This window comes from Chamaea fasciata, unplaced genomic scaffold (assembly GCF_029207755.1).
Source record: "Chamaea fasciata isolate MVZ Bird 193981 ecotype frontalis unplaced genomic scaffold, bChaFas1.0.hap1 SCAF_21, whole genome shotgun sequence".
NCBI classification, from domain to species: domain Eukaryota; kingdom Metazoa; phylum Chordata; class Aves; order Passeriformes; family Sylviidae; genus Chamaea; species Chamaea fasciata.
The window spans coordinates 8727648-8867511 of record NW_027094106.1 but is presented as its reverse complement, the minus strand read 5'-3'; the positions used below and the strand labels follow the sequence as shown (position 1 = coordinate 8867511).

At 51.0% G+C, this 139864-nt stretch overlaps 3 protein-coding genes and 1 long non-coding RNA gene across 10 annotated transcripts in view; 3 read left to right on the top strand and 1 right to left on the bottom strand.

Moving 5' to 3' along the window:
* BCAS3 (BCAS3 microtubule associated cell migration factor) overlaps window positions 1–31029 on the top strand; it is a 295288-nt gene extending 264259 nt beyond the window's left edge. For 2 of the 3 annotated variants that reach the window (XM_066202146.1, XM_066202145.1), the window contains 3 exons: window positions 11940–12107; window positions 17444–17509; window positions 30881–31029. In XM_066202146.1, coding sequence (XP_066058243.1) covers window positions 11940–12107; window positions 17444–17509; window positions 30881–31029 — 383 coding nt within the window. The remainder of the gene's footprint in view (window positions 1–11939; window positions 12108–17443; window positions 17510–30880) is intronic. The other variant, XM_066202147.1, reaches the window with a different exon arrangement.
* Window positions 31030–44484: 13455 nt separating this feature from the next.
* TBX2 (T-box transcription factor 2) lies at window positions 44485–54784 on the top strand. Its single transcript, XM_066201740.1, has 7 exons — window positions 44485–45552; window positions 46297–46564; window positions 49118–49264; window positions 50402–50478; window positions 50561–50730; window positions 51946–52559; window positions 53381–54784. Exons 1-7 carry the CDS (start codon window positions 45188–45190, stop codon window positions 53828–53830), a joined length of 2091 nt encoding a protein of 696 aa, XP_066057837.1. The 5' UTR covers window positions 44485–45187; the 3' UTR covers window positions 53831–54784.
* Window positions 54785–78225: 23441 nt separating this feature from the next.
* On the top strand, window positions 78226–114551 carry TBX4 (T-box transcription factor 4). Of its 5 annotated transcripts, none has more exons than XM_066202095.1 (9): window positions 78226–78537; window positions 82956–83114; window positions 83904–83998; window positions 95473–95592; window positions 97243–97390; window positions 107515–107667; window positions 110057–110145; window positions 110482–110723; window positions 111954–114551. In XM_066202095.1, the coding sequence occupies exons 2-9, from the start codon at window positions 82959–82961 to the stop codon at window positions 112574–112576; spliced, it is 1626 nt and encodes a 541-aa protein (XP_066058192.1). In that variant the 5' UTR covers window positions 78226–78537; window positions 82956–82958; the 3' UTR covers window positions 112577–114551. The 5 variants fall into 5 exon arrangements, with proteins under 5 accessions (XP_066058192.1, XP_066058190.1, XP_066058194.1 ...); XM_066202093.1 differs by lacking the exon at window positions 78226–78537 and adding an exon at window positions 81440–81620; XM_066202097.1 differs by lacking the exon at window positions 78226–78537 and adding an exon at window positions 81952–82037.
* Window positions 114552–119347: 4796 nt separating this feature from the next.
* On the bottom strand, window positions 119348–122847 carry LOC136300045 (uncharacterized). Its single transcript, XR_010723614.1, has 3 exons — window positions 122663–122847; window positions 122003–122420; window positions 119348–119969 (listed from the first exon to the last, which is right to left on the bottom strand). It is a non-coding gene; the product is annotated as an uncharacterized lncRNA (long non-coding RNA).
* Window positions 122848–139864: the final 17017 nt, after the last annotated feature.

The following is a 139864-nucleotide window of genomic DNA, read 5'->3' as shown; positions in this document are numbered from 1 at the left end:
GAGGCGGTTCTGCGGGCTGCAGAGAGCAATTCCCTCTGCAAAACGTCAGTGGTTTCGCTCGTAATTTTAGTCTGGAAAAGGTATGGGATCAGCTTCTACCTGAATTATATCAGTCTCCCTAATAATCAGCTTTCTTTTCCACGTTAAGTTCCCCAGAAACTTGTGATTAGCCCCACTTCTGAGAGTTCACCGCAGCTTAATTCTACTGTAAAACTGTCAGCAGTGATTTTCTTGTTTAAAGACAGATTTTGGTCCTTGTACAGAACTACTTCTTGCTAAATTCCTTTTCAACCAAACACTCTTGTCATTTCTCAGCCATTAAAGACAATAAACTCCATCTTTGGGTTTTTTACATGCTGAACTTAGTTTATAATGATGGATACTTGTTTATAACACACTGAAGATTTTTGTTAGCTTTCTGGCATAAAAATCGGAATCTTCGCTTTTGATTCGTGGTTATTAGTAGCAGGTTTATCCTTTCAAATATGTACAAACCATGATTTAAGTGGAATATTTATTGTCCACAAGAATGGTAGACTGCAGCTCTCAGGATCCATCTTGCCTTTGCAAGCAGCATCTTTATAATCATCAAAATAGCCTTGTGGGTTGAAGCTGATTTTGCAGCAGGGTTTAGGTGACCCAGAAAGTCACAGTGCTGGTTTTTGATGCTTTTGTCCATGAGGAGAGGCCTGGGGCTCCTCTCCCCTGTGTTTTGGGGCAGCTCCAGGTGTGGGTGATCCCACATTTCGTGGCATCCTTAAGTTAATTGCTCTAAAGTGTATTTTGAAGGTGCTGTAAAGCTGAATCAGGACCTCCTGGGGAACTGAGAAACACCCGCTTGGACCATCCTAGGACAGGGCCACAGTGCTGTGCAAACTTGAATTTTTTTTTCCAAGACCCAGGGAAATCTGTTGGGCCAGGCAGGGGTTTGGGGTGGCATGGTTTGGACTTCCACCAAAATGTCTCCTTCTTCCCTCTGTCTGTACCAGGTGATTCCTGGTGGAACGGTCCATCCCAAATGACGTGAGAGGTTTTATTGCATCACAAACCAGAGCAAAGCACATCTTTGCCATCAGTGCTCCAAAATGGGCTTTATGGAAGGAAGAACAAAAAAAAAAAATTGACTATAATAATCCAGTTCTTGTCCTTCCAACTTATGGCACACTGTGATTCAACATCGTGAATTATCAGGCTTTCCTCTTGACTGTGATTTATTTTGCATTATTTCGGGTTGATGCACCCACTTCTGTCTTTCCCCTGGTTTTGTGGGAAGGAAAGTAAGAAAGAGTGAGGAAAATTCGCCTTTTAATTCGTCCCCATTAGGGCGATGCCCTACAGGCACACCCTTCTAGTCACCTTTAGTGATTTCTGCAGCAGGAGGTCAGCACCACTGCCAAGTGCAAAAATGCTGTTGTCACTCAGGGCAGTCAAAGACCTTGCGTGACTCTTTCTTTTGAGGAGTTCTTGCTTGTTCCTGAGAGCTTTGCTGTCAGCCACCCACGGCTGCCTGATTCCTCCTTGCACTTGGAGCTGCTGCAGCCAACCTGAGGCTTGGGGAAGGGTGAATCCCCTGCCCTTTGAGTTGAGTCTGTGCTGGGGATGAGAGGGAGATGAGTTAAATGACCGAAAGCCTTAGGCTGGGACGTGCCAGCCGCGATCATTTTTTCACTCCATCATCTCACCTTGCGACGTCGCTCTGCCTTATCCAGCCACCAGATGCCTGATGGATAGCACAAGTGACAAGGGCAAAACCTCCTCCACGGATGCGGAGGGAAACTTCATTCAGGGGCTGCTGGCTCCTGCCCAGCTGTGTCCTGCCTGGCTGCAGTGAAATCCCCGCCTTGGATGGGGTTTGGGAGGAGACCAGACCTTGGTGCTGTGAGTTCCCGAGTGCTCTGGCCACGCTCCAGCAGCACACTTAAGCACACACTTAACTTGCAGCATATATACTCCCATTGAAGGCACTGGGGCTGTTTGCATGCTTAAAAGTAAGTATATGCTTAAGCTGGCTCAGAACCAGAGGTTTCAGTGCTTTGTAGGTCCAGTCCTTGCTGGAGCTCGGATAATTTGCTCGTGCAACTTGGCACACGCTTTTAATGAATTCAGAATCGGGCCAAAGAAATTTATCTTCCCTGACTTGGAAGGATTACAGGGAAACAAAGTTTAAGGTTTTGTTGAGTTTTATTACTTTCTAAACATAAAATTTCACGTCTCTCTGTAGTCCTTAAAGAAACACATTTTTCTGGTGTTCTTGTGGGGGGGATCTAGAGACTTGGAGCGAGCAATTTCCAAATTGCTCAGAGGTGGTGGAAGAGTACCTGGGATGTGCTGCCTGGCCAGGGCAGGAGTGGCTCTGGAGGTCCCATCCACGTTTTCACACCTTGTAGGAAGATGTGGCATTGCACTGGGCTGTCCTCAGGTAGAAGATTTCATTGTGGTCACCTTGGTGACGTACTTAAACCTCGATGTTCCAGCTCTTCCCTGGTGTAAACAATAAAATTCTCTCTCTCAGCCCTGAGAACTCATTTTGCCTCAGTGCTTAAGCTGGGTTTTGTAACCTGTTCTCCATTCCCTGATCTTGGTCACTCAGTTGAGAAGTTGCTGAGTTTCCAAACCAATTCCTGAAGTTAATGGTGCTGTGTCCTGGTGGCAGCTGCTCGGCTGCCCCCAGCACAAACATTTCCATCGCTTTCTGCTTTAACACCCGGCTCCATCTCGTGCTATTTGTGAAATGAATCAAAATACTTGGGGGGAAAGTGTGATTCCAGCAGGCTCTGCTCATCCTGTTGGATATAACCCTAATGAATGGAATGGTAACTCAGTGTGATTTGCTACAGAAGGGGCAGAAGGTTCATTATTAGGAAGAAGCTCTTTCCTGTGAGGATGGGGAGGCCCTGGCTCAGAGTTCCCAGAGAGGCTGGGGCCGCCCTATCCCTGGAAGTGCTCAAGGCCAGGTTGGACAGGGCTTGGAGCCATCTGGGATAGTGGAAGGTGTCCCTGACAATGACAGGATGGAACAGGATGGTCTTGAAAGTCCCTTCCAACCCAAACCATTCTGGAATTCTATGCCTTGTGCTGCAGGAGCTGGGCACAAACCAGCAGGAAGAGTCACCCTGTGACCAATTCCCAGACACCCAGCGAGTGTTTGCAAGTGAGATTTCTTTATCCCATGTCCAGGCAGTGATTAGACAGTAGCTTGGAACCAGCGTGCACATTATCTCACAGTGAAGTAAGACAAATAAATTACTGCTTGGAAGCCCCGAGTGGGATCAGTGATCCACCTTAGGAAAATATTTTGCTTTCTGTTTATAAGTCAGCTGGGTTGTGAAATGTTTCATCTGGGAAAGGTGATATGAGACCAGAGAAATATTTGCTCTTTTAATGCAAAAAAAAAAAAAAAAAAAAAATTCCAGTTTCTCTCTTAACGGGTTGTTAGTGATATAAACCAAATTTCTTGTTTCCGGAGCCCCGGTGCTCAGCTGCTTCCCCACAGATGCTCTGCTCTGAGCTCCCTCCTGGCTGACAAGAAACTGCCCCTTATCTCCCCTCGCTTGTGAACATCTCTCAGGCTGCAAATGACTTGTCAAGAAGAAAAGACCCAAAGCCCAGCAGAATTCTGTGTCTCTCTGGCAGGCTGGGCGTGCTGTGTGGAGGATGCTGAGGATACTGGGGCCGCGTTTGGGCGCGGAGCCACATCCATCCCTGCTGTGCAGCTCCATCCAGCTGGGGTTGGGATGGGGGAGCCTTCACCCCTCCTTTGCAGCAGGTTTCAAAAATCCAGTATCCCCAACGTGCAGCTGCAGATAAACTGCACCCACGATGAATTTGGCCTTTCCGCGCTCTCCGTCGCTATTACACAAGGAGGAGTCTCCTGTTACAATTTGAATGATCTATGGTACATAGCACAGTCCCAATGTTTTTTCAACACTAAGATTTTATTTTTTTTTTAATTCAAGTGAAACAATCAGAATGAAATTCCTTGGCTCACACAGTCACCACTAAGGCTCAAGCAAGATGACAAATCCACGCTCGTGTCTTGAAGTGTAACATAAGATCTGGGTTATCCCGAAAACCCCGATGAGTTGTCAGATCTTTCCTTACTTATGGGCGAATACGAGCCTTTTCTAATCCATTATGTGTCCCTTGTACATGGGTACATAGCTATGCATTTGCACATGCCACGAGATTGATAATAAGCAAGATAAATCTGTTTTCTTAAGGGAAGTAATATATTATTCCAACCCCTGCAGTGGAATTGGCGTATTTCTACCTCGTTAAGACAGGGTACGGCTGCAAACCTCTTCCCAAGAGTTCAGAAGTGACTTGGCATATAGAGAAAGAAGGATCGTTATGTGGTGTCACAGAAATACCAGATGTATCCTTCCTGCATCTCACACAGCGTTTTCCCCACCGAGGCCGACACAAAAAGGCTTCAGCATCCGAAAATCGCCGCTTTTATTCCTGGGAGAAGTCAAACAAAATAAAGGCTCCTCTAAAAAAGCCTCCACTGAGATTTAATGGAATTCGCTGTGTGTTTAAATTTCCTAGGCATTGTTGAAAATTTCAATAATCATCTTATTGTAAGCTTAGCTAAGTCGTAGATCTTCAGAGAGTGGGAAATTTTACTAGGAGGAGGGAAAAAAAAAAAAAGTTACTGGATTTTCTAATTTTAACCAGGGCTGAGAATTATAAGTATGTGAATACCACAAGAAAACATTTCCAACCTTGCTAAAACTAAAAAGTGCTGAAGATCTTTAGTGAATCCTTTTTTAATGAAATTTCCAGACCTGGAGGTTGAAAGAACATCAGGTGAAGTTTTGTTGTTTTTTTTTTTTTCTGTGCAGATTCATACCTGGTAACGCAGGCTTGTGCAGAGCCCTGGGTTCTTCAGGACACTCTGCTTTATGCCAGGATTAAATATAAAGAAATGTTAATCTCTAAGGGGGCTTGGGGCTGCTTGTAGCATTCCTGATTTTTTCCAGGCGTTCTGATTCTGTAAAGCGTTAAAATATGCACGAATCTTGCTGTTCAAGGGGGAGGGGGAGAAGTTTTTTCTTGGAAAATAATTTTATTACAAAGGGCTACTTTGTTTTCAAAATCATAATAGCATCCAGTTTTACTGTAGATTCCATCTCTTTTTGCTTTTAGGCAGCTAAATAAAGAGCATCCACTATTGGAAAAATGCTCTCAGCTGGTTTTTCAGCGCGCTGTGCTCCTCAGGCTGTGGGTGAGCTGCACCTTCTCTGTGGGCGCAACCTCTGGCAGCACCCACCTGTGCCCACCTGTGCCCCAGCCCCTTGTGTTGTTCTTTAGGGCAAGATGACAAAGTCCTGTGCTCCTGGTACTCCAAAATGCTGCCAGATTCTGGTAGCACGGCATGAATTTCCCTGCTGACACCAAGCGCGCCTTTTGTCGCGTTTTCTCTTTCGAAGCGCTGCTTTGGATGGCTCTCACACCCTGCTTCCAGTTTTTAAACCATGTCCTTGCACTAACCTCCGTGCCTTGGGGAAGCCAGGAGCTCAGCAAGGGCTGGAGGAGCTCCTGGCAGTGCTGTGGGGGCTTTGGGGAGCTCCTTTCACCTTTCGGGGTCGTGGGGCCGCGGCGGCGCCGGGGCCCCTCGTTTGGTGGCCAGGTGTGCTGGCAGCAGGAATCTGCAGTTGGATGGCATCTGACAGGCACTGGGAGCATTCAAGGCAAAAGGCAGAGTTTAATAAATACACTTAATCATTTATGTTTTGACCTTAGCCCAGACTCGTAGTCAGACACGGAAAGCGGAGAGTTGGAAACGCACTTTGTCAAGGCTCCTCTGGAAAAGCAGGGCAGCCCCGCTCTGAGGAAAGGCAGATCCTTCAGAAAGGAGAGTAAAAGGTCAGGACTAATCCAAAAGGACAAGCAGTGTATGTCTGTGTGTATATTGGGTTTCACATATGAAATCCAGTCATGATAAATCTGATGGCTTTAGAAACATCTACTTTGATTAATGAAAACATAGTTCCCATAGACCGTGGGTTTCATACTTCAAAGTTCCCCTGGATTTAGGACCTTAGGTTTTGCTTATTCATATAACATGCAGGAAACTATTTTTAAATGAATAAGGGAGTATAAAAAAAAAAAAATTTTAAAAGGCAAAAGTTTCAACATCGGTGGTACAGATAGGCTGGATAATAAGGAGCAAAATTAACAAACAGCAGACATTTTATTATGCATTTTACAATAATGTTTACATTCTTTTCTCTCTATTTGTTTTTCCTTGAAAAGATTTATGTATTTATAAAAATATCTCGCTGCTCCAGCTCTGAAAATTGCAGCCTTCCCTGCATTTGAAAGCCTTCAAGGACGGCTGTGATGGCTGGCTGCGCTCCTGGCCATCCCAAATCTCCCGAGCCCCTGGTTAACCCCTTGCGCGGGAGCGGAGGATTCGGAGTTTGGTGGGATGTGGGCAGGAGGAGGAGGAGGGTGGGGTGGTCCCTTAGGATCTGAACCACCATCCTGGACATCACCAACACTGTCCTGAGTTTGTGGCCACCTGGGCAACCTCCTTCCCAAGCATCCATCCCTGGAGCCTGGGGGCTCCCGAGGCCGCCCGGCTCCTCCCAGCAGCCGTGGGTCTGCCCCAAACTCATCCAGAAACCCTGACGGGGGAATAAACAGAGCTTTTGTTTACAAGTCTGTGGTGCTGAGGAGGGACGAGCAACTTCTCAGCCTCACTTAGCCAAGAGTTCAAAGGCATTTGGAAGTGTTGGTTGTTGCCTGTGGGACCGGGTACCCCGGCTGAAGGCTCCATTAATTAAATGCACTCACAGGATACAGAGCTGGTGAGTAATGTCCTGTTTATAGCAGAACTGTGAGCGGTTCTGGAAAAAAAGAAACTCTGTGGGAGGGAGGATGACAGGGAGCAGAGTCACTCCGAAGGCTGTGGCTCCTGCCGTGGTTTCCAGAGGCAATAATGAACGCTCACACCTCGGTGTACCAGCGTGCTGTCCCTTGTGAGCTGGTGTGCCGTGGGAGAGCGGGGTGGCAGCGTGCGAGCCCTGCACAGGAGGGGATCAGCAGCACGTGCCACGGGCACAGACCCTCCAGATCCAGGGGGATGTTGCTCCTCCACCCTCAAATCAAGGGTTTGCCCGGATTCCCCTTCAGGCGCTCAGAGCGGCCGCTTTGCGGCGTTCCCGTTGGAATCACAGAGCTGTGGCACGGAAGGGAATTGGCAGAGCCTGTAGGAAAGTTCAACCTTTCATGTTTAAACGGGGTTTGTTACAGCTTGACTCACCGCTTTGGGAGAGGAGTTTCCGCGCGCTGGTTCCTCGTGGGGTTCTCGCTCCCGGCCGAGGCGTTGCTGGAGCTCCCAGCGTGTCCAGAGCCCCTTCAGAGCCCACTCCTGCTGCTGAAAAAGCCAGGAGAGGTGATGGGCAACCCTTCTGTCCCTCTTGGTTGCTCCTCAGGGTCCAACATCCCGTTGAGCAGGACGCGTCTTTTATCAATTAAAACTCTTCAGGTCTCTTCCCCTCCTCTCCGCTCCTTTATTTCCGCTCACACGTATGTTGCAATGTGCAAGGTGAGGCTCAAAACTGTCAAGCTCTTTAATAGAACCGTTACTGTATTTTTGGAGAACGTTCTCTTTTTTTTTTTTTTTTTTTTAATTTACTGTTCCTTAGAAGACAGGAAATGGAGCTACTTGATTTCGTATTTTAAACAACGCCGTCCAGAGGTTTAATAAAAAAAATTTCCCCTGGCTTTTGAATTAAAGGGCTATGGTGAAAGATTTAGCTTAGCTATTTTGACTTAGAAAAATAACACACTAGAAGCATTAAAACATTTTGTAAAAATACTTTTTACTACCAGATTTGGGGTGTTTTTTTTCAGAGAAGAAATGAAGTTTCTCTGGTTTTCTCACTCTTGGTTGGCAGGGCTGTGAAATGAAAGGACATTTCCAAGGTTTAGGGTGGGTTTTCTTTTCCTTTCTTCTGTAGGATTTATTTTGCTTTTATATTAAAAGCCTTGAAACAATTGCAATGCTAAAGACAAATCCCGTGTGTCTTAAGCAAGGTAATTTGGTGTGAGTAATGACAGAAGCCTTTGCCATTAATAAAATGCAAGAAATGTTAAGCAGAAGGATGGGAACCTGATTCTGCGCCATCAGCAGTGGCAAGAGAAAAGGGTGGTGCTCCTTGAGAGGCAAACGTCTGTGGAAACAGAGAAGTGGGAGATGGATTTCAGGCAAAAATCAAAGATTTATCAGGAAAATTCTGTGTATGAAGCAGAATTAGCTCAGAGCGTTTGGGCTGGAATTGCAAAACAAAGCATTTATGACCTATGTGGTCAAGACAAGGGTCCTGCTTGTTCCGTTTGGGTGGATTTAGGGTTCTGGGATGATGCTTGGACATCCTGAAGGGGAGGCTGATGATCTCCATTCCCACCCAGTTCCATCTTCAGTAAACAAAGGAGGAGTGAGCGTTCTGCAGGCTTGAAAGCACCGTGCGATCGGATGAAATACTGACACAATTTTAAGTCGAGGAGATTTCTTTTTTTCGGTGATTTAATGAGATTTCACCAGGATTTCACTAGTAATTGCTGGACTCACATAAGGCCTCCTTTGCTCACCCTTGAGTTGTTCCGAAATGAATTGCTCCTTTTAGGTGGAACCTGTTCCCCAGCCAGAGCTGTATCCGGGCTGGGGGGTCACGGGGAAGTCTGGGCTTCACACGTCAGGGGCTGATATTGGTGGCTGTCAGGAGGGTTTCAGCAGGCTGTCAGCCTCTCCCCTCAACCCTCAGTAATCCCTGGAATCAGCAGGAGCTTTCTCAGCCCCGTTGGTGCTGTGGTTACGTCCTGGCTTTGGCCTTTCTGAGGGCAGGACTCTCCTCCGAGGTTTATTTGTAAACTCCTCGCTGGCCGGCGATGGGGAATTTGATACCTTATCAAGTGAGATACCGGGATTGAAAAGGGGAGAGGGAGGCAGCCAGAAGGAGAGATTACAATATAATAAATAGCAGAGATAGGGTGAGCTGCTATCAGTGGAAGTTTAATGCCATTAGCCCGTGTGCCGTTGGGAATGATGTACGTAGGGAATGATGCAGGCAGGGCAAAGCACCCAAAGGCTCCTGGCAGCAACCAGCCCATTGCCGTGTCACACACTCCAGAGTCACTTTCCCAGGTGTAAAAATACCCAGAACTTAATTCTGCCTTGAAAAAAGTATTTAATTATTTTACCCTGATACGTGTGCTGTCTGCTGATGCACTGGCAAGAGGAACAGGAAGGTCCATGACCATAAATCTCGTTTTTTCCTGAAACAGTTTTGTTTTACATCAGAGAGGGACAGAGCCAGGGATTTACAGGAGGAAAGAACCTGTGTGCTCAAGCAACGTCCCCTTTTCTACCCCCACGTCCTGAATAACCTCAGTCACACTCTGCGTGTTCGGCTTTACCTGGAACCCGTTTCATCAATGTCTGCATTGAAATAAGGGGGAAACCGTGGCTTCCACTGCAGCACAGAGCAGACGATGGTGCAAGGACCTCCTCTGCCTGTTCCAGGCAGAGCGATCACCCACGGGCTGCAGTGGTGGCTGCTGAATCCCATCTGGATGTCTGGATATCAGTGGTCTCGCCAGATGTGCACTGCTACCACGGAGAAGGAGTGAAAAGGGAGGAAAGATAAAACTACAGCTTCCCCAGCCCTGCATTTATTTATTTATTTATTTTTAACAAGCAAACTTTCAGTGCAGTTAATCCCTCTAACCTGCATTTGCATTAACACTTGCAGCCTCACACGTTGCTGCTAAGAAGTTTTGGCAGCTCCTGGCCCTGATTGCAGAGGTAACGCTGCACTTGTCTCCTTTGCTCTCACTCAAGGATCTCAGGAGCCAGAGCCCAGCGCTCCATGAAGTTTCTCCCTCTACACACAAGGCAGGCATCTTGGCAGAGCTTCAAAAGCCATTTGCCTTATTATTCATATGTCTGCTTATAGGAGCAGAAATGCTCCCGTTTCTCACTTTTGGAATAAGGGCTGACACCAGGAAAGAGGAGATTTCTCATCTCTGGCACAGCCCTGCAAACCTGTGGGAGCTCATCGTGTCCCCGCTGCTTCCCTGAGGTTTGGGAAGCAGGTTTAAAATCCCTGATCACTCTCAGGGTACGTGAACAGCTCTGTCAGAAACGACTGAAATCCGTGGGGTCTTGGAGAGGGGGTCTCAGGGCTGCATGAAGCTGTAGAAGGATGACTTGGGGGGAAAAAAAAGCTTTTAAAAAAACCCCAAATTTTGCTTTTCTGCCTGCCTTTAGGAGAGCCATCATCATGAAAATGCTGTAGCGATTTAAACATCATCGAAATCCCTTTGCCTCCTCCCTGCCTTTTCTCAAACAAGCTTCAAGAACCCTCGCTTTAAAACAAATGAGTAGACTGGAGCAACCTTATAAATCCAGAGAGCCAGTAAAAGTTGAAATATTTGGTCATTCCTCGTCTGGATTGAAACTGGGATTCATCCAGAGTTCAAGTGCGTGTATCACACGAGAGGCACTGGTCCCGTTTTCTAGAGGTCCATTTCAGTGTTGATGGTTTTCTAGTGCCAGGAATCCACCGCGCAGCCAGGCCGGCAGATAAATCAACGCCGATGAAATTCAGGAGCCAGGAGTCACCACTGCAGCCCATATAAATCCCTGAATGCCAGCCCTGGCGCTTTCTGCCCGTGCCATTAGAGTTCAGAATTATCTGCCCCTCTTTGCTGATGTATGGATTAACTGGCTGGCCGAGTGTTTACCAACCCTTATCAGCCAGTACTTGGGGCGTTATCAGAGGAAGGGCCGCCTGCCGCGGGGCTTGGTCTCTCACCCTTTCTATTACCACCTGTCAGTGGCCGGGAGTGTGCTGTGAAGCTGTACAGTCACAGACTACAAGTGTAGATAGTTTCTGACGGCTGATCAAAGGGGAAAACCAAAGGCCTGATAACAAGGACGTGTTTCATGTACTTTTAACTCTGAGAAACGTCGGCATTTGCATTTCCCCCCCCCCCCCACCCCACCCCACAGCCCCCCGTCGGCAGGCTGGCAGAAACCAGGCACAATAAACGCTGCATATTCAGTTACCTAATAGTGGAGTAAATGGTATGTGCTTGAAGCAACAAAGCATAACTGTAATCTTGTTCCAAGTGGGAATGATTTAAGTAAGCCTTCGCAGAAGGCTTGCCGTATAATAAAGGGGAATAATTTTAATTTGTACTTTGAAGTGATCCTGAATTCAGAATCTAATCTTTGCATTCGGCAGAACATCATTCCCTGCTGCGAATGAGGTAATAACTGCAAGTCGAGGAATTATTTGAAGGATCTTCTGTAGGTACGTGCGCTCCCTCACAAGAGCCAGAGTCTTCTGTAGGGGCTGCTGGTGAAAGAGCCTCTGGTAGAGCACGTTTGACCTAAAACTTCCCAGTGCAGGAGCAGAGAAAACCCGCGGATATCCCAGACTGAGGGAAGGGATCTGTTTGTTCCTTTGTCAGATGCAAGGCAGTTCTGGCTCTTCTCTGTTTGAGAGCAAGAAAAGGATTGTAGCTAAAATTTCTGCCCGTTAGCAAAGACAAAATGACTGTTTCCATTGTGATGAGGAGGGGGAAGAATCATCTCAGCAGCAGCCCAGTGAAAGACTAATCAACTTCAAAAAGAATTCCTAGTTGTCTAACGTAAAGACACATGCATGCCATTCACATTTGTATTGTTGTGCTGCTTTCCTGACTCTCACCAGGGTGAGACCAGAACTGGGTTTGTGTTTTAATTTCATTTTGATTACAGCTGCTTGGTCAAAGCTGATTCATCCTTAAGGTTCTACTGTGCAGTGCTGGTAACACCAAGGTCTTAATCGGGGTGCCGAAATCAGCTTTCCCGGCGCCCAAAACGCAGCACACACACGGAAGGATCTTGGTGTCCCACACGTGTCCCGTTTGTCTTGTTGAAGGTGCCTTCGACCGGAGCGTGACGTTGCTGGAGGTGTGTGGGAGCTGGCCCGAGAACTTTGGTCTGCGCCACATGTCCTCCATGGAGCACAGCGAGGAGGGGCTGCGCGAGCGCCTGGCCGACGCCATGTGCGAATCCCCCAGCAGGGACATGGTGGGATCAGGAACAGGTACAAAGAAGAGGTGTGATCAGAGATCACGTACATCTCACCCAATGGTGATTTTTATTTAATTTTGTTTTGGTTTGGTTTTTTTCCCTTAAGTTTCGCTTTTCCTTTTCTCTGCACGCTTCTCTCTCTCTCTCTCTCTCTCTCTCTCTCTCCCTGATTAATTTGCGGGGATCTCAGCGGGAAGTCATTCATAAAAAGGAGTTAGTGGTAGATCACATAAACACAGTGAGATACTGGCGCATGAAGCTCCCTTATCACAGAGCTGAGCTCCTGCCTCCCCTCCTGTACAGCCTGCAGTCCTTGCCCACCCTGCTCCAAACAATGCCGTAATCACACGTATCCTCATTCTGTGTCCTGAATAGAGCCACTGTGAAGCGCTGGTTCTGTAATCCAAATTAATCCATCTTCATCAGTGTCCATTATATTGATAAATTGTATCATCTGTTTAAGTAAATGGAATGGCACATCAGAGATTACCCTGTCAGGAGGGGCCCCGTGGAAGGAGATGCTCAGAAATTAAAGCGCAGTCACTGCGGGTTTATTGTCTCCATTAATTCCGACTTGTTCCAAAAAACACCTCCGGTGAAAACACCTCAGAGTGATGGTGGCCCCTAACGTCAGCCGCCAACTCACTTGTCACTCCCCTGGCAGCTTGCCTGGGAAGGCAAAAGAGGAGAAACCAGCAGGAAGGTGTGGGAATGCCAACCTCTGGATCTTCCAGGAAGAGCAGGAGCTGTCTCTTCCCTTTGCTCTTGCCCTCACGTATCACTTGTGCTGCTCTGAGCTCCCTCTGCTCCTGGAGAAATCTCTCCCATCAGGGCTCATCCTGACTTTGTTCACTATGGAGCAAGTGCCAAACTGCAGCAATTTCCTACAGCCTGGAGGAGGAGGAGGATGCAGAGGAGCAGGATTTTAGCCCTTGTCTGTAGGTGCCGGCAGCAGTAACCAGCCTGAGCAGTGCAGAAACACCTTCCTAACCCAGCTGGTCACCTTCCCAACTGCCCTTCCTCTGATTTCCATCTGGAGAGAGACGAAATCAAAGGATGAGTTAGATTTGGAATTAACAGAAAGGCTTGGTTGAGCCCCAAGGGTGGGTCTGCTGCAGCTCTGGTGCAAATCCTCAGCAGCCTTTTGCCTTGGCCAAGACACTTCAAGAGTCCATGACTCCGGAGCTCCAGCAGTGCAGTGAGGATAGAGATGCTTCACATTGCTGGCGTGGACTTTAATCAGCTCATGTCTGTAAAGGGCTGGGAAGGTGGAAAAAGCAGGCTGTGAGAACAGAGAAAGGCACATATTTCATCACTTACTGACCCAGGCTGTGATCAGTGTGAACTTTGGGAGGGTGTCCACTGCTGATAATGGGTCAGCACCCCTCCGGCTGTGCGTGGAAGGGGAAAGGTGAGGGGAATACCTCCTCTGAAAGCTGAAGCCTTCCAGATGTGCCAGGTTAGGGCGACTGACTGCCCTGGAGACTTGACAGTGTACTGTATTGTAAACCAAGAGCTTTCTCAGAGACAGGGTTCTGTATTTTCCTTCCATTTTCACCAAACCCAGCTGATGGCAGCCGGTGCCAACTTCTTTGGCATAAGATGAGGCTCACAGTACTGCAGGTGTAAAAGACAGAGAGGAGCTGTTTATAGAGATGCCATCACCGAGTTAATATTCATCCAAAGAGATTTCTCCCAGCCCTTGCTCCAGACCCATAAATCTCCCTAATGAGTGTAAGATAGATGCCATCTCAGAGCAGCGATTTTACGCAGCAATAATGAGTAACATGAGCACTGACCCAGCTCACCCCATCCCACCACCCTCCTCTCCCCGTCATTAACACTCCGGGTTGCCCTGCCTGTCCTGGGATTCTCTCCACCACTAACGCTCTTTATTCTCAGGAGTTGGGCATGTGGTGACTCAGAGCAGCAGAGAAAAGCTGGTGATAAGAGGGTGAACTCCCGTGCCCTTTCCACTTCCATCCCCTAACAGCTCTTGAGCTGTTCCTCTTTAGCAGACAGACAGACAGACAAAGTCCTCTCCTGCTCAGATGTACCTGGAGAGCTGCACTCGCAGAGGGAGCGGACTGGAGCCGGCTGCCAGCACCATTCCTCAGCCTGGGGAGCACAGGGAAGGGCTCACATCTGTCTGCTGCATAATAAATGGGCAGAGATAAGTGTGGAGCTGCATTACCCTCACTTCAAAAAAGAGGTGTCTTTGTTGGCTCGTAACAAGTAGGAGAGTTTTCACTTCCCCCAAACCACTTTCATCGTAACCAGGCTTGGCTGAGCTGAATTATCTTTGAAAGAACTCAGTTTTCCTCCTTGGGTTCTCTGCTGCCCACTCACCACGGTGAAATGACAGCAAAGAGTTCAGCAGAAAAGGACACTGGAGGTTTGTTTGTTGGTGGTTGATTTCTGTCTCGCTGCTTCTTTCAAAGCCAGTGTTTACATTTCTGCATTGGACTCAAAATTGTGGAATTTATTATCCTTTTAATAATCCTAAACCAATTTATTTTAATTTATTCATGCCTTTATGGTACGCATACTTTCACCCGTTTGTGCTCCGTGGATTCTCTTCAGCCCTTACATAGACTTTGCAGAGATTTAACAAAACTTGCAAAGTCTCACTCAAACTTCAGCACAAATTCATGAACATTTCTAGCAGGGAATGTGAAGATTTGTGCATGTGCAGCGCTGGGGTCCAGTGTGTGGACAAAAACTGGGCACTAGGGTGGACAGTGAGACTTTGTCAAGTGCTCGACTGCTCCTGACATGCACTTAACGGCAAGAGATAAATAGATTCTTTTAATGCCTTAACTGTTAGGGCATAGCTGACACGTAGGTTTATATAGAAATCAGGGCTGATAGGCTGCAGTGCTGTGGAAAAGTGTGTGCTCGTGGTGCACAGACCACTCTGGGCAGCTGATATTCCCAGAATCTTCGTTTGGTACCTGCCCCGTTGCATTGCAAAGCAGGGATGGCAACGCCGAGCCCTGCTCTGGCTGCTGGCAGAGGCAGAAATCCCCAAAGATTGCTCACAGCACCAAACTGGAGGGTGCTGCAAACATCAGGAATAATCCGGCATTTGCAGGGAAGGGGGGATTAGATGGGGCTTTTCCACCTCCCACCCCGTGCCAAGGGCTGTCGGCCAGTGGGTGGGAGAAGAACCAGGTCTGGAAAACGATCCCCCCAAAACTCTCCTTTCCTTGTGACCTCAATGATAACTCCAGTTGTCCAGCTAGCTGGCTGGACTGGGAAGCCAGCTTTTCCCCTTGTTATCCAATTATTCAGACAACCCATGTCTTTCTGAAGTGGAGTCTGCTATACATAAGCTGTCAGCCCAGATACGCATTTAATTCCAAGGAAGGCGTAAATTGGCAAAGATGCAAAAAGATGTTTTTGCTGTTTCAGTTTCTGTCAAACTCTCACTGAGGAGAAAAAATTATGCAAGTCTAGACACAAATGTTAGTGGTCAGTGCCCTCTTTTGCTTGCGAAGCTTTGTTTTCAAGCAGCCACAATATTTACATTTGCACTGCAGTTCTTAAGTGTGTGCTGGAGCTTCATATTGCATCCCCCCAACAAAAAAAAAACACCCTAGGACTATGATTTATGAAACTCTGCTTCCAGAACACAAATATCTCTTGACAGGATTCCGCTCAAACTGGACAGGAAGAAATTGCCAGCTCAGGCTGGAAATCTTTCCCTCCAAAAATACTGTAATTAGTTAATCCTCTGATTCACCCACACCACAGCAAGTATATTTTTTAGGCTTTCCAGTGTATTTTGATCACTTCTAGGCTTAATATTTGAAATCAGCCTACAGCAGGGGAGCAACAGGATGTTTTTTGAAATGCATCTTTTTTCCAAAACTCCTGCAAAGCTCCAAGTCTGTCAGCTCCCAGCCACGGGAAGCGCAGTGAGGTGCACCTCTGGCCCTCGGAGGAAACCATCTGGATTCCTTCCAGATTTCATGAACAAACTCTTAATGTGCTGAAGGAAGCTCGTATGTTGAGGCAAACTCTTTAACCTGATTAATGGGATGTAAGTAAGTGGAGCTAATTAGATGTGCTGTTAGGGAATGGCCCGTAGGAAGCCCGGGATCGGGGCTCCAGGCGCTTTGGGTCCTGGTCCCCTGCCAAACCATGAGCCTAACCTGGGTGTGGGCACCTTTGAGCTTTGCAGGGGGATGGTTTTGAAATGTGAAGTGTGGAATTGGGGGCTGGAGAAAGGAAGTCACACGTTTCCTGGGGTGCCTGGCCGAGGTGGGGAGCAAAGGGAGGAGAGCAAGCCGGTGGCTCCCGTGCAAAGACCATCCTTCCTGGGTTTTGTCCAGAGGAGTAAAATATCTGTGCCCACAAGCTTTGTTCAAAGATCAGCAGCCACCTGGACATAGATGTACCTGTCCATTTCGTTTCAGGAACAGGATTAGCCCTGTTTAGAGTTAGAGCTTTCAGTGGTACCTTCCCCTCCCTCCCTTCTTTCCTTTCTTCCTTCCTTCCTTCCTCTTTAATTTTTCTAAGACAATTTTCCCCTTCTCTCTCCTCAGCTGTTTTTTATCCTAACTCAAGACATGGGCTGTAGATACACAGAGCAAATTACTTTCCCCCTGAAGAGCATTTCTGCCAGGAGATTCCTGCATAGGTTCAGTGCAAAACCAGCCTGGGCAGCGAACCCACAGATGGATCAAGTAACATCGATGCTAAAAGCAGCCTTTGAACTTACACAATATTCATCCCAGGGTCAGAGATTAAATTACCCCCTCCAATAAGTCTGGGAGCTGAGTGCAGTTCTTCCTACAAAAGGTTTATTTGGATGGGCCTGGTTGAAAAGAAAGGAAAATTCAGGTTCTTTAGGAGCCACCATTTCAGAAGGGCTGGATAAGAGGAGGCCTGGCACACATTTTGGGGTATGAAGCACTTCAGTGTGGGTTTTTGCCCTCTCCTGTCCAAGGGTGTCCCTGAGCAGCCCCATCCCACAGCCCTGGGCAGGCCCGACAAGGGCATTTTTAACTTCCCACTGATTTCCCATGTCTCCAAATCCAATCTTGCCACCAGCCCTGGGAGGTTTTACTGGAATTTCTGTCAGGTCACACATTATTTAAGGGGGAGGGGGTGTGAATGCTGATACCATGAATATTTCTGATGCCAATTCAGGTTTGTCGCTGTTTGCAGAAAAATTCTAAAGGGAGCACTGATGCCACAAGACAGCTCTGACTTTCTGTCATTTGATAACAAACTCGATCAACTGCACTTATTATCAACTGTGGTGTGGGGAGATTCCTTTTCTTTTTCTTCTTATTAAATCAAAGCGCTTTTTTTTTAAGAAATATTTTATTTTCGATACAGACACAGCCGGTGAAGTAGCAGTAAAAAACATCACCACAAAGAGGCACATGGCTTTGAAATGTTTTGGTATGTAACATAACTGTGTTGTTACCAGGTCTTAACTTTTGCACAAACAAGTATTTTCCCTTGTTCTAAAAGCAAAACCTCTCTCAGCTTTCCGAGGGCCACGCACCTAACGTGGCCATAGGGGGACAAACCAAAAAAAAAAAAGAAAAACCAAAAGTGTCTCAAGTCATTTCACAAATAACATTGTTCTGTTGCTCTCCTTAAATGAACAAGAGTTTCTTTGATTTTCTTTTTTTTTTTTTTTTTAAGTCAAATTTAGGATTCTGCTGTTCAGAGCAGAGAGGTCACAAGGCCCTAATGTATTTAGCATTGACTGCCCTCTCTTGTAGTGCGTCTATTAGTCAGTAATTTGATTTGTACCTATTCATTTGCAGTCCCTGCAGGAGCTCTGAGCTGGCCCCAAGTATAATTGGTGCTGTCTCTATTTTTACATCATTAGATTAGCCCCGACTCCTGGCCACTTGTTGTCTGCGCTTGTCTGTCCATTTATACAACCTAATGTAACACAAAATTCATTACTGATCACATTACTTTCAACTCTGAAGCCAGCTTTGTGATAAACATTTTGTTAACCCTTCCCTGCCGGCGCACAGACCTGGGGGAGAAATGCACTTTCCCCTCTGCAGGAAAAATCAATATCATAATAAAACAAAGTGCAGTCACATTCCTGGATTTGTCATCCCTCCCGGAGAAAGAAATGGGGAGGAACATATGGGAGATGACTAAATGGTGTCTGCATCCAGGCATCTCACTCTGCTCGATATGAAATGAGCTCAGCAGTGTCCTTTCTACTGGAATATAAAGAAGTGACACGAGATAGGGCCAGCACTCAATTTAAAACTTAATTTCTTACTCATTGTTCTGCAAGTGTTTTAGCTCTTCTGGTCAGGCTGTAATCGGGTTATGACATTATTGAAACTGGACATTTTTCTTCCAGTGCTTTGTCTCAAAAGCAGTGAACAGAGACACAGTTCCCTTTTTCCCTGGAGATTTGCTGCTGTGTTGGGGTTGGTTTTTTTTTTTGTTTGCTTGGGGTTGTGGTTTTTCCTCCTAATGATTAAGCAAATTAACTGCAGCACTCCAGAATTTCACAGGAAAACTCAAAGCTCTGTCCTGTCTAGCTTGGCTTTGCTCACATTTGATTCTCTGCTGAGTCCCTCCTAAAGCATGAAGCTGTTTGCATCCCTGAGGCTTGTGGGGTTGATTCCAGGGGGAACAAGAGGAGAGCCATGGTAGGTATTCCAGCCAGGGCTGAGCATCCTCCAGCTCTGCTTGCAGCATCCTGCCCAGGAGCTGATTCCTGCGACCCAAAGATATTTCGGTGCACGCCAAAGCTGTTGGGCTTTTAACAAGTTTTCTAAATTCATTTTCTGTTTGCGCAGCTTGGCTTGGAAATCTGTTATTTTGGGTTTTCTAAATATTTAGAAATATTTCTCAGTGTTTATTAAATCTTCCCTTTAAAAGTCCAGGGCCTGAAGCTTGCCCCACACCGAGCAGTCCCACACTGGGAAGGGGGCAGGAGACAACAGGATTTTTCCATCTGTAATTCCTATAATTACCTTGTCATTCCTTTTAGGAGTCTTTCTATGGTGTTTTTGTGTAGGATATGACTTACGGCAAGCATATCTCTCCCGGTAAGCGTAAGAGCCCTGGTCTTCCCAGCATTTAAACCTGGACTGGTATTTTTACAGCTGTTTGGTGAGCCAAAACCTCTTGCAGCTGCTGAGGTGGTGGCAGAATAAAGACAAGACAGTTCCTGTCCCCCCTCCCCAGCCCAGCAGCCCCAGAGAGCCGTTGAGCATTTGCTGATTTTTTTGGGATGTGCAGCACAGGCCCTACAAAGCTCTCATAAACAATGCATTGGCCTCTCCAGGGGAGATGGGAGAGCAGGCTGTGGAATGGAAACCCATTCGTGCAATAAATTGTTCAGCAGTCAAACTGTTAAATGAACACTTCTTAGAGAGGTAGGATGAGTCACCAAACAGCAAAATGCACATTACCACAGCAAACCCTGTGCAGTAAATGGAAAGCCAAGAGCCAAGGCGATGCAAAGGTTGCAGTGTGAGCCAACCCTCTGGCCCTGCAGCTTCCAGTCCTCTCAGCCCCTCTTCCAGCACAGGATCTGCTCCTGGGGCTTTGGCACAGCGGGCACAGCTCCTCTGGGCAGCTCCAAAGTGCCACCTCTGCCAGCTCCAGGAGCTTCTCCTTTCGGATGCTGTATCATTCCCTGTCGTTGCGTTGTGGCCTGCAGCTGTGCCCTCCCCTCCCGTCACCCCTGCACCTTTCTCTAACAGAGTATCACACAAAGAGTCCCCTGATTTTCCCAGAAATCCTGCCTTGCTCTCCTGAGAGCATCAGGACTTGCTGGACAGTGATGGTGTTGGATGTTAGATGTTCACAGGGAAAATGAGGAACAAACCCCAAAGGGATTTGGGCTGGGGGAGGATCTCAGTGATCACCCTGGAGCATCCCCATGGGATCAGCTCCAGTGGCTGCCCCCAGGGGAAGGAGGGTTGCGTCCAGGTCCCCGGCAATGCTGGGAACACTTAGTCCTCCCTCAAGTATATATCCTCATTTGCGGTATGAAAAGATTAGCTTTCCTTCCATTCCTAGCCTGCTGTCTCCCCACCATGGATAATATATAAAACAGTAGACTTTTATTCATTAACATTTATGGGAAAATGTTAATATTAAACTGTAAGTGAAAAGCCCCATCTTATTGAATTCTTCTGCTGTGTTATTGGGAGCCTAATTTCATTTTGCATTTAAATAAAAACCAGATGACGTTCGGGACGGTCAGGCAAGCATTCTGTAAGTGAGAATTTATCTTGCGATCTGGGTAAACAATGTCTCATCATTTAACAGTTATTATAAATAATGGGGTTTTAAGCACTTTGCTGGGAGTTCATATTGGCTCCACACGGGTTGCACTAAGGGAGAGAGAATTTCAGTGACATCTTCCAGGCATCCGGTGAGGAGGAATCATATCCTGAGCTCGCTTCTCGAGCTGCAGTTTTCATCCTCCTCTGGTTGTTATTGCTCAATATTGTGTGCACCATCCACTGACCAAAAACAAAACAAAAAAAAAATGCTAAGAGGAAGGAAAATGACAAATTGGTTGGAAGCATTTTGAAAGTGAAGAAACCCTGTGTGAGGCTTCCCCGTAAAAGGGGAATGTGTTCAGCCCACTGCAGATGTTCATGCAGGTAGCTGAGCCTCCAACAGGGAGATTTTTCGGTAAAAATGCGAGCGAAAAAAGTCTGCGGAAGAGCACAACACGAGGAGCAGGTAGTTGTGTGAGCTTCACTGCCAGGTGCCTGAAGACAAGGCAGAGTCATGATTTAAATTGCCTTTTCTGGGGGATGTGACCAGAGGAATGCCTTGGTTTGCCATTAGGTCTTTCAGATTTCACAGAGTGTTACCTTCCACCAGCTCCTCCGCCAGCTGCAGCTCATCCACACGTTTGTAAGAGTGCAGCTACAAAGATGGAGTGTAATAGAATCAAGGCGTGGAACAATTTTTTCAAAATATGACTTTGAAAAAGCAAAAACGTTGAATTTACTATTTCCAGCTGCCTTCTGGTTTCAGGAGCACAAATGGGAATTGCTGTGTTCAAGAGCTCCGCTAACAAAGGGACGAATTAAGCTTCAAATGTCATTTTTATCAAGGCTCTTTCACATTTATGTCTAACATCAGAATTTGGAGCTATATAAATGAGAGAGTGTATTAAGAGCCTCAAGCAGCCCTGCAAGAAGGAGAGAGCCCACGAGACTGGGCTGTTGTTTTTCCAGGCTGGGTTAATACTCAGTGAGGGTAGAGCTGTGATTTTAAGGGAATGACTGCGAGCTCTGAGTGCTTTGTAAAATCAGGGCTGTGTTTACCAAGCTGGTCTGCTTGAAGCAGCCGTGTCAACATAATCTTTACCAAAAAAAAAACAAAACAAAAAAAAAAAGGAGTGAATAGACTAAATAAATTGCCTTCAGAACTGGGATGCTTTGGATGGGTTTGGAGCTCCTCAGTGGCACTGAGCTACTGCCAGAGAGGTGGGAAGAGGAGGCTGGTCCTGATCTCCACCTGAGCTCTCCCAGCTCGAGAGCCTTGAACTGTTTAGATGAGCAGACAGGGCTGAGGCTGTGGTGACATCATTTCGTGAGCTTCAACAAAACCCTCCTGATTTGGACCAGCTGAGCATCTGCTCCCCCTCCACCAAACTTCTTAACTTTTCCTTTGAATCCAACCCAAATTCCAGTCTGGTCTAGCTTCCTCCTCAGCATCAATCTGCACCAGGGGAACAGCCCAGAGCCTCTCAGTGGCCCAGAAGGCCACTTTGTGTCAGAAGTACTAGAAGTTGTGCCGGAACGACTTTGCTTTGTAATCTTATACTTACAAAATGAGCTGGGCAGTGTGTGTGTGTGTGTGTGTGTGTCAGGAGCACAGAGAGCACACGTGTGAGATGCACAGAGGCACACTGAGCACTGCAGTCCCCCCCCAGGGCTCTCCTCCTACCTGAGAGGCTTTAAGGAGGCCAAGTGCTGAGGTGGCATCCCAGAGAGGATAGAATTAGGTCTTGGATGGGAAAGGAACTGGAATTTGGAGGGTCAGGTGTGAAATTCTCATGCAGAGTGTCAGCAGTCACTGCCCAGACCCTGAGGTCACCACCAGGTTTGTGGGTTGGGCCTTCAGGCAGCTCTTCCTTAGCCAGCTTTTTTTGCTGGGACTGTTTTTGGCTGAGCCCAAGGAGGAGGAGGAGGAGGAGGAGGAGGAGGAGGAGGGACCCCCAGCACTCCCTGAGGGCTCCTGGCCATCCCTGTCTTGGCTGCAGCCACCTCTGGGACACGACCTGTGTCCTGAGACTCCAGCTGTGCAGGGCAGGGAGATGCTCAGATCCACACCTGCTCTGGATAGAAGATGTTCCCGGAACAGGAGCGTTGCCTCCAGCATTTCTGGGCAATATCCCCAGAGTTCAGTGGGTGCAGGACGTGGTAGGTGTCATAAACATGCATTTTACTTCGAATTGGTAATTTCCTTCGTGGAGGAGAGGCTGACAGAGGGGTCAGTGTTGAGCAATCCAAGGCACTCCCATAACCCTGGGAATGAGAGACCAAACCCAGGAATTTTAATACAGTGTTTTCTCTGCGAATGCTTTTGGTCTGATATACACAGATGTGCTGCTTGCGTAACCAAAGATGCAAGATAGTTCTGCCTAAATGCATTAAAAAACATGTCTGCACACACTGGCTGGCACAGGAAATCCTGTGTTCCACATAGGATGTCTTACAGGAATTTGGGGTAGCAGCATAGTGGAACTTTCGGGATGGGGTAAGAGAGGATTCCTTTAAAGCCGAGCAACCATCGCTGCGTGTTCATTCAAAAAGCTCCTCCGTAAATCTTGCACAAGGAGTCGTAGGCTTGCAGGATGTGATGGGCTACAGAAATGATTTTCTATTTGGCTGTCATAGCTTTTGAGATTTCACGTTCGGGCTAAAATCGGCAACTCGTCCTTCTGAAGAGCCATTTGTGTAGGAAAACATCCTAAACCTCTTTACAAAAATACACAGCTCTAGGAAACTTGAGATTATTTTTTTAAAAGCACTGGAAGTCATTGTGAAAGTGCCTATCTTGAAGAATATTCTCCCTCTAAATGCCAATCCTTTATCTGGTGCACTTTTAACCTTCCATAAAATGCTCGGAGTCAAGTCTGGCGAGATGCCAGAGTCTTGGGTCTCCTACTCCATGGGCTCGAGTCCCATGGAGCTTTCTGGGTGCTCTTTTTAAAGGAGTAAACAACCTGTTCACAATTTCATGCGGGGAAACGTTTTGTCCTTTTCTCAGCAACCTCTTTGTGCCTGAAGCAGACCCAGACATTTCTGTAAGCTCGAGCGTCCTCCCTGTTCGAGAAGTGTGAAGTTGTTTGGCGTCCCCGCAGCGAAATCAGGCACCAGAAATGAGATTTGGGCTCTCAGAGGGGCTCTGATGTTCACAAGGCTCTGTCTTCATTCCCCTGGTTCTCTCCTTCCTCCTGTACCTTTCCCCATCTCCTTGCTGGATCCTGCCACCTTTGTTCCAGGGTGCCAGGTTTCATCTCCAAGTGCACGGCATGAGCCAGCTCTGTGTGGATTCAGCACTGGAGTTATTGTAAGGGAGTTTGACAGGAGCTAATATTTTACATAGGCCACTGAATCCTGATTTCACAGAAGTTGCTCAGGCAGTGTTTCCCAGTCTCCTTTACTTGCAAATTTAATGGAGGTGCTTCTGTGGCGTCTCAACATCTTTCAGGTTGTGACAGGATGAGACAGTTTGAACACAGCAATTGATTTTCAATGTCCAGGTGCCATAGTTTTAAATTTTTTTTTTTTCTATTGCCGCATTCGGAAAGAGTTTAAAATCTCTTTTGTGAAACTGCTGAGTTGATAAAAAAGGGGAAAAGAAAGATTTCTGGGGAGCGGGTCTGTCACAGCCACCCAGAGCATGGCAGGGATTTGGTCCCACTGTGCTGAGTGTCAGGGCAGGTGACCAGGCACAGGGTTTGGGGCAGAGAGCGGCTTTAATTGACTTTTAAACATTATCTTCATAAGCTGAAATTGAAATCACAGTAATATATAAAACAGGGAACTGTCTTTTTGCCTGTGCTCCCTCTGGAAAGGAGCAACACACATTTGGCCCAGAAATTTCAGCCATCTCAAACCAAAACCAACTAGGAAAGTTAAGGTTTTTAATGAGGACTCGGTGCTTTCTTTTCGCTGCAATTTAATCTTAACGGGTTTTGTTGGTCCAAAATACCCAAAAGCACAGGTTCCCCTGGGGGTGCAGTGCCCCCCTGTGCCCTCCCTGCTGGCAAATCCCTGGAGCTCCCAGCAGCCGCCAAGGGTGCTGGAGATGGATTATAATTAGAGCTCCCTCATTAGCATAATTGCATTTCATAAAAAAAAAGGGAAAAAAATTAAAAGGGGTGGGGAAATACTCAAGAAAATCTTCCAAGTGCAGTAGCAGTGGTGTAATTTCCTGATTTTTCCTCATCCCGCTGCGGTCTCCGACCCTGCATCGTCTTTTGAGCTCTTCTCCACCTTGTGTGTCCCAGGCAGCAGCTCCCGCTGCCCCGGGCACCGGTGATGATGCTCAGAGTGAACGTTTCCTGCAGAAATAGTGCCAAAAGCACCCAGCAGAGTTTGGGATGTCGTCTGAATCCCGAAAGACGGAGAGTTTCCCTGTACGAGTGCCGGTGTGAGCTCCTCGAGGTGGGGGAGCACATCCCTGCTCCCTTCAGCTGCAATCAGTGAAATTAAAATGTTTAACTCACCCATTCACTGGGGAGCGTTGTGTAAATTACAAACAGTTTAAGAGATCCTCAAGACTTCCATTGTGTTAATACAAATTGCCTTTTAGCGTTCCCTTTAAATAGGGCCCTTTCGAGTGAGAATCCAGATGGCAGAAGCTCCATAATTATTATTCATTACAGTTAATAAATAACACTCGGGAAGCCCCAGTCAGTTCTGCAAGTCCCCCGTGATGGGCATTGTGCAAATGCGAGGGCGAAAGAACAGTCCTTGCCGCAGAATCTGTCAGGATTTCAGTGGAAGACAGGAGCTGTGAAGGGCCCTTGTGTGTGCCTGCTCCAGACCCTGGGCCAGGCTGGCATTCCCAGAGCTCTCCCCGCAGGGAATCCCCTCCAAAAGGAAAGGGAACTGTCTTTGATTTCAAAACCAGGCTTGAGTTGTTGCCTTTTAGCTGGTGATTCAGAAGCCCCCGTGGATGGGGAGAGGTGAGCTCAGTGAGCAGCACCTCGTGTCTCTTCTTTCCCCAGCCCTGGAAAATTCCTGTGCCACATCCTCATTTCAGGAAGGGGCCGAGCACATTCCCTCCCCTGTGGCCCCCTCGGCGCACGGCGGAGCCTGAAAAGTTCCCCAAAAAATAATTGCTGTGAATGACAGAAATGAAATCGAGGAGATTCGAGCTCTGCTGGCCATTACCCCACTTCCTGCATTCCTACTTGTTAATTGTCTAATTCCTAACGAGTCTTTGGGCATCTGATGGACTTTCTGATGCGTGCTCACTCCGACGCTTCCTTCCCTCCCCTCCCTGGCCTCATCCCTCACCAGAGACCTTGTTCCTTTAAAAAAATGCCATCCTTAAAAATCAGAAATACTCAGCCCAGCAAAAGGAAAAGGGAACTTGACATTAGTTGAGCTTGAAAGGCTTGGTGCTGTGAAAAGTGACTGACGTGTGAAAAGAGGCTACAATTAGTTCTTTCCCCGAGCACTCTCCCATTCAGTCCAGGGTCACTCCTTCAGCGAGCTGCGGCTTTGAGGGTAATGTGTTGTGACAGTTTGAGATGATGAAGAATAATTCTTGTATTCAGAGTTGCTGCCGCTTCCCCGCTGCCCTGACACATCAGGCTGCTGTCATTGTATCAGTTATCCCGGGCAGCCCCTCCGTAGGTAAGAGGAAAGGGTCAGCTCTTCCAGCAAATGATTTGGGATATTTTGAAACTGTGCTTAAAGAGGGGAAGGCAAACAGAGAGAAAGGGGAAAACCATTAGAAGGAATAATAATGCACTGGAGAGGAGAATTTTTTTTTTTTTTTCCAGTGGACATAAAGGAGATACCAGGGTTTCGAGTGGACCACTCCAGGAGAGCAGGGCTAAGAAAGGCAGCATAATTTATGAGTGTTCCGGGCAAAAGAGGGCTGTATGGATTTTCTTCAGGCATTGAATTAATGTGCCCTATAAAATGGTTTCACATTTAGGCTTGGCAGGGCTTTGTACCTTGCTGGATTTCATGGGGTCCTTGGACAGTTCCTGGAGCTTTCTGGAACGGAGGGGTGCAGCTGGACCTCGAGCAGACCTGCCGACCCCAGAGCAGCTCCTCCTCCTCCTCCTCTTCCTCCTCCTCCCTCCACCTTGCTCAGGGAGAGCAGCGTGGCTGGGGCAGAGGAACGAGGGGCAGGACAGGCTGGCTGCAGCGCGGCACTCGGGAATATCGGCACAAGGAAATGTTTCCTGCAAGGTTTCCCTTCCAATTCCCGGTGGAACGCCGTCCACGCTGCAGGAGGGCTGGCAGGGATGCCAGGCAGGGAGCAGCCAACATCTGCTGCCAGCTCCTCCGGTGCCCCAGTGCTGTCCCAGGAGCTGTGCCATGGCAGGGGATGGCTGCCCTGGGGTGGGCCAGGGGCTCAGGATGGCCACTTGCCATCCCACGCCAGCAGCCACGAGGATTTTTGCTGCTGCTGCTGCTGCCTCCACCACAGTGGAAAGTATGTGTGTGTGTGTGCCCTGAAAATCCCGTTACTCTGGGACCCTGGGTGATGCCAGCGGTGCCCATTACTGTTACTGTCAAAAGCACAGGCAGAGCTGTTCCCAGCTCCCCTGAAGTGACTTTCTCCTCATGGCTTCAGCAGATGTTCCTTCGTCTTTTTTTTTTTCCTTTTTTTTTTTCCTTCGTGTTTTTTTTTTTTTTTTTTTTTTTAGGGCAGGCAGGACTTTGTGAGTTGTTTCCTCCGGGGACATGGGCAGGTTTTAGTATTTACGTTTCTAGTATTAGCATTTATTTGTATTTGTGTTTGTTTTTCACGGGCTTCTGAAAGCCTCAGGGAGCCATTTATGGGGCCAAAATAATGCAAGTGCTGGTCTTCTCACAGTATTTCATTTCCTTGATGGTGGAAACGCTACGAGAAGAGCAGGTCTCATGTTATTTTGACCCCATAAATAGCTCCCAGAGGCCCCTTTCTTCCTTCTCCCACCCACTCCCCCCCAGATCAAATATTTAGGTTTCTGCAAAGCCTGACTTCTCAACCCTGGTTATCTTGCTTCAGCAGAAGCAAATTGCAGTTATTACAAAATAGCCAGAGAGTCTATAAGGCCGAATGGGTTTTATATGATGCACAATTTGTTGGCTACTGTACAAGTTCATTAAAGTGTATCATAAGAGGTTGTTTTACTGGTACATTTAAGGAAGTTAATACATCTCGACAGTGTATGCATGGGGGAATGCAGATACAATAACCCTCAGACTTGCTGGGGCCAAGTCCATTCCTGGCCTAACTCCACCGGAGTGAACGGAATCACTGCCTGGGCAGCCCTGGAGTGCTGCAGCTCCCTGATCCTGCTGCTCTGGGCTCTCCTGCCACCCGCTCCCATCTTTGCACGGGGGTTTGCTCCTGGTTTGTGTTTTTCGGAGGGGGTGTCAGCGGTCTGACGGGTCGTGTGACGTGTCTTTATAGGTTGGGAGGTGTTGCAGGTCCTTCAGCCCACAGGGGCTGTCCCGTCCCGGGGTGGCTTTAGGGACCTGTCTCCCCTGGTACCCCACAGCAGCTCCTGCTGCACTTGTCTGGCCTGTCCAGATCTATGAGAAATCGTCCTCCGTTTTTCCCTGTGTAACAGGAAGGGTGTCCCCATGTCACGGAGCCATTCCCAGTCTTGTCTGCGCTTCCCCTGGGAATCTCACTGATGTTCCTCTGCTGTGCCCCGGTCTGCTCTAAGGGCTGGGAGGAAGAATAACAGTACACACTGGAATTTTATTTTGGTTTTAAATTTATTTTTTTATTAACGAAAGGGAGCAAATTGGGGCAGGGCAGGCAGACGTGCTGCCTGTGGTGCTGGGGGTCAGCAGCGCGGGCAGGGAGCCCCCGGTGACCATGTCATGGCTAATTGCCCCCCTGGTGTGACCCAGCCGTGCTCCAGAGCCGGCCGGGGCTGAGGGCAAGAGCCCAATTTCCTGAGCACAGCGGAGCTCTCTGCGGCAGCCCAGCGCTTCTCCAGGGCTTCCTCGGGTATCGGGATACGCTCTGCTCGTCTGCCTGGCCGGGTAATTAATTCCAGAGCGAGCTGGGCTGTGTCAGAGCACCCGGACTCGTATTCCACGGGGAATGTGTGCCCCGGCATGGCAGCTTGCGTGTGGTTTTAGGCTGACACCCCCTAACCCAGGTTGGGCTGGAAAATCCCCTCCAGAGCCTCTGTCCCTCCTGTGCCCTGTCTTTTGTTCCTTCCCATCAGGAACTGTCAGGTTTTCCTGCCTGGCAGCAGCAAGGGGAGCTCAGGACAGCCGTGGGATGCAGCCAGGACCGGAGTCCCTGCATCCAGGCCCCGTGCCCACCTCTGTGCATCCCGCATCTCTGCTCCCTGCTTTTCCCCTGGCTGGCATCAGTCTCCGCAGTGCCACCCCCTGGCAGGCCCCCGCAGAGGTGACAGGAGCTGCCAGCTGCAGAAATCCTGCAGAAAAGCCCAAATCCTCCCCAAAATCCCACCCGGGGCAGGGCGCGCGGTCCCACACCAGGCACCGAGGGACAGGCAGGAGCTCGGCCCGCAGGAGCAGCCACAGGAGCGCAAAACTCCTCTCTCTGCCCCTCTCCCTTGTCTTGCTGGAAACACTTTGCCTGGAAATGAATTCTAGCTGGAAAAGAGAGCGGGATCGCGCCGGGAGGAGCCGCGGCGGGGTTTGGGGGAGCCCCCGATGCTGCCCAGCGCCCCCAGCTCTGACGTGGGACCTTTAAGCAAAGCCAGCTGTGTGCTGAGGGAGATAAAAGCCCCAAATCAGACAGGATAAGCACAGTATTAGTGTGGGATACGCCACTCATTTCTGATTTAAATTGCTGTTTTTACTTCCTGGACTCATGGGAGAGTAAGGATGTGAGGAAAATGAAGAGGTTTAGACATGGACATTCCTTCACCAAATACTGGCAAGAAACGGTGATGAACACAGCTGAGGTCATCGCCAGCGCTGCTCTCAGGGTGATCAGCTTCCTGCTGATTTGTTTTCCTTGTATCCTGGGCAGATTATCTCGGTGCAGGTTAGCTCCAGGATGAGGGACTAAATCCCACAGCCCTCAGCGCTAGGTGTGTGCGGGGCTGCTGAGGGGAGCAGGGCAGTGCCAGAGGATGCTGGGGCGGGACGCTTTTTTGTTTTAGGGAAAAGCTTTTTGCTGTTCTCTTTACTTCGCGTATAGATCTGTCCTTGTGAGAGCCCCACTGCAGCCGAAGGACTGCCGTGGTGTTTGCAGGAGGTTTAACGTCCCAGGTGAGGCAGTGGAAGTGGTGGAAGTGCAGGAATATTTAGCGGAGAGCGGGGCAGGCACTGCTCCTCCAGCTCCTGCAGCTCCTTTCCACCCCAGAAAAGTTTTATATAGAACCAGAGAAAGGTTTGGATTGGAAACCCAAGGGGACCTTAAAGCTCATTCCACCCCCTGGCATGGGCAGGGACACCTCCCACTATCCCAGGCTGCTCCAAGCCCCATCCAGCCTGGCCTTGAGGATTTCCAGGGATGGGGCAGCCACGGCTTCTCCATTCCGGTGTCCCACCACCCTCACAGGGAACAGTATTTTCCAGTATCCCATCTAAACCTCTCTTCCGATTTAAAGCCATTCCTCCTTGACCTGTCACTCTATGCCCTTGTAAAAAGTCCTTCTCCAGCTCTCCTGTAGCCCCTCCAGGTCCTCTTTCCCCCTTGGCAGCAAAGGAATTTACCCCAAAACTCCTGTCCCCATCCTGTCCCCTGCGGCCCAGGCCAGACAAAGTCATGCTCAGGGTCACACATCACAACTCCCCGGAGTATTTCTCGTCTCCTGTCACCACTGTCACTCTGGGGGAGGATTCCTGTGCCATCCCTGGGGCTCTGCCTCGTGTCCCTGCTGCATGCCACTGCTGAGTGCTGCCGGGGGGACGCTGCATGTGGCCACCGAGTCAACTGCAGGGTTCAAGTGGCTCACAGAGAGGCCACGGCTGGAAACGATGCCCTGCACACACAAAAATCCTCCTGTCTGGAGATTAGGGAGCACTAAAGGCCTCGGGAGGTCAGAGAGGGGAGATGTCTGGGTGGGTGTGACCAGGAGAGCCACAGCCAGGCTGCTTTCTCTTTTGCTCTGAGGCACGGCTGAGGAAAGGGGAGATTTTCTCTTGGACTTGAGTAAGCGGAGTTATTTCTGTCCATTTGGGCAGGATAAAGGTCTGCGGAAAGTCCCTGGTGTTCCCAAGGTGGGGAATGGCAGTGGTGATGCCCTGCTGGTGCACACTCTGCCAATCCCCCTTCCCGGCATCCTTGGGAGAGAAGATTTTCCACCATCTGCAGCCGTCCCCTTCCCACCCCGCTCAGTTCAGCCATGGGATCCCCACCGTGGGATCCTGCCGTGTCCTGAGTCAGCAGCCTCGGCCCCGGGGAAGGGCAGCAGGTAACGTCTCCATCTCTGGCTCAGCTCATCTGCGAGCCCAGCTGGAGAGAAGCAGAACCAGGAGCTGGCATTCCTCGGGAGCCATTCCCAAAGCGGCCCAGAACAGGACCGTGAGCAAACGTTAGAGCAAAGGGATCTGTCAGTAGAGCATCTGTCTGACGACTCCGGGGGTTTATCCCAGACACTAACCAGGACCCGCTCTCTGTCCCTTGCAGAGCTTCAGCGAGAGGGAAGCATAGAGACGCTCAGTAACAGCTCGGGCTCCACCAGCGGCAGCATCCCCCGCAACTTCGACGGCTACCGGTCCCCCCTGCCGACTAACGAGAACCAGCCCCTGAGCCTGTTCCCCACGGGATTCCCCTGAACGAGCCGCCCGTCAGGGACACATCCAGACCGGGAAACGAGCCGCCTCTCCCCCGAACAACCCCGCCGTGTCTGTCACCTGCCAGCTCCCGGCGGCTGAGTGGGATGGTTCTCGTTACCCTGATGGATATTGACGACTCTTTAAAACCTTCCTGAAAACATACTCATGAAATCTCGACTCTCGTGTTCCTGTGCAATACGAAGAGGCTCCATCTTCGGTCCTGAGAGCTCTGCAGCTTCTTTTGCTCGCTGTCTTCAGGAAGAGGTTGGGTGAGGAGAGATATTCCTAAAGCCATCTTGGGTCAAGCACAAGGTTTCACAAACGTTCTCTGCTTTCTTCGTGCTGGGAGGTGAATCTCTGTAGCTCAGAGGAGCTCTCACCGTTGGTGAAAGCGCCGAGCAGTAATGGATGAACTGGAGAGACTGGAAACTGGAGGATTTTCTGTGGACAGGGTTGATGTTATCCCTTCCTCGTCGCGTCTCCTTGCCGCCCTTCTTCCCCTCTGAATCTCATCGATGCCAGGAGTATTACAAATGGAAATGTTTCTTTTTTGTTCTTTGGAAGAATTCTCTCTCTCTCTCTCTCGCTCCGGGTTTTCTTCTAGTCATGTATTTTAGAGACGTACTTAATTGACTAATTGCAGTCACGGGTTTCTCATATTTGGTTATAAAAGTTGTTCATTGGAACTCAGATATCTGTCCAGAAATGCATGTGTCATTGAATAAATCTAAGTTAAACAAGAAACTGCTTAAATGGCAATGTTCATGGGGTGTTACTGGGCTGACTGTGGGCTTTGTGTATCTCCCTAGACCAGACTCTGTGTGTATTTACTGACTCGAGGGCTTTAATTAAAGCCATCAGTGGCTGTTAGGCAGCCAGTCTAGCATGGTTTTGCCTCCCCGTTTCCTTGTCCTCGTGTGCACGGACAGGATTTTTAAAAACAAGGTTTTTAGGTGGTGTGCCTTGCACCCACTTGGCTCCTCTGCAAACCAACACCCAGCTCCGTGCTAGGGTTGGGGCCCTGCTTCTTCATCCCGCTGACTCCAGTGGGGCAAGGACCAGGAGCTGGAGGCAGAGGCACCCATTTCCATCCACTCCGTTGTAGGATCGTGGGTCAGAGGCTTTGCAGAACAGCCTGAACCTCTGCACCCTTCTGAACGTGCACAGTCAGAGCTAGCACCGCATAACCCTGCTGATAAAACAGTGCTGGGCTCACACTTCATAACCGCACGAATTCCTACATCTCAGCCAACTTGTGTCTAGAAGCAGAGTGAGATGGGACTGTCAGCTTATGAAATTTCCTTCCCACTACTTGTTTTTAATAGAAGCCATTTGAGTCATGGCAGGCAGAGGAAACTATCTAAACCCACAAATCTTACAGCTCCAGCCAGCCGCACCAAGGGATGCAGAACCAACCACCCTCTTCCTACTCCATCCCCAAACACCCAGTTCAGTCTTGGGCTTGGTTTGGATTGGTTTGGTTGGGTTTTTTTTTTTTTTTTTTCTTGCTTTTAACTGTAACACAGCCACTCAGGAGGTTTTGTTTTCTTCAGGCTTGGAAACCGCTAATAAAAAGCGAGAGTTTACAGCAGTAATTTCAAGTTTCTTGCTTGGTTTTCACTCGGTCTCTTCTCATCAAAAAAAAAAAAAAAAAAAAAAACTTCCTTGGGATGAAATCAGAGGAGAGTTTTGCCTCTAAGTACTTGCAGCTCCGGGCCCGCTGGCTATATCTGCTGTAATGTTATGTTCCTTTTTGTCTGTAAAATAAAGGCTTGAAGCACAGGGTTGAGGACTGGCACCGCCGACAAATGGGACCGCAGGGTCAAGTCAGTCCACACCAGTCAGGGTTTTGAACACAGTTCAAGCCAAGGTCAGCTCCAAAAGTTCAAACGAAATCCAGATTAACACATACAGAAGGGATTGTGTTGTCACCGTGATGCTTGTTTCCTTCCAGGCTTTCCGAGGAGCGGGGCAAGGGACAAAGTTGTGCAGGGGAAGGAAGGAGGCTCTTCTCTCCCTCCTGCCTGGGACAGCCTGGCTGCTTCTGGCTGAGCACACGAAGTAGGATAGCACATCACACACTGTGGTGTCATTGCAAATGTATTTGTTGTTGGCAGGCATTAAATCACTTTTTATAAGTGCTGCAATATGGCCATGTGGAAATTCCCAGTCTGCAAGAAGCTCCTTTGAATCAGGATGTTTTGTTTAAAGTGGGGGGGAAGAGATTAAAAAAAAACCAAAAAAAACCTACAAACTGGGGCTGTACCAAAATATTTTCAGTCTGGTTCATTGAAAAGAATGTCCTAAATTCCCTGCTGTTGATAGCCCTGTAGCCAAACTGTTAAGAAAGCCTGGAGCCTAAAAAAAAAAAAAAAAAAAAAGCATTGCCATGAGGTGGCTAATTTAACTTTAATTTGATACTTTCACAGATGACCCAGCAGAATAACCACCGAGTTCCAGCTCCTCTGTGCGCCAGAGAAAACTGAGTGTGTTGCAGCGATGACTGTATGGGATCTGATTCACTGATAACTCCATGGGGTCTGAATTATCACCAACTCTAAGGTCTGCAGGGTCTGATTTAATGATAATCTTACAGGATTTGGTTCAGTAATAACTCCATAGGATCTGATTCATCAGGAACTCTGTTTGATGCAGCACATGCCCGCACTGTGTTCTTCACTCACACCCCACTCCTGCTCCCACCCATGGCCCCAAAAGCCCCCCATTTCCACTGGTCTCGTGCCACACCGCCCTTCCTCCTCCTCACCCTCAGCAGCCGTGTGAGAACTCATTTTCAGGCACCAGGAGAGAATATTTCTGTCCCTTGATAAGTCTAAAAGCTGCTCTTAAGGGGGGCTCCCCCCTGACTTTAACACAAGCAGGTTTTCAGCCTAGGAGCTTGATCCAAAGCCCACTTTAGAACAACCAGAGGCTCGTGGTCTTTGCAGGATTTCGGGCGGGCGGCTCCTGCCGCTGTGGAAATTCTCCAGGTGAGTTTCTGACACGCCGGCTTCTCCAGCACAGCAGCTGGCAGCCCGGCAAGAATGCTGTGCCATGATATAAACCAAAGGGCCCGAGAGACACGGGGACTTGCAGGTTTTTAAACTGTTTCCAGTAGTCGTAAGCAGAGGGCTCCTGCTGAGTTCAAAAGGCAAAACGTCTCATTTAAAGCGGGCCGGACTGTATATCACTCTGGGCATAAAGTGGGGCTCTTCTATTAAAAGTTGAGTTCAGATTTCATGAATTAACATGAAATATTGCTTTCTTATCCTACCCTGGTTTCTGTAATAAACGCACGCGTGTAGCGGGCTTAAATCATGGGAGGGGGATGCTGGGCTGCTTGGAAAGGAGTGGGAAGTCAAAGGTTCTGCAAACGTGACAGCTTGGAGTTGAGTGAAATCACATCTCAGGAGCGGTCCAGGGCCTGGGTGTGACCATGAGTTTCCTGGTGCTTTGCAGAGCACGAGGAGCTCGGGATTTGGTGGCTTTGCCGGGGATGCTGAGCCCTGCAAACCCCATCCTGTCCCTGTCCCTCTGAGGGGACAGACTCTGCTTTGTCCTGCCCTCAGCAGCCTTCCCCAGGCCCAGAACATTTGCTGGGACCACGCGAAGGACAAGCCAAGGGCAAAATCCTGCCGAGATCTCCATCCTCCTTGCTCAGCAGAGAACGCGGAGCAGGGTTTGGCTGCAAAGTGCAGCTGTGAAATCCCGGAGCGCTGCTCCCCGTCCCCCCGGAGCGCCCGAACGAGGGGCTCAGCCCGTGCTGCTCTCACCGGGCCTTCCTCAGTCGACTTTTTGAGCATCCAAAGCACGTCTGCGCCACGTCTCTACATTTATTTTCTCACTCCTTCGCCCTGGCTTGTTGCTGTGCAGGCTAGGAAAGTTTGCGCCATTTCCTGTTGTCTTTCCCTTATGCTCCTGAGATATTGTAAAAATGTTCGGTATCCTCCAGTAGGTTGTAATCACTTCACCCTAATGTTTCACAGCTGCTAAGTGTAACTTTAAACCCAACCATTTGAGTGCTTACAATTAGCGAGTCAATGGGGCTGAGATCGGCTCTTTGTGATTGCAAAAAAAAGGAGAAAACGAAACTTCTTTTTTTTTTTTTCTTTTTTTTCCCCCTGAGTTTTAATTGGATAAAACGGGAACAAAAACTGTGGAGACGGAGGGGGGGGGGGGGGTATTGTTTTGTTTGGGATTTTTTTTTTTTTAATGCAATAAATGATTAGTGGCTTGTGTGCTAGGAAAAAAAAAAAATAATTGAATCCACTGCTTGGCCTGTTTCACAGATGGGAAAGGCACCGGGACAAGCATTTGTCTGCGGCAGTGCCTGTCCTGGGGACTGCAGGAGCCCCTCTCCGAGCTCACGGCTCCCTGAGTTTAGGGGCAGAGCTGCTGGGAACAGAATTAGGAATTAAAAAGAGGTTCAGCTGTGCCCCTCACCTGTCCCTGCCCCGCACAGCCGGGCACAGCATCCCCTCTGTCCCCGCGGGGCAAAAACGTGGCACAGGGGCTGTTCAACCTCACGCTGTCCCGTGGCATTAATCAAATCAATTAATAATGAATTCATTCATTTAATACCAGTGTGAATTTGGGCTCAAGAGTCCTCCCAGCCCTACAAGGGTGAGCCCTCCTCTGGCTGATGTCCCCGCGTTTGTCCCCGCTCGGCCCCGGCCCCCGGCACGTGCTGGGGACAGGTTTCAATTATCCCGCAAAACGCTTTTCCCCCGGTGGGAGCAAAGGGCGGGACACGGCGGGGGCCGAGTCACCAGCACCAGGGACACGGCGGGGACACCGCTGGACGTGCCGCAAGTCCCCCCGGCCTCTGGGACACACGGCCACCCCCGGCTGTGCCTGGGCATTGACACTGTCCCATCAGCTGCCACCCATCCCTTCTCCCTGGGCTCGGATGGAATTCGAAGCCGTGCATCCGCCAGTGAGTTCCCAGGCTGAATTTTTTGCCTTTCTTGGGAATTTCTGCTGCAGGAAATTACGCTGAAATCCTGACGGCAGGGTCAGGGGCTTGCAGCACTCCCTGTCACCTCCGTCTCCTGCCCTCCACCACATCCCTGGGGATGGGCACAGTGCTGCTCCCTGGCAGCTCCCCCTCCATGGAAAGCATTCCCGCCACCTGACCATAAATACTAATTAATAGCAAAGCCCTGGTCTAGATCAAGGAGGAGGCTCTGACTTTTCTTGGGAACTTTGCTGTCTGAAAGGTATCTGAAATATTCCTTAGCGCTCAGCCTATCAGTGGGTCAATTATACGGCGAGCAGCCATACAAAGTTAATTTCTAATTTAATACAATGTCAAAAGGTTGTCAGGTTAAAACCTAAACTGTAAACGAGACATGAAACGTCTCTTTAAAACAAGTGTTGCGGACCAGTCCTGGCTCAAAGCACAGGCTGCTGCTCCTTTGATAGGATACAATTATTTCCCTGTGAGTATTTGCAATATTATTAGAGGATGTTAATAAAAGGTGATGCCACTGCCCGTGTGGCAGCCCGGTGCCAGCTGGGCATTAATCCCATTCCCATCCAGCCCCTCTCCCTCTGAAGAGGTGGAATTGTCAGCTCGTGGGGCCTTGGGAAGAAGGACGCGGAGAGAAGCGATTGTATTTTCACTTTGAAGGTGGGGTTGTGGGAGCAGGGATGCCCTGATGTGTTCTGGAAGGAGCAGAGCATCCCTGCATCCCCCAGGGAGGAGGAGAATCTCCTGGGATGAGGTGGGAATGATGGGCCGGTGCATTCCTCCCTGAGCAACCCGGGGAGAGGACTTCGGCAAGGGGCTGCTGTGGGCTGGAGGTTGTGAACCACGTTCAGAGAAGCGGCTTCGTTCAAGCAGAAAACCAGAGGGAGCCCCTGCAGCCCTGTACCCTGCTCCCCATCCCACCTCGCACCCATTCCATGACTCCCAGTGGAAAGACCAGGCACATCCCCCTGCCTCTCCTCCCTTTCCAGGGTGCCCACGCTGCAGCCGCCTCTCAAAGTACATTGAATTTTGCACTTTTTGCTGCGGCCACTTCCCAAAGTACATTACGTTTTGCCCTTTTTGCGGCATCCACTTCCCAAGGTACACTGAATTTTGCTCTTTTTGCTGTCCGAAGGGGAAAGTCCAGCTGTCATGTGGGAGTGATGCCATTGTCCTGCCCGGGTGACTGACCAGGCTATGAGACTCCTGCTCCTGGTAGTCCGCAGTACCCGTGGGAGCTGGGCAGGATCAGGGCTGCTCTTGCCAGGCTCAGCCAAAACCCACCGTGTGTCACCCTGCTGTGGGTCACACGGTCAGCTTTGGTATCACCTGGGTTTGTTTTCCAGGAGGAATCTCACCGGCTCCCTAGGCTTGGATCAGAACTCTGAGCTCCCCTCTATGCCCGTGAAGCCCGGCAAGGAGGGGTTTTCCTAAAGAGGACCAGGATTCTGATGGGAGCAGGTGATCCCCGCCCCAGCAAGGGCTGGAGGGGAATGTTGAGGTCATTCAGTGCAATACTGGAGCTAAAATGGAGGCCCGTGGTGATGTGCTGGTCTTGAAACTTCAAAGGATGTGTGAGCTCTTTGCTCCGGCCCTCCACTGGCCAGGACTCTTCCCCTTCCTCTCCCTGGGTTTTCTGGTGAATTCTGCCGCTCTCTCTGTAATTGAGAAAAGCTGCTGCTGAACATCTGCACGGGGCACTGTCCTCCCGGAGCGGCTGCCGGGGCTGTGAGCGCGGCGCTGCCGCTGCTTTGATGTGCGGGTGATTCACGGTGCCGCCCCTGGGATGGGATGGATTGGGATGGGATTGGGATGGGATAGGATGGGATTCTGTGAGGTGAGACAGCACCTGTGCAAACAGCCTGTGAAAACCCCTGTGCCCTCCTCACCAGGGCACAGGGTGTGTGACCTCTCCTGCTGCCACCTGCCGAAGAAAGGAGCTGGGGAGGCTCAGGAGCTTCCCCAGCACCTGGAGGGCAGAGGGATGGGGATGCCCACGCCTCGCCCATGCGAAGGGGAGGGAGCAGAGCCCCGGGCAGGCAGAGCTGGGAGCACAATCTGTGGCCTTAATCCCGGCGTGTCCTGCGCGCTCTCAAATCCCCTTCACTTCAATGAGCGCTTGTGGTGTCAGGCCCGCGCCGGGCGAGACGGCACGCGGGGCTGGCGGGGAGGATTTGCTCAAGAGTCCCTGTTTTTAAGGTGAGATTTGAAGGATGGAAGACAGATGGCAACTGGAGAGGACAAACGGATCAAGTGAAGGGTTTGTTTTCAGCGTGGAGGGGGGAAAACACGGAGGGGGAATTACTGCTGGCTACAAAACGGGGGCTGTTAATACCTGCAGCAGCTCCAGCTTTGCATTTAGCCCGCTGAGTCGGGACCCTCCCGGGCACCGCGGCGGAGGCAGGAGCGTGGGTTGGTTTTGTTTTTTTTTTTCTGTGGAGATGGATTGATCCCAGCGTCACTTCGAGTGTCCCCAGACAAAGCTGGAAGCAGGGTTATTAGCCAGCCGGCGGCCCCGCCATTGTCCCCGCTATCTTTTCTTCCCTTTCAGCCTCCCCTCCCCGTGGCCCAGGTCTCAAAGACCATGTGTCAAGAGATTAGTGACCTGCGGGAAGGGCAATTGCTTGCTTTGTGCCGGCAGCCCGGCGTCGGGGCTGTTATTTACTTGTTATTTGGTGCTGCCTCCGTTGAGGTATCCATGGAAAACACGCCCTGGAGAGCAATCTGCCAGCACCGCAGAGCCCGTGTGGGCGAGGAGCTGGGAGGCTGGGAAAGAGGGTCCTTGAGGGTTTCAGCATGTCGAAATTCCCAAATTCCCCAGGAGGGTCAGTGCAAGAGCCCAGCACCTATAGAGAAGTGAAGAAAAGTCTGGGCAATGAGAAAATGGGTTGCAATGCAGAGGTGCCTGGGCCTGGGGCTGCATCCAGGGCTGAGACGAGGCCTTGCCCCAGAGCAGTTTGAGTTTTCAGAGTGGTTTCAAGAATTCAAAGATGGGAAGAGCCTGTCCTGCCTGCAAGGCCGCGTTCCACCTCTCTGCCTCTGGCTTGGAAGAGCGCTGGGTTTTGGAGGAAATGTAAATCAAGATTATGAGAGTTGGCCCTTCCGTGCAGGGCTGGCGTGCATCAAATTTGTCCGTGGTGAAACACCCAGGAAAGGGAGAGATGCAATGAAAAGTGTTACTCCTGCCCAGGACCAGCTCATGATTTATTCTGGTTTTATCCTCTCGCCAGTGAAATGCTCTCCCCTGTAAACACGAGGCGGTGATTTTCTGCAATTCTAAAAGTCAAACCTAGACCAAAACCACAACTCACGTGACGTGGGCCCAGCGGCGTCAGATCCTGCTTCAGATGTGATTCCAGACAAGTTCCCAGAGCCCGTCTGAAGCAAACAGGCCAGAAGATGTGAGACCCTGTCGGCTCTGCCCACACAGGGCCGGCTCACTCATCCTTCCTTTGATCCCGCAACTTCTGCCAAACTCCTGGCCCCAAACGGGGAAAAGGGATTCTGGGGATGCAAGGGGGGCTGAGTGACTCTAGTGGGGATGGGGGCTGCCCTGCACCTTCCTCCTTCCAGGGGCAACGGGAGGCGACTGCACCCACCAGCAACAGTTTGAAAATAAAACTAAGAAGGGAGAAAGACCGGGATGTCCCCTGTCCTCGAGGATTTTATTGCCCAGGTACAATCAGGGTCCCCCTCCCAGGAGGGGATTTTGTGGGGGCGGCCACTGGGGAAGTTGCACCGGGTGTAGAGCTCGAGTGATTTTTTTTTTTTCCCTGCTCCCAGACCTGCTGATTCTGTCGCTTTTCCCGTGTTCCCTCTCTGGCTGCCTCATCCCGGCCACCCCGGGCGCTGTGCAGCAGAACGACCCCAAATCCTCGCCGTTAATCCCGAGAGGGAGCGGAGACCCCAACAGCATCATTTTATCCAATAACGCCATTTGCTGGAGCTGTTTGATTTAAGAGAGCGGCCCCCGGACCGGCGGGACCCCGATTATGGGATGGGCGCCGGGAGATCCTCCGAGGGGGAACCAGGGGACCCGGGAGGGGCAGCGACAGCGAGCCCGGGCTCCCGGCAAGGAGCGGGGCGGATCTGCGGCTCCGTTTCCCCGCAGAACCGGGGGGGGGGTTGTGCTCGCCCCCGGCCCCATCCCATGACGGCGATGAGGCGGCGATAATGCCATTAGCCCGGGATTACGCGCCCGCGCCGGGATGTGACACACTTTCTCAAATGGAAGTTTTTTAAACAGAGGGATTTGCATGATCCCCGCTCCCCGCCGTCCCCGCACCCGTTCCCATCCCCATCCTCGGTGCCAGCCCAGGTTCCAGGCGGGTCCCCTCGCTGTGGCACGGCCCGCACCGGGGCTCCCGTCTCCTTTCAAGGCAGCGGGCTCGGCGCCGCGCCCCGACGTGGAGAGCCCCGAGGGCGCGGGGCTGGAGGGGGTCACTCCGCCCCACGCCCAGGGAGAGCGCTCTGCAACCGAAAAAATTATAATAAAATCATTTAAAATTCAATTAAGTGCAGGTTCACGACTCAAAGCGGCTCGGAGTGACGCGAGGATGGAGGATGCGTGTGTCTCCTGCCGGCCGGGCCGGGGTCACTCGCCGCCCGCCCTGCCAAACAGGCTGGGAAATGTGTTTATAAATTGTTCAAACTCTGAATAAACTTCAGCGGCGTTTGTGTCTGCGTCTCCCCGCATGTTGTTATTTTCCAGAAATCTGGATTACTGGAAATATTTTCTTTAAAGCTGGAGAGAAATCTAAACAGTCTGAGGGCAGGGGGATCTCGGGGGTGGGGGGAGCGGCCCGGGGGGCTCCGCGGGTTCCCCGCGCACGGACGGGGCGCGCAGCCCCGCAGCCGCGCCGCGGGAGGAAGAGGAGGGTGGCGGTGCCGAGGCTGGTGTCAGATGGAGCATCCCTCTGGGCTGCTGTCGATAAAAAGGCGTCAGCCTGGCCCCCCCTGCCCGGCGGGCCCTTCCCGTCCCCTCCAGCGGGCACCGGAGCTCGGCGGGGGAGCAGAATCGTTTTCCCGGGATCTCCCGGGGACTTGGGGATTCCCACCCCGCCGAAGGGTGCGAGGGGAGATGCGGCGGCGCGGAGAAGGGAAGCGGAGGAGGGGTGTCCTGGGCGCGGGTGGGTGACATCAAACGAGGACAGTTCCGTCACACGTGGGGCTCTTTTCCTCTCTAGGTGGAGCGGAGGAGAGGGGCCGACGGTGCTGCTGGGGCTGCGGGGCCGCCCCTGGCCTCCTCCCCGCCCGCCCCAGGGCCCGGCTGGGGCTGCGGGGCCAGCTCGGAGCGGGGGACGCGCCCCGGGGGCCGGAGGGGTCACCGGGGACCCGGTTCCCGTGGGGACGGAGGGAGCTCCCCCAGCCCGCACCTGCGGCTTCGCTCGGGGAGTCTCTGCCATCCTCCATGTCTGTCTGTCTGTCTGTCTGTCTGTGCGGCTGCTCCGGGGGAAGGACAGTGGAGCCCTGCGGCACCGTGTCCTTCCCCCCACGCCACGGGCCTGTTTCCACGCCGGCCCCACTCCCCCAGTTCGGGAAGGTGCGAGCAGCCGGGCCGCCCTCCCCGAGGGCACCGGGGGGTCTCCTCTTTGCCGTGGCATCGCTGCCGGGAATGGGGGCCCCGGGCACGAGAAAACCCCTTTTCCCTGGTGCACCCCGTCCGGGGGGAGCGCTTCCCGGGGCGCGGGGCCGCCGCAGCCCGGTGGAGCCGGGAGGAGGGGAAGGCGGAGGCCCGGCTGCTTGTGAGAATTGTTATTTTTCATCAATCACCCGCAATTTGTGTAAGTGCCCCGGACAGGACACCAGCCGTCCTGCTGGCTGGGGTCACGGAGACAACACAGCGATGGAGAAGAGCAAATTGCATTTGCTCACCAGCTCACAGATCCAAATTACGGCCCTCGCATGGCGCGGGGAAGAGAGCGAAAGGTCCATGTGACATGAGGGAAATATGAAGGACTTTGACAGGTCTTAAACGGCCTGGCGCCAAGGCCTAAGTCTACCGGCTAAAAATAGAAAAGGGATGATGAGTGGAGATGGGCAGAGATGAAAGGGGAAGAGCGAGCGGGGCCGCGATGCGGGGCGGGCGGGGGGCGGGGGTGGCCCGACGGGACGGTTTCCCCGGGGCTGAACGGGGACGGAGCCCCAGGGCGGATCCCAGGGACGAACCCACCGGACAAACCCGGTCTCCATACGCCCAGCCCGGGGACCGGGCCCGCGGGTGACCGTGGCGGCTCCCAGGAGCCAGGCACGGCGGCCCCGAGCGCTGCAGCGCCCTGGGGCAGGTTGGAACCCTTCCCTGGAAGGGGACTGCGCGGGGACACTCCTCCCGCTCGGGGCACAGCTGCTCTCGGGACAAGAACCGAGGCTGTTGCCGCTCTCCTTGCCCGGTGCTCGGTCACCGACGGGCGATGAGCGGGCACGGCCCGTCCGTGGGTGCGGGATCGTGTCCGGGGTCGCGCGGGGTGGCAGCTCAGTGGGTTCCCCGGTCCCCGCTGGTTCCCGGTCCCCGTTATCCCCTCATCCCCGCCGCGGCCGTCGCTACGGAAGGTCGGGAAGACGAGGCTGCTCTGGATTATTTTATTCTGCAGGCGAGGCCGCTTGCTGTGTCACAGAGGTGCGGGGGGCACGGGCGGGGCGCCGGCCGGTGGCCCGGAGGACAGGCGACCTTTCCTCGCCGGGACACGGCTGCTCCAAGCCCAGAAGGGCCTGGCCCCGCGTCTTCCCGCGGAGAACCGTCCCGGCGTGGGGAGACTCCCCCCGAGGCAATGAAAGGCTCCACTTTTTCTTGGGGGGGGGGGGATATTTGGGGTAAAAAAAAAAAAAATACAAGCAAGCCCCACTTTTGCCAAAGCTGCCGTCAGCAGTTTTCCACGGCGGCGAGGAAGCAAAGTCCAAATTGGGTTTAAATTTCAGTCCCCGTTGCCCGTTCAATGGTCAGCGGGACCCCCCCGGCCCCGGGCAGCCCCGGGGGGTGAGGCGCGGTGCCCGCCCCGTCGGGCGCGGTGCGGGCAGAGGTGAACCTGCCGCGGGACGCGGGGCAGGTGGAGATCGGCCCCGAGCAGAGCCCGGGGATGGCGATGAGGCTCCGCCGGGGGCTGCGGGCGGGGGTCGCTACCAGCAGGATGAACCGGGGCGGAGGAACAGAGAGAAGTCGGGAAGGGAAGGGGACACCCGGGGGTCCCCGCATCCCACCCTGCGCGGGGAGCAGCGCCACGGGACCACGAGGGCTCCGAGCTGCCGCGGCCGCGCCTCGCTGCGCGTCCGCGGAGCGGGAGGGCCCGGGGGCGGGGGGGACAGGCCGGGGAGCAGAGGAGTGGGCCGGCCGCCACCCCCACCGTCCCTCCCGGTCGCAGCGCAGGCGGCGGGGGCAGGAGCCTTGGAAGGATGGCAGGGCGCTTTTTGAAGATTTGGGGGTAAATATGAAGTGACAAGAGACGGGTCTTTATTGTGAGGGCTCAGCCGCCTGGCGCCAGGGCCCTCTTCAGCCACCGCGGCCCTCAGTTAATCAGCGCAGATCTCCAAACCGGCCTCTCCGAGGGGACACCCACCGCGCCCGCCGCCCCCCCGGGCCCCGGCGCGGCGGGACCGGCCTTAATCCCTCGGCAAACAGCCCCGGAGTGTCCCCCCCTCCTCCTTATCTGCCTCCCCCCGCCCGGGTAAACAGCCCCTCCGGCCGGGCACCGCCGCGCTGGCCCCGGGCCGCGTACCCGACGCGCCTGGACGGCGGGGTCCGGGGCTCTGCGCCTCCGAAGCGGGCGCGGAGCTGCGGGCGGAACCCCCCCTCCCGGCTCCCGGTCAGGGGCAGGGTTGGGGGGCGACGGCTGGGAGCGACTCACCCGCGCTGGAGGTCGCCGCTCGGGGCCTCGCCGCCGCCCGCAGCTCTCCGCCCGCCGGGCCGCGCTTCCGGCGGCCGCCCCGTCGGCGCTGCGCGGTTTGTGCGCGGTCGCGCGCGGAGCGGCGGGCGGGGCGCGCCCCACCGCGATCCGCTCTCCGGGATCTGTCTTTCGGCGGCCGCCGCCGGGCTCCCCCGGCCTCTCGGCCCCCCCCCCCCCGGCCCGCCGCCCCCGCGGAGCCCGGCGGGGGCCTCAGCCGCCGCCCCCCGCCCCCGTGGCTCCGCGCCCCGCTCCGCCGAGGTGGCTCCGCGCTGGCCCCGCACCGGCGGCGCAGCCGGGGCTGACCCGGTATGCGGAAAGGAGCCGGGGGTGGGATTTCGAGCACTTTTCTCTGTCATTGGTTAATATTTTATTCTGTTGACATGTTTTCTTACTGCCGATGCTTCCGACACCTTCTTCTTTTTTTTTTTTTTTCTTTTCTCCCTTTTTTTTTTTTTTTTTTTCCCTTCTTCCCTTCCTCCCTCCCTCCGCGCCCCCCGCCCCCCCGCGCCCGGAGCTTGGCCGGAGCTGTCAAAACCCCGCCTATGCAGATCCACAATTGGTCTGAAACGCGTAAAATCAGCAATCAAGGGGGCTTGGCTCATTAGCGGGCGGATCAGAGCAGGAAGGACATGTGAGATAGTCACAGTTTTACAGAGATCAGGACAAGATCTCACCGTTCCCACTCGGCTGCTTTTGGCCATGAGCAGCCCGAGCCCCAGCGCCGAGCGCGGAGCGCGGAGCCGGGCCGGCCCCGCCGGGGCGCAGCCCGGGCCCGCGGGGGTGTGAGGGCAGCGCGGCCGCTCCTACCCCGCCGCGCCCCGCGCAGCCCCGCGCAGCCCCGACCCGGCTTTTGTTTCTATTTTAGTGTCGGGAAGGACTTTCCTGGGAGGGCTCGTTCCCTCGCTCGCTCTCCCTCGCTGCAACAACAACAACAAAAAATAAGGACCTACTGTCTCCCCTCCGCAGACCGGGAGTCCCAGGAGCCGGGAACTGCCTCGCTTTTCCTTTTTTTTTTTTTTTTCCTTCTTATATTTTTTTCTTCTTTTTTTTTTCTCCTTTTTTTTTTTTTTAATTTTTTTTCTCCGAATCTAGTTCGGCTGATTTTCGCCTTCTTTTTTTTATGCTTTTTTTTTTTTTCGGAGTGTGTGTGTCTGTGTTGTTGATTTTCCTTCCTCTTCCAGAGACTCGAGCGAGTTCGCTGGGCAGGAGAGGGGGAAAAAAAATATAAAAAGCCAACAAATACACACACACGCGCGCGGTTTTTTGTAAAGGGAATCCCTCTTTTTCTCCTGGATTTGTGGATGCACCGATGAGAGATCCAGCCTTCCCAGGGACTGCCATGGCTTACCACCCCTTCCACGCACCCCGGCCGGCTGATTTCCCCATGTCCGCTTTCCTCGCAGCCGCCCAGCCGTCCTTTTTCCCGGCTCTGGCTCTGCCTCCGGCGGCGTTGGCGAAGCCCATGCCGGACCCGGGGCTGGCCGGCGCGGCCGAGGCCGGGCTGCACGTCTCGGCCCTGGGACACCACCACCAAGCCGCCCATCTGCGCTCTCTCAAAAGCCTGGAGCCCGAGGAGGAGGTCGAAGACGACCCCAAAGTAACGCTGGAAGCCAAAGAGCTTTGGGACCAGTTTCACAAGCTGGGCACCGAGATGGTGATCACCAAGTCGGGGAGGTAAGAGCCGGCCCCGCGCAGCTCCCCCAGCCCGCCCCGCACCTGCGCGGCCGCGCAGCGCCCTCGCCCCTCGCTCCATCCCGCTTCCCATCCTTCCCCATGGAATAACGCGGGCAGTTTCGATCCCTGCAGTTTTTCGGAGGTGTTTTCCCCCCCTGCTTCTCCGAGCTTTCCAGTCACCGCTCCCCCCCCCCCCCCCCCCCCCTCCGCCCCCGCTCCCATTAGTACTTTTCCGAGCGCGATCCCAAATTAAATTCGTGCACGTTAACCGAGCGCTCGGAATCCCCCGCTCCCGTTGTTTACGGCAGCTTCCCGCTGTTTCCTTCCCTCCTGCCAAACTTTCCCCACGCCCGGGGTCGTCCCCCGGCCCTGCCCGTGGCCCCGGGCCCGGGAGAGGCAGCCGGAGGTGCTGAGCGAGCGGGTCGGAGAAGGGCAGAGAAACAGGAGAAAACAAGGAGATATTTTCGCCCCTCATTCCCCGAAATGGGATTTTTTTTTTTTCTCCTTGAGCTTTCCCCCTGCTTTTCTGCCGCGGCGTGGGCAGCACAGTGGGATGAGAAGAAGTGAGGACGTGAGGACGGTTGGGAATCCTCAGCGAAGTGAACTAAAAGATGGTGGTTTGGGAGCAGTTTGGGGGCTCGGCGGGGCCGGGGCCGGGCGGTGCGGGGGGCTCGGTGGGGCCGGGGCCGTCGGGGCTCGGCGGCGGGCGGGGGCAGCCCTGTAGCGCTCTGGGTCTCTCCGCAGGAGGATGTTCCCCCCGTTCAAGGTGCGGGTGAGCGGCCTGGACAAGAAGGCCAAGTACATTTTGCTGATGGATATAGTGGCGGCCGACGATTGCCGGTACAAATTCCACAACTCCCGCTGGATGGTGGCCGGCAAGGCCGACCCGGAGATGCCCAAGCGCATGTACATCCACCCCGACAGCCCGGCCACGGGGGAGCAGTGGATGGCCAAACCTGTTGCCTTTCACAAGCTCAAGCTCACCAACAACATCTCGGATAAGCACGGCTTTGTAAGTGCGGCTGCGGGGCAGAGCGGAGCCCCCCGGGCAGGAGCGGGGTCTGCCCGCTGTGGGGTTTGCCCTGTGCGGGGTCCCTGCCCGCTGTGGGGTTTGCCCTGTGCGGGGTCCCTGCCCGCTGTGGGGTTTGCCCTGTGCGGGGTCCCTGCCCGCTGTGGGGTTTGCCCGCTGTGGGGTGTACCAGGTGCCGGGGCTGCCCGTGATCCCGCCGGGGGAACAGCGGGGTTTTAAAGCCTCCTCCAGCCGGGTCGGGCAGGGCCTGGCCGGGCCTTGCGGTGGCCTGGCAGCCCCCAGCCCCTGGTCCTGCCCGGCACCGAGGGGCAGCTCCGTTCTCCGGGGGAAAAAGGGAGGGTTGGGCAGCGGGCTCCTCTTGGCTCCCGCATCCCGAGGCCTCCGCGGCCTGTCCTGCTGCTTCTTGCCAAGCCTTGGAGGCTCTGTGGGGAGAGGAATTTAGGGAGGTGGATGTGCAGGGCCGAGACCGTGCTGGGGGCAGCCCCGACGGGGCGGTGGCCGGACAGGGGCTGTCGCTGCCACCCGGGGCCGGCCGCACCTGCGCTGGGTTTCCGCAGCCGGGAGAGAAGGGCTGGGGTCGTTGGCACCATCTGCCTCTGAAAGCCCCTGTTTATATCCCTGTTGATGGGGTCTGCATCACCTAAAGGAGGTGAAACAAAACAAAGAAATTAAGCCGAAAAGCCGCCAACCAAAATAAACAAAGAGAGGGGAAAAAAAGAGAGAGGGAGAGGGAAAAGAAAAAAAAGAAAAAGACAGCGAAGAGCGCTGGGCCGTTTGCAGAGACCCGCGGAAAGCAGGGTCAGGACGAGAGGGGAGGGAGAGCGATCCTGCGGGAATGCACGGAGGGGGAAATCCCAGCTCTCCTTCCTCTGAGCGAGCATTTAGGGCGATAAAGGGAAAGTTCATCGTGCAGCGCTGCTGATACGGTAATTAGCGGGGAGCCGGGGCCGGCGGAGCCGCTGCGGGGGCTGCGGGACCCCGCTCCGCTGGGGAGCTCCGAGCAGCTCCGCACCTCCCGGAGGACTTTCCCTTCTCTTTTTATTTTTTCTCCCTCTCTATTTTTTCCACTCTCTTTTTTTCTTTTGCTTCTTCTTCTTTTTTTTTTTTTTTTTTTCTCTCTCTCACTTTTATTTTTTTTTTCCTTAAGGCAGGGAACAGCGTCTTTGCTAAATAATACATTACGAGGTTATTTATAGCCAGCAAGGTAAATCGATAGAGAAGGAGTCTTAAAAAATACCTTTTTTTTTCTTTTTTTTTTTTCTTGTACTGGTGAAAAACTAGTTTGATTCAGCGCTTTTAACGGTTCGCCTCCTTCAATTAAAGATTTCTGGTATCTGTCGTTGTCCAAAATCCGGACTGTGTTAAATCTGGGAGATGAGGGTTTAGCCAGTGCCCATCTGGTCAGAGAGGGATGATTATTTTTTTTAAAGGAATGCAGATTTGCACGCCTGAATGAGAGTTTTTGCACCGTTTTCATGATAAATCCCGTCTAGATTATATCAATTTAACAGCGATCTGACAGTTCGTCAGCAGGTGATTATTGCTTGGGTTAAAAAAAAAAAAAGGGGGGGATTTTTTTTATTACCTTCTAAACCGAAATGAAGTGATAATTATTTAGCCATTTGGCCGACGTTATTTGACAATAATTACTCAAGCTTTCGCCGTCCCCCTACGAACTCTGGGCAGCGAATTCTGCATTTCAGTCCGACCGCAGCAGGTTGGGGAATTATTTAAAAGCCATCGGGCAGGAAAGCAGGCAGCGAGGGGAAAGAGGGGTCGGAGCGGCCCCAGGGGCGCTGCTCGGGGTGTTCACCCGCTTCCAAAAAATCCTCAGCCAAATCACGGGGAATTCGGGTTTTATTTTTTTTTTAAAAAAGCCCCAACAAACCAAACTCAAAAAAAAAAAAAATTAAAACGAAAGAGTAGAGAACGGCTTTGAGTGTTGGCGAGGCTTTCAGACACCTGGCTGGGGGGAAAAAAAAGTCTGTTCCTTCTGCAACGTTGCTCCGAGACATAAATTCGCTGTGGCTCGTGGTGAAACGCTCCTTTCAGGTCGCAGGCGCTGGCTGGGGCTGGCACCGGCTCCTGCCGCCCCCGACACTCACCCAAGAGCCTTTTAACGTTATTTTTTTGTGTGTGTGTGTGTGGTGGTGAGGGATAGTAATTTATTTTTAAGGACGGAAATATGAAAAGCGGTGAGAAACATGTCGAGAAGTCGCCTCGCGCTTGGCAGGGTTGTAATAAAACCGGGAGATCCCTTTTGCTGCTTTATTGCCGTGCTTAGCACCCGCAAAGATGCTGTTCTGCCCGCGTTCCCTGACCTCCTTCTTTGGGGACACAGCCTGCAGTGGCATCAACAACAACAAAAGGAAATTTCCTTCTCTGGCATTCCTTCCTCTGGGTGAATTTGAGGGGCGTAATTTTTTTTTTTTTTTTTTTTTGGTTGTTTGGGGGAGAAAAGGGGTTTTTCTAGGGAGGGAGCTGGATGTGTGGGGCTGACGGCAGCCTCGGGCTGTGCTCTCTCGCCCTTCCCAGACCATCCTGAACTCCATGCACAAGTACCAGCCCAGGTTCCACATCGTGCGGGCCAACGACATCCTCAAGCTGCCCTACAGCACCTTCCGCACCTACGTGTTCCCCGAGACCGACTTCATCGCCGTCACTGCCTACCAGAACGACAAGGTACCGCCCCTGTCCCCATCCCTGTCCTGTCCCTGTCCCTGTTCTCCCCCCTGTCCCATCCCTCACCCCATATCACCGTATTTTGTGTGTGCGCGCGTGTTGGTGAGGATATTTCGGGGCACAAAAAGCAGCAACAGTAGGAAGGTTAAACCTCGAGCCCTCAGAGCAGGATGCACCCTCATGCTGCTTGTTTTATTATCGCTATTTTTAGTATTAATATCAATGCCGTTGTCAGGATTTCTATTATTGCTGTGAATAAATCCCCTCACGGAGTTTGTTGCGCCTTTCTGGGCCGTGGGAGGCTTTGCTGCAGGCCCAGGCTGTGGAGAGCAGCACCAGGCCTGGGCAGCCTCACCGAGAAGGTGCCCAGGGCTCTGGAGGAGCCAAAAAATAGAGGCAGATAAGCTAATTTTAGTTGCTTTCGTGATTTAGCGAGTGAGCAGGCAGAGCCAGGAGAGCGCCATGGGCAGCAGAGAGCCTCTGCCGTCCCCTTCCAAGAGTCGTGTGTGTGCGTTTTAACCCAAAAGCTGACCCCCACCTCCACCCCTGGCTGCTGACGCTAATTGACAGCTCTGTCTGAGGGTCCTGGTGGGCTTGTTTCCCTCGTAAAGTTTATGGCGAAGAGTCACAATCGATTAAAGAGCACTTTGTCTGCCGGCCCGGGCCGCAAGCTGCGCGGGGCGGCCGCCGGCCGTGGGCCCCGTCGGGCGGGGGATGCTCGGGCCGGGGGGATGCTCGGGCCGGGGGTCGCGGCGGGGCCGGGCAGCCGGGCCTTTTCCAGAGCCCCTCTCGGGGCCGTGTGTTCAGGGCCATGCATTATTGAGCGCCCTGATGTCGCCGGCCCCGGCAGCCCCGTGGCAGGGAGGGGGATAAGAATAGCTTTTAAACCAGCGCCGGCACAGCTCAGTCGCCATCTTCCCTCCGGGGGGCCGTGAAAAATAACTTCCTATCATTAAGACGCTATTAATAATTCAAGCCCAAACCTCAGCATCATTTTTAATAAAGCAATGCGGTGTGTTAACGCGGGCTCCGCAGCCTGAGCCGAGCACCCCGGGCTCCCCGACGGCGGCGGGGAAGGGAGGGGGCGGCCAGGGCTTCACGCCGCCCCCTTCTCTCCTTCTCTCCCCCTCCTGGCAGATCACGCAGCTGAAAATCGATAACAACCCCTTCGCCAAGGGCTTTCGGGACACGGGAAATGGCCGGAGGGAGAAGAGGTAAGGGGTGTGCCTGTCCCCCCACCCCGGCTCGGTGCCCACGGGGGGACGGCCGGTGCCCGACGCTGCCTCTCCCCCGCAGGAAGCAGCTCTCCCTGCCCTCCCTGCGGATGTACGAGGAGCCCTGCAAGCCCGACCGCGACGGCGGCGAGTCGGACGCCTCCTCCTGCGAGCCCTCGGCCGTGCGGGATGCCCTGCACTCGCCCGTGGGTGCCCTCCCCAGCCCCCTGCGCCTCAAGGGCAGCGGCAGAGGTAAACGGTCCCCAAATGTCCCCTAAATGTCCCCAAACGGCTCCCTCGGGGCTGCTGCGTGCTGATTTTCCTGCGGGCAGGGAGGCAAAACACCGGGGAAAATAAAGATGGGGATGCTGCACACAGGGAAGCCCAGGGGTTGAAAGGACCAAAACAGGGCAAACACAAACGGCATCCATGATTTGCAAGGTTTTTCTCTTTATATATTTTCTTTTGAGTATGTATGTGATCCTCTATGCACCTGATGTCTTGTATTTATATTATGCAAGAAGAAATGGCAAAGCAGCCCGTGTGCTCGCCACGTTAGCCCCGTGTGCCCTGCCTTCCAGGGGAATCTCACACTCCCCTAAAAAAAGAGAGAAAAAAGAGAAAAGAAAAAGAATTAATACATTTGAAAGAGGGAGAAAAAAAAATGTTGGAACTCCAGGGCTCCAAGCTGGTAAATGAAAATCAACCAGCAGCTCCCACGCTGCAGTTGTTCGATGCTGGGTTTTGTCTCGCCGCACTATCAATCTGCTCTTTAAACTTTCCACCAACTCGATTCCCTGCAAACCTTCATCAAAACTGCAACCCCCCACCCCGAGCTGGAGGGAGGGTTTATTACACCCCTCTCCACTTTCAAAGGCTTCCCCGAATATTTGCCCCAGCCTGCAGAGCTTCACCTCACCCGCACCAAAAGGCTTTTCTCGTTTAGTGGAGCCGTTCAGCCTCGCCCCGCATCCCCCTGCCTCCTCTGAGAGCTCAATGGGGTTTTTTTAAATTAAAGCCCTTTTTTAGAGAAGTCTGCGCCATACTCCCAGCCTTAGAGCTGGCTCTTTAACCTGCCTCAACCTGCACATTTGGAATAAATCCACGGTGCACTGGCGATCAGCTCCGTGTAATTAAATATACTCAGGACCATTTCCTCCCGCGCTGCCCGCTCTCCTCATCCCCGCTTGGACTTTGCAGCTGTAATAGAGCCTGGTTCTCCATCAAACCTATTTTTTTTCCTGTTTGGCCCAGCCACAGCACTTGCTGTTTGTTAATCCCCTTTCCCCAGAGTGACCATAGCACCAGGGCCCATTTCTGCCCCCCAAAAACGAGTCTCTCCCATTAATAACGAGCGCGGCTTCGCCGTCGCAACCTCTCCCTGACACCAGGGCTCTTGTGGGCGACCCTTCCTCGCCTCCCCTGGGTGCTTCTGCTCTGACCCTCTGCCCCTCCCTCCCCTTGCAGAGGAGAAGGCAGGGGCTGACAGCGACGCCGAGGTGGAGAAGGTGCCCGAGGAGCGGCCGGTGGCAGCAGCCAGCCCCAGCGCCGAGGACGCGACGCCCCGCGGCAGCCCCCGGTGCCCCGAGGAGCGGAGCAAGGAGAGGCACAGCCCGGAGAAATCCAAGGATGGGGCATCCCCCCGGGAGGGTCCTGGCGAGGGCCTGTTCGGCCCACGGGGCCTGGAGAAGGACAAGGTGGAAGGACGGAGGAAAGAGACGGAGCCAGGCAAGAAGGACACGGAGGGCGGCGGGCTGGGCAAGGAGGCCTTCGCCCCGCTGATGGTGCACACGGACAGCCCCCCGCACCTGAGCGCCGGGCACCTGCAGAGCCTGGCGCTCTCTGGTCTCCACGGGCAGCAGTTCTTCAGCCCCCTGGGCGCCGGGCAGCCCCTCTTCATCCACCCAGGACAGTTTGCCATGGCCCCCGGAGCCTTCTCTGCCATGGGCATGGGACACTTGCTGGCTTCGGTGACCGGCGGGGGCAGCCTGGAGAACGGAGCCCTCTCGTCCGCCCCGGGCGCGGCAGGGACGGCCACCCCTTTCCCTTTCCACCTCTCCCAGCACATGTTGGCCTCTCAGGTAAGCCCTGTGTCCTCCATCCCTATCCCTGCTGTCCAGTTGGGCCCTGGAATCTCCTCCTCATGCCATCCCAAAAAGCTCCCTGAGTGAGTGGAGCACTTTGGGGATGCAGGTCAGGCCTGGCCAGTGTCCCCTCCAGTGTGGGGACATGCAGGGTGGTCCCGTTGCGGGGAAGGAGCTGTTGGTGCCCCCAGCCTCCCCCAGGCCCTTTGCAGCCCACAGGGACAGGGGGGTAACACACCCCTGATGTGTTCCCAGATGTGGCACAGGCAGAATGCAGGGGACATTTTGAAGGTGGCTTTGGAGTTGATTTGAGGGGGAATCTTGATTTTTTTGCAGTTGCTACAGCTCCTCCATAGTCAAGGGCAAAGTCAGGAGCTGTGGCCCTGCCTGACCTGGCTGTCCCCATCCAGCAGCTCCCTGTCTTCCTGTCAGCTCTGTAGCGCTCCCACAGAGCCTGTGCCGGTGCTGCCTTTCCCATCTCCTCTGATGGAATACAGAAAGATGTCTTTGAACTCCCCTAATTTATCCGTCCTGCTTAACAATGTGTTTTAATGTGGTTAAGGGGCTGTGATGCTGCGCAGGCAGCGTGCAGGGAAGGGATGGGGCAGATCTCAGACAGGGGTTCGTGCTCGGTGTCACCAGCCTTGGGATGGGGCAGATGGGGCAGGTATCCCCACACTCCGTTTTTAGGGTCACACCAGGCTGTTCTATCTCTGCTTTGGCTTGTTTTGGGGACACAGCTGGGGGAGGGACAGGCAGGAGTGGGGTGACGCAGCGGAGCAGCAGCACAACTCCGACCTCTCTTTCTCTCTCCACAGGGAATCCCGATGCCCACCTTCGGCGGACTCTTCCCCTACCCTTACACCTACATGGCGGCGGCGGCAGCGGCCGCCTCGGCCATGCCGGCCACCAGCGCCGCCGCCGCCGGGCCGCTGTCCCGCAACCCTTTCCTGGGCAGCAGCCGGCCCCGCCTGCGCTTCAGCCCCTACCAGCTCCCGGTCACCATCCCGCCCAGCACCAACCTGCTGACCACCGGCCTGCCCGCCAGCCTCAACCCCGCCTCCGAGGGCTCCAAGGCCGGCAGCAGCCGGGAATCCAGCCCCCTGCCCGAGGTGCCCCTGCACAAGGGGGGCGGCCAGCGCCCCGCTGCCTCCCCCAAGGGCTCCTCCCTGAAGGAGTCCCTCAATGAACTGCAGAACATCCAGAGACTGGTGAGCGGGCTGGAGAGCCAGCGGGAGCTGTCGCCCGGCAGGGAGTCGCCGAAGTGAAGCGGGCGGGCCGGGCAGCGCTAGCCCTCCCGGCGGGGCGGAGAAGCACTGGTATTTTGTACAGCACAGTATAAATATTTATTGAGGAGCGAGGGGTGGGAGCGGACAGGGAGCCGGGGGTGCTGGAGCAGAGGGACGGACCCCGCGGGCCATGCGGACCCCACCACCCCAGAGCCTGGAGGGAGCAGCTGGAGCGCAGGGCTTGCCCAACCCTTCGGCTGTGGGGCTGGGAGAGGCTCCCCCCAACTCCAGCGAGGCCACGGAGCCCCCAGGACCCCCCCAGTTCCCCACACCGAGCACTGGGCAGCTCGGGGGAGGGCGATGATCTGGTGCCGAGGCACCTGATGGATGGTGGCGGCCCCAACCCCTACCTCGGTGCGGGGCGAGAGGGGCCAAACCCTCATCTGTGCAAGGGGAGGGGGAAGGAAAAAAATAATTTAAAAAGATTTAAAAAAAAAAAAATAATAATAATAAAAAAGATAAGAAAAGGAAGATGGAAACCAAACCGCCTCGGCAGCCGCCCCCGCACAGAGCGGGCACGGCAGGGGAAGAAGCCTCGTGGGTACCTGGGCAGATATTTATGAAATAAATGGTAATTTGTGTAAATAAGCTATAAGGATTCCCAGAATATGCAAATTGGTATTAATTTATTCAGAGTTGTACATTGGTGTGTACATAATATTTAGAGTTTAACTCCTCGCATTTAAGGTTTTTTTTCGGTTTTGTTTTTTGTTTTTTTTTTTTTTTTTCATTTTACATGAACATATATATTGTAAATGAAAACTATTTAGCTCTTTGTGATTGAAGGAGATATTGGTTTCTCTGTGTTTTAAAATATTGTTTATCCCGCCTGTTCTCTAGGACAATCATGTGCCACTGACAAAACAATTTTCGGAGTCATTAAAACTAAGATTTCAATCCTTTAACGGACTTTCGCAAGAAAAAAAAAACAAACTAACGAATCCAAAACGTAACTAAGATATTGCTACAGTGCGGGGTATAGAGAATGCAGGAATAAACCTCAGGTTTTTATTTTTCACTCCAGAACAAAAAAAAAAAAAAAAAAAAAGTATAATAAATTTAAATATCACAGGACTGTGCTCTATATTTGTTTTAAAATAATAATAATAAAAAAAGATACATGATTTGCAACGTGCTGGTTACTCGGGTATCTGTCTGTTCAGTTTTGATGAATTCTCACATCTTTCAATAAAAAAAAAAAAGGAAAAAAAAGAAAATCTACTCGGAGAAGTCCTGCCGGCTCCCGCCTGTTTCATTCCCGCGGCCGTCGGGGCCGCCGCTCCTCCGCAGGTGCGCAGCGCTGGGAGCCGCCCCTTCCGCGGGGCGCCGAGCCTCCGTGGCTGACGGGGAAAGACGGAAAAGGCCCCGGGGTGCGCGGGAGCGCAGGGCACGACCCGCCGGCTCTGACCACCGGGGTTTGGCAGGTGCGCGGGGATGCGGCACCGGGACCCTCCGCGGGTGCCCGGCTGCCTCCGCCGGTCCCGGCCCGCCGGTGCTGCGGGGACGCTCCGGGAGCGGCGGGGAGCGCTGGTCACGCCGGCAGCGGCGGGGATGGAGCGAGCGGAGCGGAGCGGCGCCGCCGGTGCTCTGGGGAGGGATGACGGGGAAGGGATGACCCGGGACCGTCGGGGACAGCTGGTTTTAAATCCCCCCCGTGTCCCCCGGCGCCCGGAGCCGGTCGGGGCGTCGCGGGGCTCGGAGGAAGGAGCAGCGCCTTTCCTCACGGATTCCCGTCTCCCGGGCCGGGTTCGCGCGGCGGGCGCGGCCCCGCGGGCCGAGGCGGAGAACCGGGCGCAGGGCGCCCTCTGCTGGCGCCGCCGCGCTCCCCCCGACGGGGCGGGATCGGCGGCCCCTCCTCGGCCTCCCCCGCTGCCGTTCCTGCGGGCAGGGAACGGCCTCCGGACACAACCCCCTCCCCAAGTGTCTGAGGAGAGGTGCTGGGGGTGAGTTCCTCGACGGCGGCCTCTGGGATTATTTCTGCTTGCAGGGGGAGCAGCTGGGTGGGGATGCCTTCCCTAGGAGGAGGGGAGAGTGCTGACTAAAGTTAGGCTTGCAGGATTTATTTCCGAATAAACATGGCTCAGGAGGAGCAGCAATTTAATGGGCTCTATTTTTAGCGAGGGGTCACAACCTGTGCCAGTATGGGGGCTCCTCTGGCCCTTTTCCCTCTAACCCAAATGGGCTGGATTTAGGCTAAAGTGGTTGGGAAAGTCGCAGTGGGGAGATGGTGACAGTGCTGCAGAACATGCTGGGGCAGCCTCACGATGGGTTCCTGCCATTCTGGTGGGTCAGGGACAGCCCTGTCACCCTCCCTGGATTAGGGGGCAAGCCCTGGTGCCAGCGAGACATCCCAACCTTCCCACTGAGCACAAAGCCACTCTTCACTGGGGAGGGGAAAAGTGTTCTGTGGGTTCATGACGGCGACCCTGAGGAACAGTGCCCGAAGGCAGAGAGCAGGGCCTGGCCCCCCCAGCCAGGCTGTTCCAGCAGGAGCCGAGCTGCTCCACGCCTGCCCCGGCCATCCGCAGGCTCTGAGAAACCCCATTCAAAGCAGCTCGATGAGCAGCTACCGATTAGTCACGCACTGCGCTGGGATTTCTTTTCCTCGGCTCTGAAAAGGCGCTGGGAGGCCCCGCGGGGGCACACCCGGCACGGCACCCCCGCGGCTCTGCTGCCCTGCACCTGGCAAAACCCGCCTCGGCCGTGCCACGGTGGTCACGAAAATGAAGTTCTGCTGATGTCTGGAGCTGGCGTTTCACCACCTAAACCTGCCGTGCCACCAGAGCAGCGGGGTACTCAAACACCGAAGCCTTCCCTGGGGTTAGCGGTGAGCTCTGAATTTCTTCAGCTGAATGCGCGAGGTGTTTGGCCGGACACTAAAAATAGCAGAGCTGCCCCGAGGGCTCCGTGGGCCCGGTGGACAAACCCCGGCTGCCTTGGCCGCTGAGCTGCCGTGCAGCACAATAGCGCTGCTGGAAGGGCTCCATGGGCGGCTGTTTGTAAACAGGAACATGAGCTCATGCCAGAGCATCTCGCAGCCCCGCAGAGGGGGAACGCTGCCACGGCTCTTGGCCCTGTGCAGCCCAGGGGGGCTCTGCAGGACCCCTCGCCCCTCATCTGGGCTGCCGGCCCTGTGTTCATGTGTTATCCCAGAGCCATTGCACATTTTGGGTCATGGATGTGGGGCAGAATAAGAGAAACAAAGAAAGGTTGGGAGGAATCTTAAAACCCATCTTGTTCCAAGGCCCTGCTGTGGGTAGGGGCGCTTTATACTCGTCCAGGCTGTTCCAAGCCCCATCCAACCTGGCCTTGAACAGTCCCAGGGATGGAACAGCCACATCTTCTCTGGGCAAGCTGTGCCAGGGTCTCAGCACTCTCACAGGGAAGAACTTCCCTCCAACATTTAATCTAAATCTCACCTCTTTTAGTTTAAAACCATCTCCCTTGCCCTGTCGTCTGTCTATGTAAAAAGCCGCTCTCCATTTTTTATAAAGCCCCCCTTCAATACGGAAAGTTGCAGAAGGGGCGGAGGGTCTGAGAACGATGCCAGGGAGCTGGGCCAGGATCCTGCTCTACATCAGGACCTTCTCCCAGCCCAGGGCCTGCCGCTGCCACACATGGGATCAAATCCCCCACTGGAACATCTCAACATCTCATCTGCCAGCCCCGGCCGTGCCAGCGCAGCGTCGGGGAAGGGGAGTCCCGGTCCGACGGGGCGGGCGGCGGGGTGGCAGCTCTTTCTGTGGGGCTGGCGCCGTCCTGCCGCCGCGCTGCCTCCGCACCCGGGACAAAGCGGAGCGGGCCGAGCCCCGGCTCCCAATTAGGGCCCCGCCGTTCCTGCTCCCCGCGGAGCGCAGGGGCGAGGGGGGCGCAGCCGCGGTCACGGCCCCGGAGCCCCAATTACCCGCGGGGCCGCCGCTCTGTCTGCGGCTGCCGATCGCGGATCAATAGACAAAGGGCAGCGGAGGGGCCCCGGCGGGCTCTGCACACAGCCGCCCCCCGCTCCCGGCCAAGCCTCGCCCCCATGCCGGCCGGACATCCCTGCGCACCTGTGCGCCCGGGGCGGGATGAACCCGCACCTGCGGCCGGACGGGATTTATGGGGCTGTGGGGCTGAACCCTTATGGGGCGTCCTCGGAGCCTGCTGAACCCCCGGAGCCTCTGCCCGGATCCTTCCTCCGAGCACCGGCGTCTCAAAGGCTTCTTAGCCCCACTCATCCGGTTCTGGCCCGTTATCCCCGAGGGGGCACGGTCCTTGTCCCGGCCCGGGGCTGTGGGAAGGGCGCAGCAGCCGTCCAGGCTGCTCCCTGTCACAAGGTTCCCAGAGCCACTTTGATCCGTGTGGGTGTCTGGGGGGTGGAGGGGAGGGGGGGTAAAATCATTATCAGTGAAAAAGCAGCTGTTTATTTTGTTACGGAGCCGGTTCTTAGCCGCAGGCACCGTTTGCTCCGTTCTTGCTCTTCAGGCAGGGTGGGAAAGGGGAAAGGGGAGGCTCTCGGTTTATTCCGGTTGTTTACAGCGGCGGGTGATGGCGAGGGACAGCCAGGTCCGTCGCCCCTCGGCGCCCGCCGGGGCTTTTTCCCAAGCCTTCCTCGGAGCCGCGCCGGGAAGGGAGGAGGCTCTGCTCGGGACATCCGACGGGATGGAGGGGAGGCTCCGGGCGGGGGGAGCCCAGCTGCCCCCTCCGCTGCCCTCCTAGGGGGGCACAGTTCTCTCAGGGCAGCGCCTCGGGGACGGCACCGCCTGGTTGTGGGGTGGCAGGAAAACCCAAACGCAATCCCGAACCCGAACCCAAACCCGGAGTTTTCCCGGCTCCAAACCCGGTGAGTCCCGGCGCTGTCCCGGGCTCGGCCGCCAGGTGGCGCAGCGGCGCCGCGCCGAGGGGCGGCCCCGGGGGCGCGGCCGGGTCGGGGGTCCCGGCGGGTCCCGGCGGGTCCCGGAGGGTCCCCAGAGGGTTCCCTGGTGGTGCGGTCGCTGTCGCGGGTCCCCGGAGGGTTCCCCGTACCGGTGGCACCGGCAGGGATCCCAGGGGTTTGACTCCCTGCACACCGCAGGAGTGGGGGGTCTGTGGCAGGTACCCCAGGCTGTGCCCGCCCTCCAGTCCATCTGTCCCCTGTGTCCTGCCACCTGCAGGGCCTTGTCGCACCTTTCTGAAGGTGTTGGTGTGAGTATCTGTTCACTTTTTCTGATCATGTGCGCACGTGAGCAGCCGTCCTGTGGATTCTCGAGGACCTGGTACCGTTCCCCCAGCTCTGTGGGTTCTGCCAAAAACCCCACAGTACCTACAACACCTCCAGAGCCCCTCAGAATGCAGGGAATACTCACTCCGAGGTGCCTGAGCCCCCACAAGCAGCCCGAAGCAGTGATGCTCTGTGTTCTGCACGGAAGGTCTTACATTGCCTGAGGAATTAATGGATGAAATCATGCAGGAAAGGCTGCTCCTCTGCCGCTGGCATTGCTGTGGCTGGCGACGTGAGCCCAGGTACATCTGTCCTTTGCTTCCCATTGATTCCTGTAAATGGCCCTTGCCTCCAGCCTTGGGCCTGGCACGCTCGGTAATTCTTTGGAAATAAGATCTAATTAAAATGAGACAGCGCTGTCGAGGGACTGCCTAATTGTCTTTGCAAAATGACCTTGTGGAGATCCTGGCTCGGTTCCCAGCAGAAAGGTGTTGTCAGTGCAAAAATCCTGCACGGCTGGGGGGAATCACTTAAAGACTTTTGGGAAACAATTCCCCAGGCTGGGAGATAATGAGCTGGTGGAGACACTGCAGTGCTGCTGTCCCTGGGCCAGCTCGAGCTGTCCTCCCCTTCCAGGCCATGTCAGGCCTCGGGGACACCCTGGAAATGGCTTTAAAAGAGGTCAGTTCCATGTGGGGTTCAGCCAAGGCTGATGCCAACAGGTGTTCCTGGGGTTTCCCTCTGTACTCCCCCTGTACTCCTGCCTGCCCACATCAGCAAGAAGGGGAAGTAATTTGGCAGTTAAAGCCTCAAAGGCATCCTGGGTGATGGGCTCACAAGTGCCCACAGCTCCGAGCTCACCCCATCCCGTGCCTGCTGTGTCCTGCTCACTCCAGAGACCCCGCTGGGCACCGAGGGCTGGCTCCACGGGGATCTGTGAGGGGAGGGTGACACCAGCCCCCTTGGTTCCTGCAGAGCCCCTCATCCTTGGGGATGTTTTGGGATAAAACCTCTCCTGGTCTCCCAGGCGGCAGGAGAGCAGCCAGCCTCCACGAGAGGGAGCGTTTGCAGGGATTTTTATTCCAGCTGGATTGTTTTGGTTTTCCCCCGTTGTTTTCAAGCACAGACCATCCCTCCGGCTGGCTGAGCCCTTTGCCTGCATGAAATGCCCGTTTTTCCCGGTTGCGGGGGAGAGCTGGGCAGAAATCTCAGCTTTCCTGGGAGGGTTGTCATGTCATGCCGTGTGCTGTACTTTGGTGACACGAGGGGAAGCCGCTCTCTGCCTGGATGGGTGGCAGGGTCCTGTCCCGTGTGAACAGGAGGATGTTTTCCTCCTTTTGGCCCTGTTAAAAAGGTGAAGTCCCTCCTACTGGGGTGACTGGGGACTGGTCTTGGTCAAGTGTGGGGCAGGGCATGAGGGGCCAAGCCAGCCCCCCACCATGGGGAATACTGGACTGTGCTTGACCACATCCCCCAGGCAGGGATGGCTGGCGGGACCCAGACCCTGGGATGTGTGGCTCCTTGTGGCAAAAAAAAAATGGCTTTGGCAGCTCCCACACTCAGCCTGTGGCCTAAAGCCCCCATTTCAGGCTTGGAGGGGGATCCCACCCCTCCCCATCTCACTGCTCCCCTCTGCAAGTCACTTTGAGGCTCCACCAGTGCTTGTGATCCTTCTAGAACGGGAACGGGCTGTTTATAATTTCCCAAGTGACTGCTACAAATCCAAGGCCAGAACTCCCACTTCTGGGGGCACAGGATCATGTCCGGGTGCCTTGGTGGCCACAGGAGCTGTGGGTGGTTTGGAAGGAAGATGCAGCTCGAGGTCTGGGAGGGGATGTGCTCCTGTCTCCCCTTTGCCCTCCCTGCGTGTTCCTGGAGCCTGGGAGAGCCCAGACAACCCTATCAGCAAATTGCAGAGCAGATTATCAGCGAGCACGTCGGAGATTAAAGACCCCTCTTTATGTCTGGTTCCCCCAGAGCCAGGGCTGAGCTCGGTGCAGACTCTTTGGCACCACGGGGCTGATTGCTGGGGTAACCTTGTGCTTGGCTGGGAGAAGCGAGGAAGGCTCAGACAATTTTCAAACAAGGCAAGAAAAAAAAAAAAAGGAAAAAGAAAACAGGAAAAAGAGAAGGGAACACACAACAACAAAAACAGTTTATTCCAGCAGGGTGGTGGGAGGAAGTTCAGGCACAGCTCTGAGATGCTCCCAGTTTGTGAAATCTGGAGAAGGGAGGGTTTGTCCCTGCGTTCTTCTTCAACAAGCATTTGGTACTGGAACTTCTTGATGGAGAACCCGGTGAGAAGCCCAGACGTGGTGGGTTGGCAGATGCAGGATGCAGAAAAGCCCCGGGGCTGCTCCTGCTTTGCTGTCCAGGCTGCACGTGCAGAGCTCACAGGGGTGCAGGACACGAATCACAGAGCCTGGAACTGTGCAGGGAGGGCATCCTCATCAAAAGAGCGAGATTTTTTGTGAGAGTGCTCTGGGGGCTCTGCTTAGGAGAAATGGCAAAGATTTCTCTGTATTCTCCCTGGCAAAATGTGTGCCCAGCTGCTCTGAGCAAACCTGAGGCTTTGGAGGGTGAGCAGCCGAGACCAGCCCAGAGCTGGGATAGTCCTGGCCAGCCAGAGTGGCTTAACAGGCTTAGAGCAGCGTAGTTCTTATAAACAATCACATGAATTAGCACAAATCTCATTAGATCCGTGCTTCTCCTGGCCTCCTGTGTTCCTAACGCCCCTCACAGGGGTTCTGTGCAGGCGACGAGCGAAGAAATTCTTTCCAAGAAGAAGGAGCCGTGGCATTTTGGGTTTGCTGTTCTCAGAACCATTTCCATTATGCTCAATGCACAGGGGAGCAGAAACCTAATAGGTAAAAAGCCATTCAAGGTCCTTGGGTATTTTAAACCTGATTTAAAGGTTTGGCTGCTCTGTTAGAGCAACGATTCAGCTGATGAAGCCCAGGGGTGTCTCCCCTGTCGAGCAACAGGCACAGGGTGATTTCTCTGCTCTGATGTGCCCCAGACAGCTCTGCTTCCCCTTGGCTCTTGCTCCTGGCTGCCTGGTGGCCTGGCATCGAGGGGAATGGGGCTGTCTGGGCACGGTTTTACAGCGTGTTCCATTAGGGGTGCACTGGAAGAGGTGGTCAGTGCTCAGAAAACATGGGAGTGGTGGATTTAGCCTGGAATGCTTTGGGGAAGGGGATTATTTTTCTCCTGTAGGTGCTGTGCACGCCGGCTGAATGCTGCCCACTCCTGGGCAGTGGCACCCTCCAGTTTCCCATTTCTCCTCCCAAATCACCCCCAGAAGCAACACAGGAGTTTCCCTTGTTCCAGAACCGCAGCTGCTCCTGGGGTGAAGCAACTCGGCTGCTCCTTCAGGACCGGGCTTGGGCTCCTGGGAGTCGAGGCAGGAAACAACACAGGACCTTTAATGATTAAAAAAAAAAAAAATACTGGTTTTTACATCTCTGCTCAAAGTCTGTTGCTACTTCACCTCTCGGCGGAGGAGAGATGTGAGCAGCAAAGGGCCGGGGCAGGCAGCAGAGCTTGAGAAAGCAGCTCCCCGGGGACTCGGTCTGTGGCGGAGCAGCCCGGGATAAGCGAGCATGAGAAAAGCAGGCTTAGCCCTCCAGTCACCCTTTCGATGCGTTTCCGGCTGCTTTTCATCTCACTCCGAGTTTAAAAGCCATCTTATTCCAGCCGCGGCCGCTGCCGCCAGCCTCGGCAGGGCTTCAAAGCGGGGCTGTCTGTGGCGGCGCGGGCGGGGCCGTGTCCCCACGGCACCTGCCAGCCCCGGGGACACGGCCACGGGCGGGCTCTGCCCTCCAGCAACGCCCCTTGCGCTGGAATTTGTTCCCTCCGTGCGTTCGTGGCCGCTCTGGAAAGCGTGGAGGGACGGGGCTCTTTGTGCCGGGCTCTTTTCTCCAGATCCTTTTTGTCCCGCTGGTGAGCTCAGCCTTGCAGTGGGATCGCTGCTAAGCCAGGGACAAGTGTCCTCTTGGAGTTTTGCATCCCCTTTTTTACATTCCCGCTTTTCCTAAATTTCCTCTTCCGCCCTGCAGCTCTCGGTGGTGTGGCTGGCGACACAGCCAAGGGGTGGGTGGTGACACCACTGTCACATACCCAGTGTTGGGGGGACACAAGGGGGTCCCACAGAGCGTGTTTGTGGGGTTTGGAGTTTGGACCATCTGGAAACAAGAAGGGAAACCACAGTGTCCAGCAGAGCTGTGACTGTGCTGGCCTGCAGGGTGGTGGCTGCGGCTGTCACAGCTCGGAGGGTGCTGGTGGATCACCCCCTGGCACACAGGCACTGGGGTTCTCCTGCATCCGAGGCAATGGGATCTGCTCCTCCCTGGATCATGCACAAGGGATTTCACCCTGGGCAGAAGCTGGAGGCAACACCTGAATTTGGGACAACAGAGAGCGGAGGGGCCAAATTGTGTCAGGAACCCAGGGCGAGCCGCAAACCTCCCTGATGGAAATGTGCTGCCCAGCCTCTTCTCTCCTTGGCTTTTTTTTTATTTGTTTGCCAAGCCCCCGGACGTGATTCTCCATTTTCCCCCCGAGTTTTTGCTTCAGCAGATCTGCGGGGAGAAGCGCCCTTACTGCTCGGTGACAAAACGCGTTCTGGAGATGGAAAAAGCTCTTTTCAAGGAAAACATGACATTTCAATGGAAAAGTAACTTTGCATGCTGTTTCTAATTTTAAAGCTCTGCCTTGGAATGCTCCCATGGACTTTGAAATCAGAGCTGGCTCTTATGCTTTCCAGGTTTTATCCACCTTTCCCATATAATTTCAAATTGCTCCCTCTGTTAACGAGACAATTCTGCCTTGGTGGATTTTGCATAGACTGCTTCCAAAGCACAGTTTCCCTTACCCCGTCCCTTTTTTCTGTGTTTTCTTTCCCCCAGCTCTAGACTATAAATACCTTTAGGCCAGACTGTGGGAACTGCACAAAGCCCTGTACCTGGCTGATGCCTCCTGAATGGATGGATGAATGAATGTGCTTCCCGGTATTGCTCCGGCCTGAGATTAACTCTTAAAGCCACATGCTACAAATTCATGCATCTGCTCATTCCTAAAGCATTTCATCCCCATTAAACCTGCTAGCATTAATTTCCCCCCTGTTAATCTGACCTGTGCCATGAGGGAGGAATGCTGGTGGGCTTTTTCCCCCCTCTGTTCTCCCAGTCCTGGTTTGTCCTCACCGAGCTTAACTTGGAAAGCAGAGGAGCAAAGCCAGCCGTGAGCCAAGTGCTGCTGGAGCCAGCAGAGGGGAGGCGAGAGCAGAGATTCTGCCTTTCCCCACTCCGCGGTAAATTTCGGGGGAAGGGAAAAAATGGCTACTGGGTTATTTCTGTGAATTTCCAGCTGCTGATGGCATTTGGACCACCTGGAAATATCGGACCTAGTGGTGCTGACAGCGATGGATGCCAGCAGTGGCAGATGAAGCTGGGAGGGGCCAGGCAGAGGCTGGAGGGTTTTCCCCATCCCTTATTCCTGCATTTCTCCAGCATTTATTTCTCCTACAGCATCCCAGTGCAGCCCTATAATCCTACCGCCACATCCCGCCACCCCTGAGCATTAAACCCCTTCAGTGGTGGCCAAATTTCCCTGCGAGGTCCAAGGTCCTTCCATGCCCCGTGGCACCTGGCGCTCCTCTCCTTGGCACAGCTCCTGCCAGCCCTGCCCCGCCCCACACTCTGGGAGAGCGGGGGATATTTACATTAACACCGGGTGATGCTATCGGTGCTGCAGCTCGAGCTGTCCCTGGAGGTGAAGCCCAAACAGGTTCACCGCAGAGAGGTCACTCCCTTAACAGGTTTAAGTGGGTTCCACTGTAAAATGAATTTATTTCAACAAAACCTTTTTTGATAAATTAAACCAGCGCCGCTGTGTATATAATATCTATAAACAATCTTCTCTAATGTTTACCTAACCTGGGCATGCAGAAACTCTTGCACGTTAAATATTAGATGAAAAGAGGCTATGAAACCTTTAAATTTTATTTTTTTTTTTCAAAGCAAGAAAGCCAGACTACCATGGGAAAACACTCTGCTGCTGCTGAGCTGAGGTTTTTCTGGCTTCTGCCAAGGGTGAAGGGAGACAAACCCCCGGTGCTGCCATGGCTTTGTGTTGGTTTCTGTGTTTCCATGGGGTTCGCTGCACTTACAGGGTGCCAGCACCCATCCACACTCCCCTGTGGATCTGGTGGCTGGTGGTGTGATGATTTATCTCCTGTGTGATATTTGCAGGGTCCTGGGAGGCTTGGTGCTAATAATTAGTGAATTTACTGCAGAGTATTTATTAATTCATTAATTAGAGGTCTAATTTGCACTGCAGGTGCTGGCTGGGGAGAGCTGAGGGCTGTTGGGATTTGAAGAGCCACGGAGCTGTGGTGGTTCAGGCTGTGCTGGGTCAGTTGCTGAGTGATTTGGATGTTTTCCCTTGACCTGCCTGACTGCAGAGCACCCTGCAAAGATGGACTTGACTTCAGTGAGAACAAACTGTCCTGCTCATAAAAGGGAGCTGAGGTGAGTGAGAGATCTGCCTCCAACGAGGCTAAAATTGGCCTGGTGGGTTTGGGTGAGTTTGGGTGAGTTTGGGTGAATTTGGGCTGTTCTCCTCCAGAAAGAAGGAAGGTGGCAGTGCATTGGATTTATTCCTGGACAAAGCATCACTTTGCTCCTTGAGGTCAGGGTCACTCCACTGGCTCAACCCCTTCTTGAGCTGGATTCTTATAGGAAAAACTCTTAATCCTAAGGAAAGTCCTTGCTGCATCTGACTCCTCCCCAAGAATCACCAGCCCAGCTCCCAGATCCCACTGTTCTATGAAAACTGGGGGAATGTGCTTTGCAATTAAATACAGCTTAATTGGGTTGGAGGGAGGACAGCAGCAGTGCTTCTGCTGAATAATTCAGCATTTAGAGATCCCCTCACGTGCACCTCCTGCTCAGCTCTCCAGGTCCTTGGATGGGGCTTGGGGCAGCCTGGGACAGTGGAAGGTGGAATGAGATGATCCTTAAGGTCCCTTCCAACCCAAACCATCCTGGGATTTTATGAAAGGAATGGCACAAAACCGCACAGGAGACAGGAGTTACATCAAGTAGGTTCCAGCTGATGGATTCGTGTGCTGGGAGAGTCCCCACCTGCCAGGGATGGGACCTGGGCAGGCTCAAAGTGTCTTTTGTCACTGTCTTGAGTGCAAATGCATAGAAACCCTTTCTGCTTTGGGCAAGGAGAGCCTGCAGTGAGCCCATGTGTTACTCGAGGGTTTTGTGGATGCTGGGATTGCAGGATCTGTCCAAAATATGTGTTAAAAATCAGCTTATCTTCCAAATAAACCCTCAAAAATTCCAGTATCTCCAAGATGTGCTTGGAAGTGATTTATTCTTTTTTCGCTCTTGGTGTTTCCCTGAATGCTTTTCAGCATTGTTTTTAATGACACCGTGTTACCAGAGATCACTTTTGGTGGATAACACAGTACTTATGGAGAAAACCGACAGCTAAATCTGGTTATCATTGACGTCGTTTATAAAATACACACAGCGACCAAGGTATTGACCACGGCAGTAAATTGAAAATATATTGAAAACATAAAGCATTCTTCCAATTTATTAGTAATGTAAAAAAAATATATATATATATATTTGGGCAAGATCCCCCCCTACACTTGATAAAAAGAAAGATCTAGAAGCTGTTGTGAGGAAATCTGTGGTGGTGTTGGTCCCGAGGCTGGCGTGGTGAGGAGGGTGAGAGGTGTGCTGGCTTTTGTGGGGTTTCAGACAGCAAACAGCCCACCCTGGGCACGCTATGGGGCACGATTTCATTGCCAAAGGGCTCGTGGAGATGCTGCCTCGGGTTTTTTGCTGATCCCCCTGGTCCTGAGCGGTCCAGGGAGCACGTTTAGGAGGGTTGGTCGTTTTTGGAGTGGTGGCATTAAAACTGATCTTTTTCCACTGCTGGCTGCAGCCCCTGGTTCTGGTCGAGGTCAGCCCTCTGCCCCCACAGCACTGCACAATTTGGGCACGTTGTGGAAGGGTTAACCCTGGCAACTGCTGGGTAAGTGTAAAAATATTAATAAGGCTGCTGCAGGTCACCCTAAAATGGGAATTTATGGTGGCAGTCAAAGCTAATGTTTGGGATCAATGCAACATCCCTTCTCAGAATGAAAAAATAAATTAAACAGACCGTCATACAGAGGGTATGTAACCAAATCAATCATGTTTATGGCATTTAATCAAAACTTGATTCAGTTAAATTTATTCCATATGATAGCCCTGTGCTTCACAGGATGCACACCTTGCTGGTGAGGCTCAGGCAGCCCTGAGAGCGGGGCTCAGCCCTGTGTCATTACACATTAATGAGATTAGGGGAATTCATTTGTGGGATGCTCTGAGCAGAGGGTTGGGGAGGTGTCTGTGCACCCAGAGAAACGATCACAGGGCTTTGCTGTGGATAAATAATAGGTGTTTAGTGGCAAATATCCCAGTGACAAATACCCCAGGGCCCTGTCTGCTCGCTGCTGGCTCTGTCTGGAGCTGTGGTGGGACAAAACCTGCCCCAAACCCCAGGTGGGGGTGAGGGATGCAGCCCAGGCACGCTGGTTTATGCCAGGCTGAAATCATTGAGTGGAAAACGTCACTGAAACATTCATTGAATCCACCCATCGTGGGCAGATCCATCTCCGCCTTCAGCAAGGCTCCTGCCACCGTCCCACAGGAGCAGGTCCTTGGCTGCCTGCACCACCAGCACTGTGTTCCCATCCTGGAAGGAGGATTTGATCCCACAGACCTTCCTTCTCCTCCTCCTGGAAGCTGAATATTAGAATTCTTCCTAGCTGCGTGCATAATTCACTACATTAATCTTCCCTTAAAACGTGCTCCTTCCACAAAGCCCCTCTGTATTGATCCAACAAAGACAATTATATATTAGGGGGGGAGAGGGAGAAAGAGCTGAAATATTTGAGATTGGCCCTTCTGGGGGATTTATTACGTGTCTGAACTACAGTGTCTGCCTATTTTTTATTCTAAGCCTCCATGACAGGGGTCATGTCTTCCTCCATGCACTGTACAGTGCTGTGCACAGCGATGGGGCTCTATTAAATGCTCGGGATGATTAATCACACCCTATAAACACACTTCTGGTGTGTTTGGAGGTGTGTGCATCAGCAAACTTCAGCAACAGGTACTGCTTGTACCTGCCCAAGGCCCCTGTAGGGTGCTGAGCAGCGTGGCCTGGCTGCGGGGTGCTCCTTGGTGTGTGCAGGATGTTCATCTGGAGATCTTCCTGAGCTGGATTTGTTCTGGTTCTCCCTTCCTGAGCTGGATTTGTCCTGGTTCTCTGTTTTTCCCCAGCCCAGTTGGTTTCAGTGATTTCCTGAGCGGGATGCAGTCCTGCGGCATGTCCCAAAGGTGAGGCAGAGCATGAGTCTGGGGGATTTTCTGGAGATTCCCTGCATGGGAGCCCATCACCCTCTGCCTCTGGGGCATGGAGATCCAGGCTGTGAGGATGCAGGATCTGCCTTTAGGAGAGGGAAAACATTCCCTCTCCATCCACACCCCAAAACCAGGAGGCAAAGCAGACAAGCTGAGAACCTCGTGAGTCAGGGAATGAGAAAATAATGAATGAGCAGGATGGACTGTTTGTAAATGTGGGTGAGATTAATGAGCAAAGGCTTCTCCAGAACACAGAAGGCATGAAATCAATCCCTCGCTCCCAGAATAATGAGGGAATCAATAGGATTACGAGGTTAAGGCCCGAGTAAACCTGAATGACAGCTGCAAAATAAATTTTATTTGGAGGACGTGGCTGGGGTTAAATGAAATGTAATAAATAATGGAAAGCCTTTAAGGGGTGGGGAAATGCTCCAGAAATGGAAGGAAGAACAGAAGGCCCTACAGTCCCTAAATCTGCCCAGTTTATACCCACAGCGTGTTTTTACAGGCGAGTGATGAGTGTGACACACACCCTGCAAGGTCGTGCCCTCTCCCCTCAGTGTCCAGGACAGGGACAGGAGCAGAGGGGTGGCAGTGGTGCCACCAGGACCTGGGGCAGCAGCAGGACGGGGATGTGAATGTGTGAGCTGCAGTCTGGGATGCATTTAGTGTTTACCTGGCGTGAGCTGCAGCTCTGTGCATCCCTTTTCCCCTGCGTCCCTCTCCTGGTGTCCAACCAGAAAAAGCCAACCGTGCCTCCATCCCATCTCCCACAGAACTCCTGGAGCTGCTGCATGGCACAGGGACTGCCCAGAGCAAGGCTCACACCTACCCCGTGCACACATCCTCTGGACAGGGGACAGGGACCTTTCTGGATGCAAGACCCTGAATTTTTCCTCTCTTGCCCCCATGGCGGGAATGTCTCCTCCTGCTCTGTGCTCCAGCAGGCACGGGATGTCCTGCTGACCTTGGCTTTGGGGAGAAATCCGTGCAAGGTGGGTGCAGTGCTGTGATTTCAGGTGCTTCTCCTGGTGGAAGCTTTGGAGAGTGAAGCTTTTTGGAGGTTGATACCAAATCTGCTGCTCCCTGAGAGCTCAGACACTTCCAGCGCCTCGGTGAAAACTGAGCTGCTCTGAAAAACCGGCCACGGGGGTGGGTGCCAAACCAGTGCGAAGCTGTAAATGGCTGCCCCGATTTTTCCAACATGATTAACTCCTGGTCCTGCTCCTCCCTGCTGGTTCTCAGGGAAGGAAATTGGGAGTTCCTGGGATGGGGTCAGTGCTTTAAAGGCAGAGCCCAGCCCAGAGAGGTGTCAGCTGCTTCACACATCCCACTGCAGGAGAAGCAGCTCCGGGTGGGGATGGGACAGCAGAAATTTTGATCCGGAATCACCACGAAAAAAAAAAAAAAAAAAAACAAAAAACCAACAAAAAACAACCCCCTTCTGCTCCGTTCTGCGGTTGATTCCCCCGGCTGCTTTTCCAGCAGGTTACCCCGAGCCGCAGGGCTCGTTCTCCCGGTGGGATGGTGCGTGTGAGGCTCAGCCCTGCTCAGCACGGCTGCTCCGTGTGTTTTTCCAGCCGCTCAGGGTGTGACTAATAGAGCTGTCCTGCCTGCAATAATGCACGCTGACAGCAGCGAGCCTCGGGGGCGGCCGGCACAAAGGGAGATGTGGGGGAAATCGCTTCCAATTGTCCCCTGGGCGGCGGCTGGGTTTTCCCTGTGGAACATCCCTGCGGGAGGTGGGGAGCTGGGCTCGCCTCCTGCCGCCCTTCCCGGAGCTCGGAGTGTCCGTCTGTCCATCCCAGGGCAGCGGCTGCAGCGCGGGGCCACTCTGTGTGGGGTGTGCCCTGTGCAGGGGATGGCCCTGAGCATCCTGCCCCTGTTTGTGTTCGTGTCACCGCTGGTGCCACCGGCACAGGCTGTTGATGGCAGCCCCGGCTGCTCGTCACCCTCGCTGCCGTGAGGAAATCTCTGCATGCCCAGGTGCGTCCCCAGCTGCCCACACATCCCTGAGTGTCCCTGCACTGTCCTGCAGCCCCACCTGCCTCCCACACGAGACCTTTCCTCAGCAGGATGCAGGAAAATTGCCTTTAAGTCGCCTTTTAATAGCTCCTGTAAATCTGATTTTATGCTGAAGCTAAAGACACATTTATTTATTATTGTCAGAAAGGAGGAAGGACTGGTGAATGAATCCCTGACCGGCCCCAAACTGGGTGACCTGGGAAGAGCAGAGGGAGAAGGTTGAGGGCTGCAGTTCTCCTTCGCCATTTGGGGACGCAGCAATGACAGCAGGTAAAAACCTTGGGCTGCTGATGGGGTGCAGATGCCCACGGCTGGGATGGGCTCCAGAAATCCTGGCTACAGCACCTGGAGCTGTGGATCAGGCCCAGGAACCAGGCTGGGGATACTCATATCCAGGTGCTTGTTTTCCTCCAGCACCTTCCATGCCATAAGAAACCGTGCAGGGTACATATTTTTTTTTTATTATTTAAATGTTTTTATTTAATATTTTTAAACCATTGCACAGGCAACCTCAATCCCAAATCCCAGCCCAGAGGTCAGTGGAGAATTGGCCTTGCACCTGCAACCTGAAACCAGCCCTGCCTGGCCGGAGAGCCTCATGCTGAGCCACTAATGAAGGGTTCAGGGGGTTGTTTTTCTTTTCTATTTTATTTTGAGACGCTGTTTTGAAGCACGCGGCCAAGACTGGGAATTTCACAGGGTAAACAGAAAAGCTGCTCTGAAGTTATTTATTGGTTCTGTTTTCCAGCACGTGGACTAGTATTGATTTATTTTGCAGCGTCTCCAGAGGCTTCTTCAAGGTTAAAATGTAGACATTGCATGTTAGACTGGACTAAATACTGGCAGGAAAACACATTTGGCTCTTTTAATTGGAAAAACACACTCCTTTTGTCACCCCGAGGCCAAGGCTCTGCCACAGCAGCACAAGAAGGGCAGGGGAACGCCCACAACTGTGAGATGCTCTGGTTCACACTTGCTTGGGGAATTTGGTGGGAGCACAAAGGTCCCCACAACCAGCCCTGGGGTCCCACCAGGCCCAGAAGGCAATTCCTGGAGGGAAGGTGGGGGCCAGCAGCCATTCCAGGTGGGGAAGCTGGGTGTGAGCCTCCTGCTGACCAAACTTACGCTGTTTATAGGAGCCACCAGGGCCAAGCTCCATCCCGGCTTCAGTTTTGCCTCTGTGAGCTGCTCCCAAACAGCACCAGGGGCTGAGCAGGCTCCCACAGCCCCCAGGGGACAGTGCTGGTCCCCAGCAGCCGATGGCAGGGACGATCCCAAATGGAGATGCTCCACACCAAAAGCAGGAGAGACCCACACGTGCCAACCTACCTGTTTTCTGTCCCTACATTCACAACCATTACTCAGCTGGAGAAGGGGATGGAAAAAAGGAATTCTTCGTCCCTAAGAAGTACTTACATCCCCCAAGTAATTTCCAGCCTCTCTGCTGATCGTGCCCGTCGCTTTGGCAGGTTAAGGGGCTTGCCCCGGGCCAAGGAAGGAGGCAGTGTCAGGGTGGCTGCTGCTGCCCCAGGATCCCCTTCCCCGTCATTCCCGGGCCGGGAGCGACTGCATGCAGCCGGGATGGAGCTCGGGGAGCTCTGCTGGGGAAGGTACAAGCTGAGGTTTAGAAATCATGATGTGTGAATTGAAATGGGAAGCAACGGATCTCGGGAATCACCGCAACTGCTACAAGGTGTTCCTGAAGCTGTCAGCAAGCCATCTGCCCGCTCGCCCTGGGTAAACACCGCGCTCCAGCCGGCCCTCCTCCCAAAATCGGGAAGCACGGCGGTCCCGTGGGGTGAAACCCTGCAGGGCAGCAGCGTGGGCAGGGTGGGAGCGGGAGGAGAGGAGCTCCGGGCTGGGCGGGAGGAGGGAGCCGCGCCGCAGCGCTCTCCTCGGGGCTCTGGAGCCGAGCCCTGGCCGCGCCGCTCGCTCCTCGTAACTCATCGCCGAGACACCGCCGTGGGGAGCCCGCGCCGGGCCCGGCCAGCGATTTATGGCTCCGGGGAAAGGCGGCAGCCGGCCGGGGAGCCAGGGGAGAGGAGAGGAGAGGAGAGGAGAGGAGAGGAGAGGAGAGGAGAGGAGAGGAGAGGAGAGGAGAGGAGAGGAGAGGAGAGGAGAGGAGAGGAGAGGAGAGGAGAGGAGAGGAGAGGAGAGGAGAGGAGAGGAGAGGAGAGGAGAGGAGAGGAGAGGAGAGGAGAGGAGAGGAGAGGAGAGGGCCTGGGGTCAGGCGGCTGAGCGGCTTCTTTCACTCACGCCTTGACTCCGCTGCCTGTGCCATTGTCACCCCCACGGTCACCTCAGGGCACGGCAGAGGGGAGGGTGAGGAGCACACGCTCGGCAGGGCACAGGGTGGGAAAGCACGGCCAGGATGGGTGGATTCAATGAATGTCTCAATCATGTTTTCAATTCCATGGTCCTGGGCTTCATCCCTCAGCGCCCCACCTGGGGTTTGGGGCAGGTTTTGTCCTGCCACAGCATGGCACAGCTCCTGGCACAGCTTGGGCAGTGGAGATGTCACCCCCTTTCCCACGTGGACGTGGTGCCATCGATGTGCACCGTGTAAGCTGGCACAGAGCCCACGTGGAAGTGGCCACGGGCTGGCCCCGCTCACAGCCCCAGCACAGCGAGGCCCTGATGGAAAAAAGCTGGGTGACCTGGGATGACACGGGTGGCTGCTGCGTCACTGCAGCCCCAGAAACGCCCCCGATGGGTCGGGACTGCAGCAGCATCGCTGCCACCCCCGAGGGTGGGAACAGCAGGAAGGGCCCGAGGCTGAGAGAGACTGTGGGAGAGGGTCTGAGGGGCTTCTCGTGGTTCCTCAGGGCTTGGAGAGCAGCTCTGGTCAGTGCTCGCAGCCCTGTGCTTGCTCCGTGCTCCAAAGGTGTTCATCATGCCGTGCCTCAGTTTCCCCCCTGTGCAGGGGACAGTGGTGCCCTTGTCCCCAGCTGCCCAGAGAAATGAGCTTTGGTGAACCCTGAGTGAGCCGAGAAAAGCAAAATTGGGGAATCGTGTGTATTTTTGCAAAACCAGTGCCAAGGTCCACCAGTGCCTGGTGCAGCCATGCAGGGAGGAGTGCAGAGGGTCCCAATTTTGGGGCTGAGCCCCCTTGTCAAGGATGCTTGGTCCATGTCAGCCCGAGTCTTCCCTCTGTGCCAGCCAGCACTCTCAGCCTTCCCCCTCACTCACAATTCAAAATAAATACAGAGAGCGAACATGACCTTGAGTGTATAGTCTAAAGCTTTTAAAACTCTCCTCTAATTCTTTTAACTTCCCGCACATCTATCCTCTGCACCAGCCTCCTCATTTCTCTTTCCCTACAGTAAACTTATACCCTTTCTAAAGTGCCCGGAGAAGACGCTGCAGATGAAATGTTGCTTTAGCTTAATTTCCTATTCCTAACATATGCTTTAATTAATGTCACTTGCTTTGATTTGCTGCCAGCATGCCAGTGCGGCACTTCCTTCGTTTCGCAACCTTAACCATAACCTTGTGGGAATGAGGATCAGGTGTTCCCAGCCGATTTCATCTGCTTCGGGGCATTTATCTCCAGCTCGGAGGCTTTTCTGCACTTTGTCGGTGGCACCAGCACAGAGGCAAAACCCACAGAGTTCTCCTTGGCTGGAGGTGCTGGGAATGTGTTGTACATGAAGGATGCTGGTACAGAAAGCACTGACCAGCATTTCTCATCCATATTTTTTTACTCTTTCTAGGTTCAACTCGGAGCAGGAGCAAGGCAAAACAGGAGAGAGGGGATGGGCCCCTCTCCCAGCTTTTGATTTCAGGATCAGAGAGGACCATCCTGCTGCTGGCTCTGTGCCTGCTGTCCCCACAGTCCCTGAGGCTCCACGGCTGGGGCTGGACCCCGTGCCCAAAGTGTTTCCTCAGGTCGATGTTCCCAACCCAGGCAAGCATTTTCCAGCACAGAAATGGATGAACATGGTGTGGCAGAGGTGGGGAATGATCTTGAGGATGTCCCAGAGCAGCCAGGCCAGGCCCTTGACCAGCTGGCAGACCTGCAGCAGCCTCACCTCCTGGGGCAAGGTGAGAGATCCCAGCGTGGATCCCTCTTCTCTGGTGGTGGAGCAGAGGTTGGGGTTTGGGGCAGAGCCCATTTTGCTCTCTTCCCTGCCTGGCTCCCAGGTAAGAGCGGGGAATGGCAGGGGCAGAAGGACCTGGACTCCCTCTGTAGCTGTGGCTGTGCTGAAGTTCAGTGGTGCAAACCTTCTCCACGGGAGCATGTCCTGCTGTCCCCACTGCTCCTGCCTCTCCCCAAATTTCACCTGGTTTATGACAGGTGCAGACTCATCCTGAGGATTGTGAAATCCCTTTTCCATCCCTCTCTCTGTTCCCACTGCATGGTGAGATGTTTATGCCCTTCCTCCTGTAGGAGCTGCCTCATCCTCTCTGCACCACCTGGTCAGTGCTCTGAGCAGTTGAATGAAAAAATTCCTAATCTGAGGGATCTTTTTCCTTCTCTTCTCCTGATGGAGCCAGCTTGGTCCTTCAACCCAAGCAGAAAGGCACCAATAATCTCCCCACAACTTTCTGGAACTGCTTTGCTTGAGAGCAGCTCCTTGCACAGCAGAGCCTGGAGGAAATTTTAGCAATTGTCTGTTCTGGCCCCAAATCACTGGCACTTGTATACAGCAGGCCTGAAATGGCCTCTTTCCCAGACAGCTCCTTAAGCAAGGTTTTCCTGTCTCTTTATTTAATGAATCTCAGCCATCCTTTCTCTCCTTGCTGGAGCCAGGGGCAGACGCTGCTCCAGGATTTCATCCCTCCCCTGTCTCCCATTTCCCTCGTTGTACCTGCAGCAGATTTGGTGTCCCACAGCAAGTCATGTCCCAAGAGGAGGAAATTCCCAGCTTCTGGGCCCCATCCCAGTTGGCTATCATTTCCCTTCCTGTTTGCTTCTGTTGAGAACCTTCCCCAGGAATGGGAACGTGGGGCCTTTTTGCAGTTTAGTCCCTTTACTGGGGGGCGGGTAAGGACACCCCTAAGGCTGAGCCCTGCTTTCAGAGCAAATCCACTCCCTGGGCAGGGAGGAAAATGCCCAAAATGGAGAAGAGTTTTTGTCCCCAAGCCTGACCCTGCCCCTGCAGCCCAAGGAATGTGTTTCCCGTCAGTGTCCCGGGAGTGGGATGGAGGCACGGGAGGGATGTGACTGAGCAGGGAACAGGCTGCCACATCCCAGAGGCTCACTGGTGATGTGTGCTGTCCTTGGAAGCAAAGCCCTTCCCCAGCCTGGCCCCTTTCCCCCAGCCCCCTGCTCCCCAGACCCCCACAGCTCCCTTCCCCTCTGCTCTCATCTGCCTCTCACCTCGCCTTCCTCCATCCCGTTGTGCCGCCTCCTCTGCAGCAGCTCCACATCCACACAGATGTCTGTGCCTCTGCTCCAGCCTCTACGCCCCGGCTGGCTGCTCCTGCTGTTCCCTGCTCCGCTCTGCCCTTGGAAATCCTGGCTGCCTTCCTGTGCTCTGCAAGCCTCACACCCCTAAACCTGGGTGATTTAGCCAGGACTCGGGACAGGACTGATCCTTGGGATGATGCAAGGTTCTCGTAGGCATCTGGCAGGGGTTTAATCCCCCAGGACCCCTGTTTGTTCCTGGCTGAGTGTTTTCTGTTCCCTCCCCATAGCTCCAGTGCTGAGCACTGTTTTGACCCCCTGCCATGCTGTGGTCCGGCCCTGGATGAGGGAGAAAGAGGAAAGATTCCCTCTGGGCAGCACTACAGGGGAAAGGGACTGGCCAAAGAGAGTGGCAGGCTCTGGTGGGGTGCGAGGGCTTGGCTGTGCCTTGCTCAGGCTGTGGGTCAGGGGTTCTGGCCCCTGAGTGGGCTCTGATGTTTGAACAAGATTGTTTGGCCCCACTGGCCCTGGCTGCTCTGTCAGAGCATCACACTGTGCCACGCTGGGGGCTTGGACAGGGTCTATGCCCAGCTCCAGAGCTGGCAGCTGGCTGCCTTCATTCCTCACGCTGGGAATTTCTCACCCAGACCAGCATTTTCCACTGTTTAGCCTGGAGGACAATGATTTCCCATAGCAATAACCTCCTCTTCATCCCTAGCACAAACTGAACAACCACTTTGGGCAGGACTCTCCCAGTCCCCCATCCCTGGATGGATGATGCCAGGGACGCCGTGCAGAGCCACAACACCTTGCTCTGCCAATGTACTGGGCTGGATTTGCAATACCTTAAGGCAGTTTCCTGCTCCGATGTAAGGCTTAAGACAAGCCTCTCCCCTTTCCTGCCTGCCCGGTGACAAGTGACTTGCCCTGCTGTCACTTGGTGGATTGATGTGCCTCTCATTTTCGCCCAGGTGCTCCAGAGCAGCTTCACCCAGGAGCTTCCATGTGTCTTCCCTCCCCAGTAACATCCCTGCAAGACACTGAGCTGCCCTGGGGCTGCTGTCCCCTCTCCATGCACACCTGGCTGCCACCCTGACCCACACCACTGAGTCCCTTCCCTCCCAGGCTGTCCTGCAGGCCTTGGCAGCACTGGTGACCACGGGGATGGTGTGACCAGAGCCCTGCTCTGCTGGCAGTGGCAGAGCAGAGGTGGCAGGGTCTGCTTGTCCCCCACCCCATTCCAATGCCCAGACCCCACCCCACAGCAGAGTTTTGTGGGTGCAGGGAGCAGAGCTGGATCTGCTGTGGCACTGGAAGCCAGGCTGCAGAGAAATCACCGTGCTCCGAGCGCTGGGCTTTGTTCTCCTTTGATTTTTGAAACCATCATTCCCATTCCAGCTCCATTCGCCTGCTCCCATCCTCCAGCGTGTTGTAGCTTTAGGGGTCTTTTCATTAAAATCAAAAAATGTTACTACAAAATAGATTGAGGGGGGTTTTTTGTTTGTTTATTGGTTTGTTTTTGGGGTGGGTTTTTTTATATTTATGTAAATCCTGAAGTTAAATCAGAGCTTCGGCTGGGAAATGCCACTGGGGACTATCTCAGGCTGACGCTCACCAGGGCAGTGATCTCTGGACTGTTCACTCTAACAAAGACATTGCCAAGCTCATGGTAAAAATCTCTTCCTTCAAAAAATGTGCAAATGATTTGAAATGTTAGTTTTTTAGATGCTACTTTAAAAAAAATAGTAGGTTAGCATAATAAAAAATAAAAATCCAGAGCATTTGGAGAAAATTTGCGTTAATTTAAAAAATTTAACCAATTCCACAGTCGTTAGCTTTTATTTCTAAAATAGTTAATCTTTTTTAAAATGTCTACACACATGAATCTTCATTCATAGTTTAATTATTTCTGGATAACATTGCCGGGCTGCATCTTGCATAGGTTTTTTTGAAATTACGAGGGGTGAGTACACTTGGTACGCTTGGAAAAATTAACAAATCCCCCCCCCCCCCAAATATTTAAAAACAAATCGGAATATGGTTCTTCATTTGATTTACCCGGTTCCAGCGGAGCTTGGTGCGAGACTGAGCAGCACGTTCGTTTACAACCTTTTAAAACATTCGTTAAAACATTTACTTAACAGTTTAAAACAAAGCCTTAGAGCCTACAAACGTGCCCAGGTCAGGGAAATACATATGGATAACCGGGCTGAACGATTTAGGAGCAGAGAATCACTCGCATTTCAAACCGTGCATATTTCCAATACCCCCTTAGTGCATCTATTTTAGGCAGATGCTTAAGATTAAAGGGCTGCACGTCAGCCCGTATCTTACCCACGCTTCCTTGTCATCGTTTCTTTGCGATTAAATTTTGTGTTTTCCTTTCAGCCTAGGAGTGTTTGGTACCAGTCTCTTGGCAAAAGGGCCTGAGGAATGGAAGGGTAAAGAAATATGACCCAGCTGCTATGCACAATGAGGTTTGTAAGTCCTTGTATGGTATAAATAAGCATATTACACAGTTATTAGAAATTTGGCACTGTCGCTGTTTAGAAGCAAGGCTCTGATGCTGTGTAATTCCTCCCGAGTCCATGCATAACTCAGTATTAGCCTTCCATTCTTCCAGCCTTGTTACTGGCCAAATTCGGCAATTTTTTTCTCAGTACTCATCCATTCAAACCCTTCTCAGCAGTGTAAACCGGTGAGTTTCCTCTCAAGTCAGTCAATCTACGCCAACCCACGCGCTCGAGGCTCGGTCCCGACTTTCCCCCCGCCGCCGTCGGGGCCGCGGCCGCACGGTTCCGTCGGGTGCGGGCTCGGGGTTCGCTTCTTCCCTCGTCTCCGTCGTGGCTGGCAGTTTTTTCCTGGGGGGGAAGAGAAGCAGGTTTTCTTTGTGGGGAAGAGGAGCCACGGAAAGGCGCGGCGGCTGGAAGAGCATCCCGCGGATGAACGGATCCCACTCGGGTTTCCCCGGCCCGCGGACTGAGTGTAACTCTGGAGAAAAGCGCCAGTAAACTTTTATTAATCGCCGGTGTTCGGGGCCAGAGCATGAGCGAGCTCGGTGACAGTGATGAGTGGTTTGGAGCGCTGGTCCCTGAAAGCGGGGGCTTATCCTCCCACCGCTCCCTTGGCTCGGCGTTGATGAGCCGTGAATAGGAGCCACCCTGCCGTCGGGGATCCGGCCGTTTATCTGCCGGGTGATGACAGTCGGGCTGGTTTCGCCTCGCCGTGATTTGCCGGAGCCTTCGGGAAGCGCACGGAGCTGCCGCAGCCGGGGGCTCCGACCGGCGAGGACGTTTCACCTCTCGGTGTCGGCCCCGTCTCCCTTGCTCGGGGGATGAGGAAACCTGTGCCCTCCCGGAGGAACCGCGCCCGGAATCCGCTACGGGCAGGTGTTGTCCGGGCTCAGGGCACGGTGAGCCGAGCGAGGCTGAGCTCAGCCGGGGCCGCACGGCGGCGAATGGGCCCGACCCCACCGCTCCAGCATCCCCGTACGCACCCACGGGGAAGGCTGAGGCTGGAAGGAGGCCTGAGAGACTTTGGGTCTGCTTTAATTAAATCCTCCCCACCTAGGATTGCCCCCTCCGCCCTTTTATTTTTGTTCAAGGGGTAAAAACTGCATTCAACGTCGGAAAGCTCAGGCAGCGCCCGGCACTCCTTGCCGCGATTGAGGGAGGAAGAGCTGAAGGGAGACTCACCCAGACAAAGCCGAGCTCCCGGTAGCGGCTGCACAGTCACACTGAAATTCACCTTTGCCGGGGAGAGCCCGGCCCGCGGGCGGGAAGCGGCGGCGGGACAGAGCGGCCCGGTGCCCGCGGGGTGGGGGCACGGCCCGGGCCCGCGGAACCGGCGGGGAACCGCGCGGGGCGGGTCGGCAGCGGGAGCGGCGCTCCCGGGAACCCTCGGCTGAGCCGGGCCTCTCGCTGCCCCCCGGGACGGCTGCTCACCCTGAGGCCCTTCTCGCTCCCCGCTCGCTCTGTGCGGGGACAGGACGGTCGCGGGTCCCCTCTCCCGTCGGGGCCCGCCGCGGCCCGGCCTCCTCACCTGCCCCATCCCGCTGGCTCCTGCGGGATCCGCTGGCCTCTCCCTGCCCGCTCGGGTCCTCTTTTTTTTTTTTTTTTTTCCTTTCTTTTCTTCTTTTCTTTTTTTTTTTTTTTTTCTCTCTCTCTCTTTTTTTTTTTTTTTTTTTTTTTGGTAGGAGTGGGGAAAAGGTTCATTACGAGGTTGACCCCACTTTACTTTTTATTCTGCTCCTGTTCCCAATTTCGGCACCACGTGACGGTGGGAGTGAGTTTGGGTTTAAATTCACTTTCAAGAAAAGCCCGGTAAGACCCCTGGCCCGCCGGCCCATGGCGGGGTCCCTGTGAGCCCGGCGCTGCGGGAGCGAGCGCTGCCTCGGCGCCCGCCCGGGACCCCCGGCTCGGGTAAGGGCGCCTGGCCCCGGGCGCGGAGGGGATGAGCCTCTGGGGACAGCGCAGAGCTCGGTGCTGTCACGATATAGCACGGGGCACAGCCGTGGGGCTGTCGCGACAGGGGGTAGGGCGCAGCGGCCTGGGCACGGCTCGGGTGTGAGGGTCGGCTCAGCGCAGGGAGGGCAGCGCTGGGTGTGTGCCTTGGTAATCGCGACAGCCGGGCTGAATTGGCCCTTTAAGTCGCGACAGCAGTCGGGAACTCTCTCGCGTGGGCTCTCCTCCTGCTTTGGGGGCTTGGCGTGGCGGTGGGAGCCCCGAGCAGGCGGCGCCGGGGCCGCGGGGTGAGGGAGCTCCGGCGGGCTGGTGTGAGCGGCCTCTTCCCTCGCCGCCCTCACCTCGTGGCGGCCCCGACGGCCTGGCCTCGCCGTCGCTTTGTTGTGGCCGCCCAGCTCCTGCCTGCCTTGTGGAAAAGCTCGGGGCTCTCTGTCGCGACACGGAGAGGAGGGGGAGCCCCTGTCCTCGTCCCCGGGCTCGCAGGGGGGCCCGCACCGAAAGCAGGCCGCAGGCCGGCGGGCACGGGGGCTTCGGTTGCGGTGCAGGGTCAGGGGACCCCACGGGGGTTGTGGGCCCCTCCTGAGGCGGGACCCCCGCCCAGGCATGATCCCGGCTCTTCCCCATCACCTCTCCCGGGCTACCCCGGCTCCCGCCGCGGGGTCCCGCCGAGCCGGGTGCTCTTCCAAGCGCGGCCTATGCCCGCCGCTGAAGCCTCGGCCTTGCCCGGCTCCCCGGCCGGCAGCGGGGAGCCCCGGGACCGTCGGGGCTGGGAGGGGGCGGTGGTGCCGAGGATGTCCCCTCTCCCCGGGCTCCTCCCGGAGCAGCGAGCGGCTCCGCTCGCCGCCAGGCCCGGCGCAGGGCCGAGGCAGGCCGGGGAAGGCCGCGGGCGGCTCCGGTGCGCTGGGGCCGGGCGGCCGCTGCCCCCGCCGGTGCCCCCCGGTGCGGACCGTCGGGCGGGCGCGGGGCCGGGCCGGGCCGGGCGGGCCGGGCCGGGCGGAGCGGGCCAGAGTCGGTGTAAGGGGATGTGATTGACAGCGGCAACGTCAGCAACAGGAGGGGAAGGAAAAGGGAGGGGGGGGGGGGGGGAGACAAAGAGGGAGGGAGTCGAAAGGCCCCAAACTGGATCTTTATGGAACATTTTCCGCCGAGATCAAGGGAAAGTGAATCCGCGCAGCGGGGGATGCTCCGCACGCCGCTGCCATCGGGGGCCGCGGAGCCGCTCCCGGCCTGAGCGCCCCGCGGATGCCCTTCATGCCGCAGCCGCCCCCAGGCCAAGCCCGGAGCCCCCCGCTGCGCCTCCTGCCCCTCGGCCGGCCGTGTGAGTTCCCGGGGTGCGGGGGGAAGGACGCGAGGGAGCGGGGAGGGTCCAAGGGCGCGGGGCTCCCTGCAGCCCGCCGAGCCCCGGCCTGGGGCGGGACACCGCCGCCAGCCTGCCCCGCTGCTCCCTGCTGCTCCCCGCCAGCCAACCTGCTCCGTGCCGGGAGCACCGGTCCCTGTCCGGGGCTGCAGCCTTGCCCTCGGGCTTGGCCGCGGACACCTCCCACCTGTGCCCTCCCGGTCACCCGACTCCGCTCTGCGGTTGGACGCCGGGAAACATCCGCGCCTCGGCCGGGCTGGGGCCGTCCCGACACCCCGAGCCGGGCGGAGGGGCCGGTGGAGCTCTGGGGGCATTGAGCCCCGTACCGTGCTCCCCGCTCGGTGCTCCTTGCCCCGGGGACTGCGGCCGGTCACTGGGGTATGTGTGCCCGCTCGCACACAGCCTGTCCGGCTCCTCGGCGGGAGCTCTCCCTGGAATTCTGGCGCGAATGGAGCTGGGAGTCCCAGCTGCTCTCACCGGAGCTCTGCTGGAGCTGCAGTTTGGGGTCCCAGCCCCTCTCTCCCCCTGCACAGCCTCTGTCCCGAAGAGCGGCTCGGCCTCGGCGGCTCGGGGCAGGGACCGGGGCTGCGGGCCGGGGACACGAGCGTTCCCTCGGGGGCTGCAGGTCCGCGGCCAGCGCCGGTTTCGGTCCCCGGGACCGGCACCCCGCAGCCTGCGCGGAGCTGCTCCCCCTCCGCGCCTCGGCCGCCCGTCCGTCTGTCTGTCCGTCCGTCCGTCAAGCGGGGCGGGCGGCCGCGTCCCTGCGCGCTGTAAAAGTCGGCGTTGATGCGCGGCAGCCTCGGCGGAGCTGTCAGGCCTTATCTTTATTGGCTTTTCCCAGTCTCCGTCCAAGTTTAAGAGGGGCCCTTTTATCTCGGAGCCCAGCACTCCCCCTGTTTACACCGTCCGGCTCCGCCGCAGCTCTTCGTCGCGGAGCCCCCTCAGCCCCGACGGGACGGGGCAGAGAGACCGACCGGGCCGGGCTGCCCTCCCCGACGGGTACCGGAGGGCAGAAAGAATCGGGGCTGGGGGGCTGCGGCCACATCAGACATGAGCTGCCCTGGCCTCAAGCGGGAGCGCAGCCACGCGTGGGCGGCTCTCCCGCGGGGGCTGGGGCACAGCGGCTTCCCCCGGGCCCGGCGGTGTCACATCCCGGTGTCACCGCTCGAGGAACGACCACGGGCCGGCCCGGGAGGGCCTGTCCTCGCAGGTGGCCGTGCCCGGAGCTGGGCGAGGGGTAGGAGTTGGATGTGGCCCCCGGTGCGGCCAGCTAACGTTGCGCCTCTCTCCCCCAAGGAAATGCTCCAGGAGAAAAGCCTGTCTGAAACCGAGGAAGGGTTTCCAACAGCCCCCGCGCCCGGCCATGCGGACACCTCCGCCGGTTCCCCCGTCCTCGGCGTAGCCGGGGGGAGCTCCACGCCGCTCAGCAGCCCGCAGCTCCCCGACCCCGAGCAGGTACGCTCCGTCCGGCCCCTCGTCCTGCCCCGCTGCGCCCTCACCCCCGCCACCGGCCCGGCATCTCCCCCGGCGACGACACGGGCAGGGATTGCGAGAAAAGCTCATTTTTCTCCACTTTCCTTCGCTTTTATTTTTTTACTGTTATTTTATTTTCCCTGTCCGCAGCAGGCCGCCGTCGGTGCGCAGCTCGGTTAAGAGAGAACCCGAGCACCGAAAGCCGCGGCCGGCAGGGCCCGACGCGTGGCGGAGCCGCCGCCGCTGCTCCTCCCGGGGCTGCTGCCCGGCGGGGAATTCACCGGGGGTTTTTCCATCCCTAAATAAAACGCGGCTTCTGTGCCTTCACCCCGCGCCTCTGCGATGTCCCCGGCATCCCGCGGAACGCACAAAGCGCGGCCCTTGTCCGTTGTCCCCGCGGCTGCTCCCGGTTTTTGGGAGGCTTAGGGCGAGTCTGCCCCAACAGACTTTTTTTTTTTTTTTTTTCCTTTTTTCCCCGAGGAAAAAGAAAAAAAAAAATTAAAGAAAAAAAAAATTTCCATTTAGCCGCAGTGTCCTGCCTGGTTATGAAAGTCTGCAATTAAAACCGGCCTCCGTTTGTTTCTCTTATTTTTGGCAAAGGGCAGCGGAATTTTTGAGACTCCATCCTCCTCCCGCACGGGCTGGTGGCTTCGCCCGGAGCCTCGGCTGCAATGTCCCCAACCCCAGCTCTTCCACGGCCCTTCCCAGCCCTTCTCGGAAGTTTTCTCCATCATTTCTTGCTCTTCTTATCATCTTAATTATTTTTTACAGACAATAGAAAATATCAAAGTCTATCTCCATGAGAAGGAGCTATGGAAGAAATTTCATGAAGCTGGCACGGAAATGATAATAACCAAAGCAGGCAGGTTAGTGAAAACTCCCTGCGAACATGTATTGATTCTGATCTCTATGAATTGTCCTGTTTACCAAGACTGGGTTTTGCAGAACTGCCACAGTCCATGGCGTTTAGAAAAATATTATTGTGATTGCAGATTTCAGTAGGATCATTTTTTCAGTGTAAACTGTACATGTGTTTTTGGAATGTAGATGCTAGAAAATGTTGTGGAGTCGTTTGGAACGTTTAGCCCCGATTCTCTCTGGTAATGATTTTTTTTAAATTGTTTTTTAATTAGGAAATTAGCATAATTGTGGTTTTATTTTTTTTTTCCCTACAAAGCAAACCCCCTTCACTTTTCTTGCCGTGCACTGAGACCTGTGCTGGGATACTCTGCACCAAAATTTTAGCAGCACAAAGGTTCTTTTAATCTCGAAACTGAAAGAGAAACGGGTGCCACTTCTGGGTAAAGAAAAAGATCTGTTTTCCCTTGGGATCGAATAATTATTTTTATCAAATCAGAGCCCCCTCAGTGTGCACACCCGGGGAGGGAGACCAGAACTCAGTCCTGCATCTGCTCAGGGTTCCTGTCTTGTCCGGGCTGCTCTGGTGGGAGATGGCAGAATTAATGTCAGAAAATTAAAAATCAGAATTAAACCTCAGACCATCACCGGCTCGGGAATCAGATAATTCCCAAGAAAATTATCCGTGTGTCGCTGTGGGCACCAAAATATCTGCCCTTGGCTTCTGTGGCAGCGGGAAAAGAAAAACTGAGGTATTAACATTTAATTCCAGCACAGCTGAGTGGTTCTGCCCTGCCCTGTGCTTGTTTTACCCCGTGCTAACGAGCCGTGCAGCAGACACTCAAATAACGGGGAGAAAACCGAAGAAAAAAAACCCCACGAATAATTTCTGTGCTGTTTTTATTTCTCTGTGGTCTCTGACCCTTCGTGCAGAGCAGCCGGGGGTGCTCATGGCGTGTGTGTGTGTGACTTTTCTCCCCTGTTTGCTGCTCACAATGTGAGACCCAGAACCCGACCCTCAGCTTTGGATTTTTGGGATTGATGAGCGCTTTCCCTCTGCTTCCCTCCGTCCCGGCAGTGCTGCTCTGTGCAGCAGCTGCTCAGTGTAGGGAAGTTAGACTCTAATAAGCAAGATATTCCCATTATTCCCCCTGGAGAGGGATTGCATGTCCCGGGAATCTTCCATTTATTTGCTATGTGGCTGTTTATGGAGTGATGGTGCAGGTAACTCGGTCCTTTTCGCACCTTATTTTGGTGTAAATAAAATCTCAGGGCTTGTACTGCGGCGTCTGCTGATGGGGAGAGCCGGGTTTGTTTGGATGGGTCTGTTCCCTAAGTCAGCTCAGATGAGGGGATCAAGACCTCAGATATTTCACCCTTAATTTATAGTATCTGAGTGTGTCTGTGCGGAGATGTGTAATATCTGTACCAAATTCTAGACCCTAAGCATCCCAAACGTGCACGTTATCTCTCTGTAAGTCTTAACGTGGCTTGTTTAAACAGCTCCATATGGACAGGGCTCAGTCCCGCATTCCTTGTCCGGTGGAGCTGGCAGTGCACCTTTCAGGAGGTGGGATGGGGGGTAGACCTCAAGATGTACAAAAATTTGGGGTTTTTTTTAAAGTTACCCGAGCCAAATTCTCCATTTGCGAAATTCAGTGCAGCGCCATCGAGCTAAAAGAATTTTTTAAAATTTTTATAAACAGTTTTGAATTTAAAAAAAAAAAAAAAAAAAAAGAAATGGCTGAAGTCCTGATGAATAACACGGAACAAAAGAACCTTTTTTTTTTTTTTTTTGCGCTGGGTTCAGCAAATGGTGTCAAAACACAGGACGAGGGCTTTTATCGGTTTTTTTAGCAGCGAGTCACCAGCCCCGGAGCCCCCGCAGCCCCAGCGCCGCCGGTGCCGGGACTCGGCTCGGTCCCCCCGGCCCGGGCTGGGCTCTGCCGCAGCACCGACAGCAAAAACACACAAAATAATTAGCACGAGAACAACCGAAAAATCGAACAGCTTAAATCCCGGATTGCCTCGAGTCTCGGTTCACAGCGATGCCACGCGTGGCCGCGCTGAGGGCAGGGCGGCTCTCACGAGCTGCAGTCTGCTGCTAATCCCCGTGCAAAGGACAAAATGAAAATTATTACTTCGTGCAGATTTTATTTTACCCGAGCTATTTAAATAAGAGAGTCGCAATAATAAACCTCCTCTTGAGCCAATTAAAAAAAAAAAAACAACAAACGATGGTTAATGGAGATTTGTGTGCACTTGCATCTAGCATTGGGGGGGGTGTGGAATGAGGGAAAGCGGCTAATTGCAGGCACTAATCAGGACTCTAATCCCCCTCCCAGCAGGCACAGAGATGCCCCTGAATGCCGTTAGTTGAAATCACTTAAATGTAGGTCTGTCTGACCTCAAGGGGCACAAACGAAAAGAAATGGAAGCCCGATTTTTAAATTTCAAACAACAACAACAAAAAAGAGTGACTTTAATGACAAGTTCACTCAATGGAGAGGAAATGTAAAGCTCAGCGGAAGCGTTAATTCCATGGCAATGGTGTAAAATAGCTTTTTTGTATAAACAAGGCAAATATTGATAACTTAGTTGGGGGAGAAAGGGGGAGTCATTTGTTTCGTTCTTTGTAGAGCTCCACAGAACGAGCCAACTATAAATTATCGAGAATTTAGGGCTGAGAATTACTTTAGGGGATTATTACTCCCTCTTAGGACTGATCTGCAGGAGATATTAGGAGAACACAGCAAGCTCAGCATTGAAATAGAAATCATGTTGTTGCCAAGAAAGTTTGATTTATAAAGTGGAAACATCTTTAAAATGCACTTGCTATCTTTTTAATGTCCGACTGCTTCATTGTGGGAGGGGAAAAAAAAAAGAGATTATTTTATATTAAGAGGATCATCAAAAGATAAAAAGTTTATGTTAGCAGAGTTCCCTGAACTTTGGAGAAAAGTGTTCGGATCCCCTCAGAGCGCCCGCGGGATGGGCGCCGGTTCCATCACTCAGAGCCTTCCTCTCCTTCCTCCTCTTTGAGGTTTGTTTTAATTACCGATTTCTCCTCCGGACAATTATCTGGTGATGGTTTTAAACGGCTGAAGGTGCGCGGTGCAGAGATTGCCCATCCCCGGCGCTGGGTACCCACGGCTGCCCCAGCCCGGGGGGGAACGAGAGGAAAAGCGGCCGCGGCTGATCCCTTCGGGCAGTGCCCGTGTCCAGGGGCGTTTTGCAGGGCAGGTTTTTCGGGAAGCAGAGGTGATCCCGTTGTTTGAGCGGAGCCCCGGCGAGGCGGCCGCTCCCGGTTCCTATCCCCGCTCACCGCGCGGCTTCCCAGGGATGGGGGGGAATGAATCCAGCGAGCTCTGAGTGCCTGGGTTTGGAAATAATTGTTCACAAACCCTCCCGTCTGTGTGTGTGTGTTAAAACAAACAAAACCCCCTCCAAAACCAAACCAACCAACCAAAAAAAAATCCCGCACCCCCCCCCCCCAAAATACTTAACCAAAAAATGCCCTAAAAAACCTCCACCACCAGTTCCAGTCGGTGAGATCCTATTAAATCCAATTAATCAAATCAATCTAGATGCTAATGGTGTATTAGGGATGCAGATGCAGCTGCACATCTGGATTCCCCCGCTCTGGCTGCCCTGCTGTGGGAGCATCGCTCTGGTGTAGCAGGGTGCACACCTTTCCTGTGGGATTTTAGGAATTCCACGCTTGTGAAATTGTACGAGGGGTGGGGAAAGCAAATTCATTATAAATCTGGCTTTCCGATTTCATCCTCTCGCCTTTATGTGCTATTATTTAACTGAACAATTGTAGATTTTTTTTTTAATTTTTTTTTTTTTTTTTTTTTTTTTGTAGCTCGTGGCAGGCCATTCTTTGTGAAATCTCATCTTTCAGACTTTATTTCTGCTGGAAGTTAATCTCTGCTTCCACAGCCTTGCTGGCTCAAGATTTCTTCTTTCTGTTTGATTATTTATTTAGCTGTTCCCTCGGGGTTTTTTTCCCCCCAAGGTGCCGGTCTTTGCAGCATTGCAATTTCTATCCAGGTATTGCAAAGGACAAACAATTTGATAAAGCTTTTGTTTCATCAGGAAAAAAAAAAAGCCAGTTCACAGGATGTCTGGTCACATTTTTGTGAACAGTTCCTGAAGAGAAAACAATGTGGCATTTCTCTGTGGCAGCAGAACTGTCCCTGAGACGTAACAGGAGGCTCAAGGTACTGAATTTGAGTTTTGACTGGAGTGCAGGATGTGCACAGGTACAAAGCCAGCTTTGGTCTCTATGGTAGCAGGTTTTAAGAAGCACATGTAGGAAAATGCTGCAGAGGAAAAAAAATAGAACCAATAAAGCATCCTGCATGTGTGGAAAAGATGCAAATCCCCTTTAGATGTTCGAGTTTCATTTTAAAAGTGGCTTATTTCAGTAAAAAAAAAAAAAAAATCTGTTCCCAATCAACTTTAGTAAACCAAAATAAAACTAGTTTTTGGGACATCAAGGTCTGAAGAAGTATAAATGCTTTGGCTAAGCTGGTGCAGCTTTCCTGTGTGAATAATCCTTTAAAAGTTAAATTTTCCATGGCTCTGTAGGGCATATGGATGCCCAGTTCTCATTACAATTAAAGGGAAATATTTGTCCAGAATCTTTTGAGGCAGTTACAAGAATTTCTGCTGATGGTTTTTGATCCAAAAGCAAACCTTAATATCCGAGATCAGCGAAGGAATGTGAGCCGTCAATTTAAAACATAGAAATAAAATAGATATTTGAGGAATGTTTGATCTGCTTGCTCCTAAATTTGGGGTCCTGGAATTATCCTGTTCAGGCAAACTCCTGCTTTTATAGGAAAAGCAGGAGTGAGCTCCAATGGCTCTTGGCTGTGCTGCTAAAGTTGTCGACAGCTTTGGCAAGGGAGAGACAGAGCTCGTGCACGCCGAGGAGGGCAGGGGTGGGAGTTTGGTTCCTAAGACACTTCTCTCTTCAAGCAGCCATCCCTGCTTTTTGGAGACATGGGATGCTCACAGGTAGGGGTGTTCCCAAAGCTTTCCCAGCTTGTCCTTGTGCTGGTGGCAGGGTGAGGGGAGGTTTTGGTCAAGCCCAGATCAGCTGGGGAAGGTCCCAACCATCGCTGGGGCTCTGCGGCTGCTTCAAAGGCTCCTGGCCACCGGGGCTGTGGCTGCGGCAGTGCCAAGGCTGCCTCGGCTCCTCCCTCAGCCCACTGCCGAGGGAGCTGGGCTGCAGAGGGAGCAGACCTGCCCTGGAACGCTGTTGGTGACCACACTCTCGCCCAGGTTGTCTTTGAGGCACCTTTGTGCTGTGCTGCTGGTGCTGCTGGCACCGCCTCTCGCATCCTTCTTCACGTTGGGACCTTCTCTGCTCAACTTCAGCCGCAGCAAAATGAAAGCCCAGAGAAGCAGCCCATGGCCAGGAGCCTCAAGTCACCGTGGGGCAAAGAAAGGAAATGTTTCTGGACCATGAAAGCAGCCATCCCAGCTAACCGAGTTCTCAAGTATGTGAGAAACAATGTTTTATTTAAAAAATAAGATGTGCTAGCCAGAAGGAAAAAATACAACCTCGCCATTCCAAAATATAAAAATCCCTTAACTGTCTGACCTTCTCATCACTAGGTCATGGTCCTGCCACCAGATAAATCTCTCCTATCTGCCCATAGACTGAGAGTTCAATGTTGCTTGTGTTAGTGACAGTGAATTTGGGGCTGAAAAATGAACTACTGATGAGAACTCCTGTTGAACCTGTATTGTTTGTTATTCTGAGGCAAGGATCTGGCATGGGCTAATCCAGCACTTCAAAGTTAACTGCTCTTACTTTGTATACAGAGCGTCATAACGGAGTGGCGTGGGTGATAAGAGAAATAAGGGACTGAGGGTTAGGATACACTGGGAAAATGGGACCCTGTTGAAAAACTCTTTGATCTCTTTAAAGTATTTTCTGAAAGCAAGAATCTATCAAAAAGGAAATGCCATTTAAAAGGCTAAAAGAAACAGCTGACATCCCCAAATTTGTTTTAATCTGCCCTGGAGAATATTATTTTTAAAGATGCGTTAAGTCAGTGGAAGAAATTCTTGTCAAAAGAAGGGAAATCACAAAAAAACGAGGAAAGGTCATCAGAATGGAGACATAGTTCTTGAAGCCTCTGCACACCATTCTTTTCCCTTCTAACGATGAAGACAAGGAGAAGCATCCTCAAGCAGCCACGGCCAATTCTCAAGAAGAATTTGGGACCACACTGGTCGTTATCAGGGATGCAGGTGTGTCATTGGCCTTGGTGTTCTGAAACCACTGCTGGAGGCATCTCAGCGTGCCCAGCAGGTTCTGAGGAGGTGGTCGCACAGCTTGTTAGCCAAGATGTTGAGTGAGCGGTTGTTTTCTGGTCCTTTCACAACCTGGTCTGCCACAGGCAGCACAGCACGGGAGCTTCCGAAAATCCAGTCACTGCTTTACTTCACCATCCCAAAAGCAAGGATTGTAAAATCTCTGTCTGTCTTTGGAAATCTTTGTCTCATTGTCTTAAAAATGAAGACAAGCAGAGAAATTTTCTCTTTTAATTAGAGAATTTTTTACTTTTCAACAACTGAGCTGCTGAAGTGCGTGGGGATGTTTTTATGCCCTTGAAAGGACAGAAGGAAGCAGTCAGTAGTATCTGAAGGACCATCCCCACCTCAGGAGGCAGCAATCCACACAAACCCATAGGCTTCAGAGAGCACTGACAGCCTGTGGTGGGGGCATGGCTTGAGTTGCTCAGGCGTCCTGGTTCCATGGTGTTTTCTCTATGGAAATACTGTTTGAATTCCCTGCTTACCCCGTGCTGGTCAGAGACATCCCTTCCCAGCTAATGCACCCATTGGGATGTCAGGAACGGCGTTGGCATCTAAGTGGAGGTCAGATTAAATCCTGGTGGGCAGGAGGGTGGTGAGGATGTGCAGCGTGGCCCAGCACAGCCACTGCTCAGGTGAGTATTTGAGCTCCTCAGTCAGCTCTGATTCTCTCCATTTTTCTGGTTTGCTGTCCCCTGCCCAAAACCCAAGATTTTGCTGGACATGGAAGCTTTGCAGCCACCCATCTCTCCAGGATCCACCAGACCTGCTCATCTGGGGATTAAAACACGTGAGATGCCCACAGAGAGGCCAAGCCTGGAGAGCCTGGAAGGCTGGGAACTGCTGCCCCAAAGGAAAGCAAAGCTTTCCTCTTATCGCTCACTTCCAAACCCAACCAGCCAATTACACATCAATTAAACTTTGTTTGAACATAATAGAAGCTTTGGCTCCGTGTCAGCAACTGCTCCACGGTTAAGGGGATTGGATAGCAATAGTATAAATAAATAAACAAGAGATGCTTATTCTAACAGTTCATTTTAAAACAATTTGTGCATATCACGTAGAGATAAAATGTGCCTAGCATAAACTTAGCTAAGCAGTGACTGCTTCATTATCAGAACAAATAATTCACTAGCACATCATCTTTGAAGCTTGGGAGGCCAGTGGAATTGTGCTGCTTGTTTATTTTCCTGGCTTTTACTGGTTTTGCTACATTTCATCTGCAGGGAAGGGTTTAGCTGGGGCTGTGGCAGTGTGGTGCCAAGCTCTGGTGATGCCAATCCTGCTCCCACTGCCCACGGTCCCCAGAGGCAGGCTCAGCCCCTCTGCCCTCCCCAGGGCATCCCCCAGTGACTGTGGGGTTTTTATGCCATGTGGGGTGTCCTGCTCACACAGGAGGGACCGTAGGTTTTTTCCCCACGATCGCTTCCTTCGAGGGCGCCTTTCTTTTGTGAACATAACTGCTGATTTACGTTTCGCTCTGTGAGGGGCAGAGAGAGCTGCTGCCATGGCACAGCAGCACTTTGTCCCTCAGCAGAGAACTTTGAGGGGCACACAAGACCCTCAGGATAGGGCTGAGGAGCCTGGATGGTCCCTTCTGCTCTGGCTGGAGCTGGAGGGAGGGAGAAATGGGTTTAAATGTGCCTAAAACTGGAGTCCTGTCAATTTTGGTGTTTTGCAGAAGAGTCTGTTGGGTTTGGTGCTTGGCTGCTCCCAGGGCTGGTGGCTGGTCCCTGGGTGGGCAGGGGAGCTGTGGGGCTGCTGGTGGCTGGTGGACCCTGCTCCTTGAGTGGCCCTGCTGCCTCCACCTAAGGTGTGCTGCTGGGTTGGACACCCACCTGCTGTGGCTTTCAGAAAAAGGAGCACAAATTGGAGGGAAATTGGTCCAGCGCTGGACATCCCCACCCCGGGGAGGGTGTTGCCACTGGCACATTCAGGGCATTTGCTGCAGCTCCTGGACACTGTGTCCAAACAGGTTTTGGGTCTGAGCAAAAGATGACGAAGGCAGGAATTGCTGCAATTAATCTCCTGAGTATTGGTGGCTCAAACTTTGCCGGGGAGTTGGGTTTTGCTGTGCTGCACTTGTGCCCATCCCTGAACTTCCCCAGGCTGCCCCGGCAGGGCTGCAGCTGCCCTTGGCACGGGAGGTGCCCTGAGGATCAGATGTCACCTGTCACACTCCCAAATTCCCAATTTTTGGGAAGGAAGGCTCAGATTCCCATTTCTTGTCCCCAGTTTCAGCGCAGCAATGCTCTCCCCCGGTTTGGAGCCGTGCGGGAAAGGAGGGTGGCTAAAACAGAGATCTGCCCTGAGTCTTGCTTCAGACCTCCCACCAAAGCCAGGCTGAGCTTTCCCAGAGCTCGGCAAGACGTTGGCAAGTTTTATTGCAGCGCTGGGTGATTCTTGTGCCTGCGCTGGTCCCCGAGCAATGGATGATGAAGCAACCTATTGTCCAGGAGCTGGCCGGGGCAGAGCATCCTCCCCGGAGCCGCCCATCCGCCCCGAGCTCCTGCCTGCACGGCGCTGCCAGAGGGGCTGCTTGTGCTGCAGCTCCTCGTGCCTCTGAGTAGCTCCATTGACCTGTAGTAAATTCGGGGAAGCCAGGCAGGTTTTTGGCCCCTTCCCAGGGCTGACAGGGAGCTCTATAGAGCCACTGTAGGCACGGCCTCGCTCCCGGGCAGGGCTGGTGCAGCTCCACCGTGGTTTTCTGCTCCCTTCTTTCAAAATGGGACATTTAATAAGGGCCAGGAGATGATATTAGGTACTATCTCTTGCTTATTTCTTTCCTTTTTTTTTTTTTTTTTCTCTTTTTTTAATTCAATCTCTATGACTGCATTTCCTTGGCCCCAGCTCTCGGGTTGGTCATGCCTTCCCACCAGAAATGCACAACCCATGTTTGTATCATATTGCAAAGAGATATTTACTAAACGAGCCTCTGCCAAGGGGTTGAGAAATATGTTTTCATTAAGAAAATTAAACTGACAAGTCCCTGGACAGCACATTAGTCGCATATTTTTTTCTTTAAGGCCAAAATGCAGCAGCTAATAATAATGATGAAATGTCCATGCACAGCCAAATTACTAAAATCTACCCTGTGTTTTCCTGGAAAAGAATGCGGAGAGTTGGCAAACTTGGTTGTAGCTGGGTCTGTGGACTGCTGAGTACAATGCTACCACTGCGAGATAGTGAGTGGTTTGCGAGTTAAGCAACACCTTCAATCAGATGTGAGTCCCCATTTGTTATCCTTAAAGAATTTCAGCTGTATATATTATAGTAGTACTTTGGCTCTTTGTATTTATTTTAGAGGGCTATACTAAAGAACATTATAAACTCAGGCATGTCCATGCTATATGAACTCCATATGCTGAAGCTTAATTTTAAATGCCATTAAAAAAGCACTTAACATTTACAATATATCAGTTCAGCTACTTTAGCAGCTTGGATGTTCTACAGTAAATGAAATGATTGAGGGAAAAAGAAATTCAGAAGCTCAAGGTTATAAAAATCCCCAATGCAGGTATGACAAACTGTCAAATTGTGCCCATCTCATTTCTGGTTTTTAATAATTTTCTCCTCTTTTTTTTTTTTTTTTTTCTTTTTCTTTTTTGTTTCATTTTTAAATGCCATTTTAAGGCCTAATTAAAAAAAAAAAATCTTGGCATTCAGATTGGATTCCTTATACAATTTTTTTCAATGTGTGAATTGGGCTGTGTATTCACAAATTGAAATGTCCTACTGTATTTACCCAGGTGCTTACCTGTAGGAGGACAAGGTTAAGAGGAGTGCAGAGTTTATGAATGAAAATCAAAGAGGGACATTGGTAAACCACCCCTTTTTAGTCCGGGCTAATTACATGGTAAACATCTGGAATTTATGCAGGGCGGTTAAAAGAGTCAATTGAAATGATTTTGAACAGGGCCCATTTTGTTGCCTTCTCCCCAAGCAGCGACAAAATGGTGCTGCAGACCTGGCCCGGCTCAGGAAAAGAGGGATAAAGTGGGGGGGACACAGTGGCCTTGATGTCTGATGGAGAAATGACATCAGGATTTGGGCCCATCTTAATTCACGTAATTAGAACGAGTCCGGGATGTGGCAATTCTCATCCTCCGTCCCCTTGTGCCGACGGGAAGGAGAACTTTGTGTCCTGGCTGCAGGGCTGTGGTGAGCCAGTTTGCTCTATTGACTTGAGTGTTTTTACTGGATGAGGAGGAGGTGGGGAAGATGGAGCCAAGAAAATAGTTACTCTGAGGATGTGAAGTGCCTAATCCTGCAAATCCTGGCTGCTGACGCGGCCTCGAGGGATTGGGAAGCCCATGGCAGTGTCAGGATCCATTAGGGCCCTCTCCTTTGGATTGCAAGGCTGGACTGGGATGGAATCTGCTGTTTTCACAGCCACACAGCTTTATAAAGAGGTATTATTTAATATCACAAAGACTCTGTGGGTCTGTAAGGCACGTCTCTAGTGATGCACGGGTTTGTGGGATGCTCTGGTTTGGTGTTGGTTGCTGAAGCCGGGGGACAGGCACATTTTGGTGGGAAGCTCTGCCACTCTCCAGGCTCCAGGAACATTTAGTGGGTGTGCTGTGAATTTGGGAAGTCTGGGAAGGCCAGAGGAGCCTGTCTGCACCCCCACAGAGTTTAACCCTTTGTCTCCCCCAGGCTTTGCTGATCCTCCGTTCTCAGTCTGTTGGAGGGAGCCCAGGGGTAGTGGTGGGACCTGGTGGATATTGGGATCGTGTGAATGACAAAGCAGGTGCACTGGTTCCTCTGAAATGTAGGCAGCTCTCCTGACTTCTCAAACACCTCCACAGCAGCAAGAGATCTGCAATTTTGATGCTGCCATAAGCCAGGTAGAGCCTCCTGTAGAAGTGAGGGCTCCTTGTCCAAGCCTCCCACAAACAGGGATGTGTTGACCCCCCTGTATCTCTCTCTGCACCCTCCTTTTCCTGGCACTGGCCCGTTGCCCCTCTCCCTATACCCTTATCAAAATTTGTGCCCACTTCTGCCCTGGCACACATTTCAGAACCAAAACTGTCCTCGCGTGAATCCCTCTGATGGTGGATCTGCTTTTTGGGCTGCTGCTCCAAGTTTCCATCAAGTTTCCATCCCTCGCTAACGCGGTACCCCTGTGCTTTTCCCCAAGGAGGATGTTTCCCAGTTACAAGGTCAAAGTGACTGGAATGAACCCCAAGACCAAGTACATTTTGTTGATCGACATCGTCCCGGCCGACGACCACCGGTACAAATTCTGTGACAACAAATGGTAAGACAACCCTGCTGTTTGCCTGCTTTGCCATAAGAAAATTGCAATTGGATCCACCGTTTGTTGTGCGAACTTAGAAACCAACAGAAACACCTTCCCACAGGAGGGAAGCCGACGTCCCAGAGCTCTCTTTGGTGGAGCAATGATGGACACAAGAGCCAGGGCTGGAAGTTTAAACCAGGCAATTATGAAATGAAGTATTATTAACAGGCTGGGTGGTTAACTGCTGGAAAAAAAGTGCTGCTGGGGGTGGTGATTGTCCATCCCCAAAGTGTTCTAGGCTAGGGGGCTTTCTTGGGGAAGATGCTTTAGGCCAAGCACAGGTTATCTGGCCGTGTGCAGTGTAGGAGGGTAAAGCCACAGCCTGCCTTGTACCAGAGCCTGGACAGGATGATCTAATGGTCCATTTTAGCCTCGAAACTAGGTCTCTATGTGACTCAAGAAAAGTTTTAAATTCCTTTCTTCTATAGTAATATTTTGCTTTTAGGAGAGCAGCTATAAAGCGAAATGTGGGGTGGTTTACTCAGAGCCCTGATTCTCTTCTGTTCTTCCTTTCCCTGTGCCTTTCCCAGCAAAGTTACTTACCCGAGAGGCAGCTGGGATTTTTGCTCTCTGACAAAGGAAACGTGTTGTTTTCTCTTTTGATTTTTCCCCCCCAGAATGCCCGGCAGCCTCCCTCACTGCCACTATTTGCTGTGGTTTCCCCAAACCCTTCCACCGGCTGCTGCCTGGTGAAAAGCAATGGAAAATTTCACAGGGAACGAGCCCGGTGACATCCCAGAAAGCAGAAATTATTGACTTGCACATTAGGGCTGCTCCAGTTTTTTTTTTTTTTTTTAAATCCCTTTTCCCTGTGCTTTTGTCCCGGAATGCCGCTGGGTGAGAGGAGTGGACTGAGGGTCTCTGCACCACGGTGGCCACTTTGTGTTTCAGACATTAAACACGAGATGATGGATAGTTGTTAACTCTGTTTAATTTAGTTTTTTGCCAGCCCTAGAGCTGTTTCCCCTTTTGCTTTTATTGCTGCTGGAAAGTTTCTGTTGTTTTTGGTAATATTGCTTTTATTGGGGTTTTATAAGAACAATGTGGAGTAACAAGGGCGTTGCCATTAAATGATGTCTCATGGCTGCGCCTTGTGTCCGTGAGAGCTGGTGGTGGTGTGGGGCAAGGGGAGCTGCAGAAGGGTGCTGGGAACAGCTCCAGAGTGGGGAGCAGCCCCTTCCCACTGGGACGGGCTGTGGGAGCCCTGCCTGGCTGTGAAGGGTGCAGCCACACCACTTCTACTCCTGCCCACAGCTCCTCTCTCCTGTGCAGGGCCATCTCCCTTTGCAGAAGGGTCTTTGAAGACTTCCAAAAACCCAGATGAGTTTTGCTCCTTGAAAAGCATCTCCCCAATGCCCACGTGGAGACACTGCCCCGGGGAAATTCCACGTGGGAGTTTCCAGGGAAATGCAGGGGTGGGATCACTGTGATGCTGAAACAAGGATCCCAAAAACCCCCACGAGCAGCAGGAGCCTCCCTGAGTTCCCATATCCCAGTGCATCCCCTCAGGGCTGGCAGGAGGCTTTTGCTGGGATGAATCTAAGGACCAAAAGCTCTTCCATGTGCAGGCTGTGCCAGGGTGATGCCATCTGTCCCCTCTGTCCCCAGGATGGTGGCCGGGAAGGCCGAGCCCGCCATGCCGGGCCGGCTGTACGTGCACCCCGACTCTCCAGCCACAGGAGCACACTGGATGAGGCAGCTGGTGTCCTTCCAGAAGCTCAAACTCACCAACAACCACCTGGATCCCTTTGGACACGTAAGAGACGCATTCTGCAAGGGCTTTGGGTGGGCTTGTAACGCCTGAGTTTGTGTCTGGGATGCTGGGTGGGATGTCACGGTAAATAATAATGAATTTAATAATAAGGAATGACAATATTTTTTGTGCTGGGGGGTGTTTAATGCAAAAGGAGGGGTTCTGTGTGCTTCCCCTGCTCTTGGAAACGCAGCCATGACTGGCTCAGTTGTGTCCTGCTGGATGCCACTGAGGTTTTTTTTTTGTTGTGCCCAGGAACTTTCCAGGCAGCGCTGTGGGATTTTCAGCCCAGCACGTGGTACATGCAGCTCACAGAAGCAGGTTGCATAAACTCCTGATTTTCCAAGCTGGCTTTGGCAACCCTTAAAAAGATGAAGTATTTTATTTGGAAAATCTTGATTCCTGTGCATTGGGAATGCAGAGGTGGGGAGCACACAGTTATCTTCCCCTGTGCATTTAATAACTCACACCAAGGGCCCTTGCAGCCTGCCAGGAGAGTGAGCGCTCAGATCCTGCATGTAAAAACACAGACCTGTCTGGTTTGCCCAATTTGAGCTGGAAGTCACATAAAAATAAACCATCCTAGGTGGGAGGAAGGGAAGAGAGATTTTAAAATCCTCCCAAGTTTAGTGCCGTCGGCTCCTCCTTGTAATACAGGTAAGAGGATCTAATTTGTGTCATCAAATGTGGCTTTTAACCTGATGGTGTTTTAAGCAGCAGCAGTTTGGAGGGCAAGGGAGGCTGTGAGAAGGGTGCAGAGTGGGAAGGGTGTATCTGTCTTGCTTAAAATGATTGTGCATCGAGCCTCTAAAGAGCAGCTTTTCACTTGGAGTCAACGTCCTGATGCCTCCCGAAGCTGTCCAGAAAGTGCAATTCTGGCACAGCTAAATCCGCTGGAGCTTTAGGGGGTTGACTCCAGAGGCAGGAGGACCCCACCAGCCTAAAACGCCGCTAAAAATCCACGACTTTTGTCAGTGTTTGTAACTTTTTTGCGGATTTTGAGCCTCCAAAAGCCGGGCCCTGGCAGGGAGTCGGTGATAACCCAGCCCCGCGCCGGGCCCTGACCCCCTCCCCACCCTACTGACCCCACCGAGACATGTGTGAGCTTCAAAGGCACCCTTTAATGCTGCGGTTATTAATCACAGCCCATCCCTGCTCCCCTGGAGGGGGGAAGCACCACGGAAACGAAACCAAACGACTCGGTCAGGGCCGGCTCAGCAGAAGTGACACAAAGCCACCGCTGCCACCGTTTCACAGCCATCCCGACCCGCTGGCTTTGCACGTGGCCTTTTTTCACTCCCGTGTTTTTCTCTCGGTTGACTCTGCAGTTTAATATACGACTGTTTATGCTGTAAAATGTAAACCATAAAACATGCAGGATGTGCCGTGTGGCTGTAAAACAAACAGGATGTGCCGTGTTGGTTTTGCAACTTTAAACGTTCGCTTTTCCTGACTTTGTCATTTTTTGACTGAGATTTTAGCGCTGCATTTTAACAGGGAGGATTTTTTAACCCCCCCCTCCTCCTCCTCCTCCTTTCCAATGAACAGCCTGCTTGTCTTCCCACAAGGTTTCCCCAGTGAGACAGTGGGGACTCTGGTTTGGCTTTTGGGGTAGTATCCACCGTGCTCCTGATGAGCCCTGCTCAGCGCCCTCAGCCCAGCACCTTCCCTCTCACATTAATAGGAAAATGCCCGAAATAATCGATTTTAAAGTGCCTGGTTTGCTGCTCAATTCAGGCACTGACAACCTGCCTGGCTAAAAGGGATTGAACCCGTCCTCAGCCAGCTCCTCGTTAGGCTTCTAAATTAATCACCTGCTCTAGAGATGTGGTGCTCCACCTTTTGTGGTGCACACGGAGGGGAGCTGAACTCTGCACCAGGAGAGGGGGAAGGCTCCCATCGGCTCAGGCTGAGAACAGTTCTGCTCTTGCAGGGCCTGTCCCACGAAGGCATTACGTTGGGAATAATAACAGCTTCTCATTTCTAGGAATTTGTTCCCAGTGACTGCAAACACTTTCTTAAAGCTCCCTAAGAAAAACAAGTCAGAAAAGCCGCAGGGTTTGTTTGCCTTCCCGTGCGCCAGCGGAGCCTGCCTGCGCTTCCTTTTGTCTTTGATTTCCTCCAAACCTCAAAACCACGTGGAGTGAGGATTTCTGCAGCCTTGGCTGGGGCATTTTTGGGGGTGTGGGCAGCTGCTCAGCCACAGCTGTGCCGGGTCACCCACCCCGGGCCACCGCAGTGTCCCCATCCCTGCATGGGGTGCAGCTCCCGGGATCTCACCTGAAAGACAGGCAGCACAAATCCCACATTACTCCATCAAGAAGTGAATCCATTTCTCCACCCATGCCCTGGCTCTGTGCACTGGAATAGCTGCTTAACATCAGGGATGAGCAGCCCCATGGAGATTAACGAGTGGAGGCACATTTGAGGCTTAAAATAAATGAGATAAACATCTTAATTAATAAACTGTGGAGTTGAAGCCTTTGCTGCAATCCACAGCATTAGACTGGAGATTATTTAATGTGCTGGGGGTGTGGGAAAGCCTCACTGTCTGACACCCAGCCCTTTCTCTCCAGCCTCACAAACCTCACTCCTGCTGCTTGCCCCGGCCCGTTATCTGTTGTGGTAAATTATTAGTTACAGTCAGAGGCATGGGAGGCATTTGTCAATGCAGACACGTCAAACTCAGCCGGTTTTATATCAGAACAAATTCAGAGCTCTGTAATCTGCCTCAAACCCCTGTGGCTGAGCAGGTTTTGTGGCAGGGAAGCCTGTGCCCAGCTCACACAGCACAGCCTGAAAACGTGGGCTGTATTTTTTGCTCCAGGGGGATTTTTCATCCATGAAAGGCTTCTTTCACACCAGGCTTAACAACCGAGGAACGCTCATGTTGAAAATGGATTAAGAAATCAGCAGCCACTGTAATGTTTAGCTACAGTGAGGTCTATCTGATCCCAAAGAAAGCATTGTAAGTCACCTATGCTTAGAGCGAAATCCGAATTTATGTATTTTCAAAGCATTACGTGCAGAGACAATCAACCTGATAGAGCCTCTGATTTACGTGGGGCTGGTGAGTGATTCTGAGCACGAGGGATTCTGGCAGGGCTGGTGCTTTGCTCTCTGATGCCACGGGAGCAACAGGGCATTTGCAGAGGTGAAAATAATCTTGTAAGTGCCAGCAAGGGTGGCACATACCCATTCCCAGTGTATGCTGCCTGGGAAATACCTAACAGTGTTTGCCAGGTGAAAAATGGGCATGACTCCGTCACTGCAGGTTATTTTGTGCTCATCCCAGCTGCAGAGGATGCACAAAAATCCCCTCTCTGCTGGAAAGGGGAACATAACACCTGCGCCACTTTAGAAAGCTCATTCAGGGCAATATGGGAAAACGGCAAGTGTGTGTCTGCGCAGTGATCAATCCTCAGCAATGGAATTCCACTTTCCCCAGAGGTTTAAAGTACATAAACAGTGGGGTGGAAGGTGCCCATGAGATGGTCCTGATGGAGCTGTGGGTCAGCTCCTGGCCCTGGCAGCGGAGGGGGGCTCAGGGGGGTGTGGGGCTGCTGAAGGGCCATGGGGGGTGGCTCAGAGCTGCACTGGGGCTCTGGGGAGGACACGGGGAGCCCTTTTGGGCTCTGGGGTTGTGGGGAGGACACGGGGAGCCACAGGGGCTGTGGGGAGGACACGGGGAGCCCTTTTGGGCTCTGGGGTTGTGGGGAGGACACGGGGAGCCACAGGGGCTCTGGGGAGGACATGGGCAGCCCTTTTGGGCTCTGGCTGCAGGACTGACCTCGAGTGGTGTCTCCAGACCTGTGCTGGCAGCTCAGGAGCCCGGGATCCTTCCCCTGAGGACTGAGGAATGGGGTTTGCAGTATCCTGAGCTGGGTGGCAGCTGGGAGAAAACCTTGCAGCCTTTCCCCAGGCCTGTGTCCCTGGTTTTAGCAGGCTGTGAGCACTCAGAGTCACGTAAGGGCAGCTCTCACTGCCTGGAAGATGGGAGAGGAGCGAGAGCATCCCAGGAGGGGTTTGTGCTGTTGTTGTGCTGCTGTTGTCAGTGACTCCACTGAAATGAAACCTCTCTGCCAGAGGACTCCTGCAGCCAGGCCAGCTTGGAAAGGGCAAGAGCATCACAGCAAGATTCTTGAGAGGTTCTGACTGGGATCAGATCGATTGGAAATGAAAAAAAAAAAAAGGGAATATTAAGAAAATATAAATAGATTCTGGAATATATAAAGGTGTTCCTGCAGGGAAACAAACAAATAAACAAAGGAGGCAAGTGATAAATGGAGATTAGACGTGGAAGTTGTGACAAATCAAGGTAGATATTTAATTTAATCCCCCCCAGCAAAGCATTGCTGAGCTTGGTCGTGTTACAAACTCTGTACCTACCTCACTCCTGGGCTGCTGGTGGTGCCTTTTAATTGCCATAATTACTTTATCTGCTTTTAAAAGAAAGCTTTTATTTTAGTTCCTGGGATGTAACCAAGTGAGATTTAAAGCCACAGGACATTATAGACGGCCTGTCACTCATGACAGCACTGGAAGTGATATTCCTGTTTTTCGTGACCCAAATCTGCTGTTTACTGGCTTTACTCATTAATGCTGATGAGTTTGTTATTTCTCTTCAGATTTAATGTTTGCACACTTGGTTTTATTTGATTATCACTGAAAGCCTTAATTTTTTCCCCTAGTCCTGGGGTTTCCTTTTCATTTTTCTATTAATTAAATCAGCCTTTTTCTGCCTGTGCCCGTCAGACGCTCTCAGGCACTTTTAATTAGCTCCACGTCCTACTAATCTTGCAAAACCCGAATTTTGATTCATAATTTTATTTTTTATTTGTTTGCTTTATGACTTGTGGCCAAGCAGTTTCCTCTCTGGTGCTGGTGGGAGGTTTATGTGCTGCCTTGGAAGCAGCTTCCCCACCCCGGGCACTGGGATCACCAGAGGGAGGGAGGGAGGGATGGAGCCACAGCAGCTCCCAGGGAAAATCCTGCCTGGGGGAAAGGACACAGCCTTACTCCTCTTGTCCTACTCAGAGCAATTTCCAGCTAAAAAATTCCCATATTTATATATACAATATTTATTTTTAATATATATAAAATCTATATAAATATATATATATATATTATATATATATATGATTTCTTATATGTGTAAGGAATATATGCAATATGTATTTATTATATTTATATTTATGTTTAATCGACATAAAAATACTTTATTTATTGATTTACTTATCTGCAGATGAAATCTCTCCCAATACTCAACCACCTTTCCCTCCAGTCCATTTAAACCTTGGAAAAACCCTTTTGTCCAGCCCTAAATTTGCAGGGAATTTTTTTCAGAGCATCACTAAACCTCCTGCTGAAAGAATATCCATGAAAAGATCATTTTCTTTTTTTTTTTTTTTTTTCTTTTCATTCCCATTCATTTTAGGAAATCAGAGCAATAGTGGTGCCCCAAATAAATTACCAAGTGAAGTTTTACATTGTTTGTTAAAAAAAAAAGAAAAAGAGTTTTGTGCCACTGGGAATTGTGTGGGTTCCACAGGGAGGGATGGATCCAGGGTTTCCATTTCAATACTGGGGAAGAAGTGGCCAGTGGGGTTGGTGGTTGAAAAGAAGATTTACTTCTCTCTGTGAAATCTTTTTGTTGTTACATCGCCGGTTTGTGTGAGTCAAATGCGGCGGATTTTGGTGAAGTTTAACTGGAAGTTTAACTGCCCCTCCTGTGGCAGAGCAGAGGTGGAATCACCCCAAAGCTGGGTCCCACAGCCCAACAAATTCCAGCTGATGGGAGATGAAAAGGAACCGAGGGAGTGAAAACCCAGCAACCCCAGCTTTGGCCATCTCGTAAGGAACTATTTGTCTGAGCTCATGTTGAACCTTTTCCCAGGATTTTCCAGCCTTTCTTTTATTCCCTGCTGTGCCGATTGCCAGGACAAACGTGGGGATTTGGGAGGCTCCTCTGCAGCCCTGCAGGAGCAGCCTGGCTGCACTCGGGGCTGGGGCTGGCTGGGGAGAGCCCAGAGTGTCCCTGCCTTGGGACACAGAGAGGGAAAATGGATAGGATGAGATCCAGGGAATTCTGGAGCTCGTGTTTTAGCTGCTGCAGGGGTTGTTGGAGTAGAATGTTTTATTGGGTGATCTTAGAGGTTTTTCCCACTGTAAATGTTGGTGTGATTTTCAGGCTGGTTTCGAGTGAGGGTGAGTGCAGGGAGAAGAGGGAACTGTGATCCCAAATCCCCTGGACACATCCCGGGCAGCACAGCTGGGTCAGCTCCAGTGCTGATGGAGCATCTCCAAACCATTCACTCCTAAACCCCCTTCAGTCTGGGATGGTTTATACCACCAAATGCTCTAAATATTAATTGAGATGATTTTGCAGAGCCCCCTTGATTAAAACACCGTTTTTTCCAGGCAGAAAAGTGGATTGTCAGGTTTTTGTTCTGGGCCGTCGCGCTCCAGCTCCGAGTCCCAGTGCGGGACCAGGGCCAGCCTCAGCTCAAAGGCTTTTTCACTTTGAAAGAATAGAGGGAAGGAAGAAAGAGGCTGAAAATATATTAAAATGCAAGATTTTATATTAGTTATGCGATCCCCCGGGAGCAGCCATAAAATTATGTGGCTTTTTCGTAGCCATTTACTATTCAATATAAAAAGGGCAGTTGCCATAGCAACCACTGCATCATCTGACATCTGATACCTTGGCGAAACAGGGAGCTCTTAAATCAACTCCCCAAATTTCATATGAAAGTAAATGCATTTTACTGGTGATTTCAAGGCGAGTTTGCCTTGTGACAAGGAATGTGGCACCGTTTCCCCAGCTCAGCCTGTGCCCTTTGGGCCCCATCCTGCAAACTCAGGCCCTGGAGCCGACATTACTCAGCAGTGTGAGAGATTAGAAGTTAGAGGAGTTTGTTTTCCTAAGTAAAATTAAAAGAAAGGAGCAAATGACACCATTTCTTAAGACGTTTCTTGCTGACTGGGGAATGCCAAAATAATGAAGGAGTTGAGTTCTGTAACAGCTGAAGTCGCAGCTGCAAGTGTGTGAGCAGCACAAAGGAGAGAGACAGGAGGGGTGAGAAAAAAAATAGAAATTAAAAGGATGTTTGTGTAAGTTCACACCGGACTTTGGGGCCGGGCTCTCTGACAGTCTGCTCAGCACGTGTGACATTGAGGGGGCAGCAGTGACATCACCCTGGGGATGCTCTGGCTCCTCTGTCACCATCCAAGGCAGTTCCCAAAACATTTCCCAAAGTATCCAGGAGCTCCTTGGGTCTCACCTGGTGCAGCCCAGGAGGGTCCCCATCACTGGGTCCCTGCCAGCCTATCCCAAACTACCTATTTTTGTACAAAAACAATGTAAAAATGTGTGTGGCAGAGTCTGACACTGAATCAATCTCCCCAGGAAAAAAAGTAAGTGCAGGAAAATACAAAGTTATTGTTTTAGCATCACCTTTGAGGCTGAGGGCTCCTACGTCACTGCTCAGTGCTCTGTCCCATCAATTAAAATACTTCTCATTTTTGACACAATTCTTGAAGCTAATCTTTCCACTGATGTTCGTCACTGGAGTGGAATTTACATTTGTTTTGTGTATTTTTAGCTTTCCAAAGCAGCCTTGAAAACTATTTAGCCTGAATTGTTGGCATTTCACTTTGCACACTCAGTGTTTTGTGGCTCAGGGTTGTTTTCGGGGTGGTTTGGAAGGACTTTGAGTGCACAGGGATTACACCAAGCACAAGTAAGGAGGATTTGTGTGCAGGAGTTCTTGTTCTTAGGTAAAATGCTGGTTTTATGCAGAGAGTGGTTGCTGACCCCCAGAAAGACGTGGGAAATCCCCTGTGCAGCTGGTGGGGAGCCCCACACTCAAATTCCAACAGGAATTACACTGAGACAGGTGGGCAAATGTTCATTTTTTGTGCGAGGGGCAGAAGTGCCCAAACTTGTAACTGCAGTGGCAAAATTAGGCCATTTAGGGGTTTTTTCATGATGAACCTCCAGGCAGATCTGCAGCCACAACTGAAACTTCGAGCATTTGTCAGAAATCCTTTCCTGAGTTCTTCTATCAGGCTCCAAGAAGTTCATTTGTTCCTTTTGGAAATTGTTCGGGCTCCTTGACTTTGAAGATGTTATTAAAAATACATTTCTCTTTTTAAAGGGGTCATTATCACCCAGTGGATCCTGCTTTGGAGGAGGAACACGGGCTATTCACGCAGGGTGTCTCAAAACTTGGGCTCCTAATTTTCCCTTTGGAACTCTCAGTTTAAAGTTGTTTTCTTCATCCTGAAGCTGAGTTGCTCTGGCTCTGGGGAAAAGTCCTGGGCAGTGTGGGACAGACAGCGAGGAGAGCTCAGCAAACCTCAGCTTTTGCTCCAGACAGCCATTATTTATCAGCTCTTAATTACTCTTAATTACTGAAAGTTGCAATGTCCTTTCTTTTTACGAAAGTCCCGTCCCTGGGGTGTTACTTTGTTTTATGAGTGGCTGATACATGAAAGCAGAGAAAGGGCTCCAGCCCAAAACCTGAGCCGACCCTCTCAGGTCTACACCCTGCCCATCAACAGCCACAAAGTGGTTCAGAGGCTTGATGCAAAGCTGATAAAATGCCAAAAATTCCTCGTTCTCTCTCTTGGGGAGCAGGGAGGGTTGTCTGGAAAACGTCAACAGTAAAAATTGCATTTAAGTGGTGCATAATGCAGCAGCTACTGTGGGCAGGGGGACCTGCAGTGGATTGAGGGGGTTTGGAGAGCACAAGCTCCATGCACTGCCTCCCACCCTGGCTGGAGCTGCTGCTCTGAGCTCTCCTGGACACGGCAGTCATGGAGAAGAAAGGGTTTCTGATCCCACAGAGCAGTCACAGAGCAAAAACCTTCTGCTTCTTGGTAATTCTCATTTGAAACTGGCTAAAATCCGTAATTAGTGTGAACTGGTGCCCCTGTGCACATCCATCCATCCCTCCTTCCCTCCATCCATCCCTCCATCCCTTTCTCATCCACCCACCCATTCATTCAGCACCAGTAGAAGACCCCACCCATCACAGTGTCCCCTCCTTGTCCCTTTGCCTGGCCCTGTCCCTGTCCCTGCCCTGGGCTTTGGGCACCCCGGGGGTGACAGCCTGGCAGGGATCCCTGTCCCCCAGGAGCAGCCGGGCTCAATGAGCCCATTTGGGAGCGGAAGGAGGAGATTGGAAAGGATTATGCTGAGAAAACAAGGCAGCAGTATTTCTTCTTTGCCCAGCAAAAGGAATAAAGGCTTTTCTTAAAACCATCCCACTTCTTAAGAGAAATTCCATTTCTTGAAGCCGTTTTCTTGGGCAGTGTCTGGGCACATCCCTGCTTTGTGGGATCTCGGTGCTGGGATGGGATGAGCCTGGGCAGCTGCTCTCAGCCCAAAAACTCCACCAAAAAACCCCTTTACTGGAGGCAGGCTGTGATCCCTGCTGGACCTCAGCCCTCCCCCAGCCCCCCTGGCACCCTCCATAAAAATCCCTTGGCTGGTGCTGCTCCTGCCTTTCACTGGCCAAGACTCGAGGAGGGGAGAGGTGCCCGGACCAGCCACCCACACTCAGCCACGCCACAAACAGCAGGAAAAACCAATCTGCTGCTTTGTAGTTCCTTTTCCTTTTTTTTTGTTTTTACCAGCAGATAAAAGAAAAATAGCTTTCTAGCTTTTTTCCCTCTGTGGTTTCTGTGTTGTTGGTTTTTTTTTTTTTTTTCCTCTGCTAAACTGTGTATTTTTCAGCTCAGTAAAGTATTTATTAGGAATCTTTACAGACCAGGCTGCTGGTGAATTATATATTGTACAGCTTCGGCGTGAGCTGGGGGAAAAAAAAAGAAAAAAAAGACATTTTTTCCACCCAGACTGATTCTATCCAATAGCAATAGGAAAATGAGGGTTTACCAGGAAAGCTTTAAGTTCAGCTCTGCCTGCCAGAGCTGCAGATACCTTTTGTGCCTCGCTCCTTGTGCATTTCTAGAATGTAAATTTTCCTTCCTAACTCGCAAGCGAAGCTAAAGCCGAGCTCTGCCGGGCTCTGGGTCCTGCCGCAAAGTGTCCAAGAGCCGCGGCTTGTCTCTTTCCTTTTTTTTTGAATGGATTTCTCACTCGAGCACCAATTGTTTTTCAGATCATCCTCAATTCAATGCACAAGTACCAGCCCCGGCTGCACATCGTGAAGGCGGACGAGAACAACGCGTTCGGCTCCAAGAACACGGCTTTCTGCACCCACGTCTTCCCCGAGACCTCCTTCATCTCCGTCACCTCCTACCAGAACCACAAGGTAGGCAGCTCTTGGGGCTACCGACGCTTGCTTTTGTGACAGGATCTTCCTCTTCTGCTGGTTTAAAAGCCAAGTTTCCGTCCTGGCTTTAAGCACGAGGGATGAGGCAGGATGCAGCTCTGGGATGTTGCTGGTAATAATGTTTTGGCAAAGCCTGGGCTCCCCTGGCTGGCTGCGCTCATAGAGCTGAGATGTCATTCAAACAGCAAAGCGCATCTAATGATGACCAGTAAAGCCGGCCCATAAATCTGCAGTGAGCGGTAATTACAGAATGTGTGTTTAGTGAGACAGATGAGGAATGTCACCGTAAAAAGGGAGCTGGGCGCTGCCTCTGTGGTTTGTGGATGCAGGAGGGGCTGGGGGACTTTGGGGTGTGAGGTACAAAGGGCTCGGTCCCGTGCTCTGGGCGGGTGTCAGGGGCTGCAGGGGCTGGTTTGTGGTTTGAGGCTGCTGTTACCTGTGCAGAGTTCTGTCTGAGGGCTGGATCCCAGCAGGACTGAGCAGCGGGACAGTGAATTGTCACCTCCCTGTGTCACCTCACCAGGGCAGGGACAGCAGGGGATGGAAAGGATTCAGATTCTATCCTGCTGCTGCTCTGCCTTTGCACCAGCTCCTGCTCCCAGGCGTTTCCCTAATGGTGAAGTCCAACCGCTGCATGAGGAATAATTAATAATTGAATTGGAATTTTTAAAGTGCATCAAGATTCATAACTCAAGGTGCAGAGTGAGGTAACACTGCCGGAGCCCTCCTGTCACCCCGAGTGTGAAATCTGCCATGTGGAACTGCACCAGTTCCTTTCCTACACATTCACAGGAAAATCCTGCAGGAACAGGAACAAGTGTGAAATTCTTCCTCCCCAATAACCTGACCAGAGCTTTTCCTCCCAAGCAGGATGCCTGTGTGCCCTTTGATGCTTGAAGTACAGAGTCCTTGCAAAAATGTTGCAATTAGTGAGCCAGTTAAGAGTCTCAGAGCAGAAACATGGATGTGGTGTGGTCAGGCAGGCTCGGGGAAAAGTGCCCATTAGGACACCGAAGGTAGAAAAGTTGTAGCTGTTGATGTAAAATGACCAATTGCCCAAACATGGTTAACCAAAAAGACTCAAAAGAGCTTATATTTAATACGTATTTAAAATGTCTGCTGTCAATGGTGCCTTTCATCCCTAAGGCTCCCAAAGTGCTCCATAAACTCCACGCTTGCACTGTCCCTGCTGTCCAGCTGTGCTGGGGGGGCTCTGCCTGGGGGGCAGATTTGGGGAAAATGTCCCAGGTGAGCCCAAATTCTTTAGTGAAGATGCTGAGAGGAGCCTCTGTGGTGCTGCCCTGAGCAGGGGACACAGGTGACAGCAGGCAGAAGGTCTCACCAGGAGCTCAGTGTGCTCTCGAGAAAATCTCAGCCTCAGAGGAACACCTGAATGGTTTTGTTTGTTCTCTTAAGCATCGACAATTTAAAACCTGGTCTGGTTTTCTTTTGGAAGAAACAAACTGCTGAACTATTTTTAGCTCAGGAATCTCTTGCTAGCAAGAAGTGTGGCTGTAAATAATTGTGTTCCTGAAGGGAAAAAAAAAAAAAAAAATGAGGAAGTTGAGGACAGAGGTTACCCCTGAGCACAGGTCAGTGAGGAAGGTGTGTGTTCACCCAAAATCCTCTCCTGGGCTGGATGAGGCCAGGGGAAGGTGACCAGGAGGGACTGAAGCCCTGATCCTGCCCACATCAGAGGAAAACCACGATCACTAAGGAACAAAATGGAATTAAGATGTACAAACCTGCTGTCAGGCTGTGGGTTTGGAAGGGCCCTATGCTTCTTGTGGTTCATCAGCTGCTTGAGCTGCCCTGGAAGAGCTGGAGGCCTGGAGGCTGCTTAAATTCACATGTCACCACCTTCCCCTCCAGCACTGATAGCGGCCAGCTGTGTTCTCAGGAGTTTTTTTGGTAAGGGATATTTTTCAACATTGCTAAAAGTGTAGCTGTTAGTAACAGCAACACTCACGCAAAACCATCCCAAAGCAGAACTGGCTGCTCTCCTCAGCATTCAAACGGGATGCAGGGGGCTCAGAGCAGGGAGAGCTCTGTTTGACTGGGATGCTTTTCACAGGGTTAAATTGACTGAATGGTGGCCAGAAAGGTGGATTAAATTGTTATGGCACTTAGGGAGAGCCCCAGCGTGACAAGCAGGGCTCTCTAACATGGAATCATAGGAAACTTTTAAATCAGGCGGATTCTCCCCATCAGGAGTCCAGAAAATGAACACAGGGCTTAGATTAAGCCCCAGACTCTGCATTTCACAGGGGTCATCAGGACTGAGCCCCTCGAGACCCAGCTCAGCCGTGCTCCTGCTGCACTTTTGGTCTGATTTGCTTTCAAGCCCTTTATTTTTGTTCTTTTAAAGATAACCCAGCTGAAAATCGAAAACAACCCCTTCGCCAAGGGCTTCCGGGGCAGCGACGACAGCGACCTGCGCGTGGCTCGGCTCCAAAGGTACCTCCCGTCCCTCGTGCCCTGCTCCTCACGGCTGCAGCTCTCTGCAGAAGCAGCTGAAAGGTGCCGGAGCCACAGGGCAGCGTGTTTGCTCCCGCCTGAATGCCGGTGACATCCCCGCAAGGCCCCTGCCGTCCCTCTGGCGCACTCTGTGCTGGCAGCTCTTGCCCACGCCCAGAGGAGGGCGGTGAGTTCATCGTCTCAAGCAAAGGCTGCTGAAGTCATTGGCCGGAGATGCTCTGGGGGAGCCAAACCAACATTTCCTCATTCTGTTGATGAAATTCCGACGATGCTGATCGCTGCTTAACCGGGCTTCATTTTTCTCACCTCTTTTAGCAAAGAATACCCAGTAATTTCCAAGAGCATCATGAGGCAGAGGTTGGTGTCCAGTCACGGCCAGCTGTCAGCAAAGCCAGATGTGAACCCGCTCCATGGGAATCACCAGACCCTTCAGCATTATCAGTATGAGAACGGTGCTCACATGCAGTTTGCAGCCTCAGATACTCAAGATCTGCCACTCAACACCTTCACAGCACAGAGAGATTCAGGGCTCTTCTACCATTGCCTAAAAAGAAGAGGTAACTCGAGTTCACAGCTAGAAAATAAACCTGAGAGCATGAGTTTGGTTTGGATTGGTCCCTTGGGCCTTGGTCTTTAAAAATGCTGCTGTGGTTGGAGTGTTTTGGAGGGTCAGGAGGCAAGAGCTGCTGTTTGGGGCAGTTTTTAGTAGGTTTGTCCCATAGAAGGTAAAATCAGACTGTGAGACAGAGCCGAAAGAATTAATTAGAATGTGCTAATTCAAATGGCACAGAGCTTCAGTGGAAAATTATCCATTGTTAGGATCAGCTGAATTACAAATTGTTTGCAGGAGGCCATTAGCATTCCCAGAATTCTACACTTTCCAAGGCAAAGCCATGAGCAATTCCCTCAATGCCTGCAGAGCAGGGGGACTGAGGGAGCTTGGTATGAGCAGCCCTTTCCTCTCATCCACTAATTCTCAAATTTAAGTGAGCTGTGACTGCATTCTCTTCGTTTTAGTCCAGCATCAGATGAGATCATGGCATGTTTTAAGTTAAATGGAAAAATTTTGCACAGAAGAAAAAAAAAAATCCTTCTATTTGCATGTCTCACTGCCCGCTAATTTATTTAAGCTGGGAGAATCCTCTGATCACGGCTAAATGAAGAATCTAACAGCACCAGTAATGAGGGCTGCAAGGCAAATGCGTAATTTTAGCAGATGTTAAATGTGCAGATGAATTCACTAATTCATCCAGAGAATATTCCTAATAAGTAACAGAAAGCTGCTGGGGACACAGGGCCGTGGTCCTCGCAGGAGGAGAGGGGCTGTGCAGGGCTGCTGGCTGGGAAAGGGCTCCTTTATCTGGAAATATTTCTGCAGCTTTTGACGTGGATATCTGGGAAATGTAGAGTCATTTTCGCAGTGACAGGAAGGCAGGCTGTGATAAGACCCTTTAAGAGACTCCTTGAATTTGTCAGGAGGAACCGTGCGGGAGTGTCGGGGCCCTGCGTTATCTGGACGAACGTGGAGTAATCCCTGATGTGAGAAGAGTCCCTCACTTAAGCTGACAAATGTCACCGGAGTGCCTTGAGGCCGGGGGGGATTAGCCTGACATTTGCAGCACAAAGTCTTTTTGATGTTGTCCGTTGTTTTCCCAAACCAAGATGCTTTAACTGGATTAAGCTGAGAAAGGGCACCAGTTTCGTGAAACACCCGCGGCCTCCGAGGGGACTCCCGGCAGAGCTGCTCCTGAACCTGAACGGCATTTTTGGTTTTTTTCTCCTTGCAGAAAGCGCTCGGCACCTGGACCTGCCCTGCAAACGCTCCTACCTGGACGCCTCGTCCTCGGTGGGGGACGATCATTATTTCCGCTCGCCGCCGCCCTACGAGCAGCAGATGCTGAGCCCGTCCTACTGCGGCGAGGTGACCCCGAGGGAGGCGTGCATGTACTCTGGCTCGGGCGCCGACATCGCCGCCGTCTCGGCCGTCGACGATTTGCCTCCCCCGCCGCCCCCGCTGAGCTGCAACATGTGGACTTCAGTGGCACCTTACACCAGCTACAGCGTGCAGACCATGGAGACTGTCCCCTACCAGCCCTTCCCTCCTCACTTCCCCGCCGGGCCCATGATGCCGCGGCTCCCGGCCATGGCGGGCCAGGCCTCGCAGGCGCCGGCCAACGGCCCCTTCAGCGTCTACAACCAGCTGGGCCCGGCGCCGGGCCGGGAGCGCGGGCCCGCCTCGGCCTTCCCCCGGGACCGCGTGCACCCGGCCGTGTGCGAGAGGAAAGCCCCTTCTCCGCACCTGAACGCGGCCAACGAGTTCCTGTACTCGCAGAGCTTCTCGCTGTCCAGGGAGTCGTCGCTGCAGTATCATTCAGGGATGGGCACTGTGGAGAACTGGACTGACGGGTGACCTCCCGCCGCGCCCGGCCAGGCCACAGCGACCCTGCTGCTCCAGGACAGTTCAGTCAGTGTTGATACCTGTGGGGAACTTGCACTTCGCTGAGACACACGTGCATTTCCAGAGGGATTTGTGAGGGTGAAGGGCATCTCCTGGCTCAGTGGGCTGGATTCGGCAGGCTCTTAGTTGACTCCCAAATAAGTTCATCCTCGTGTCTTCATCCGGCAGGAACCATCTTCATGACTAACGAAGTGACGTAGCTAGTCGTGTTCTTCTTTGCTTGTAACGTTAAACATCCGTGAGCAAAATTTCGGCTATTTGGGAAAAAAATACGAGCTCCACTTTTTACGGTCCTTGGCTCACGAAGCCACAACCTCCCAAAGCTCCGAGGAAAAAGCCGTTCCCGATGGGTTGCGTAGCTCCAGGACTGCCGTGGCAGCGCTTCTTCAGCCCTTTTGGTCCTCGGAGATTCTCGGGGATGAGGGAGCGGCGGCAGCGCGGGCCCCGAGCCGCGGGCACGGAGGAGAAGGCGCCGATGCACAAATGTCTCCTCTTCCCCCCACTGTAGGAAGCGAAGAAGCGAAGAGTTAAGCCCGAGGCCAAACAGCAAATTAATTGCAGCGTTAGGAACAGACCCAGTGTCTTCAAGACTCCCATCCCTTGATTGAATCACGTTTGCTTATTGCAATATATTTATGAAGTTTAAGCTTAAAAGTCGCTAATACTTTCCAGAACCAATTCCTGTATTTGCTGGTCCTTGATTTCTTTCGTATTCAGCTGAAACGTGCCTTTTGTGCTGTGTTCTTTCCTTTCGCAGCTAACTCAGACAGAATTGTTTTCAGCCTAAAGGAGGCCTAGAGGAATATTTTCCTAACGGTGGGGTGGGGAGGGAAGAGCTCCCATGACCTGTCAGGCTTTACAGTGTACAAATCTTTGTAGAACAGGTAAAATCTGTAACCAGTGTATTCATTGCTCCTTTTGTTTGCCGTGGAAGTGTCCTGGGCTGATTCCTCCAGCCTTGGCTTTGTCCCCTGCAGTGTCCCTGCCAGCTGCCGTGGGGGGATGGCTCACGGGGTGGGTTTGATCATCTGAGAGGTCTTGTCCAACCCCAGCGGCTCTGTGAGGAGGCCGACGCTCGTGGGGAAGCACAGGAATTCCTTCTGGGACAGAACTGCCGTTGTCCTCGCCCACAAAGCTCCTGTCCCCCTGCAGTGTCCATCCTGCTGAGCAGTGCCACCCAGGTGACCCAGGGGTGACGCTGGGTCGGCTTCCACTGAAGAGCACAGTATTCCACCTTTGGTCATTGCACAGTGGGGTCTTTTATCTCCTCCCGTTGCGTCCCAAACGGGCAAAGGCAGAAGGCTGAAACGCAGCTTTGGCAGTGGGGAGGCGCTTCTGTGTTTTGGTGAGGAGCCCGATGGATGAGGGGGGCTGTGACGGCCCCGAGGTCACATTTCAACCAGGACAGTCCCCTGCACCCACTCAGCACAATTCCTGTGTGACTGGTGGGGCTTTTGTAACCAGATTTTGGAAATCACTACAATTTTTGCATGCTGAATAGCTATTTATATACATATATATTTTTTATATATATATATATATATAAAATTATATATATCACAAATGCAGGCCACGTGTCCAATTCAGCTTTGCTTTTGACAAATGAAATACTTAATAAAAATGAATGTTGCAAAGGGGTTGGTTTTTTTTTTTTTTTTTTTTTTTGGAAAGACATCTATTTAATTTTTTTTTTTTATTACACACCTTTGATGTAAAAACTAAGAATTGGTTAGACAAAAAAAACCCTATATACTACAGATAAATCTTTATTAGAAACCACATTAGATACAGGCGGTGTGGATTTTTTAAATGTTTGTTACATAGCATGGACATTTTATTTTACATATCAGAACATAAAGTCATTTTACTACTACGAGCTGTCTCTGGGTGCATTTCAATAATTAGTATAAAAGTGTTCCATGGCGAATTCAGATGCCTCGTGTCTCTTCTGTCTCCTGCTGCCTGACCACACCAACCTCACCCCCCCCAAGGTGCGCACCTGACTCTGTTTCACCATCTCAAAGCTCCACCGTCAGGTTTTAGGTGCCCACGGGTTTATTTGGGGTTTTTCTGGTGTTTCTTTGCTTTAGGGGTCCCATGAGTTGATCTGAGCACGGAGTTAAAAGCCACTGATGCCCAGGTGCAGCTCAGTTCCAGTGGTGAAGAATTAAAGGTGGGAGGGAGGGGGGAGAGGTCCGGGGGTGTCACTGCCCAGAATTTGCAGCGCTCAGTTCATTTCTCACCCTGACACCGGATCAGCACTGAACCAGACAAATGGAACCCAAAAAATGAGGGGGGGGGTCAGCAGAGGAAAACCTGCCTGGATCTTCTGCCTGTTTTACAAAGGTGATCAGCACAGGAACAACGGCATTTTTAATGAATAATCACTGCTGCTATTTTTAACCATTTTTCATGTACCTTCCACTCAGCCATGCAGTATTTATTGATTTAAGGCAGTTTAAAAAGTAGCTCCTGTAAGAATTGTCCCAAAACCTCTCAGTCAATGCAGGCAGCGTAGAGAAATCTTGATCATGTAATTAATGATTTAATTAGCCTTTGCAAAAGGCAGGGCCCAGGCTCTGTCCCACAGCAGCCACTGGAGCTGAGCGAGTGCCCTGGGAATCCCTGTGCCAAATAATGAGCTTTTTCCTTATAAAAATAGCACAGGATATTTATGAGCACAGGACCTGATTGGGAAAGGCTGAGTTAGCATAAAAATGTGCAAAATTTGGATATATGCTAATCTGGTCATCTGGGTTCCTTTTATAGTCACTGGAGAGAGATCAGACATTGAGATGAAATGGGATGAATCATTCTCCAGTGACCATCTTTTTCCACTCAAAGGAATCCGGTTCAGCCACTCAGAGCAGATTTCCCATTTCCAAATGGCTAAAAACTCCTATGAGTGGGATCCCCCTCCTGTGTCACTTTGACAAAAACATTGAGACATCATTGAATTATTTACAAATCCCACTCAATCTGAGCACAGGGAAAAAAATAAAAAAAGGCTGATTGTATTAATTTATGGGATGGAAACAGGTTGCTCTTTTTTAGTTTGCTTTATGTTTTCGCTGCAAGATTTCTAACCTGGGTTTGTGTCCAGTCCAGGCTCCCAGGTAAGGCGTCCAGGTTCCATTTGTTTTCTCCTGCTTTTCCCACCTGGAAAGGCTTGGCAGGTGCTGGTCCTGATGGAGATCCTGGCCGAGCAGGACCATTCCCAGGGATGAAGCAGAGCGCAGCAATCCTGAGTGTCCTGGAGTATTTGCTCTGTTTGTTTTTCAAATCAGAAACACTCAACTGAGGACATCACTAAAAAAAATAAAAAAAAAAAAATCCCAACAACCTGCACAGCTTTAAAAGAGATCAAGTGTGCTTACTGTGTCCCAGTTTGATTTAGTACACTTTAAACAGCTTTTAATTCTCAAGAATGTGGAGGTTCATGTGTGTGGAGGCTTTTCCAGCCCCGGAGTTGGAGCCGGGAGTGGCAATCCGAGCTCAGGGAAACCAGGCCCATTTCAAATCAGATTAAAGCAAAAATTAGCAAGTGAGAAAAACCTGAATACACACGAGGACCGTTTTCCATTGATGTGCTCTAATCTGCACTAAAAGGCCCAGGGAATTTTTTTTTAATTCTGTTTTTCTTTAAGGTAGAAATGTCCAAATTGAATCTTGGCTCAGGCCGGCTCAGTTCCACCGAGCCCGGCAGCACTCGGTGCCAGACTGAGCCTGGACTTCCCTCGAAATAGAACAAATATTTGTATCAGCTTGCTGAGAATGTGAGTAATAGGAATATTCGCCAAAATTTAAACAAGCTAAACTGCAGTCCTGCCAAAAGCCCCACCGTTCAATTTGGCATCGTTGGCAGCTCACAGGCTCAAGAGGGGCCTAAGTCTGCAAGAGCTGGGGTGTTTTTGGCAAACATGAATTTATTTTTCTCTCTCTCTACATTTTGGAAAATTTGTGCCTCTCTGTATTAATTTATGATGTCATTAAATAATTCTTTTTGCAGCTTGTATAGAAAGAATGTCTCTTTTGAAGATGAGAACTCCCCTGAGGATGGTTATAGTGAAAAATTCCAGCCAGAGAGAAAAAAAAAAACCCCTCTCCTCTCTCCTTGGCCACTCATGTTTCTGCAGTAGTGCTTAAACAGCAAAAAAAAATCGACAATATTTTAATTTAAGGACCTGCTCCAAGGAGGTGCCATGCACTTGACTGTGACAAGAGGCAGCCTAAATTCAGTGTGATTGGAGGGGTTTTATTCCTGTCATAGAAGGCTGCAAGAGAAATCATGAGCCTGTGACTTGCTGGTAGAAAACATCACGTTTTGAACTGATTTGCTCTCCGCAAAGAACAGGATCAAGATTAAAAATCAAAGACGAGAAAGTCTTGGGAGTGGTACAAGCAAAGCACAAAGCCTTGTCCAACATGAACCTTTTTTAATGTGCAAACACTGCCGTGGGAGAAATGCCTGTAAAACCCTGGGGGTTTAGGTGGTGGTTTCATCACAGGGTTCACAGCCCCTCCTTGCACCAGCCCTACTTAAACCAGAATTAAATTTAAACCTGGCTTGGGCTGCTCAGCCTCACTGGGAAATGAGTGGGGAAGGTGATGCCCTTTGGGGTTTTGTGCCACCTTGCTGGGGGTTTGTGGTCCCCCCATTCCTGCCAGGAAGATTCTTTCCCTGGTCGTGGCCAGCAAATGTTCCTGTTGGTGCAGTTTTGGGATGCCAGTTCAGATGTCCCAGTGGATTTACACAGAGCTGCAGCAATGGGCCCTCCAGGATGGAAACTGCTCTCCTGAGCCCCAGCCCACCTTTGGAGGAACCAGGCCCTGAGAGAAGGAAATAAAAAAGGAGATGAATTAGTGCAAAGTGCTAATAACGTCAGTTCAATTAAAATTAGGATAATTGCAGGTTTTGTTAATTGGAAACTCATTTAATAAAAGGAAAGCAAACCCCACCGGAATGAAAAGAGGAGGAATAGCTACAACAGGTCCCAAGGCTCTTGTTCCACTGAAAAATACTGATGGGGAAGAGGTTTGAGGGAGTATTTGGCAAATGCCAACATTTTTCATCTGTTTTTTTTTGTTTGTGGTTGTTGTTGGTTGTGATTCTCCTTAGTTCTCAGCAAACACTAATTTTTGGCTTTGGACCATACATGGCTGCAGTTTCGAGGAACATTTTCAGCAGGGTTGCATTTACAAACTGGTGGAAAATTGACTTTTTAATGAGAAAAATGAGGTGGAATGTCAGCACCGTCTGCTTGGGCAGCAGCGCTTGTAACAATCCTGAAAGACACAGTTTGACAAACGTATCTTCTAGCTGGGAGGTTCACACTGATAACAGGACACTGGGCCAGGTTTGTGTACTAATCCTGAGCCCCTGCCAGCAGGGATGGACACCACTGAACATTTGCTGCAGAACAGCATGTACAGAGAACAATTCCTTACGTCAGGCAGCGATGCCTGCTGCAGCTCAGCGGAGATGAAAAGCAAGATTTTTGTGTTTTCATGCCAAAATCCTAAGGCTCGGTCCTATTTCTGTTGAAGTCAATAGGAAAACTTTTATAGACTTCAGTGTAGCAGGACCAGCCCTTTAATCTTGCCCTCAGCCAGCCCAGCCTGCAGCCTTGGCTGTGCAGTGCAGCTGAGGAATGAGTGTTTGAGTTTGATGGATGACACAGGCACACTCAAAACTGCAGTTTGCTCATGCCCAGGGTCTCTAAGCAGCTACTGAGAGAATAACAAAGGTCTGAATCTAATATTGGGTTTCATATCAGCTGTGAATCGTATACACGAAAAGATAGCTGAAAATGGAACAGAATAAAACCCAAAGCATCGATGATCCCCTCTAAATCCAAGAGATCGTTTCAGCCTGAAACTTTGGAGCAGATTGGCCTGGCCATGAGGAATCAATCACAGGACATCCTGGAAAGGTGATGAACTTGCCTGGTGCATCAGAGTCCTCAGGACAGCTCCCGAGCAGCCACAGGCAGGGCAGGCACTGGGGACAGGGAATCCTTCCCATTTACAGCCAAAAATCAAAGTGCCCACAGTGCCTCACCTGCTCAGACACCTTTGGTCTGAGCCTATCCGAATAAAAATTCTGCTTCAAATGAGTCTGTTCTCCCTTCTCGTCTTTCTGAGGCCAGTTCAAAGCTTGGAGAGATGCCCCCAGCCCCCCCACCCTTCCCTTCCCTCCATTTATCACTCTGAAGGAGACAGCTTAGGGGCAGGAAAAGCTTCCACTGGGATTTCTGTCCAGGATCACAGTGCAGGACTGGATTTACACCCAGCAGCAGAGCTGAGCACAGCCTGGAGCCCCTCTCCCTTTCCCCACCACTCACAGGTAAGGAGGAAGGGTTTTAACTCTGGGTTAACATTTCCCAAGCTCCCGGGCCTGGGAGGGGTCACTGGGGGCTGGAGGGGTTTCCTTGGAAAGCAAACATTGTCCTTTGACACATCCAGGACATTCAGCGTGAGGCAGTGAGGGCCGGAATCCTGAGAGCCCTGGGGATGCACTGACCATCCTCCCTGGGGTGACACAGAGACCTGGGAGCAGCAGGGACATGAAATGCAGCACGTGGAAACTGAGATGTCAGGATTCAGGAATTTCCACGTTCAGGATGTGGAAACGGAGCTATCCCAAAGCTCTGAGAATTCAGGGGAGCGAGAGCTGGGTGAGCAGTGCTGGGAGCTCAGTGTTCAGTGGTGTGCACACACAGCCCCCTCTCCTCCTACCGAATGCTGGGCTCAACATGCAAAGAGCTCTCTACTAAAATCTCATTTAGACCAACTGCAACTGAAAATCGGAGATGTGAAGCTAAACCCCCACACTCGCCTGTATCCCTGGGACAAACCAGCTTCTACTGCAGGCTCCATGAAATTCAGGATTTACGAATTTACAAATGCTCCTACCCCCAGCCATGACCCAGCCCTCAGTGAATGATTTGTTCCTCTCATGCATAACACAGAAATAACATCCCCTCACCTCTGGGAAGTAGCTAATTAGATTGTCCCAAAATCAGTTTTTATCCTATTAACAGCAAAAGAAGGTGAAGCAGGAGGTCAGGGACCAGGAATTAAATACGGGGAAAACATGAGCTGGAAAAGAGAGAAAGGGGGGGGGAAATAAAATAATTAAATATAAATGCTCTTTTCTTAAAGAATATAAAAAAGGAGTAAAAGCAACAGGCAAAGGAGATGCAGTGTTGGATGAGTTGTGAGTAATCAGTGATGTGGAGAGGTTGAGGTTGTTCTGTTCACTTCTTTTTGCTGCTTCTCTTCTCCTCACACAAAGAACTCTGGATCACACAGCCATGCTTCTCACAGCCCGAAAAACAGATCTCTGAAAATGTGCAAAAAAGGAGAAAAGTGACTTCTATCCTGTCTAAGGCAGGCTAAACATCCCCCCTTCCCCCTGGGATCTCTTATTATGCCTTTGGTTAAGTTTCAATTTGTCAGGTACGTGGGCCAGTCCTGATCACCACATTGATGTTCATAAAAATACCCCAGTAATTTCCCAAGGACAGGAGATTCCCCTTCCACAGGTACTGTGTGACCCTTCCTGACAGTCCAGTCCAGCAATAATTCCTCACTTGGCTCCAGCACCACATTCAAAGGTTTGCTTGGAAATCCTTTGTTCTTTTCTGTTGTTTTTTTTTTTCCTGGGGGTTGAGATGCTTTGTGGGGCAGTGGTTCCTTGGATTGGTTTTTCTCTTGTGTCCTTCCCAGTTTTCCTTTCCATAGATACTGCAGTGCACCAATTCAATGAATCATGCTTTCTTCTCATAAAATATTATTTGAGCCTGATGCCAAAGGCCAGATTTCCATAAAAAGAGATTCAGAATGAGTAATAAGCCCAGCAAAAATTCTTGTTATTCTTCTGTGTTTTCCTGCCCACTCTCATTTTTGGGGGTCAGAGACTTTTTAGAAGACCAGTGGCTTTAGAACTGATATTTTATATCTTTAGTTTTGTTTAAGAGCTGCCTTTTCTGCTGCTCCATCAGCTACGTGTGGAGGTGTTTCCATCTCCTGAGCAGGGCCATCAAGAGCCAGTTGAGTTCCTGATTCAACAAAATATCTCTTACTCCTGTGACCTTTCTCACCCCAGTTCCTACAGGCAGGAGCCAGAGGCAGCTGCCAAGGCTCAGGACAGAGAACCCCCAGAGGAAAAGGTTTTTCCCCGAGGGAAATCTCCTTATCCCTCTCAGGCTCCCACCTCCCCTCCTGGCAAGGTGAAGACCCAACAGGAAAGTGTTTGAGCCAGAATGTGGGACATTTACAAGGCAGAGCAGAGCTGGGCCAGCCTCCCTGGCAGCAGGACGGAGCCTGGAATGAGGGATTTGGTTCCTGGCTGTGGATAACCACTGCCCAAACTGCAGCAGGATGGATGGAAGGCAGCAGAGAGCAAACTCCAGCTTGTAAATTCACCCAAACTTAACAACAGGGATACACAGAGGAGTTGCTGGGTAGGACCCAGGTAACCCCAGCTCCTCTGCACACTGAGCGCTCTCCTGCTTTGGGTGTTTGTTGCTAAACTGGCAAAATCTTCAGCTCTTCAAGGCATCAGCGATGCCTTTCATGTGTTGGTCGCATGCCCTGAGCAGGGAACAACTGGGAATTGCCAGTGTAAAGTGATAGTAAAGGCTGTCCTCACATTTCATTTAATAGGGTACATTCCTTTTTGTAATATTACTGAGAGTCCCTCAAATATAAGTGAAATAAAAACTGTTCTTTTACTTACTGCTAATAACAGCCAGTCGTGCTGTCCTTGAGAGCCACATATAAAAACAGGCAAGAAATATTTTCAAATGGTAAAATACTGCGCTATAAACGAGACTTCTGGTGATGTTACCTAAATTAGCCTCCTTCAAATGCCTTTGTGATATTTAATCATAATCATAAAAGTCAGAGTGCTTTTGCCTCGCCATCAGAAAGCAGCCTGATATGTTTTGCTAGTCCCAGCTCCACACTGGCTGGGTGTCGGGGTGTATAATTTCATAGACACAAAGACACTTCACTACCATAGCTCTCATTATTAAACAATATATTTTAATTGTCACCACCTTTCTCATATAGACATGGGCCAAATCTGCCCTTATTGCCTTCAACTGAGCTCCACAAGGGATGAATTTTGGCTCGATATATATAAAAAAATACAGCAAGTCGAGTAATAAAAAGAAATGTTTGGGTTTCTTTTTTTATAGCAGCCGGGTTTGGGGTTTTTTTTTTTTTTTTTTTTTTTGCCGTAAGAACACACATGCCTGGCCAGTAAAATCCCCCGATAAAGGACTGAAGTGTTTAAGACTTCATATGCAGAATAGCCCATGGTGTTTAATTACAATAGCAAAGATGCCATGCTATAAAAGGCTTTCTTACCTGGAGAAGGGATCCATGCTCTCCAATGAAGCTTAATTACCCAGGACATGCTGAGTTTTCCCCTCTGGCAGTAACCTCTAACACCAATAACTCCGCTGCTTCTTTTGACATCTGAATCGTTGAATATTGTTAATTTTTGCTCTAATTTCCTTATTTGGGTTACAGCTTTCCAGTGGTTTGCTTCTGATGAAAGGATTGAGCATTAGAAGAGCTTAATTCCTGGGACATTCCTCTTCCTTTCTTCCACTTTTCCCTTGGAATTTCGCTCTCTCAGCCTGCTCTGGCACTCCTGCTCCCCCATCTCCTTCCCAGCATACTTGGCTCCAGATGGAGATTTATGCATTTCCCCTCCTGTGATCCTTTCCTGCTCCACCAGCAAAGGTTTCAGCTTCATCCCAGGCCCAGAAGATGCAAATTTCTGCAGAATGAATTGACTTTAGGCTTTAAAGGGAGAGCTTTACCTGGCTGCCAAGCACTCCCCAGACACTGGTTGCACAGCTCTCACACACAAACACAGGCACAGCACAGTCAAAATCCCCATCCAACTGATATTATTGTGGGGGAAACGGGATCCTTGTTATTTATTGAGTTATATCAGATTTATGGCTCACCTTTCTGCCGAACTTTTATTGATTCATAAAGAGAAGATTCCATTTTTACCTGGAAAATGCTGCTTTTTGCAGGCAGGGGAGGAAAGCTCTGCCTTGAGGAAGCGCTGGGATCTCGAGCCATGATTTAGAACCATCACCTGCATGATCCTCCTCATCCTCACTCCTGCATCCTCGCCTTTTGATGGAGCCAATTTCCTGAGTGCATGTGAAAGCCTGTGGCTGCAGCCTGGAACAATCCTACCTCAGTGCTTCCCTTCTGTTGTTGATCCTTTAATTTCCTCCAGCTGACTCCTGCAGGGGACTCGCAGTTTTATGCTGCTCTTTTGGACTAATCATTTACAACTGACTTGAAAAAAAACAAAAAACCAACCAAATCCCTTCTCTGTTGCTACTGCTCCATGGAAGGGTCACTAATTGGGATGTACTTCCAGCCAAAAGGCAACACGGGCTTAACAGCAGCTCGCAGCAAGCTGAAAATTCTGCCCAAAGCTTTCTAACCAGAGCAGTTATTTAGAATTTTACTCGAAAAATTAGGGTTGGAATCCAGAAAGTTCCTCTGCAGTGCAGATTTTCACACTTGGAAAAGCCAGGGGAGCAGAAAGTCAGATAAAACTGATGGATGGGTGAAATCACAGTGTCAGGATCTATTCTGATGTTACACACAGGGCTCAGCTCTGGGCAGGGAAAACACAAAATTGAAAAGTAACTGCAAGTGCAGATCTGGAAGAAAGGCACGAGCAGGACTGGAAGTTTGAAAACATGTGCCTTAGGGGGAACTGTTACCTAATGACAAAACAGGAAATGAGATGGAATACAGAAGGGACAGAGATTAATTTCTCTGAATTATTGATGTTTGTGGTCTGTAAAATGGAGATCAAAACAGGAATTTTATTATGTCAGAAAACCAAGATTAATTTAAGGATGTTTTAGTTTAAAAAATGCATTAAATTCCACCTTAAAGCTGAGAATCTGATGCCCAACTCTTAGGCAACAGCCTTATTAATTTATTTGATCATGTTAATTATGATAAATAATTCCAAATACATTTTTATGTATGAATGTATTTTATGATAAATAATTCCTTCCAAATACATTTTTAATAGCGTAGCTTTTCTGAGCTGTGCTGATAACCACCATCACAAGCTGTGACTTAAACACCCAGAGACGAATGATCAGTTATTACAGTTCCTTTTGCATTTCCATACATTCCAGGTGATAAAATTGCTCTCGAAGAATTATTTTATTGCATTAAAGGATTAATTTATACAACATTTTACACGCCAGCAACCACTACAGACTACTGCTAACCCTTTAAATGAATACAGGCACATTACCTGACGTGAAAACAAGCCCACAGCAGATTTTCAAGACCAGAAATGGGGTTTGCAGCTATTTCTGGCTGAATGAGCCAGTCAGACTCACCCTAAAAATCAGCAAATTCAACCTTTCTTTCACGTGCTCATGATAAAAACCTGAGATTCAATTAAAAAAATATCCTGGCACCTTAAACCAAGTGGATTCCAAGCTACTTTTGGGGGCAGAAAGGAGAATTCAGGGGTGAAAAAGGAGACTTTAGGGGACAGAAAGGGGACTTTAGGGGACAGAAATAAGATTAGGGGGCAGAAAGGAGATCTTAGGGAATAGAAAGGAGACTTTAGGGATCAAAACTGAGACTTTAGGGGACAGAAAGGAGATTTTAGGGGACAGAAAGGGGACTTTAGGGGGCAGAAATAAGATTAGGGGGCAGAAAGGAGACCTTAGGGAATAGAAAGGAGACTTTAGGGATCAAAACTGAGACTTTAGGGGACAGAAAGGAGATTTTAGGGGGCAGAAAGGAGACTTTAAGGTATAGAAAGGAGACTTTAGGGTACAGAAAGGAGACTTTAGGGTACAGAAAGAAGGCTTTAGGGTACAGAAAGGAGACTTAGGGTATAGAAAGGAGACTTTAAGGTATAGAAAGGAGACTTTAGGGTACAGAAAGGAGACTTTAGGGTACAGAAAGGAGGAGCTGGAAGGGCTGGAGGATGCTTTGGGGGCTGGCTGTGCGTGGCAGCAGCAGCGCGAGCGCGGCCGATTTACGCGCTGCTAATTCCCCCCTCAGACGATCAGCCTTAGCCTGGTCTGATTTCAGCAGCAGGAAAATCTCGGCGTGGAGATCAACACAGCTCTCAGGCATAAGATCCTAATTATTTGAAAGGCATTTGTTTTCATAGCTCTTTTTTTTTTTTTTTTTTTTAATGTGTCCAAGTCGATGGCATTTTAATGCCTTATTAAAAGGTTGTTTTACAGCAGCCCCGTCTGTTGGCTCGCGGTGCCCGTGGCTGTGCTTTGTGCTGCAGCATTTCACCTTCTCCACGCTGGCCAGAGAAATATTTTCCAAATTCCCCCCGTTAAAAGGGGTGGATATTTCCTAAGACAAATAGGGGGAGGTTTTTTACCTGCCCTGGTTTGCTGTTGATAGGGGAGATAGGACATGGATGTGTGTTTATGTCTCTCTTGAAGAAAAGGGTTTGTGTTCATTAAGGGATATTCTTGCTAGCTCAGGCCCAATTTAATAGGGCTTTTTTAGTTACATAAACAAATGGAAATGTTTTCATTTCTGGGTTTCTTTAATTCAGTTGAAATCACAGCAAGACAAAATTATGCCAGTGCTCCCCTACCAGGTTTTCAGCCCAGACATCGCCCATGTGGGGTCTCTAAATGCACGAGAAATTCAAAAATGAGGCAATTCAAACTTGGAATAAAATGGAATTGATGAGAATTTTATATTAAATTACTTGGAGGGGCGTGTAAGGTAAACAAACATTCAAAAGTGAAAAGGAAGATAAAAACACATTTCCCAGCATTCAGAAAACCCCGGTGAAATATTTCTTTTAAACATATGGCGAAGCCTTTGCTTTGTTGCAGTCAAATGGCAGAACCCCCACTGAGTTCAACGGGGTCAGAATTTGTACCCTGGTACCTCCTTCCCATCCCTCACACAGAAATATTGTGAACACCAGCCTGGTTGGCGTTGGCAAGAAATATTTAAAGTCCTTTACTTCTCTTTCTTATTAATCCTGATGAATGCATGGCATGGATCAGCAAAAACTCTTCTAAGATAAAATAGAATCTAAATTGCCTGGTTTCAGTTCTGGAGAGTTCTGTAGCAGCAAGCAATAATGAACAGATGAGGGAAGCAGCCAGACCTACAAAAGAAATAGTATTTTAAAAAGACTGTACTTGGGGGGGGGGGGGGGGGGGGGAAAGGGTTTGCCTTTGTACATAAAGAGCTCTATTCATTAAAAGAAGTTTTTACAAATGTGGTTATTTCAAATAGTCGAAAAGTGTGAAATACACTTAAAATGAGTAAAATTTGTGGGTTTTCCTATGGGTTAAATATGTGCCATACTAATAAAGCTCTCCTCACACCTCTTCCTACCTCAGAGTCTTTGGCCTCATTCTGCAAGTTGTTTTGAATCGAGGGAGCTCAGCACTTCCCTGGAATGGACCATGCAAGCTCTGTGAAGGAATCTGTGAGCTGGACACTGAGTGAGGCCCAGAGCAGTGACCGTGAGTGAGCTCCACGAGCCAGCACAGCTCCTGGGGAGGAGCTGCTCCCAGGAGTGAAGGAGAAATCACAACAGAGACCAAAATCAGAAACCTGCAGCAACCTCCAACCTCCTTCCAGGCAGCCCCCAGCAGGTCAAATTTTAAACCAATAATTGCCTGAGTTCTGTGTAGGTGCTCGGACCTCGTGGCACTGCAGAACCCAAACACCTCTCAGGCACAAATATAAATATATATATATACACATATATGTGGGCTCAGCGATTCAGAGACCCCAATACCAGGCACGTCTCACTCCTGAGTCTGTTATTTAATGACAACGTGCTGTTTTCTGCAGGAGGGTCTCCCACAGCCTGCGCTCTCCTTCCCATTCCTGTTTTTAAAACGTACCTGGCACTTACACTGCATTAAAAACCACATCAACAGCTTATCCATGAAAACACGTCCCTGCCTCAGGTTTCATGAAAGGTGTCCCTGTGATGCAGGTCAGCATTCCTGGATAACCCAGAGGAACCCAGCAGGGCCAGGGATTTCCATGGGAGCTCGTTCAACAGAGGGTTTATAAACTGCTGAAAATCTTTACAGGACTGATTTTCCAGTGTTTCACCCTTCCTCACTGTTGGAAGGAAGCTTCCAACAGCTTTAAAATGAAACAAAGGTGTCAAAATCTGATTATTTATAAGCACCCAATTTGCAAGCTTTTGTCCTTGCAGTTTGCAGCCACCAGTGATGTGCAGAAGTTGAGATATCAGTGTTTAACAAAAATGTGTTTAAACCCATTTCCCCTCAGTTCTGTAGCTCTATCTGCTCCTGCTCATCTCAGTGAGACACCTGAAATGTAACATGACATCTCCAGGGTGGTTTAGGTACAGAAAAATCAGACAGTTTGGAAAGCACGGCTTAGACACAAAAATTTAAAAGCTGAATCTCTGCTGTAGCAAAATCCCCTCGAATTTTCATAGCACTTCCTTTTAATGTAGCAAGAAAATTATCAGACCTTTACTTAGTCCACATGCACTGACCCAAGGAATCATAATGATATTTTATATATAAATAGGGATAAAAACACTTATGTTCCAACCACATGGTATTGTAACAGCCCTTCACGAAGGTACAGATTTACTTTGCTTCATCCAACACTAGAGATGGAGAATTCAATAGCAGAATAATCTTCCCGAACACTTACAAATTAATACATTTTAATTTATTGCTATATTTTTATGTCGGGAGAGACTAACGGAGGGTAGAGTCATGTATTTCCTCAACACAGCTGTGCTGTTTAATAGAGTCCACAGCAGGAATCCCAGACCAGGAGCTGATGTCTTCACCCACCACTCCCAAAGGAACACAGAATCCCAGGAGAGCCACTTGGACAAGCGGACGTCACACCTGGGTTTCCTTTTCCTGAAGTTCTGGGACGGGACGATGTTGGGGGGAACCTCCAAAGCTGCTCTCTGGATGAAGCTAAAAATCCCAATTCCTGCCTTCCACATCCCACGGAGTCCCTGCAGCCTGCCAGGCTCTGGCCAAACCCTCTCCAAAGGAACCACGGTGAAACCTTCTCTGTCTTTAACCACCGTCACATGTTCTTCGGGCAGAATATGAATTTTTCTCCCGAGAACAGAACATTTTGTTGTAATAAGCCCCGGTCCCCTCCAGTGCTTTGATTCCCCCTGTCAGTGCTGCCCCCGGGCCGGGAGTGTCGGCATCTGTGTCCAGCCTGGAAGGTGTTTGCAACGTGAGGAGGTGAAAATGGCAGCAGTTACAAGAGGTTTTGTTAAAAAACCGGTTTTGAAAACGTTAAATCACACCGTGCCGGCCACTGGAATGGTTTCCTTCTCACCGAACTCACGCGGTGGTTTTACAATATTAACAAAGCCACAAAAAATCTGCCTGAAATAGTAGCAGCAATCCTTTAAAAAAATCCTTCAAAAAACCCCTTCTCCTGAGCGGCACGGGCTGGGGAGCTGCCCGGGATGCTCCTGCCTCTCCCCTGCCCTTTTCTGTGTGAAACCACTCCCTGGCCGGCCGTGGACTCACAACTCATCACTTCTGCCTCCAGCGATTCCCTTGCCTTTGGGGCCGATGTCAGGCTGACAGCTCTCGGCGTGTTACAGACCGTTTGTGAATACATCAGTTCACACCTCCGTGTTGTACTCGGTACCGAGATACCATCTCGAGCTGATGCCATCCAGGCAGGCTGCGCCACGGCTCCTTCCCATCCTCAAAAGGCAGCAGGTGCTGGGCCAAAAGTCATCTTTTAAAGCTGCAGTAGGCCTTGTCCTGCTCTGGAAGCTGTTCCCTCCCCTTTTTTTTCCTCTAACTTGGCTCTGCAGGATCCACTGCAGCCACCATTTGACTTTAATCAGAACTGGGAGTGAGGTCCAAAAGTGGTTGAAAGCTCATTTATCCATCCCGGTTCACTCCCTGGATGCCCAGTAGCACTTTCTGACAGCGAGGTGCTGGGAATGGCTTGGTTTCCCTCAGAATCCAGCTGTGGTACACCACTGTGTGCAGCCTGTGTGTTTATTGGATTCACAGAACTGATTTTTAACTGGGAAAAAAAAAAAATTCTGGGAATCTAAACAGTGCCCTGGAACTGGGACTGTGGCATAGCTGTGGTGACTTTAGCCTTGTTCACACAGGTGCCAGCAGTGAGGGCACCTCTGAATTCAGCAGAGTCTTGGAGGCTCTGTGGATCCTGGAGGTATTTCCTGAACCTTCAGGGCTTGTATTGACCTCCAAGCTGTTGTATTTTCAAAGTTTCAATTAGTTGTGAAAGCTGGAGCAAAGCCAGAGTAAGTCCACCCGCTACAGCATCACACGCTGCAGGGAAATCGCTTGAAATCTTGCTGCAGCACTGCATTGAAAGGAATTCAGAATTTAATTTGTTTAGTGTAAGAGAAAAACCATCCTTTCCCTCAGATCCAGCAGCAAAAGCTTCTGAAAATGCTTGGCCCTTAAAAGATGATTTCCACCACTTTAACCTTTACTTTGATACTGCCACAAGTAGCTGCTGTAGTAGTTTTCTGCTGCACTGGGAAAATCTCCTCACTCCAAATCAGTTATCTGCAAATTCTGTGCTTCATCTGAGCCACATAATTAAAGCAAATTTCCAGGGATTTCTTTGGTAAGACAATACTTCCAGCCTGTATTACTCTATTCCCAGCCATAACGACCTCCAAATCCTCCCGTAGCCTATCCATCATTTCAGTTCCATTTCTTGCTCAGAGAGGATGACTTTTCTCAATCAATTTCCCCGCCTTTGGAAAGCCCTGTCTGCCAGCAGTCACTCTCCCTGCTTGAGCCCAATTTATTCTTTTCCAGCCCACCTTGTCCAATAACTGCAGTCTGAGAAAGGGGACTTTATTCCATTCCTTTCCCAGATCCCAAAATCCATTCAGAAAGTAAACTGACCAAATCTAGAGAAAAGCTTTAAGCCTTATCCTCATTCCTCTGGAGCTCAGCACTTTCAGCTTCATGTCCTCACATTCCCTGAACTGATTGAAGAACATTCCCCAGACATTTCTGAGGCTCTGTCCTGGCCAGCCTCAGAACAGTTTTTATGGCCAATTTTTTCATAAGTCTAATATTAAACTGAACTACTTCCTTTATTTTTTTCACAGCTGCCAATTTTCCTTGTTTTACAAACGAAGATTATCACTTTTCCTAATTGTGCACTAAGGCCAGGGATCAGATTAGGATTGCCCCTTTTCATCATTCATTTTCCAAACAGGATTTGAGTTCCAGGATTTGGCTGCCAGGAGCTCCAGTTTCTGCCCACCTTTCCAGTCATTCGTCAGGGCTGGGATTTGAAAGGACCAGACGTGCTCCTCCTGAAGCCCAGAGCTCACATGGAGAGGGTTTGTTAGTTTGTAAGTGGATCTGAAATATCCCGTCACAATTATTCTTAAATTTCAAATGACAAGTTTGTTTTTAGTGCTAATTTCTCATCTCACAGACACCACTGGCTGACAATCATTTGTTGCACCGTGGGCTTCAAATGTGACCTAAGATTCTTTGATTTGGTTCCAAAATGAATATTTTAGCTGCTGTCTTCATCTGCCCAAGACTTCCCTGCTCTCTGCCGTTTTCTGGGAAGCTCTCTGGGTGATGATGGCAGTCAGACCTTGTCAGTTCAGCCTCGGGGGTCTGTATCCAAATTCCAAATCCATTTGGAATTCTCCAAATGTCCCCAGAACTTTCTTTCTTATCACAGGTCTCTGTCCTTCCAAAAAGGGCTTCCAGATGTTGCAGATTCTTGTTGCAATTACATCTGGCCACCTTTGGTTTCTGAGTGAGTCCTGCAGAAAACAAGGGACTTGAGGAAAAAAAAAAAAAAAGAAGAAGAAGAAGAAAAAAAAAAAAGAGAAAAAAGAAGCAACAACTTCTCAGATACCGGTGTTTAAAAACACTGTCTGGATGTTCTGAATTAATATTGTGTTAGAAGAAGCCAAATGGCTGCGTGCCAGGGCTCAACCCAAGGTGTATTTTTATGGCAAAGCTATAAACCCGCAAAATAAGTGGTTTATAATGGAAATTCTGACACACTTTCAATATTAAGAGCAGAAATGTAGTGCTTGTGGCAAGTCAGTATTTGACAGCTGCAGTACTCACCTGTCAGCTGCAGTGCCTGAACAATCCATCCTGAAGGGAGGATTCCTCCTTTATCTCATCCTGCTCCAGCCACAGGGTTTGGGGGCAGATGGCTCCAGCCCTGCTCAGCCATTCATCCTGGAGCCTCTCAAACCCCTTTTCTGGCTGATCACAGGGAAAAACTGGGATTCCCAGAGCTCTGCAGTGTGCTGGAGCTCAGCCTTGGCTGCTGCACAGCAGCTTTCAGCAGCTGGAAGATGGGGAGGTTTTCTGTCCCACTGCTCCTTCACAGTGGCACTTCCCACAGGGAGACAGAGGCAGCAGGAGCTGTGGGACTGAGCTGTCAATCAAAACCAAAAATCAGCCTTGGAAACCTGATACCAGAGCCATGGATCAGTCCTGGAGCAGTTATTTAGGATACTCTATCAGTTTATACAGGCAGGAAGTTCATTGATAGGCTGTGAGAGTGATAATCATAGAAAACATTGGCGGCAGTGAGAAAGGAGTAAAATGAATTTCACAAGGCTGAAATATCACACAAATGAAGGCTCAATTTAATTTGGGAAAGACAAGGGACAGTTTTATTTCCACAGGAATGTTCTAAGTGGTCACCGACATTAGCAGTCTCCCATCAACATATAAAAACATAAAGGCAAAGCAGGAGGGAGAATTAGATCTATTCAATTGACAATATTCAATACACTGGTGTGTGCTGGCTCTGGAACTGATCTGTCTCTATGCCATGTATTAAATCTGAAATTTCCAAATATAATTCGGGGGGTTCTGGATGTTTTGCCATCCCAAACATCTTTACTTGCAGTCACGTTCTTCGGGAAAACCCAGAGAGGAAGGAGTCAAGCTTTGGTTGCCAGAATGGAAGCAGAGACCTGTGTACACACACTTATATACACAGCTTGAACTTATTTCATACTGCACACAGCAGTTGCAGAGAAAAGACCGTGAGGCAAAGTGAAGGAAACCTAAACAGCTGACAAATAAACACAGGGTGATGGATTCAACTCCCCAAGCAGCATGAATGTCTTCTATGGTATAAATTAAACTTCTGCCCCTCCTAATACACAGATTAACCACAGCAGCAAAGAACAATGCAGAAGCCCTTTTAAATAAAACAAAGAGAAAATGAAAACCAAATCGCACATTACTTAAAAATGATCTATCTGGAGATGAACTGAAACATTTGTGACTCTGAAGCAGAATCCACACCTTTATTTCCAGCATCTTCAATTAACACCCCTAGGAAGTTTAACACAGTTAAATTAATGTTCTGGAGGCTGCACTGGATCCAGGGAAGCAGAGCCTGGGACACACCAACTGCCTATAGCCTTTAGGAGACTCCAAGAGCTTAAAGCCATCAGCAATTTTTACTTGCATCTTGAGGCTTAGCTTGGTGGAGTCTAAGGGCATTTGCAGCCTGCCTAGAAATGAAATCAAAGCTCAGGAAAAGCCATTGTTGTGTGTCAGATCACAAGCAGCCTGCTGGGATCAGATGGGAAACGCTCCACGGAACTTCCTGGAAAAACCAAAGGCTGCAGTGATGCTCCGAGGCAGCACTGAAACACCACTCCAGCACCAAAAGAAACCATGGAACACAGGGCGAGGATGGGATGGAGATGGAGGGGCAGCACACGAAGGAATGTGAACAAAGATCCCAAAGATCCCCTCAATAATTTGGCAATTAGAGGCTTTCAAAGGGCTGCAGATCCCAAAGAAAGGCAATGATTGGACGAGTTTCTGCTGTTTCAAACGTGGCACAAAGCATGCTGCTGCTCACCTGATGGACCTCTAATGTCGGTGTACCTACACACCTTTATGGTAATTATTTTAGTGGCTGTTTTATGATAAAAGGTGAATGAGGGTGTTTTTAGCATTTTGGTGATGGAGGTTAAGTTAACACAAACTTCTGTCATCAACACAAACAGAGGATCCTGCCCTCATCCTGTGTCTTCTGGGCCTTTTGTACTTCGGTTATTTCCTTCAGTAAAGCTTCTTGGGAGCTCCAAGTTAGAAATCAACAGTTATTTTTAACCCATATAACTGTCTGGTGAGCTGAGAACAGCATCAATGTATCTGGGACAAGAGCTACTTTGCTTTTTCTGAGATCAGGCTTTGCTTTACGATTAGTTTCCTATATTTCTTGGTGATTACTTCGGTTAATTTTTAAATATAAATGAATAGCAGTTGGTTTAATCTCCATTTGGATGCTGTTGGAAAGGAGCCCCAGCGTGGGTGCAAGCCCAGCTGTGCCTTGCAAACGAGGAAAAGGAAAGGGATTGACAGGAGCTCTTGTTGCTCCCCAGCCCAGCTCTGCAGGTCTCCAACAGCCACAGTGCTTTCCTTGGACCAGCTCCCCTCCTTTTATTAGCTCCTAGCTGCTTTTCTGGGGAGGAAAATCAATGGAAACTGGATTTCTCAAAATATTTGTTTTGGTGTAAAACAAAGATAGCCCAAGAAAAGTACTTCAGGCAGAAATCTCATGACTGAGAAATTAGACTGGTAAGATTTTAAGACCAAGTTAAAAGTTCTGGGTTTTCTTGGGTTTACTTTCTTTGGAAGCAACAAAAACTTACAAACTCTTTTTTTGGTACAACAATGCTCAGGACCCTTGAGGGTTTCAGCATCACCTTCTGGTGTGATTTAAATCAGGAGATTTTTCATAAATGATTTTAATTAACAGGTTTCAATAATTTAGATTTCAAGACAGATCCAACAACATCCACTCCTGAGCTGCAAAAGGTTTAACAGTTCAGACCCCTACAGTCCAAGCAGCAGAAGAGCTCCAATGTTCCCTCCATGGCACGGAAAGTTGGAAGGTCAATGGAAAAACTCTGCGCCATAGGAACTCCATTTTGTTCCATTGTGAAATCACCAGGGGAAAAGAAAGGGATGGAAGCCATGAGTACAAACACAACCCTGAGCAGGGCTGGGGGTGGAGCAGGCAGGGAGCTGCTGTGGGAATTTGGGAATTCTGTTTTGTCGGCCACTCGCAGCACTGTGCAAGCCCCATTTACCTGGGCATGGCACAGGGAGCAGGGCCAGAGCCTGTCTGGGTGTCCCACAGAGCCTGGAGGGAGCTGAGGGACCCTAAAACCCCTGGGACCAAGCCGGATGTGTCCTCAGCCCTGTTAGACTCAGGTCCGGGGTCGGGCACACCGGGTGGTGGCCGGGGCTGGAGCTGACGCGGTTCTGCAGGTCCAGCCTGGGCCCCAAACCCCAACCCAGCCTGGGGGATCAAGGTCACCCTGCCAAAGGCAGAAAATGAGGCTTTGTGGAGCTCCTCATGCCCAGTCTGCAGCTGAGGGAAGAAACCCCAACATTCCCACGGCTTCCCAAAACACGGGAGGTCCTTTCCTCGGAGCAGAGGGACAAGCCCAGGAATAATTGTGAAAATAAATACTTCCAAACTTGGCTCTCTTTCTTCACCTCCACAAAAAGGAGCAGTTAAATCCATAACCCGAAGTTTTAGATGAACTTTTATAAATTATTTCCCCTCTGCAAGAGTTAAGCAGCATTTCTTTGATCTTTGTGTATGAAATACTTTGACTTTCAGGGTAATCACAGTCAATGTCCACTCTCATTTTAAAGTATAATTTGTGGCTTCAGTATTTACAATGCTATTTTGATGAAACACAAAAAAAATATAATTCATTCAATATTGTTTATGTCTGGTTTGAAGTCCCAGATGTTACAAATTGAAGTTCAGATATTCAGATTTTTCACATCTTTTGGAATTTTAAACTGTGCCTGTATGGGACACAATGTTTGCCTTCCCAAGGCTCCTTCCCTGATTGATCTCCTGTTGATTTCAGGGTGATTTGGTTTCTACCTGACAGCAGAAGACAGAAATTGGCTAAAAGTAAATTCTGTATCATATGAAGGATTATTTTGCTTTCCCAGTAACATTATCCTGTAAGTCTACATAGTATAAACCACATAGCAAAGGAATATTTATATATGAATTATTTCCATACAAAAAGGAACTGATTTTTCCTATCAGTGTAATATTATTGTAGCACATACACGGGGCTGTCTGAAAGGTGAAACCTGGGGTACAAGTTGGGAGAAACCACTTGGAGCATGGATTAATGGAAAATAAAGAGCTGGAGGATGCTCATGGACTCTAACGCAGAGCACAGAAACAATTTCAACAAGGATCAATACAAATAAAAGTTTCTAGTGACAGAAATATTCCCTAATATAGCACACGCCATTTCATATGTAGTAATAATTAAAAACAGAAAAAAGGATTGGCTCAACCCTGTAAATAATGGGAGCACCTCCAACATTTTCATGTTTTCCTGTCTTATTTTGTGATTGTTTTTATAAAATTGGATAAACTGTGCTACCTCGATTTCCCTTAGGAAGGACATCGCAGTTTGAAAGGCAAACAGCCCTCATGCAAACAAGGACCGGCCAAGGAGAGAGCGGTGTCTTTTCTGGGAATGACTTCACTTCATCCCTCCAAAATAAAACTGGTTTGAGAAAAGAAAGAATTCCTTCAGGTCCAGCTGAAGGAGCAGTATTCATCTCGTGCATTTTGAACGGCCAGAAACGCAGCAGGACATCTCCAGAGCCCAGAGGGGAGAACAGCTCTGAGGCCACACGAACCTTTGCCACCAGAGAGCGACTTTTCCCAAGAGGCACCAACAAAATTAGAAATAGGTGACAAAGATAAAGCCAATTAAATGCTTATAAAAAAATAGCCCCATCCTTCCCAACAGACTGGCCCATCTGGAATTTATTCCCGGGGTGCTCCTCGCAGGTTCAAGGCTGCCCGTTTCACACCGTGGAAGGGCTGAAAGCCCCGGGAATGCGGGGCCGGGGCCCGGGGATTTCTCAGGGATGCACTAATGTGTCAGACTTGTAAAATAGCTCTTAGTGCTGCAGCTCCATTTAGAGAAGGACGGAAACTCACTTTAAATGCTTAAGGCTTTAATATCTAGTCCATTACTCTGCAGAAAGGTCTTGTAAAGAGTCAATTATGGGATACTTCTGATTCGATCCACATGCAAGGGAAATCCGCTCCTTTGCCTTTAAACCTCGGGACTAAGTGTCCTGTTTAAATAATTAGTGACACTTTTTCTTTGATCAAATTGATTCACATTGTTATTCTTTTATGTTAATTTAAAGCTTAATCCATGTAAAATCCAAGACAGATCTTAATCCATCATTCAGAGGGCTTTTACAAAAAGGCACCGTCATGAGATTGTCCAGAAAACACGACAGGTTAAAGACAGTAGTGAACCAAATTGAAGGAAAATGGTAAAATGCCCTTTTTTCTTCTTTTTCTTCTTTTTTTTTGGCCTTCCAAAAACCTGTGAATGACCAACCCAGTTAATAGCAGTAGCAGGGTAACAATTTGGAAATAATTGTGAGTGGAGACACAAAGCTGGCAGCCGCTCTCTAGCACAAGCCCCATTCTCCAGCATGTTTAGTAATGAAGCCAAAATCTGGGCGTCTCCTGCTATTAAAAACGTGTTAATAATGGAAAATATTTTAAAATCAACTGCAGTTACTTTTACTTATACTCTTGTTTTCTCCTCAAAGCTTAGTTGCCCAGGTTACAGGGAAGTTACCAGCAACAAAGTTGGAATGGTTTTCAGACAGAGCTTGTTAAGGTGCTCAGCCAGTAGAGTATGTAGGAGAAAAAACACTCAATATTTATAATTTCCATTTTTCGGTAAGATTTCTATAAATCTACGAACGAGAGGCTGATAATACAGTTACCTCTATTAGTGCATAAATATTTAAACCTTGCCCAGGTCCATAAATTCAAGAGGCCTTGCCAACCCTTTCCTTGCCGTACACATTCAAATAATCAGAATTAGTATCTCAAAGCTGAGGTAAAAATTTGTTACAATCTTACTGAAAAGTGACCCGGTAATTTCTGGACATCAATTCTATTCTAACCACAACGTTTCAGATGTTTCTGTGTTTTCTGACAATAATTAAAGAGCTGTGTTTCTAGACAGCAGCACTGCTGCTAAATGACAGATGAGGCACAAGAAATGCTTTGCTAAAATATTGCTGGATGGGTTTTCAAGACACTTCACAGAGGATTTAAACCCTCCAAGTGTCTTTCTAAAATATTCCTGCACCATAGCAGAGGAAATAACAACAGCAAATATCCCACAATAATAGCAATAATTGAAGAAATCAAGGCAAACCAGATGACTGTTTTGTTTATCTCCATGACAAAAGCATCGAGTAAAATTCTTTTCTGGAGTGACTAACGGAAGGTAATTGCTGCAAAATTCCCACTTGGGGATGAACAGCTGGGTCTGGAGGACCTCTGCCGTCCAGGGACTGCACAGCCACACACTCCCTACAGCAGCTCTGCTCTGCAGCCTTGCCTCGTCTTCAGCAATTCCTCTGGCTCTACAATCGCTGTGAAATTGTCAAAACGACTTCATTGAGCTTAATAAACTCAGTACTTCTGTAAAAGAGTGGCTCGGCCGTTTATCATTTATAAAGTTAGAGACTCTGAGAATTTCCACAGGAATATTTTGATTCGCTTGCTTAAATTTATAGAGTGGTGATGAAATTGGGGATTTGGGGATATTTTCCTTTCCCAATTTCAAATAGAATGGAGTGAAAAGGTGACACTGGGGACACCAAAGCACTGAAGGTCCAGCAGACCCAGTGTGGTCACAGCAGACACAGAGCTCCAGCCTGGTGAGCTGCGCACTGGTGAATCCAACTGGAGAGAAAACCCTCGCAGGGTTCCCTCTGCACAGGAACCATCTCCATCTTCTGGGAGGAATCAAAATACACAAGAGCTGGAGACAATGGGATGAGCCCCAGGGCAACCCAAATGGCACAAATCCATTGGGATCCATCCCCCACTGACTGTCACAGACACAAATCCCTCTTATGCAAGGGGAATATAAAACTTCTGCCTACAAATGTCAATAAGAAAAAGAATGCCTTGCTATTAAAGCAGTGAGCATGAGAAAGGTAAGGGTTTTATTCTGCTCTTTAAGCTTTGGAGAGATCCCCCTGTCTGTAACATGTTGAGCCCTGGGCATGCAGAGTTCATACACAATCGACAGACTTCTAAAAGCAGCTGGGCTATAGTCTAATCTTGGTTAAGCTACTAATTTTCCTTTATTAAGGAATAGATGTTATTTTTCAGGAGAAGCTGGCCAGCAGAACGCCGTCCCAGCACTGCTGAATGCCACGTGAAGGGAGGCCGCCCAAGGCACTGCTCTGTCCCCTCCCTCTGTCCTGCCCTTGACAAGTATTCCCCTTTTTGAGGTATTAAATCTTGGCAACATCCACCGCAGTTCCCACTTAAGCTGAAGTAAGTACATGTACAGAAGGGCTCTGTCAACATATCTGGAAAGATGTTTGGATTAACTAACAAAACCTATTTCAAATCTCAGATAATAAAATGCCCTCCTAAATCCTAATTGCAACTTTCATCTTGTGTCTTAGGCCGCGGCAGCAGCTGATGTGCCGCTACAGATCAAGTGTTTAGTTTGATAAATGCGGCTTACGAGGGTCTTGGTATTGCTGACTGACAGAGTAGCTGAATAGGATCCAGCCTTCTAAAGGTGATTATCTGCCTAAAGAAGGAAGAAGATGAGCACAGGACAACCTTGTTTGTCATTTTGTGCACTTAATCAGACAAAGCTCATAATGCTAAGAGCTGCTCTACACTATCAAAAATAAAACACAAGCAGCTTTCAAATAAATTACACCACCATTTTACAGAGGGGGGAAATCCAGCAGCATGCGTTGGAGAATTATCTTTTAGTTGCTGTTTTCCAGCAGAAGAACTTGTAACTGGAACATTAAATCATATTCCCAGAGACTTTTCCTTGCACTGCTGAGCTCGCAGCCAAACCTCACTACACAAGAGACAAAAAGCAGCTTTTTTTTGTTTTAAACAAGATAACCAGGCAGAGTCACTAGTTAGATAACAAGATCTAGGTTTTTAATTTAGGTTCAATTGCTATCTAAAAGAAATAGAAATAAAATGTTCTGTCCAGGAAAATACCCACCCACTAATACCCCTTTTCTGTGCTGAGATAACACCAGGGGTGTGTGGGCATTGCTTTGGCTTTGAGTCTGCCCAAAAAATAATAATAATAATAATAATTGCAAGAATAAAGCAATTCTAGTGTAATCTGGCAGAGAGGGGTATTTCCCACTTATGGATTTAATTTACACAGCATTATGGTTAAAGCAGGTCAGTGAGCAGGGTCCTGTTACACCTTCCTTTCAGTTTGCTTTAGATGACAACGAAAAGAACAATTCATTTTCATAGAGGTCTCTTGACTTTCAAAAGGGAAAATCTGAGAAGGGAAAAAAAGAAAATTTACTCCTCCTTTTGCTTTAAAGTTAATGAAAAATCCACAGCTCTGTCACTGATTTCTATATGGTAAAATATCTGCGATATTTACTTCACATTTCTTTAACAAAATATTAAACATAAATTAAATTTAATTAAACACTACTACAAATACAAAAGCACTATTAAAAACAGACTTATTCAAGCTACATACAAATAAACAGCATTTTCAGTGGGGAGATGTCCACCATTTAAATGACAAAACAAAACCTCCAAACCGAAGAAGCAATAAAGGCACCTAAGGAACACAGCTTTAATGCTAGCGCTTGAAAAAAATCATAGGAATCAGAATCTCAATTGACCTGTGCTCAATCCAGAAAAAAATACACATTTAGAATTGCCAGTAATGGCAATTATTGCAAGCTGATGGCAACTCACGTTATTCTCATTTTTATCACAGTGTAACAGCAATTGAATTCCTGCTTCATACTGAAATACGAAGCCTGCACTTGTGTACAGCAAATATCTATAATTCTAAATATACTTCATACAGCAAATATTTAAGCAGCCTGAACTCTGAGGTGAAGGGCATTTTCTATAAGGGAGGGAGCAGGCTCTGTGACAGGAGCACTCACACCGTGCTGACACCGAGAATTCCACTTTTTCATCACTGACTGATACCACAATAAACATATTTCAGTTCCCAGTCGCAACATTTTCCAACTCGTTTTTTCCAGTATCGCTTCTTCCTAATCATTTCATAGCTGAAAGGTTTTGCTTCTCCACTCTGTC

Bases quoted from the DNA above. Each gene is read 5' to 3' on its own strand.
- TBX2 (XM_066201740.1), top strand. From the start codon at position 45,188: ATGAGAGATCCAGCCTTCCCAGGGACTGCCATGGCTTACCACCCCTTC. The intron at 49,265-50,401 runs GTACCGCCCCTG...CCCTCCTGGCAG, and splicing joins CTGCCTACCAGAACGACAAG to ATCACGCAGCTGAAAATCGA. The intron at 50,479-50,560 runs GTAAGGGGTGTG...TCTCCCCCGCAG, and splicing joins AATGGCCGGAGGGAGAAGAG to GAAGCAGCTCTCCCTGCCCT.
- TBX4 (XM_066202092.1), top strand. From the start codon at position 82,710: ATGAGCTGCCCTGGCCTCAAGCGGGAGCGCAGCCACGCGTGGGCGGCT. The intron at 83,115-83,903 runs GTACGCTCCGTC...TATTTTTTACAG, and splicing joins AGCTCCCCGACCCCGAGCAG to ACAATAGAAAATATCAAAGT. The intron at 97,391-107,514 runs GTAAGAGACGCA...ATTGTTTTTCAG, and splicing joins ACCTGGATCCCTTTGGACAC to ATCATCCTCAATTCAATGCA.